The sequence below is a fragment of the Pituophis catenifer genome, unplaced genomic scaffold (assembly GCF_029215685.1).
Source record: "Pituophis catenifer annectens isolate HBS135680 unplaced genomic scaffold, rPitCat1.0.hap2 SCAF_2, whole genome shotgun sequence".
Lineage (NCBI taxonomy): Eukaryota > Metazoa > Chordata > Lepidosauria > Squamata > Colubridae > Pituophis > Pituophis catenifer.
Window position 1 is genome coordinate 7,599,782 of NW_027256882.1, and position 144,179 is coordinate 7,743,960.

Here is a 144,179-nt window from a genome sequence, read left to right on the forward strand (position 1 = left end):
TGGTAAGGCGATATCTGGTCTAGTCCAATTAGATATATAAAGAAGTGAACCTATGATTGATCTATAAAACGTGTTATCCTTGAATTCAGGTGAAGATTCATCAGTATTTCTAAGAAAATCAGTTTGCATAGGAGTATCACAGGGTTTGGCATTGTTTAAATTGCATTTATTTAAAAGTTCTATAATCTTATCTCTCTGAGTAAGTTTGAATCCCCTTCTAGTCTTATTAATTTGAACACCGAGATATTTGTTCACTTTACCTAGAGATTTCAACGAGAAATGTTCATTTAACTTATTTACAAAAGTTTCTCTTCTCTCTTTGTGTTTTCCTATATATAAAATGTCATCTACATAAATCAACACAAATTCAGTGTAATCATCACCCTTTTTGACAAAGAAACAGTTATCAGCAGTGGTAGCGTTGAAATCCATGGTCTTAAGTACTTTTACTAAACAATCATACCATCTTTTACCAGATTGTTTTAATCCGTATAAACTCTTGTTCAACAGCCAAATTTCATTTTTGTTGGTGTATTGACTGTGAGGTGCTCTTACGTATATTTCCTTATCTAGTTTTGCGTGTAGATACGCAGTTTGTATGTCATATTGAAATACATCAAGGTTGAGTGCTGATGCTGCCACTAGAGCTGTTTTGACACTCTCTGTTCTTACAGTGGGGGAATACGTGTCAGTATAGTCCTCCGGATATTTCTGTGCGTAACCTTGTGCAACTAATCTAGCTTTATATAGAGTATTGCCTCCTTCTAAGTTCTTAATTTTATATATCCACCTGGTACCAATAATCGTTTTATCTTTAGGTGCAATTGCAGGTGTAAATACATTTAATCCTTGTAAACTTTCCATCTCTTTTTTCATAGCTAATTCCCATTTTTCTTTTTCTTCACGAGGGAGTTTTAACACTTCCTCATAAGTATTAGGCGTTATTGGCTCACCATCCATATGCATTATGTAATCTCTGTATTTATTTGGCATTTGATTTCTGTTGTTTCTAATGGCTCTTTCAGGTTTGCTATTGTTATCATGCAAATATCTTGCTTCCTTTTTTGTTAGTGTGTCTGTCTTTATTTTGTGTTGGCTATTTGTCCAAGTTTTGGTTTTGCTTTTATATTTGTTGATATTCTGTTTTTCTATGGTCCCTTCCTCATGAGATTTTGTATCTTTACATTTATTTGGAAATATTTCATTAAGATGTAATTTAGACCAGTTGGCCTGTTCATGGAACACAGGTGTTCTGGAAACTATAAATTTGTTATTATTATCAATGAATCTGTACCCTTTGGTGCCAGTTTCATATCCCATAAATCTGAGTCTTCTGGATACGTTTTCTCCCTTTCTTCTCAACTGTTTAGGTATGTGTACGTCTGCAGTGACTCCAAATATGTGCATGTGTGCTAATTTTGGTTTCCTATTATACATTACTTCATATGGTGTCTTATTTACAATACTGGACCAGGTTCTATTTTGTGTGTAATTTGAATAATGTAAGGCTTCTGACCAAAATTGTTTGCTTAAGCCAGCATCCTCCAATGTGCATCTAATCATGGTTTGTAATGTGGAATTCTTTCTCTCTGCAATCCCGTTCTGAAACGCAGAAAATGGACTAGACGTGTAATGTAGCATTCCTCTATCCTTTAACCATTGGGAGAATTCTTTAGACATGAATTCACATCCCCTATCTGTCATAATTTGTTTTATTCTGATATTGTGTTGTGTTTCTATGCGTTTGTAAAATTCCTTAAATTTTTGAAAGGTTTCATCTTTGTGTTTTAATGTATAAACAAACCCATAACGGCTATAATCGTCTACTATTGTCAGGAAGTAACGTTTTCTATAGGTGATTGATGGAGTTAATGGGCCAACTAAGTCCATGTGTACTAAGTCAAAAATTTTGTTAGTTGATCTAGTAGATTTTCTTGGTCTGGGACTAGTTTTTAGTTTTGTAGATTTACATACTGAGCATTCCAAATAGTTTTCAAAATTTTTTATTTTGACACCTTCTGCGTGTTCAGTCATTTTTTGTACTACAGGAAAACTGGCATGTCCTAACTTCCTATGTAAGATGTGAGCACACTCATCATGAATTGGTTTACCTATTTTTGGTTTTTTTTCATTGTGTGCATCTGCGTGATCATGAGATATTTTACATTCATCATTGTCACTGTTACTAATATTTTCATCATCTGCTTCAATACAATCTTCCATATTTGAATCAATGTTATGCAACCATTTTTCCTTTGTTATCAGATAAGGTAGGCCTCCTTTAATCATCACAGTGCCTATATTTATTTTATTCTTCTCCAAAGTCGCTTTTCCCTTTGAGAAAACTATATTAATGTCAGAATCTCTACTTAGTTTTATGGCACTTAGTATATTATGAGGTATTTCAGGTATTAACAATACCCCCTCTATTTTTCCTAGACCAGGCAGGGTTACATTCCCTCTACCTAATACTTGAACCTTTTCTTGGTTAGCTACCTTTATTACAAATTTATCTTCTGTAAATGAAGACAATATATTTTTGTTATTAGTGGTGTGATTAGTTGCTCCAGAATCAATAAGCCAATTATTGTTCTCATTTTGCTGTATTTTAGTGTTGTCTTGTTTATTTAATCCATTCAGTGAACCAGATTTTCTATCCTTTGAATTATCTCTGCCCCCTCTATTCTCTTTGTAATTTGGTGGGCTTCTATATCTATGTCTATCTATGGAAGACTGTCTATAATTGTATTTGTTCCTATATTCTGACCTATGTCTTTCCTTTGAAATTTTGGGACAATCTCTTCTATTGTGTTCCCTGGATCCACAATTGTGACATTTAAATGTTTCATTATATTTTTCTTGGAAAGCTACTTTCCTATAAGGTTTGTGTTCTGAGTGATTGCTAGAACGATTTCTTCTTGAATTGTCTTCTGCTATCAATTTATTGGATAGACTTTCTATGGATAAATATCCTAGATTGATAGTGTCTAAATGTGACATAAAACTGTCCCATGATGAATCAAGTGAGTTGATAATAACACTTTTCATTGTTTGGTCTGAAATTACCTCCCCCCTCAAATGCAGCTCAGCTCTTATTTTGTTTAAAGATATTAAATGCTCACTTATGGAAACCCCTGGTTTCACTCTAGATGAAAAGAAATCCTTAGACATTCTTGTGGTGGTAGCCACACTATCGCTGTGAAACAAATTAAACATGCATTGAATAATTTCTGAAACAGTCAGATTAGGTTTGATGCTATGATACATTGCAGGAGACACACTAGATATTATTAAGAAAAATGCTCTATGGTGTAAACAATCTATTTTTAAAGTCCAAGGTCTTTTTGGGGGACTAGTGATAAAAAATAGTAAATTTTCCTTCATAAAGACAACCTGGAGTTGTTGATACCATTCTTGCAAATTAATGCCATCAACCCTTAGTTTTGGGAAGTCACTGGGTAAATTTCCGACATTATTTTGTCCATTACTTACGACCTGGGGCAGTCCGTGGTCTCGCAAGTGTAGAAAATTGCAAAACGGCATGGGGATGCTCGTAACGAGTCTGCGTGGTTCTCTTGCCAGTTCATGTCTTCCCGGACCGTCTGCGTAGTTTCGCGCATGCGCGTTGTCCATTTCTTCTTTGTAGTCGTCGTGGAAGGTTCTCTCCATTGCGGCTCGCTCGCTCTGCTCTGCTTCAGACGAGTCGGTCTCTGGTTCGACCTTGGGAGTTCTGACGACGGCGGCTGCTCTCCTTTTTCTTTTGGGAGCGTTGGCACTTGCTTCGGTCTGTGGTGTAGGGCGGAATCGACAAGGCTCTCTGGGTTCGGGCGTCGGCGCTTTCGAAGTCAGGATGGGAGCGGGCAGGTCTTGAGGTATCGGCTTGCTCGCTCGCTTCTTCGGTGACTCTTTGGTAATTTTTAGTTTTGGCCCAAATGCAGCAAAAAGTGTTTTCATTGCTGATTTTATTTGGGATTTTGTTGAGTCATCTTCACTTTCTGATTCTGATTCTTCTGAGGAGTTCGAATCTTCTTTTTCTTTTTCGTTGTCTGATAACGTTTTTCGCGCCAGAAATTTTGAATTGAGCATTTTGATTGGCTCTGCTTCGCTCACCTTGGAGGCCTGTTGAAACCAAGATGGCTGCCATTCAAAATTTCGCGCGGGATCACTGTTTTTCTTCTTCGTAATGACTTTTTCTGCAGTCATATCACTCACTATTTTTGGGTCTTTAGACTTCTCATTAGTGATGTTTTTCTCTCTCGCTGCTCCGCTGTTCTTCAGCATTTCTTGGAGGTTCGCGATGAGGCTTTCATCATTCTTCTGGCTTTTTAATAGTTTTAATATCTCTGACCTGAGTTCGTTATTCTCTATTTCGATTTCTTCCTGGTCATCATTTTCGTCTATTATTTCTTCGTCTTCAGTGGTGTATTCTTCGGATTCTCTCGAAATTGCGTTTGTGGATTCGTTGATTATTTCTTGTTCTGTTTCCATTTCTTTGCTGTAGGCCCTGGTGTTGGGCCTATCTTTCTTAGACATTTTTAAGTTTTTATTGAGTCAATTAACCATCCTCTGCTACCAGCTTGTTGCAATATTTTCAGGATCAGACTCAATAATATTAGTGAGAGTTAAAGTTTTAAATATACTTCCTTTTATTTACAATAGGCATTCTATATTCACTGAATATTCACAGATAGAAGCGAGGAAAAGGGTGTAGGTGGCTCCTTATATATACAATGGGTGGAGCTATAATTGGGAGTGGTGAATTATGAATACATTAAGAAGTGAAGAATAAGTTAACCCCTGATACCCCATTCATATACTATTTACACATTAGAGAATAAGGCATTTACATCTGACAAGATCTTTTGCACACCAATTATATCTGGTCTGGTGGAAAAAACAGATACCCTCAAGGAGAGGAAGCTCTGCAGATACCCTGGTTCTGTCTCATGTAGGGCTTTGAAGGTGAATTTAATTGCACTTGAAAAGAAACGGGGAGCCTGTGCAGCTTGCACAACAGGGGTGTACCATGGAAGAACATAAGGAAACACTGTTCATGCCATTGGATTCTGGACCATCTATAATTTCCAGATGTGTTTTAAAGAGCAACATGAGTGTAGAGTAGAAACACAGGAACAGAAAAATGACTGCAAAAAAAAAAAAAAGAGTGCTCCATCAAATCTGTCCTTTGAGGGTTTTTTTTTTTTAGTTTTTTTAGGTGTGTGTGTGTTTGTATTTATTCATTTATTCTTTTTTTGAGGGGGGTCATAGCTTTAGAGGAGGAAAACAAGAAAAAAAACTCTGCCTCCCAGCATCCATTTGGTATTCATCTGGCTAGCTTCCTTGCAGCAAACAGCCAACAACTTGGTCAGCTTCAGCATGTTATCGCAGCCTCAGCATGTGGCTCATCAAGGCTCTGCTCTGTTGCGCCTACCACCAGTCAACTGAGCTGAGCTGCTGCCGCTGCCAAGGAACACTGGAGCCTTCGCTGCCGAGTAGCTGATTGGCGGTTGGATCGGCTTCCCAGAATACTGCCAATCAGCTACCCTAGGCGGTGTGGATTGCCACCGCCACTTATTGCTGCCCATTCACCACTTCCCATTTTCTGTGGTGTGGCCCATTCACTGACAATCACAGCAGCCTGTTTGTCTACATCCATCAGCGAACGAGTGGCGGTGAACGGGCAGCAGTGAACGGGCAGTGGCAAACGGGCGGCAATAGGTGGTGGTGATGGTGGTGATCCCCACCACCTAGAACCTAGATAGGTGGTATTCCAGGATGCTTAGCCAACCGCCAATCAGCTGCTCGGCGGTGAAGGCTCCAGCATCAGCCACCTCCCCACCACCACAATATTCACTCAAACCTGCACAGAGACTTCCAGCCACTTTTTTTTGGGGGGGGGGAGTGTGTCTTATAGTGTGAAAAATACAGTATGTTTATCCCAATAATGTTTAAACTCAGTTACTGATGATTGACCCACCAATCATGCTCCCAATAAACTGCTCTAAAAATATGGAGCACAAGATAAAAGTTGTCTGACATGTAGAGTCTTTTTAGTAGGAAGTCCACAATTGCTTACTTCAGAGCAAGTGGTACAACCCAGGGGTGAAATGCTCCCAGTTCGGACCGGCTCGGGCGGGTAGGTAGCGATGGTGGTGGGCAGTTCGCATAACCAGTAGCAAAAATCCCTGCCCCTGCCCCCCATGCCCAGCTGAGCCATGCGATCATCAGAGCCTTTTTTTTCTTTTAAATGGCTCTGACGATCCAAGCTCTGACGATCCCAGCTGAGTTTCCTTATGATCAGGCAACTCAACGTCAGAGTCTTTTGAAAGCATTTTTTTACATGGTTTTACATGTAAAAAATGGATTTAAAAGTAAAAAAAAAAATTGGCCATGCCTACCCAGTCACATTAACCCCCACACACACCAAGCCACGCCCACAGAACCGGTAGTAACAAATTTTAGATTTCACCCCTGGTACAGTCCCTTCCATGAAAAGAAAAATCATTAACAACCCTGAAATTTAGAGTATCTCCAGACTATGAGGCCCTCTAGAAATCCCTTAAAATGTGATAGTTTCCAATAGTCCTGGGGATCCCTTAACAACAGAGTCCTGTGTGATGGTTGCATGGTAGGTAGCATCTTGATGGATTCCTCTCTTGCTTTCTTAGCATTTAATTCTCATTGTTTAAATTTTTAATTTGTGGTTTAATTGTGTGCCACCAAAAGTCCCTATGTCTGAAATACACAACCATATAAATAAATTTGAAAGGAAAGAGATCTTAAGGAAATTAATTCGTGAAGGAATTCAAGAAGAGGAACTGAATTTGTCACCTGCAAAATCTTTTTACTCTATAAAAAGGAGAAGGTGAAGCAATATATTTCTATACTCACTAGACTTGGCAACAAATTTAAAGAGAAAACGAATTCAACATTGGTATCAATGGATATTAAGTAGATTGGTCTTTTATTACTTCTCCTTTACCCCCCTCCTTTCTGTTTCTTTTAATTGCAATACTGTATATTAATGTAGTCTTTTTTTCCCTTTCAGAATCACATCTATATTTCTTTTTTGTTGGTGTTATAATTGTTTGTATCTCAATATTTAACAACAATGAAAATTGGAAAAATAAGAAAAGGTGGGAAGTAAATAGCTACTTGGTGATTTTATATTGAAACTTCTGTTTTGTTTTCATTGTTCTTTCAACTCAATTAGATATTTCAGTTTAGAAGGATTTATGATCTTCATACAGATTAACTGATTAAATGAATGATTGATTGATGTATGTTTGGACCTGTAATTTAAAGTCAGGTTAGGTGAGCAAAACCATTGATTTAAAATCATTCCTCAGGTTACAAAGGATTCAAATATTCCTAAGGAAGATAAATATGGAAAGACACGTCCAAACTGGTAAATAAAAGAGAGATTTCCTACCAATCCACAACATCCTTCTTCCTACCTCATCCATCCAAATCTTTTTCTTATCCCTCCCATTATGGAAGAAATTGGATACAATGAAAATAAGAACAAAACCATCAAATTTATATATGTCTTTAAGATGTATATTGATACAAGTGGTCTGGATGAACCCAGTAGGTTTCCTTATGGTGTCACCCACCTTCCTGAGTGGAGATGGTCCCCTCTGGACAAGGAAGGCAGTCGTAGCAGCAAAATGGCTCTCCTTCTCGAGCCTTCTTCACAAATCCAGGTTGACATTTTTCCACACATTTGGACTGAGGCAGAGACTGAGAAGAAAAAGTAGAAATGTGAAAGAAAATATGTTGAGACTCATCATCCATGTAAGATGGAGATAGATATGAACATTAGCCAAGTAGTCTCTGGGCTTCACATAGGCAAATATGAAATCTCTCAATACCTCCAAATGGTTAAAGGAGATACAATTGAAGGCAGATGCCTCATTTAGTTCCTCCTTTTTTCTTGGGGCATATCGGATTGCAAACAAAAGTATCTTTTTATTTACTAAAGTCTGGAGGGATGAAATAGTGAAAATATTTAAGCATCAAGTAACAACCAGAGGTTTCCACCTCACAGTGGAATTAACACATTCCTCTCTTCTTCATATAGGCATGATTTTAAAATAAGGTATCCACTCGTACTAAGTTGTGAAGTAAACTTTACTGTAAAAGATTTATTAAGTTTTTATTCCATTAGATTTATTAGAATAAAACTGTGATGAAGAAAGAAAATTCTGACCAGTGGGATCTGGAAAGTTTTTTTCCTGGAGTACATAAAACATTGCAAAACTGTTTATCTTTGAAAGCAGTCCAAAATTATCTTCCAGTTAAGAAAAAAAGGAAAATTACCTTACAAATAAGGACTGTCAACCTTAAAGATGTTCATATATACTAGTTTACTAGTTTCTAAATCTATAGTGAGATGAGATGGTCATAAGAACATGTCCCTCAAAAAGGGTGAGTCAGGCATATATGAGCCAGTGGTGGGTTTCACTTAACTTTGCTACCAGTTTGCATGTGCTGAGCATATTTGATGACCTCTGTGTGGGTGGGTGGAGCCTCCCACCACCACTGCTACAGATTCAGCCGAACCGGGGTGAACTGGTAGCAACCCACCATTGGTATGAGCCCTGTGTGAGAAAGGGATATCCAACACAAGTTCCTTTCTGTTGAAAGACTACAATCAAGTGACAAAAACCCACAGAGAAACACACACACTCATATTTATAATATTTATAATATTATAATATTATATTATAATAAATTATAATATTTATAGTATTTATTATTAGTTTGATTTGGTCCCTCTCAGTGTGTCCCTGTTAGGTAGCTACCACTCAAGATAAACAATTGCACTGAAGGGAATTTCAGATGAAGTACACTTTTACAAGCCAATGCCAAAATCTATGTAATATTTCCCTCAAAATTGTCCCTTATTGCTTCTCATATCAGGATGATGATGATGATGATGATGACTATTATTATTATTATTTTGCACCAAAGTCATGCTTCAGTACTTCAGTTTTCAAGCCATTATCATGAGCAGCAAATAAATGTACTGAATCAATGAATAAATAAGCTCACAGATCAGAACAGTCATTATAAGTTCATGAGAACAGAAAGCCTTGGACCTCCTTCCTCAATTCCACTATCCCAGCGGGGTTAAAGAGAGGCATGTATAACTATGGTCTCAGCTGATTAAAAGCATCACAGACTCTGGACCTGCAATTTTAGGAGACCCTGACTCCAACCAGGACATGATAAAGCTTATTTCCCAATTGAACCAATAATACTGCCATTCAATCTTGATTCCATTTCATCAGATTCAGCCCAAACCTGAATTCAACAGAATTGATTCATCTTTGATAATTGAAGACAAGGAACAAGTGTACCAGAAGGTATTTACATGAAAATCTTCAGCATATGAGGCCCTCTCTCACCTGTTTTATGGTGTTAAATTGCAGGAAGGATATTAAATGGCAATGATTTGTGTCCTAAATAATTATCACCCCAAATCTCATTTTGGATATAGCTGAATCAGTTTGAAGCAGTACTCAGCATTATAGCATCTGAAGGATATTTTGGTCAATAGAACTGAAGCCTCCCTATCTGTCTAAGAAAATTATCAATGTTTTACTCCACACATTCAATTCTCAGTGAAGGTTACCCACCTTCTTGACTAGGTTTAGTCCAATTGAAATGGGTCCTAATTATTTGGAAAAAAGAGAAAAGACATCAATATTTTCCCCACCTTGTTGAGCAACTTTAGCTGTGACAAAGCATCTTGGTTAAGTCTAAGTCTCTGCCTTTCAAAACTCCCCAATTCCTTGTCGATGGGATCGTCCTTGGGCAAAACCACCCTACTAAAGATCCGCAGATCTGCTGCTACCTCTCCATTTTGATCCAAGTACACTTTTAGCAGAGAATGATTGTACAATTCCTTCTTCTTTAGGAATGGATGAAACTACAATGGAAACATCCAGGAATTTTAAAAACAGAAATCTTGGTTTCTTATCTCTTACCTCTTTTTACATTTGAATCTTTCTTCTATGGTTTTTTTAACTTGTAAATATTGTGAGTTGGGAGAACAAGTGTTGCCACTATCTTCAAAACATAAGAACAAAGGTTCAGTAATAGTTGTCAATCATACAATATATTGTCAAAAAGTATAGTGGGAAGGTGTAATTGACAAAATATGTCAGTTATAATTTTATACGTTTTAGGAAAGGTCACATATCAGTTGAAGGAAATCCCAAAAATAACCGGAGTATTCATAAACTCCTTGAAAACAACAGGGAGATTACCAGAAATCAAAGATTTGTTAAGAAGAACCTTGCAAAGCCAAACTTCATTCAGGTAGAGCAGACAGGAAAAATGATCAGATGAATTAATTCCATTTTATTGTAAGACTACATTATCAGAATCTTGCAAGTGTGAAAGTAGAAATTTTTCATCACCTCATTTGATAGTTACAAAAAATTATCTCTGAATTTCTTTCTCTGACTGCTACACAGCTGCGGGTTGATTCCTTCCCTCCCCATCTTATCTGATCCTTCCCCCGATCTCTTTCTCTGGTCCACATTCCCACATATAATTAAAATTTCTTAATACATTGTGTTAAGGAATTCGCAGAGCAACCCTTGAGTAGCAAGGGTGTGCACATGAAAGCGATTGAGAGCAGTTGTGAATAAACAGCCAACACACAGATACACTGAGTTGTGTTTACTTTTTAGAAAATAGTAATAAGGCACAGTCCAATAAACAGTCCAGGTCATACACAGATAAAGCAGGAGATAGTAAAACAATAGCCCAGGGATATTCCGATAACAAAGTCTTCTTACCAGTTGTCATAGTCATACACAATAAACAGTTGCAAATAGTAGCAAACACAGCAAATAGCAGTAACAATCAGCAAAGAGCAATAATGATCAGGAGAGAGAAACAAACCATGTTTCAAGCTCCCTCTTAAGGACATTGGCTACAGAGCTAAACAATCAGGACACAGTATGATGCAATACAGCAATACAGTCTTAAAGCTATATTGAGGGTTTATATATTGTCAACCCAACAAGTTAGATAATTATCATTTTCTAACACATTGTGTGAATATTGGGGGTACAAAATGTTTTTTAAAAAAGAATTAACAAAATGCTTCATGATGTGATGAATGGGGATCTAGTTAATTGAGCATTGGATGGCATGATAACTAAGTGGATGCATCTTTAAAATTGTACTCAAATAAATTTTAATTTTATTGATAAAATTGGTGAGTTATGAAAAACAATTGAACCTTGGTTATTGATTCTTCTATATTTCCATTAATAAAGGAAGTAGATAAACTATGTCAGATTATTCATGAACTGGCAGAGACATGGTAACAAGGTCAACCAATGAATAGGCATAGCAACTAAGTCAGCCAATTGGGAGCTGAGACAGACTGGAGCCAGTGCATGTCTTAGTTTGCAGCTTCTGAATCTGTGCAGAGAATTGAAACTGAAAATAAGAAGTCTGTGTGTGCTTGTCTGCTCTGCTGAAATGAAACTAACTGTTCTCTCCTGCCGTGCGTTATAACTACTACTACGTTGAAGAAGAATCAACTATTGGTATTGTAAATACTTCATCTGTTATTATGTATGTAAGAAGTTAATGAATCCAGCTGAATCAGTTATCTGTGTGTGCTTCTGGATTTGATTTTTGCTAGAAACTCTGATAAACTATGCTTTTGGGATGAAAAAAATTATAATAATGCTTGAACATAATTATTTTGATCTCCTTTAAAAAAATTACCAGCTTCCACAAAAAAAAAGTATGATTTTGTGATAGAGAGAGGTGCTTAAGTAAAGTTCAGCTGGCAGCTAATTTTTAGCATCTAGGACTTGATACATGATTGTATCTTGGATAACAACAAATGAATGGCAGCTACAGTCTATATCTTTCTTTAAGATTTCATTTGTAGTTTTTCTCACATTATTCTGTATGTAGATGGGTTACTGATTATAATAAAGTAGTGGTAATATTTTAATGATATGATAATAACTATGTTATTAATTTGACGATAATGTCATTAATGATCCAGTGGAATCATACCAGGTTCTCTTGTAGGAAACATTTGTAGAAGACATTGCACAAAATATTCATCAGCTTTAGTCAAGGACAAAAAAGGCAAGGAAGGGCTCAAAGGAGCTGCTTTTAGCTTTGAGGAAAGACAACAAGGAGGAGAGCCATGTTGGTTTACAGGGAGCTTAAAATCAGAAGGAATCTGGGAACAATGTTTTGAATATACAAGTTATTCTTGCAATAAGTTAACAGATGTTGTACAGAAGTTTAAGATCTTAAACAACCAAGCTCAGAGAGCCCCAAAGACCCTGAAAAGGAATTTAGTTTGATGGATCCTTGTTGGGACCCCATACCTTCCATGGCTGCAGTCTTGGAGTTCCCAATCTCTCTTCTCCCTTCTTTCTTCTCCTCTTGAAATTGGACATTGCAGCATTTATGGCATGGGCCAAAATCTTAATGACACTATAAGTAATGACTCCATTTGCGAGCCACATTCTGTTCTCTTTCTTTTGGGTATCCAATGGTGTTTTTTGGGTGCATCTTCTCTGACCTTTGACAGAAAAGATATTTTTTGAAAGAGAACATTGAAAATACTCATCTTGAAACTCAGGCTCCGCAAAGAAATAATGTTCATAGGCATTATCTTTTTGCCAACTCTTTTTCCACTGAAGAGGACAGCTCCAAATACTATGGACGTATTTGAGACGCCTGTCCTTTGTCATTAAATACACTCCAAGCATTGTCATGATCCAGACTTTCCCTTCAATGGGTCCTGGCAAACCTTCAAGTGCTGAATGGAAAGGAAGAATTCTGTCCCAAATGGAATCAAATTCTATGAAGTGAACAAAGACATTGACTTGTTTCCACTTGGAGAGGGCACCCCTGAGAGGTGCTGTATGTCCAGTCATTGAGAATTGTTGTGATATAACAACACAAATTCTATTCTTGACAAGCATAGGAGTAAAAGTCCTCATGAAATTCTCCCCCTTCTCTGTGTCTGGAGCAAAGAGACCAATAAAGGTCCATCCAAAATGGAGGAGCAGTTGAACAATTCCTGGGTATTGGATCCCTTCTTTGGGGAGCATCGGATGGAAAAAAGGGAATTGACTTTTATCGTTCAGAGCCTCTGAAGCAATTCTATTACTGAGCTGTAAAAAGCAATGAAGTGCTGTGTTATATTTGGGGTCCTACCAACTTCCAATTTTTAGCTTTTAATGAATCCAACTTTTTTCTCATGCACATATCCTGTTTTCCCCAAAATGAGACCTAGCATGTTTTTTTTTTTTACATATGTGCCTTATATAATCTCTGCCCCCAAAATAAGCCCTACTTAAATGCCCATGCAGACAGTTGGCCGCCCATTCTGTCTGAGCCAGCAGAAGAAGGGGACCGGTGGCCTTGCAGAGTCATGATGGATGGGGCTGCCGGAACTGATGATGTGAGGTGAGGCAGGTGTTGGGCATGAGTGGCCTGGCCTTTGGTCTACATAAGCTCCTTTAATGTTGAGGGAGCCAAGATCTAGTCACAGAGAAAAATACCCCAGGTAAGAAAAGGTATGAACTTGTTCTATTGGCTCATCATCGAATAGCCCTATATGGCAATGATATCATTTTCCAAAGACCATAACCTTTGACTTTGGCTTAACAATAATCAGATAATTCTTATGAGAATAGGAGTCAAGTCTTCTTAATAGTATATGAAACCCAAATGTCATATGGGCAGTACCCTTGTCTTACCTTTTGGTAAGGATCAGTCCTACTTCTTATGGCTCCATTGATCCTAAAACAGGGTACCCCAATCTATGGGTCACACCTACTAGTGTCGCTGTGAGAAATTTGCAACCGGGATGCAGAAACAGCCAGCAAGTGCTTATGTTCATAGATGCATCCTCACTCGGCCTCTTGAATGGAACCATCCTCTCTGCTCCCCCACCCCACCCCGGTGTACAAAGCTAAAAACATTAGGCAACTCTGTCTTAAAACACACTCTCAAACAAATGAACGTAGAATATGGAATAATTGGGACAGAAGGGATCTTTAAGGTCTTCTGGTGCAGCCCTCTTCTCACATAGCAGATCATATGTCATTCCAGACAAAATGAATGTCCAGCTCTTTTTGAAAACCTCCAGTAATGGAGCATGCACACCTTCATGAGGCAAGCTGTTCCACTGATTAATTTATTTTATTTTATTGATTGATTGATTGATTGATTGATTGATTTGTTTGTTTGTTTGTTTGTTTATTTGTTTTATTTTATTTATTTATATTCCGCCTTATCTCCGCAGGACTCAGGTCAGCTCACAACAATAAAATATCTAATAAAAGTGTGTTAAAATACATGTTAACCCCCCCAGTCCAGGCTGAACAACCATGTCTTTAAGTCACAGTGGAAGGTGCGGAGGTCAGAGGCCAACTGGAGCCCCAGAGGAAGTTGGTTCCAGAGGGTGGGAGCACCCACTGAGAAAGCTCTGTCTCTAGGGGTCACCAGTTGACACTGTCTAGCCGACGGCACCCTGAGTAGGCCCTCCCTGTGAGAACACACCGGGTGATGGGGAGCTGTTGCTGGTTGCAGATGGTCCGACAAATATCCTGGACCTAAGCCATGTAGGGCTTTATAGGTCATCACCAGCACCTTGAATTTCACCCGGAGGGCAACCGGCAACCAATGCAAGTCGCGCAGGAGAGGTGTAACATGGGTGTATTGGGAACCACCCGTCACGACCCATGCGGCTGCATTTTGTACCAGCTGAAGCCTCCGGATGGTCCTCAAGGGCAGCCCTAGGTAGAGAGAGTTGCAATAGTCAATACGGGAGGTGACTATCGCATGAGTAACTGTGCGTAGGGCATCCCGGTCCAAATAAGGGCGCAACTGGCGCACAAGGCAGACCTGGGCAAACGCCCCCCGTGGTCACGGCTGTTAGATTTCATATTTTATATTATATATAATTTTTCTCACTGTCAGTGCTTGTAGAAAGGGGTTTGAAAAGGGTCAACATTCTGAGTTCCATTGTAAGGGCAGTCAGTTTCCTCCATAATATTTCTTGGTTTACTGTGTCAAATGCTATAAAGACAGCAAATCATTATTACCTCTGACTGATATGTTTTTATAGTTAATGGTTCAAGGCAATGCAATTACCAATAGTAAATCAAATCTGCTTAAAGACTGCTGGAGCTTCTAAAAGGAATGCATTTTTCATCCACCTACCCTCAACTCTACTCAAGTGGAAGTTTGCATATAATTTAGTCAGAATAACTGTTAGAGAATGGGCCATGAATAATTAGGGTCCTTTTAATTCCCTTTTTTATACAGTATATATGAACTACAATTGCCATTTTTGACCCAAATTGGAATGGCAATTATTATTTATATGTGTAAAGGAACCTGCCTATAGAGTTGGGATATTTATTGAATTGTAAATCTGGTAGAATTGTTCTTAACAAATTTAACAATGAATTTGAACATGAGCATTTTAGGGTAAAAAAAAGTTGACATTTTGGCATATTTGTAACTCTTTTATAAAATGATTATCATTACTTTGGCTAATATCATTTAGCTAATATTGGCTAATATTGAACATTGGGCGCTATCGAACAAAATGAAATTCAATGATGAAAAAAGTAAGGTTCTACATTTAGGCAAGAAAAAGAAAATGCACGGGTACAGTATATGGTACCTCGCTCAATAGTACTAACTGTGAGAAGGATCTTGGAGTCCTAGTGGACAATTATTTAAATATGAGCCAGCAGTGTGCCACAGCTGCCAAAAAATGCAACATAGTTCTAGGCTGCATAAACAGAGGAATAGAATCAAGATCACATGAAGTGTTAATACCACTTTATAATGCCTTGGTAAGGCCACACTTGGAATACTGCATTCACTTTTGGTCACCACAATGTAAAAAAGATGAAGAGTGCAGAGAAGAGCAACAAAGATGATTAGGGGACTGGAGGCTAAACCACATGAAGAACTGTTGCAGGCACTGGGTATGTCTATTTTAATGAAAAGAAGGGCTAAGGAGTGACATGATAGCAATGTCCCAAGATCTCAGAGGTTGCCACAAAGAAGATGGAGTCAAGCTATTCTCCAAAACATCTGAGGGTAGAACAAGAAGCAATGGGTAGAAACTAATCAAGGAGAGAAGCAACTTAGAACTAAGGAGAAATTTCCTGACAGTTAGAACAATTAATCAGTGGAACAACTTGCCTCCAGAAGTTGTGAATGCTCCAACACTGGAAGTTTTTAAGAAGATAAAATCATTTGATTAGATAATCATTTGTCTGAAGTGGTGTAGGGTTTCCTGCCTAGGCAGGGGGTTGGACTAGAAGACCTCCAAGGTCCCTTCCAACTCTGTTATTCTATTCTATTCTGTTCTGTTCTGTTCTGTTCTGTTCTGTTCTGTTCTGTTCTGTTCTGTTCTGTTCTGTTCTGTCCTGTTCTATTCCAAGATAACCATGAAAGAAATGTCAGCTTTCTATGAGTGCTACACCTTCCTATTGTCCAGAAGAAACTTTGATTGAACACAGAACCTCCCCTCACCTTCACAAGTGTGCGGTAAAAGCCCTCAAAGCAATGAGGAAGGTCTCATGAGTAGATGTTTCCATTTTGATCCTTGCTCCCTCCCCACTGTTACCTAAATCCCCAGCCATGAAATCTTCATAAAAGTCATAACGAAAAGCAGATTTTGAATTCTATAGAGAAGAAATGGCTGGAGCTATCACTCACACCCCAACACCCCACTCACTTTACCTGATAGAAAAACACAAACACAAACCTGGGCAACTTTGTAGGGACCGACTAATGTTGACATCTGGACAGAGATGTCTCTGTCAGCTCCATCAAGAATCACCAAAAGGTTGTCCTTCCTTCCACAGCTGTAGTTGGGAACATTTGCTTCTCCAGTAGAAAGTGTGTCCAGCAAGGCATCTGAAGTGCCAAGGGTGTTCAGATAGTTGTCATAAATGTTGTAGCCAAGTGTGCAATTGCGCAGGAGCTGGTGATTTTTATTAACCACTTCAATATTGAAAATCATGTATAGTATTCTTTCCTTTCCATTATGTGAACTAGAGTAAAACCATGCTCATGTTAATATTAGCATCATCAATAGCAAAAACTATTTTTTCTCTATTTAATCCTTTTTTTCTCCACAAACTAACTAACTCTTAAGCCAATATTGATCCAAAATCAGAGGTACGTGATAGACTCCCATCACCCTTTAATATTTGTGAGTATGGGGAAGATAGCATGGAGATATTCCTCCAAGAGGATTAAAAATAAGACATTAACCACTATTTGTAGAAGGACTAACTTTCATCAGCCCAGTAAACAGGTTGCAAAATAATTCAGTCATTAAAGTAGAACAATCATAAAAGGAAGAAAATATTTGATATGTGACCCAGAAAAGCTATTCTAAAAACAAGTCATCTTCTATTCCTTTAAAAATCAGACATTGAATACCAATCAGTGGGTATAAAAATATGGAAATGAGCTGGGCAAGGGAGACTACAACAATTAATCTTTTCAACAAAACTCAGCATTCACACCATTAATTTAGGATTGGACAGGGAGAGGAAAATAATGTGGACTGCTTTCAGGTTTTCCCCCTCATGTGTGGATCTGAGCCTCTCCCAGTAAATAAGACAAAAGAGAGAAGCCCTGGAAATCAAAACAATTCAAGAAATTAGTCAAGTCCTGCAGTATAAAAGTAAGTAAAAGAAGAAGAAGAAAAGAAGGTGTTAGAACTGCAAATGGAGGGAATGAAACTCCATCACAGTGAATCACTTACAATTGAATCTGACTAGAAGGAGCCATGTTGAAAGGTAAAGTTGCAAGTGATATTGTTGATGGAGAGATGACTATACCAAAGAGAAGATCTCCTGGCCTATAATAGCTCCATGGCTTTTCTCCATCCTGGTGGTCCAAATTCAGTGGGCACTTCATTCTCAGCTTCCCAGAGACTGGCTGGGGCACCAGCAGCATCAGAAGCCGAAGCAAAAGCAGGAAGTCCATAATTCATGGGGCTGAATCAATCCTCTTGTTTCTAAAGAAGAATTAGAAGAATTCAAAGCAATCTCAAAGGATGGAATATCCAGTGGCTTTCCTGATTCAAACAGAGACAAATCAAGATTCATCTGGAAGAGAGAGAGAGAAAGTACATTCAAGTGCACAGCTCCTGCCAGTCCCATAACTTGAGCCACAAAGAGCATAATCCGTGGTTTTTATCCTTTTCTAATGCAAGATCCTTCCATGTTGCTTCAGTCTGATGTTTACATCAACGGCAGTCACTGGGAGAAAAAGGAGAAGAAGTCTCAAGGCCTTTAAGGGGATAATTAGAGTGAGAAGTAACTGGTCCTCTTGGGACCCTGAACTTCTACCATCTAATGAGGGGTAGGTGGAAAAAAGCATGTTGGTGAAAAATCACAGATACACCCCTTGGGGCACTGTCCTATGGTGGCCATAGTCCTTCTTGTTAGGACATGTTCAGAAAGTGATGTTGGAGCAAGATACTTCAACAGTCAGAAAAGTGATTTCTGCTCAAGTGGTCTCTTGCTAGTGAAGACCACCCAGAGATATGGATTGCCACAGGAACAGGAAGCTCAAGTTCAAAGCCCAAGAGAGGATATCAATAACCCTCACTCTCCACTCCATGTGGTCAGCTACCCAGGACTTCAAACCCATGTGGTCCATTTCACCATTAAACCATCCTTCCAGGCAGCCCCCATGTTTCCAGTGCCTTTCTCCCCACTTGGAACTGAACCCAGATGGACATTTCTTCCAACACTTGCTCCCTTGCTTCTCTCTATTCTTTGAGTCTTCGCAGTCAAAGTAACTTATAGATTTTGATCTAACCTAGAACTAAGGAGAAATTTCCTGACGCTTAGAAGAATTAATCAGTGGAATGATTAACGTCTGTCTCCATAAGTTATAGATGTTCCAATACTGGAAGTTTTTAAGAGAATGGACAACAAATTTGTCTGAAATGGTAAATGGTAGGGTTTCCTGCTTGAGCAGGGGGTTAGACTAGAAGACCTCCAAGGTCCCTTCAACTCTACTATTGTTATTCTGTTTCAGCCATACAGTATATTTAGCAAATTGTTAAAAAGGTTGTTAGAGATTGGAGGGCAGAGGTGGGGAGTTTAGTTTTAGCACCTAATTAGGGGATGGGGTACAAATTTGAAGATGGACAAATTTGTCTTCCCCAGCTTTTTGTGTTCTTTATTTAAGAAATTTGGGTTTTGGGGTGTCTGCAGTCTCCCAACAGCCTGATGGTCAGGGTTGAAAGCTTCAAAAGCAGCCGCCATTTCTACAAGAACTTGTCAGGGTATTGAAAATGATGGCCACTTCCAGGAGGCAATGGGGATCAGGCCCAGGCACTGCAGGGTCCTGTTGGGGAAAGAGCAAAGGAGGAGAGAATTCCAGCCAGAGGGGAAGATGTTACCAAACCACATCTGGAAGGATGCAGGAACCCCCCCCCCAACACTTCTACACCACAAAGAGGGGCTTGGTGATGGGGCAAAAGAGTCAAGAAGAGGCTTCCACCCCTTGAAGAAAGCTCACATTTTGGGAAAGGAGATGGAAAAGGAGGGGCTCTTTTTGATGGTGGGTGACCCCAGTAGGTAAAAACATGACTTCATTTCCATTCAGCTCTTATTTTCCCCAGGGTGGCACACTTTGATGTGAAGGAAGACAGCCAGCCATGATCTTTAGTGGGAAAGAAAATTGAAAGTCCTTCTGAAGCTCTGGTTTGTCGTTGTGTGTTTCCAGGAAAGACTCCTGTCTGGGGGAAGCCATGCAGGACTTCTCTTCTCCAAAGGGGGATCCGGCATTGCTCAGGAGGAGAAGGCAATGGGGGGGTCTCCCTGGAGGGACCCTCAGGGGCTCTGAGGAAGGGAAATCCTGGGGATCCCTCATGGCCCCTGAAGACCCTCCGGCTGGGCTCTCCTGGGCAGCCGCTGCTCCTACTTGCCCAAGAGCCTCCACTGGAGGAGAATCTCTTCAGGGCAGCCAATGGTGGGTTTCCCCCAGTTTGGACCGGTTCTATAGAACCAGTAGTAAAACCGGCGGGAGGCTCTGTCCACTGACCCTGACGTTATCAGAAGCGATCTGCGCATGCGTTGCGAACCGGTAGTAAAGGTAAGTAGAATTCACCCCTGAGGGCAGCTATTTCTAGGTGGAGGAGGGGAAACCCTTTCAGGACTTCAGCCTCCCCTCCCTCTGCAGTTCTGGGAGTTTTTGCCTCTTTCTCTTCACACTGAAAGCTTTTTAATTGTATCCTTATTTGAAACTCTCCCTCTTTTATCTTTGTTTGTTCAACCTCTTCTCCATGAGGCTGATTGGTGGCTGAGTTCCCAGGCAACCATTGTCTCTTCCACTCTTGTTTGATTGGCTGCTGCTGGATTGCCATGATGACAGGGACAGGCCAGGACAAGAGGCAGCCACTGAGGAGAGAGAGGGGCGGGGCTTTTGCCTTTCCTCAGAACTGGAGGAGTTGAAGGCAGAATCTTCTCTCTTTTAGGAAACTCTGCTCAGATGTAGCCCAGAGTAGGAAAAAATAAAAGAATATTTTAAAAATGAAGGAAACATTCAAGACCTTGAGAGATGACACATAGATAAAAATGTTTTCAAATACAGATGATTTTAAAGAAATATTCAATACTTTCTTTGAGGATTGATGGATGATCAGTTAGAAAATGCCAAGGAATATTGTTTTAATATGTGATTATTGTGTTGGGAATTGCCACAATAGAACTACCCACCGGGGAGGAATGGCTTGTGAAATTGACAGAACTTTCTGAGATGAACAAACTGCCTACTTTGAACAGAGAATGGGCAACATCTACATGTACTGGTGACTGGAAACCCATTATGGATTTTTTTTTAAAAAAAATAAAGTTGTGACTTACGGTTTTCATATGGAGGAAAGTATGGATAAAAAGAGTCAAAATGTAACCTCGGGAAAAGAGACGTTAAAATATAATTGTACTTATAACTGCTGTGAAGAATATTGGGAGGTATTTGTTGATATTTTTATTTGACAATTTAGACTATTTAACATTTCCTAAAGATTATTGCTTTTTCTCCTACCTATTTTTTGTAAACATTTGTCAAGCCATGCACTCAAAATTGGTAAGTAAGAAAAAGTCCAGGGATACAATAATTAAATCACAAATTAGTTTTTTTCTTTTAAATGGCTCTGAGGATCTAAGCTGAAATCGTCAGTTGGCGGGGGGGGGGGGGGGCAAAGCGGCGGCAGTGGCAGGGAGTCCCGGAATTCCAAGGGACTTTTCCTGCGTGGCTTTTTCCGCTGCAGGCATCAGTGGCACGGGAGCAGTGGAGGGGCATCCCGGAAATCCCCTTGGCCAGGCCCGCTTGCTCCCAATAGAATCAGACCAGTTCCGAAAGTACCATGAAGGGAAAATACAAATATTTTTTTGCATTGTATTTGTATTTGCACCGGAGGCCAAGATGGAGAAGACCTGCACGGCCACCATGGACTTTCCTTTGGCACTCAGGTAGGTGGGCAGGAAGGAGATCCAGACACTGCAAAAGACCAGCATGCTGAAAGTGATCAGCTTGGCTTCATTGAAGGCCCCAGGCAGGTTTCTGACCAAGAAAGCTACTGTGAAGCATATGATAGCTAGGAAACCCATGTAGCTCAGGACAACATAAAACATGATGACAGAGCCTTCGTTGCATTGCAGGATGATCTCTCCAGGCTGGGAGTGCATGTCAGAGTCCAGGAATGGGGGAGAAACTCCCAGCCACATGGCACAGATGAAAATTTGGACAGCAGAACAAGAAAGGATAATGGAGTTGGCCAAGCTCTTCCCCAACCATCTTCTCATCCTGTTGCCTGGTTTTGAAGCCAGGAAGGCCAGCATCACTGTGATAGTTTTGGCCAACACAGAAGACACAGCTATTGAGAAGACAATGCTGAACATTGTTTGTCGGAGAAGACAGGTGCCTTTCCTTGGATGGCCAATGAAGAAAAAGGAGGACAAAAAGCAAAGCAGGAGGGAGACCAGGAGGATGAAGGAGAGGTCCCGGTTGTTGGCTTTGACAATGCGAGTTTCTAGGTATTGAAGAAATATGATTAAAACAAGGCCTGTGATTAGGAACAAGAGTAGGGCAAATGACACAAGGATGATTCCCAGATGTTCTTCATATGACAGGAAGGTTATTCTTTTGGGGATACATTGGACTCTGTTCTTGGTTGGATATTGATCATCTGGGCACTTGGTGCATTTTTCAGTATCTGAAAAAACAAAGGAACAAAGGAAAATCTCATTAATGGTATATTCTTACACTCTAGCATTTCCCACTGCCCGTTCGCTGCTGCCCGTTTGCCACCATCCATTCGCCACAGCTCAATCGCCACTGCCCGTTCACTGCCGCTCGTTCGCTGATGGCTGTCGACAAACAGGCTGCGGTGATTGGCAGCGAACGGGCCACAGAAAATGGGCAGTGGCGAATGGGTGGCGGCGATTGGCGGCAGCGAATGGGCAGCGGTCAATGGGCAGCAATAAGTGGCGGTGGCAATCCACACTGCCTAGAATAGCTGATTGGCGGTATTCCGGGAGGCCGATCCAACCACCAATCAGCTACTCGGCAGTGAAGGCTCCAGTGTTCCCTGGCAGCAGCAGCAGCTCAGCTCAGTTGACTGGTGGTAGGTGCAACAGAGGAGAGCCCCGACGAGCCTCGTGCTGAAACTGTGATAACATGCTGAAGCTGACCAAGCTGTTGGCTGTTTGCTGCAAGGAATACCAGATGGATGCTGGGAGGCAGAGGCAGAGTTTTTTTCTTGTTTTCCTCCTCTAAAGCTATGACAAAAAAAAAGAATAAATGAATGAATGAATGAATGAATGAATGAATGAATGAATGAATGAATGAATAGCATAGCATACTTTATTGTGGTCATAGACCAAAAAGACCAAAACATCCAAGACTCATAGCTGGCACATGACCAGACTAAAGAGCAAAACAGCAGCAAGAACAGTGGTGGAAACCACTCCGTCAAATTCACAGTAAAATTGTACATAGGGAGAAAATACTATATTGCAATTTGAATAAATGATTAAATGAATGAATGAATGAATGAATGAATGAATGAATAAATGAATGAATGAATAAATAAATAAATAAATAAATAAATAAATACAACCCCCCCCCCAAAAAAAAAACCCTCAAAGGGCAGATTTGATGGAGCACTCTTTCTTTTTTGCAGTCATTTTTCTCTTCCTGTGTTTCTATCCTATACTCACATTGCTCTTTAAAACCCATCTGGAATTTATAGATGTTCCAGAATCCAATGGCATGAAAGGTGTTTCCTTATGTTCTTCCATGGTACACCCCTATTGTGCAAGCTGCACAGGCTCCCCGTTTCTTTTCAAGTGCAATTAAATTCACCTTCAAAGCCCTACATGAAACAGAACCAGGGTATCTGCAGAGCTTCCTCTCCTTGAGGGTATCTGTTTGTCCCACCAGACCAGATATAATTGGCGTGCAAAAGATCTGTTCCCTAAAACATTCAATTGGCCCCCAACAAAACCTCTGGAGACTTGCTACATCTCCCAGGCATTTGGGCTGTGCTAAGCTCAGTGCAAGATAGGAATCTGATGGATTTTCTCAGAGAAGGGAGGTTGTGGCACCAGATATTTCTTCTTTTAATTTGATTCTGTTGTTCTTGTTTCTATAGTTTCATCTTATTTCATTTTTGTTGTTGTTTTTATAGGTTGTATGTATTTTTTTGTTTTTGCTAGAGTGTAAGAATATACCATTAGTGAGACTTTCCTGTCCCTCAATATCCTATCTCATCCAAAGGTTTTCTTGAAATTTGGAAGACAATAAAAGAAATATTACTTTGTTTTTTCAGATACTGAAAAATGCACCAAGTGCCCCGATGATCAATATCCAACCAAGAACAGAGTCCAATGTATCCCCAAAAGAATAACCTTCCTGTCCTATGAAGAACATCTGGGAATCATCCTTGTGTCATTTGCCCTACTCTTGTTCCTAATCACAGGCCTTGTTTTAATCATATTCCTTCAATACCTAGAAACTACCATTGTCAAAGCAAACAACCGGGACCTCTCCTTCATCCTCCTGGTCTCCCTCCTGCTTTGCTTTTTGTCCTCCTTTTTCTTCATTGGCCATCCAAGGAAAGCCACCTGTCTTCTCCGACAAACAATGTTCAGCATTGTCTTCTCAATAGCTGTGTCTTCTGTGTTGGCCAAAACTATCACAGTGATGCTGGCCTTCCTGGCTTCAAAACCAGGCAACAGGATGAGAAGATGGTTGGGGAAGAGCTTGGCCAACTCCATTATCCTTTCTTGTTCTGCTGGCCAAATTTTCATCTGTGCCATGTGGCTGGGAGTTTCTCCCCCATTCCTGGACTCTGACATGCACTCCCAGCCTGGAGAGATCATCCTGCAATGCAACGAAGGCTCTGTCATCATGTTTTATTTTGTCCTGAGCTACATGGGTTTCCTAGCTATCATTTGCTTCACAGTAGCTTTCTTGGCCAGAAACCTGCCTGGGGCCTTCAATGAAGCCAAGCTGATTACTTTCAGCATGCTGGTCTTTTGCAGTGTCTGGATCTCCTTCCTGCCCACCTACCTGAGTGCCAAAGGAAAGTTCATGGTGGCCGTGCAGGTCTTCTCCATCTTGGCCTCCGGTGCTGGGCTGTTGAGTTGCATCTTCTTCCCCAAGTGCTACATTATTATCCTTAGACCAGATCTAAATACTAAGGAACATTTAATGATAAAAGTAGGGACTTGATAATGAAATTATTTCTTACTCTCACAGCTCATCATTGGTTATTGTTTGCCATTGTTGTTGGTTTGTATGCTTCGTTTGCCTCTGTTTGACAATATAGGTTATTTAAAATCCAAGGAAATAAAAACACTTATGTTAATCAAATTGAAATCCAAGGTAATAATCAAACAATAAAATAAATTAATAATTAATATTTATTTATTTAATCATATTTCTATACCGCCCACTCTCCGAGGACTCTGGGCGGCCTACACCAAAGACAGTATACTAAATAGCATATTGCCCCCAACAATCTGGGTCCTCATTTTACCCACCTCAGAAGGATGGAAGGCTGAGTCAACCTTGAGCTGGTGAGATTTGATCTGCTGATCTGCTGAACTAGCAATTCATCTGAAGTAGCTGCAGTACAGCACTCTAACCACTGCACCACCTCAGCTCTTATTTGTACAAAATACAAATACAATGCAAAAAAATATTTGTATTTTCCCTTCATGGTACTTTCTGAACTGGTATTTCAATTTAATACAGGTCTCATTCTATTGGGAGCAAGTGGGCCTGGCCACGGGGATTACTGGGATGCCCCTCCTCTACTCCTGTGCCTCTGATGCCTGCAGCGGAAAAAACCCATGCAGGAAAAGTCCCTGGGAGTTCCGGGACTCCCTGCCACTGCCGCCACTTTGCCCCCCACCCCACCCCAGCTGACGATCTCAGCTTGGATCCTCAGAGCCATTTAAAAGAAAAAAACTAATTTGTGATTTAATTATTGTATCCCTGGACTTTTTGTTACTTATGCAGCATACCAATTTTGAGTGCTTGACAAAATAGGTACGGGAAAAAGCAATAATCTTTAGGAAATGTTAAATAGTCTAAATTGTCAAATAAAAATATCAACAAATACCTCCCAATATTCTTCACAGCAGTTATAAGTACAATTATATTTTAACGTCTCTTTTCCCGAGGTTACATTGTGACTCTTTTTATCGATACTTTCCTCCATATGAAAACCGTAAGTCACAACTTTATTTTTTTTAAAAAAAAAATCCATAATGGGTTTCCAGTCACCAATACAATGGTTGCCTGGGAACTCAGCCACCAATCAGCCTCATGGAGAAGAGGTTGAACAAACAAAGATAAAAGAGGGAGAGTTTCAAATAAGGATACAATTAAAAAGCTTTCAGTGTGAAGAGAAAGAGGCAAAAACTCCCAGAACTGCAGAGGGAGGGGAGGCTGAAGTCCTGAAAGGGTTTCCCCTCCCCCACCTAGAAATAGCTGCCCTCAGCGGTGAGTTCTACTTACCTTTACTACTGGTTCGCAACGCATGCGCAGATCGCTTCTGATGATGTCAGGGTCAGTGGACGGAGCCTCCCGCAGGTTTTACTTCTATAGAACCGGTCCAAACTGGGGGCATCCCACCATTGGCTGCCCTGAAGAGATTCTCCTCCAGTGGAGGCTCTTGGGCAAGTAGGAGCAGCGGCTGCCCAGGAGAGCCCAGCTGGAGAGTCTTAAGGGGCCATGAGGGACCCCCAGGATTCCCCTTCCTCAGAGCCCCTGAAGGTCCCTCCAGGGAGACCCCCCTTGCCTTCTCTTCCTGAGCAATGCCGGATCCCCCTTTGGAGACAAAGGCCCTGCGTGGCTTCCCCCAGACAGGAGTCTTTCCTGGAAACACAGAACGACAAACCAGAGCTTCAGAAGGACTTTCAATTTTCTTTCCCACTAAAGATCATGGCGGTTTTCCTTCATATCAAAATGTGCCACTCTGGGGAAAATAACAGCTGAATGGAAATGAAGCCGTGTTTTTACCTACTGGGGTCACCCACCATCAAGGAGAGCCCCCCTTTTCCATCTCCTTTCCCCAAATATGACCTTTGTCTTCAGGGGTACAAACCTCTCCTTATGCCCCCACAAAGCTCTCTTTCCAGTATAGAAGTGTTGGGGGGTCTTGCAGCCTTCCAGATGTGGTGACACCTTCCCCTCTGGCTGGAAGTCTCTCCTCCTTTGCTCTTGCCCCAACAGGACCCTGCAGTGCCTGGGCCTGATCCCCATTGCCTCCTGGAAGTGGCCATCATTTTCAATACCCTGACAAGTTCTTGTAGATATGGCAGCTGCTTTTGAAGCTTTCAACCCTGACCATCAGGCTGTTGGGAGACTGCAGAAACCCCCAAAACCCAAATTTCTTCAATAAAGAACACAAAAAAGCTGGAGGAGACAAATTTGTCCATCTTCAAATTTGTACCCCATCCCCAAATTAGCTGCTAAAACTAAACTCCCCACCTCTGTCCTCTAATCTCTAACAACCTTTTTAACAATTTGCTAAATATACTGTATGCCTGAAACAGAATAACAATAGCAGAGTTGAAGGGACCTTGGAGGTCTTCTAGTCTAACCTCCTGCTCAATAAGGAAACCCTACCATTTACCATTTCAGACAAATTTGTTGTCCATTCTCTTAAAAACTTCCAGTATTGGAACATCTATAACTTATGGAGACAGACGTTAATCATTCCACTGATTAATTCTTCTAAGCGTCAGGAAATTTCTCCTTAGTTCTAGGTTAGATCAAAATCTATAAGTTTTTTGACTGCGAAGACTCAAAGAATAGAGAAAAGCAAGGAAGCAAATGTTGGAAGAAATGTCCAACTGGGTTCAGTTCCAAGTGGGGAGAAAGGCACTGGAAACATGGGGGCTGCCTGGAAGGATGGTTTAATGGTGAAATGGACCACATGGGTTTGAAGTCCTGGGTAGCTGACCACATGGAGTGGAGAGTGGGTGTTATTGATATCCTCTCTTGGGCTTTGAACTTGAGCTTCCTGTTCCTGTGGCAATCCATATCTCTGGGTGGCCTTCACTAGCAGTTTCTGGAGGTAAGAGACCACTTGAGCAGAAATCACTTTTCTGACTGTTGAAGTATCTTGCTCCAGCATCACTTTCTGGACATGTCCTAACAAGAAGGACTATGGCCACTATAGGACAGTGCCCCAAGGGGTGTATCTGTGATTTTTCACCAACATGCTTTTTCCCACCTACCCCTCATTAGATGGCAGAAGTTCAGGGTCCCAAGAGGACAAGTTGCTTCTCACTCTAATTATCCCCTTACAGGCCTTGAGACCTCTTCTCCTTTTTCTCCCAGTGACTGCCTTTGATGTAAACATCAGACTGAAGCAACATGGAAGGGATCTTGCATTAGAAAAGGATAAATACCACAGATTATGCTCTTTGTGGCTCAAGTTATGGGACTGGCAGGAGCTGTGCTCTTGAATGTACTTTCTCTCTTTTACAGGTGAATCTTGATTTGTCTCTGTTTGAATCAGGAAAGCCACTGGATATTCCATCCTTTGAGATTGCTTTGAATTCTTCTAATTCTTCCTTAGAAACAAGAAGATTGATTCAGCCCCATGAATTATGGACTTCCTGCTTTTGCTTCGGCTTCTGATGCTGCTGGTGCCCCAGCCAGTCTTGGGGAAGCTGAGAATGAAGTGCCCACTGAATTTGGACCACCAGGATGGAGAAAAGCCATGGAGCTATTATAGGCCAGGAGATCTTCTCCTTGGTATAGTCGTCTCTCCATCAAAAATAACACTTGCAACTTTACCTTTCAACATGGCTCCTTCTAGTCAGATTCAATTGTAAGTCATTCACTGTGATGGAGTTTCATTCCCTCCATTTGCAGTTCTAACACCTTCTTTTTTTTTCTTCTTTTTTTTCTTACTTTTATATTGCAGGACTTGACTAATTTCTTGAATTGTTTTGATTTCCAGGGCTTCTCTCTTTTGTCTTATTTACTGGGAGAGGCTCAGATCCAAACATGAGGGGGGGAAACCTGAAAGCAGTCCACATTATTTTCCTCTCCCTGTCCAATCCTAAATTAATGGTGTGAATACTGAGTTTGGTTGAAAAGAGTGATTGTTGTAGTCTCCCTTGCCCAGCTCATTTCCATATTTTTATACCCACTGATTGATATTCAATGTCTGATTTTTAAAGGAATAGAAGATGACTTGTTTTTAGAATAGCTTTTCTGGGTCACATATCAAATATTTTCTTCCTTTTATGATTGTTCTACTTTAAGGACTGAATTATTTTGCAACCTGTTTACTGGGCTGGTGAAAGTTAGTACTTCTACAAATAGTGGTTAATGTCTGATTTTAATCCTCTTGGAGGAATATCTCCATGCTATCTTCCCCATACTCACAAATATTAAAGGGTGATGGGAGTCTATCATGTACCTCTGATTTTGGATCAATATTGGCTTAAGAGTTTGTGGAGAAAAAAAGGATTAAATAGAGAAAAAATAGTTTTTGCTATTGGTGATGCTAATATTAACCTGAGCATGGTTTTACACTAGTTTAGATTATGAAAAGAAAAGAATACTATGCATGATTTTCAATATTGAAGTGGTTAATAAAAATCACCAGCTCCTGCGCAATTGCACACTTGGCTACAACATTTATGACAACTATATGAACACCCTTGGCACTTCAGAGGCATTGCTAGGTATGCTTTCTACTGGAGAAGCCAACGTTCCCAACTACAGCTGTGGAAGGATGGACAACCTTTTGGTGATTTTTGATGGAGCTCACAAAGACATCTCTGTCCAGATGTCAACATTAGTCAGCCCCTACAAAGTCGTCCAGGTTTGTGTTTGTGTTTTTCTATCAGGTAAAGTGAGTGGGGTGTTGGGGTGTGAGTGATAGCTCCAACCATTTCTTCTCTATAGAATTCAAAATCTGCTTTTCATTATGACCTTTATGAAGATTTCATGGCTGGGGATTTAGGTAACAGTGGGGAGGGAGCAAGGATCAAAATGGAAACATCTACTCATGAGACCATCCTCATTGCTTTGAGGGCTTTTACCGCACACTTGTGATGGTGAGGAGAGGCTCTGTGTTCAATCAAAGTTTCTTCTGGACAATAGGAATGTGTAGCACTAGTAGAAAGCTGACATTTCTTTCCCGGATAGAATAGAATAGAATAGAATAGAATAGAATAGAATAGAATAGAATAGAATAGAATAGAATAGAATAGAATAGAATAGAATAGAATAGAATAGAATAGAATAACAGAGTTGGAAGGGCCCTTGGAGGTCTTCTAGTCCAACCCCCTGCCTAGGCAGGAAACCCTACACCACTTCAGACAAATGGTTATCCAACATCTTCTTAAAAACTTCCAGTGTTGGAGCTTTCACAACTTCTGGAGGCAAGTTGTTCCACTGATTAATGGTTCTAACTGTCAGGAAATTTCTCCTAAGGTCTAAGTTGCTTCTCTCCTTGATTAATTTCCATCCATTGCTTCTTTTCCTACCCTCAGGTGTTTTGGAGAATAGCTTGACTCCCTCTTCTTTGTGGCAACCCCTGAGATATTGGAACATTGCTATCATGTCTCCCCTAGTCCTTCTTTTCATTAAACTACACATACCCAGTTCCTGCAACCGTTCTTCATATGTTTTAGCCTCCAGTCCCCTAATCATCTTTGTTGCTCTTCTCTGCACTCTTTCTAGCGTCTCCACATCTTTTTTCCATTGTGGCGACCAAAACTGAATGCAGTATTACAAGTGTGACCTTACCAAGGCATTATAAAGTGATATTAACACTTCATGTGATCTTGATTCTATTCCTCTGTTTATGCATCCTAGAATTATGTTGGATTTTTTGGCAGCTGCTGCACACTGCTGGCTCATATTTAAATAATTGTCCGCTAGGACTCCAAGATCCCTCCCACAGTAACTACTATTGAGTGAGGTACCATATAGTGTACCCGTGCATTTTCTTTTTCTTGCCTAAATGTAGAACCTTACTTTTTTCACCGTTGAATTTCATTTTGTTAGATAGCGCCCAATGTTCAATATTAGCCAATATTAGCTAAATGATATTAGCCAAAGTAATGATAATCTCAAACATGAATTAACCATTTTATAAAAGAGTTACAAATATGTAAGCCAAAATGTCAACTATTTTTTACCCTAAAATGCTCATGTTCAAATTCATTGTTAAATTTGTTAAGAACAATTCTACCAGATTTACAATTCAATAAATATCCCAACTCTATAGGCAGGTTCATTTACACATATAAATTATAATTGCCATACCCATTTGGGTCAAAAATGGCAATTGTAGTTCATATATACTGTATAAAAAAGGGAATTAAAAGGACCCTAATTATTCATGGCCCATTCTCTAACAGTTATTCTGACTAAATTATATGCAAACTTCCACTTGAGTAGAGTTGAGGGTAGGTGGATGAAAAGTGCATTCCTTGTAGAAGCTCCAGCAGTCTTCAAGCAGATTTGATTTACTATTGGTAATTGCATTGCCTTGAACCATTAACTATAAAAACATATCAGTCAGAGGTAATAATGGTTTGCTGTCTTTATAGCATTTGACACAGTAAACCAAGAAATATTATGGAGGAAACTGATTGCCCTTACAATGGAACTCAGAATGTTGACCCTTTTCAAAGCCCTTTCTACAAGCACTGACAGTGAGAAAAATTATATATAATATAAAATATAAAATATAACAGCCGTGTCCGGGGGGGGGGCGTTTGCCCAGGTCTGCCTGGTGCGCCAGTTGTGCCCTTATTTGGACCAGGATGCCCTACGCACAGTTACTCATGCGCTAGTCACCTCCCGTATTGACTATTGCAACGCTCTCTACCTAGGGCTGTCCTTGAGGACCATCCGGAGGCTTCAGCTGGTAAGAATGCAGCCGCACAGGTCATGATGGGTGGTTCCCAATTCGCCCATGTTACACCTCTCCTGCGCGACTTGCATTGGTTGCCAGTTGCCCTCCGGGTGAGATTCAAGGTGCTGGTGATGTCCTATAAAGCCCTACATGGCTTAGGTCCAGGATATTTGTCGGACCATCTGCAACCAGCAACAGCTCCCCATCACCCGGTGCGCTCTCACAGGGAGGGCCTACTCTGGGTGCCGTCGGCTAGACAGAGGCAGAGCTTTCTCAGTGGGTGCTCCCACCCTCTGGAACCAACTTCCTCTGGCGCTCCATTTGACCCCTGACCTCCACACCTTCCACCGCGACTTAAAGACATTGTTGTTCAGCCTGGACTGGTGTGGTTAACATGTATTTTAACACACTTTTATTAGATATTTTATAGTTGTGAGCCGACCTGAGTCCTGCGGAGATAGGGCGGCATATAAATAAAATAATAAAATAAAATAAAATAAAATAAAATAAAATAAAATAAAATAAAATAAAATAAAATAAAATAAAATAAAATAAAATAAAATAAAATAAAATAAAATAAAATAAAATAATAAAATAAATATAAAATAAAATAAATATAAAATAAATTAATCAGTGGAACAGCTTGCCTCATGAAGGTGTGCATGCTCCATTACTGGAGGTTTTCAAAAAGAGCTGGACATTCATTTTGTCTGGAATGACATATGATCTGCTATGTGAGAAGAGGGCTGCACCAGAAGACCTTAAAGATCCTTCTGTCCCAATTATTCCATATTCTACATTCATTTGTTTGAGAGTGTGTTTTAAGTCAGAGTTCCCTAATGTTTTTAGCTTTGTACACCGGGGCGGGGTGGGGGAGCAGAGGGGGATGGTTTCATCCAAGAGGCCGAGTGAGGATGCATCTATGAACATTTGTGCTTGCTGGCTGTTTCTGCATCCCAGTTGCAAATTTCTCCCAGCGACACTAGTAGGTGTGGCCCATAGATTGGGATACCCTGTTTTAGGATCAATGGAGCCATAAGAAGTAGGACTGATCCTTACCAAAAGGTAAGACAAGGGTACTGCCCATATGACATTTGGGTTTCATATACTGTTAAGAAGACTTGACTCCTATTCTCATAAGAATTATCTGATTATTGATAAGCCAAAGTCAAAGGTTATGGTCTTTGGAAAATGATATCATTGCCATATAGGGCTATTCGATGATGAGCCAATAGAGCAAGTTCATACCTTTTCTTACCTGGGGTATTTTTCTCTGTGACTAGATCTTGGCTCCCTCAACATTAAAGGAGCTTATGTAGACCAAAGGCCAGGCCACTCATGCCCAACACCTGTCTCACCTCACATCAACAGCTCTGGCAGCCCCATCCAGCATGACTCTGCAAGGCCGCCGGCCCCCTTCTTCTCCTGGCTCAGACAGAACGGGCGGCCAACTGTCTGCATGGGCATTTAAGTAGGGCTTATTATGGGGGCAGAGCTTATATTAGGCACATATGTAAAAAAAACCATGCTAGGTCTTATTTTTGGGGAAACAGGATATGTGCATGAGAAAAAAGTTGGATTCATTAAAAGCTAAAAATTGGAAGTTGGTAGGACCCTAAATATAACCAGCACTTCATTGCTTTTTACAGCTCAGTAATAGAATTGCTTCAGAGGCTCTGAATGATAAAAGTCAATTCCCCTTTTTCCATCCGATGCTCCCCAAAGGCGGTTTCCAGTACCCAGGAATTGTTCAAGTGCTCCTCCATTTTGGATGGATCCTGATTGGTCTCTTTGCTCCAGACACAGAGAAGGGGGAGAATTTCATGAGGACTTTTACTCCTATGCTTGTCAAGAATAGAATTTGTGTTGTTATATCACAACAATTCTCAGAAACTGGACATACAGCACCTCTCAGGGGTGCCCTCTCCAAGTGGAAACAAGTCAATGTCTTTGTTCACTTCATAGAATTTGATCCCATTTTTCCTAGAATTCTTCCTTTCCATTCAGCACTTGAAGGTTTGCCAGGACCCATTGAAGGGAAAGTCTGGATCATGACAACAATTGGAGTGTATTCAATGACAAGGGACAAGTGTCTCAAATACGTCCATAGTATTTGGAGCTTTCCTCTTCAGTGGAAAGAGAATTGGGAAAAAGATAATGCCTATAAAGATGATTTCCTTGTGGAGCCTGAGTTTCAAGATGAATATTTTCAATGTTCTCTTTCAAAAAATATCTTTTCTGTCAAAGGTCAGAGAAGATGCACCCAAAAAACACCACTAGATACCCAAAAGAAAAAGAACAGAATGTGGATCGGAAATACAGGCTTTGCTTATACTGTCATTAAGATTCTGGCCCATGCCATAAACGCTGCAATGTCCAATGTCAAGAGGAGAAGTAAGGAGGGAGAAGAGAGATTGGGAACTCCAAGGCTGCAACCGTGGAAGGTATGGGGTCCCAATAAGGATCCATCAAACTAGATTCCTTTTCAGGGTCTTTGGGGCTCTCTGAGCTTGGTTGTTTAAGATCTTAAGCTTCTGTACAACATCTGTTAACTTATTGCAAGAACAACCTGTATATTCAAAACATTGTTCCCAGATTCCTTCTGATTTTAAGATCCCTGTAAACCAACATGGCTCTCCTCCTTGTTGTCTTTCCTCAAGGCTAAAAGCAGCTCCTTTGAGCCCTTCCTTGCCTATTTTGTCCTTGCCTAAAGCTGATGAATATTTTGTGCAATGTCTTCTACAAATGTTTCCTACAAGAGAACCTGGTATGATTCCACTGGATCATTAATGACATTATCGTCAAATTAATAACATGGTTATTATCATATCATTAAAATATTACTACTACTTTATTATAACCAGTAACCCATCTACATACAGAATAATTTGAGAAAAACTACAAATGAAATCTTAAAGAAAGATAAAGATTGTAGCTGCCATTCATTTGTTGTTATCCAAGATACAATCATGTATCAAGTCCTAGATGCTAAAATTTAGTTTCCAACTGAACTTTACTTAAGCACCTCTCTCTATCATACTTTTATTTTGTGAAAGCTGGGAATTTTTTTAAAGGAGATCAAAATAATTTTGTTCAAGCATTATTATAATTTTTGCAACCCAAAAGAATAGTTTATCAGAGTTTCTAGGAAAAATCAAATCCAGAAGCACACACAGATAACTGATTCAGCTGGATTCATTAACATCTTTATATACATAATAGATGAAGTATTTACAATACCAATAGTTGATTCTTCTTCAACGTAGTAGCAGTTACAACATAAGGCAGGAGAGAACATTTATTTATTTTATTTTATTTTTGAATTTGTATACCGCCCTTCTCCCTGAGGACTCAGGGCGGTGAACAGCCAGATAAAAACATCAGATACAAATATTAAAACACATTTAAAAATATATATAGATTTGGCCCCATTAATTAAAACGATAAGCAAAACAGAACAATTAAAAAACCCTTAAAAAGAAATTAAGCCAGCCCGGCTTGTTGAAAAAAGAAAGTTTTAAGGGCACGGCGGAAGGCACTGAGGTCATGGATTCTCCTTATCTCAGGGGGCAACTGATTCCAGAGGGTAGGTGCCCCGACAGAGAAGGCCCTCCCCCTGGGGGCCACCAGCCTGCATTGTTTGGCTGATGGCACCCCGAGGAGGCCCTCTCTGTGGGAGCACACGGGTCGGTGGGAGGTCGTCGGTGGCAGTAGGCGGTCTCAAAGATAGCTAGGCCCTATGCCATGGAGCGCTTTAAAGGTGATAACCAACACCTTGAAGCGCACCCAGAAGACCACCGGGAGCCAGTGCAGTTCACACAGGAGCGGTGTTACATGGGAGCGCCACGCTGCTCCCGTCACTACCCGCGCTGCTGTGTTCTGGACCAGTTGGAGCCTCCGGGTGCTCCTCAAGGGGAGCCCCATGTAGAGAGCATTGCAGTAATCAAGGCGAGAGGTTACGAGGGCATGAGTGACTGTGCACAAGGAATCCCGATCAAGAAAGGGCCGCAACTGGCGAATCAGGCGAACCTGATAAAAGGTCCCCCTGGTTACAGCCGTCAGATGTTCCTCCAAGGACAGCTGCATATCCAGGAGGACTCCCAGATTGCGAGCCCTCTCTGTGGGGGCCAAAGACTCGCCCCCAATGGTCAGTGATGGAGTCAACTGACCATATTGGGATGCCAGGAACCACAGCCACTCAGTCTTGGAAGGGTTGAGCTTGAGCCTGTTCCTCCCCATCCAGATCCGTACAGCCTCCAGGCACTGGGACATCACTTCAAGGGTATCGTTGGGGTGGCCTGGGGTGGAGATGTACAGCTGAGTATCATCAGCGTACTGATGGTATCTCACCCCAAAGCCACGGATGATCTCGCCCAGCGGCTTCACATAAATGTTGAACAGGAGGGGCGAGAGGACCGACCCCTGAGGCACTCCACATATAAGAGGCCTCGAGGTCGGCCTCTGCCCCCCTGCCAACATGAACTGCGACCGGTCGGAGAGAAAGGAGGAGAACCACAGTAACACGGTGCCCCCCATCCCCAACATAGTTTCATTTCAACAGAGCAGACAAGCACACACAGACTGCCTAGTTTCAGTTTCAATTTTCTGCACAGACTCAGAAGCTGTAAACTAAGACACGCACTGGCTCCAGTCTGTCTCAGCTCCCAATTGGCTGACTTAGTTGCTATGCCTATTCATTGACTGATCTTGTTACAATGTCTCTGCCAGCTCATGAATAATCTGACATAGTTTATCTACTTCCTTTATTAATGAAAATATAGAAGAATCAATAAGCAAGGTTCTATTGTTTTTCATAACTCACCAATTTTATCAATAAAATTAAAATTTATTTGAGTACAATTTTAAAGATGCATCCACTTAGTTATCATGCCATCCAATGCTCAATTAACTAGATCCCCATTCATCATATCATGAAGCATTTTGTTAATTCTTTGCTAAAAACATGTTTTACCCCCAATATTCACACAATGTGTTAGGAAATGATAATAACCTAACTTGTTGGGTTGGCAATATATAAACCCTCAATATAGCTTTAAGACTGTATTGCTGTATTGCATCATACTGTGTCCTGATTGGTTAGCTCTGTAGCCAATGTCCTTAAGAGGGAGCTTGAAACATGCTGATCATAATTGCTCTTTGCTGATTGTTACTGCTATTTGCTGTGTTTGCTACTATTTGCAACTGTTTATTGTGTATGACTACGATGACTGGTAAGAAGACTTTGTTATCGGAATGTCCCTGGGCTATTGTTTTACTATCTACTGCTTTATCTGTGTATGACCTGGACTGTTTATTGGACTGTGCCTTATTACTATTTTCTAAAAAGTAAACACAACTCAGTGTATCTGTGTGCTTGCTGTTTATTCGCAAGTGCTCTCAATCGCTTTCATGTGCACACCTTTGCTACTCAAGTGTTGCTCTGCGAATTCCTTAACACAATGTATTAAGAAATTTTAATTATATGTGGACCAGAGAAAAAGATGGGGGAAGGATCAGATAAGATGGGGAGGGGGGAATGAACCCGCAGCTGTGTAACAGTCACAGAAAGAAATTCAGAGATAATTTTTTGTAACTGTCAAATGAGGTGATGAAAAATTTCTACTTTCACGCTTGCAAGATTCTGATAATATAGATCTACAATAAAATGGAATTAGTTCGTCAGATCATTTCTCCTGTCTGCTCTACCTGAATGAAGTTTGGCCTTGTAACTTTCTTCTTAACAAATCTTTAATTTCTGGTAATCTCCCTGTTGTTTTCAAGGAGTGTATGAATACTCCAGTTATTTTTGGGATTTTCTTCAACTGATATGTGACCTTTCCTAAAAGGTATAAAATTATAACTGACATATTTTGTCAATTACACCTTCCCACTATACTTTTTGACAATATATTGTATGATTGACAACTATTACTGAACCTTTGTTCTTATGTTTTGAAGATAGTGGCAACACTTGTTCTCCCAACTCACAATATTTACAAGTTAAAAAACCATAGAAGAAAGATTCAAATGTAAAAAGACATAAGAATTAGAAACCAAGACTTCTGTTTTTAAAATTCCTGGATGTTTCCATTGTAGTTTCATCCATTCCTAAAGAAGAAGGAATTGTACAATCTTTCTCTGCTAAAAGTGTACTTGGATCAAAATGGAGATGTTGTAGCAGATCTGGACATCATTAGTAGGGTGGTTTTGCCCAAGGACGATCCCATCGACAAGGAATTGGGGAGTTTTGAAAGGCAGAGACTTACAATCAACCAAGATGTTTTGTCACAGCTAAAGTTGCTCAACAAGGTGGGGAAAATATTGATGTCTTTTCTCTTTCTTCCAAATAATTAGGACCCATTTCAAGTGGACTAAACCTAGTCAAGAAAGTGGGTAACCTTCACTGAGAATTGAATGTGTGGAGTAAAACATTTATAATTTTCTTAGACAGATAGGGAGGCTTCAGTTCTATTGACCAAGATATCCTTCAGATCTATAATGCTGAGTACTGCTATAAACTGATTCAGCTATATCCAAAATGAGATTTGGGGTGATAATTATTTAGGACACAAATCTTTGCCATTTAATATCCTTCCTGCAATTTAACACCATAAAACAGGTGAGAGAGGGCCTCATATGCTGAAGATTTTCATGTAAATACCTTCTGGTACACTTGTTCCTTGTCTTCAATTATCAAAGATGAATCAATTCTGTTGACTTCAGGTTTGGGCTGAATCTGATGAAATGGAATGAAGATTGAATGGCGGTCCTGTTGGTTCAATTGGGAAATAAGCTTTATCATGTCCTGGTTGGAGTCAGGGTCTCCTAAAATTGCAGGTCTAGAGTCTGTGATGCTTTTAATCAGCTGAGACCATAGTTATACATGCCTCTCTTTAACCCCGCTGGGATAGTGGAATTGAGGAAGGAGGTCCAAGGCTTTCCGTTCTCATGAACGTATAATGACTGTTCTGATCTGTGAGCTTATTTATTCATTGATTCAGTACATTTATTTGCTGCTCATGATAATGGCTTGAAAACTGAAGTACTGAAGCATGACTTTGGTGCAAAAAAAATAAATAAATAACAATAATCCTGATATGAGAAGCAATAAGGGACAATTTTGAGGGAAATATTACTTAGATTTTGGCATTGGCTTGTAAAAGTGTACTTCATCTGAAATTTCCTTCAGTGCAATTGTTTATTTTGACTGTTAGCTACCTTAGGATATACTGAGATGGACCAAATCAAACTAATAATAAATATGAGTGTGTGTTTCTCTGTGGGTTTTTGTCACTTGATTGTAGTCTTTCAACAGAAAGGAACTTGTGTTGGATATCCCTTTCTCACACAGGGCTCATACCAGTGTTGGGTTCCGACCAGTTCACCCCGGTTCGGGCAAACTTGTAGCAGTGGCAGTGGGAGGCTCCATCCACTTTTTGTCTTAACTGGAAGATAATTTTGGACTGTTTTCAAGGATAAACAGATTTGCAATGTTTTATGTACTCCAGGAAAAAAACTTTCCAGATCCCACTGGTCAGAATTTTCTTTCTTCGTCACAGTTTTATTCTAATAAATCTAATGGAATAAAAACTTAATAAATCTTTTACAGTAAAGTTTACTTCACAACTTAGTATGAGTGGATATCTTATTTTAAAATCATGCCTATATGAAGAAGAGAGGAATGTGTTAATTTCACCGTGAGGTGGAAACCCCTGGTTGTTACTTGATGCTTAAATATTTTCACTATTTCATCCCTCCAGTCTTTACTAAATAAAAAGGTACTTTTGTTTGCAATCGGATATGCCCCAAGAAAAAAGGAGGAACTAAATGAAGCATCTGCTTGCAATTGTATCTCATGTAACTATTTGGAAGTATTCAGAGATTTCATATTTGCCTATGTGAAGCCCAGAGACTACTTTTCTAATGTTCATATCTATCTCCATCTTACATGGATGATGAGTCTCAATATATTTTCTTTCTCATTTCTTCTTTTTCTTCTCAGTCTCTGCCTCAGTCCAAATGTGTGGAAAAATGTCAACCTGGATTTGTGAAGAAGGCTCGAGAAGGAGAGCCATTTTGCTGCTACGACTGCCTTCCTTGTCCAGAAGGGACCATCTCCACTCAGGAAGGTGGGTGACACCATAAGGAAACCTACTGGGTTCATCCAGACCACTTGTATCAATATACATCTTAAAGACATATATAAGTTTGATGGTTTTGTTCTTATTTTCATTGTATCCAATTTCTTCCATAATGGGAGGGGTAAGAAAAAGATTTGGATGGATGAGGTAGGAAGAAGGATGTTGTGGATTGGTAGGAAATCTCTCTTTTATTTACCAGTTTGGACGTGTCTTTCCATATTTATCTTCCTTAGGAATATTTGAATCCTTTGTAACCTGAGGAATGATTTTAAATCAATGGTTTTGCTCACCTAACCTGACTTTACATTACAGGCCCAAAGATACATCAATCAACCATTCATTTCATCAGTTAATCTGTATGAAGATCATCAATCCTTCTAAACTGAAATATCTAATTGAGTTGAAAGAACAATGAAAACCAAACAGAAATTTCACCATAAAATCACCAAGTAGCTATTTACTTCCCACCTTTTCTTATTTTTCCAATTTTCATTGTTGTTAAATATTGAGATACAAACAATTATAACACCAACAAAAAAGAAATATAGATGTGATTCTGAAAGGGAAAAAAGGACTACATTAATATACAGTATTGGGATTAAAAGAAACAGAAAGGAGGGGGGTAATGGAGAACTAATAAAAGACCAATCTACTTAATTTCCATTGACACCAATGTTGAATTCGTTTTCTCTTTAAATTTGTTGCCAAGTCTAGTGAGTATAGAAATATATTGCTTCATCTTCTCCTTTTTATAGAGTAAAAAGATTTTGAAGGTAACAAATTCAGTTCCTCTTCTTGAATTCCTTCATGAATTAATTTCCTTAAGATCTCTTTCCTTTCAAATTTATTTATATGGTTGTCTATTTCAGACATAGGGACTTTTGGTGGCACACAATTAAACCACAAATTAAAAATTTAAACAATGAGAACTAAATGCTAAGAAAGCAAGAGAGGAATCCATCAAGATGCTACCTACCATGCAACCATCACACAGGACTCTGTTGTTAAGGGATCTCCAGGACTATTGGAAACTATTACATTTTAAGGGATTTCTAGAGGGCCTTATAGTCTGCAGATACTCTAAATTTCAGGGTTGTTAATGATTTTTCTTTTCCTAGAAGGGGCTGTATGACTTACTTTGAAGTAAGCAATTGTGCACTTCCTACTAAACACATTCTCCATGTCAGACAACTTTTATCTTGTGCTCCATATTTTTAGAGAAGTTTATTGGGAGCATGGTTGGTGGGTCAATCATCAGTAACTGAGTTTTAACATTATTGGGATAAACATACTGTATTTTTCGCACTATAAGACACCCCCCCCCCCCAAAAAAAGTGGGTGGAAGTCTCTGTGCATGTTTGAGTGAATATTGTGGTGGGCGGGAGGTGGCTGATGCTGGAGCCTTCACCGCCGAGCAGCTGATTGGCGGTTGGCTCGGCATCCCGGAATACCACCTATCTAGATTCTAGGTGGTGGGGATCACCACCATCACCACTGCCTATTGCCACCCATTTGCCACTGCCCGTTCGCTGCTGCCCATTTGCCATCACTGATTGCCGCCATCCATTCACCCGAGCCCGATCGCCACTGCCCGTTCACTGCTGCTCATTTGCTGATGGATGTTGATGAACAGGCTGCGGTGATTGTCAGTGAACGGGCCACAGAAAATGGGCGGTGGCGAATGGGTGGCAGCGAATGGGTGGCAGCGAATGGGCAGCAATAAGTGGTGGTGGCAATCCACACTGCCTAGAATAGCTGATTGGCAGTATTCTGGGAGGCCGATCCAACTGCGAATCAGCTACTCGGCCGCGAAGTCTCCAGTGTTCCGTGGCAGCGGCAGCAGCTCAGCTCAGTTGACCGGTGGTAGGCGCAACAGAGCAGACCTCCGACGAGCCACGTGCTGAGCCTGCGATAACATGCTGAAGCTGACCAAGCTGTTGGCTGTTTGCTGCAAGTAAGCTAGCTAGATGAATACCAGATGGATGCTGGGAGGCAGAGGTAGAGTTTTTTTCTTGTTTTCCTCCTATAAAGCTATGACCAATAAATGAATGAATGAATGAATGAATTGAATGAATAAATAAATAAATAAATAAATAAATAAATAAATAAATAAATAAAAAACCTCAAAGGGAGGTTTTTTTTTTTTTTCCCCTTCAGTCAGTTTTCTGTTCCAGTGTTTCTATCCTATACTCATGTTGCTCTTTAAAACCCATCTGGAATTTATAGATGGTCCAGAATCCAATGGCATGAACAGTGTTTCCTTATGTTCTTCCATGGTACACCCCTATTGTGTAAGCTGCACAGGCTCCCCGTTTCTTTTCAAGTGCAATTAAATTCACCTTCAATCCCCTCCATGAGACAGAACCAGGGTATCTGCAGAGCTTCCTCTCCTTGAGGGTATCTGTTTGTCCCACCAGACCAGATATAATTGGCGTGCAAAAGATCTGTTCCCTAAAAGATTCAATTGGCCCCCAACAAAACCTCTGGAGACTTGCTACATCTCTCAGGCATTTGGGCTGTGGTAAGCTCAGTGCAAGATAGGAATCTGATGGATTTTCTCAGAGAAGGGAGGTGGTGGCACCATATGTTTCTTCTTTTAATTTTATTTTGTTGTTCTTGTTTATATAGTTTCATCTTATTTCATTTTTGTTGTTGTTTTTATAGGTTGTATGTATTAGGGTTTTTTTGTTTTTGTTTTTGTTTTTGCTAGTGTAAGAATATACTATTAGTGAGACTTTCCTGTCCCTCGGTATCATATCTCATCCAAAGGTTTTCTTGAAATTTGAAAGACAATAAAAGAAATATTACTTTGTTTTTTCAGATACTGAAAAATGTACCAAGTGCCCAGATGATCAATATCCAACCAAGAACAGAGTCCAATGTATCTCCAAAAGAATAACCTTCCTGTCATATGAAGAATATCTTGGAATCATCCTTGTGTCATTTGCCCTACTCTTGTTCCTAATCACAGGCCTTGTTTTAATCATATTCCTTCAATACCTAGAAACTCCCATTGTCAAAGCCAACAACCGGGATCTCTCCTTCATCCTCCTGGTCTCCCTCCAGCTTTGCTTTTTGTCCTCCTTTTTCTTCATTGGCCAACCAAAAAAAGCCACCTGTCTTCTCCGACAAACAATGTTCAGCATTGTCTTCTCAATAGCTGTGTCTTCTGTGTTGGCCAAAACTATCACAGTGATGCTGGCCTTCCTGGCTTCAAAACCAGGCCACAGGATGAGAAGATGGTTGGGGAAGAGCTTGGCCAACTCCATTATCCTTTCTTGTTCTGCTGTCCAAATTTTCATCTGTGCCATGTGGCTGGGAGTTTCTCCCCCATTCCTGGACTCTGACATGCACTCCCAGCCTGGAGAGATCATCCTGCAATGCAACGAAGGCTCTGTCATCATGTTTTATGTTGTCCTGAGCTACATGGGTTTCCTAGCTATCATATGCTTCACAGTAGCTTTCTTGGTTAGAAACCTGCCTGGGGCCTTCAATGAAGCCAAGCTGATCACTTTCAGCATGCTGGTCTTTTGCAGTGTCTGGATCTCCTTCCTGCCCACCTACCTGAGTGCCAAAGGAAAGTCCATGGTGGCCGTGCAGGTCTTCTCCATCTTGGCCTCCGGTGCTGGGCTGTTGGGTTGCATCTTCTTCCCCAAGTGCTACATTATCATCCTGAGACCAGATCTAAATACTAAGGAACATTTGATGATAAAAGTAGGGAACTGACAATGAAATTATTTCTTATGCTCACAGTTCATCATTGGTTATTGATAGCGATTGTTGTTGGTTTGTATGCTTCGTTTGCCCCTGTTTGACAATATAGGTTATTTAAAATCCAAGGAAATAAAAACGGTTACGTTAATCAAATTAAAATCTAAAGTAATAACCAAACAATAAAATTAATTAATAATTAATATTTGTATTTTCCCTTCATGGTTCTTTCCGAACTGGTATTTCAATTCAATCCAGGTCTGATTCTATTGGGAGCAGAAGGGTTAGTGTTAGATGATACAGTATTGCAACTTCAAGAGCTCTATTTGGGTTTGGTGCTCCTTCTCAGCAATCGTCATTCATTTGGCTCTGATCAGCTTTCACCCTCTTTGTAGCTTCCTCTCTCTTAGCCTCCCATTCCACCTTCTCTGGGCTGAGGTGCTGAACGGACTTTCTGCCTTCTAGTGAGAAATCTGTAACAGACATCTTTATAGCCTGTGCCTTACTGAGAGGGTTGGCATACTGATACTTCCAATCATTTCTCAGGTGTGTGAATGTCCTAGCACTACCTGGCCTTTCCATTGTTGCCAGTTTCTAGGGGAAAAAATAATAAAGACCTGTGGTCGGTGTGTGACCTCTGCTGATTGTCAGGGGAATTTTAAAAATACCCTCTTGATTCCCTGGTTACTCTCTAGTGTTTACTATCCTACTTCTACCACCATATAATAATGGAAAAGGTGACCTCAGGGTTGAGCCTGCCCCTCCTCTGAGCTACATCATTTCTGAAGTGACCCACTTATGGGGGAACAGCTATTGCCCAATTTGGTCTCCTTGCTCCTCCCCTCTAACCTTCTACGGAACCAGAAGAGGATTGAAGGGGAAATCCTCACCTACCTTAAATGCCTGTAGTTAGAGTGTGACCTCTTCCAGTTGACAGTGGGAAGAAATCTTTTTTCTTAAAGGAGGGGAAATTCTTCTATTCTCTGGAACCTTCCAGTGTTCAGTATCCTACTACTTGTGGAATCAGGTGTAGGACCCAAAGCAAGTAATGAACTCCCACTGCAGTGTTTATTTGCACGCTCTGTGAGACACCCTCAAATAATATTGAGAAATGGCCCTCACACAACAAAGAGACGCGACTCCCGAGTATGCATCTCAAAATGGTAGGAGAGATTAATGCATAAGTCACAAACATATTCATAGCTAAAGGATGCTAAATTATTATAAGTAAGTGAGCTCAGGTTCCTTCTTCTGCCTGTTTTCCTTCAGGGAGGGAGGTACTAAGGCAAAAAAAGCAATCAAGCAATAAAAGAGGGAAGAAAACATACATCAAAAGTCTCCTCCATTTGACCTTCTACTGGTTAATTGTCCTAATCTCTTTAACTCCTGGTTGTATCTCTTCTTGATTAGTTTCCATCCGTTGTTTCTTGTCTTGCCTTCGGGTGCTTCAGAAAATAAGTTGACTCCCCTCCTGTTTGTGGCAGCCCCACAAATACTGGAATATGGCTATCATGTCTCCCCTAGTCCTTCTTTTCTCTAGACTGGCCAAACCCAAATCCTGCAACCCAGTGGTGGTATTCAGCCAGTTCTATCCGGTTCAGACGAACAGGTAGCGGCGGATGCGGGAGGCTCCGCCCACCTGCCCGGACATCATCACGTCCCATTTTTGAAGCTCTGCGTATGCGTTCGCACATGCTCACATTTGCGAACTGGTAGCGAAGATAAGTGAATACTATCCCTGCTGCAACCAATTCTTCATATGTTTTTGTCTCCAGGCCTTTAGTCATCTTAATTGATTTTCTCTGCACTTTTTCCAAGGTTTTCAACATCTTTTTTTTTTTTTTTTTTTGTAATGTGGTGACCAAAACCTATAAAGAAAAGATAAAAATATGGTGGGTTATGCAGAATGTGTTGAAGAAAAAAATTCAATTTTCTCCACAATTGTTTTTATTGGGTATAGTAAAGGGTTTTACATTGGATGAAACTAAGTTGATATTGTACATGATAACAGCAGCAAGATTATTGATAGGTAAATATTGGAAAAATGAAGCTTTACCCACTATTGAAGAATGGACTTTGAAGATGGCTAGTTTTGCGGAGATGGCGAAGATTTCAGCATATTTAAAAGACCGCTCACAAGAGACTTATGTATGGGGATGGAAAAAATGGATAGATTATGTGCAGAATAAATATCAAGTTAGGAAGTATCAAATAGCTTTTCATTGAAAGTATTATATAAAATAGAAATGTATGAATGTATGAATTGTGAAGAGAAAAAATTATAAGGGGGTTTAAGGGGTTCAAGTTTTATAAAAAAGGGATTTTGATGGGATTATATTCAGTGGAAGTCAGGGGGGGAGGGCTAGGGGGGTTTGGGGGGGTTAGGGTGGGGAGTGAGGGGTGGGTTGGGGGGGGGAAAGTGGGGTAAAAATGTAATTGTAAAACTTTTGCAATAAAAAAAAAAAAGATCCAACCTACAATTAAGGAGAAATTTCCTGACAGCTAAGACAATTAATCAGTGAAACAGCTTGTTTTCAGAAGTTGTGGGTGCTCTAATACTGGAGGATTTTAAGATAAGATTGGACAGACATTTGTCTGAAATGGTATAGAGTCTCCTGATTGAGCAGGGGGTTGGAGTAGAAGACCTCCAAGGTCCCTTCCAACTGTTATTCTGTGATTCTGTCTACAGTGTCTGGGGAGACATTTTCATTTCCTAAAAGGAAAGCTTACACATTTCTTCAAAAAGGAAATGTAAATTATAAGTGCTTTCAGCTAATGCCAAGATTAATTTTAATACTAGAACTATTTTCTGTTTCACTCTCTATTTTCTATAAGCTCTTTATCCTTTAATGTCCCATTCCACTGTATCTTCCTGATTTAGCTGTTTTTTAGTTTCTGTTTCCTGTTTTTCGTCTGTCAGAAAAGGAAGAATTGAATTTTTCTTGAATTTTTCCTTCATTTTAAAAATATTTTTTCAAAATATTCTTTCATTATTCTTTCTGAGGAAGACCTTCCTAAAAGAGAGAAGATTTCCCCTTCAGCTCCTCCAGTTCTGAGGGGGAGACAAAAGACCCGCCTCTCTCTTTCCCTAGTGGCTGCCTCTGTTCCTGGCCTGCCCCTGTCGTCATGGCAACCCAGCAGCAGCCAATCAAACAGGAGGGAAGAGATAATGGTTGCCTGGGAACTCAGCCACCAATCATGGAGAAGAGGTTGAATAAACAAAGACAAAGGGTGGGGTGTGTGGAGAGTTTCACATAAGAATAAAATTAAGAGCTTTCAGCGTGATGAGAAAGAGGCAAAACCTGCCAGAAATGCAGCGGGAGGGGAGGCTGAAGTCCTAAAAGTGTCTCTCCACCTAGAAATGGCTGCCTTGAAGAGATTCTCCTCCAGTGGAGGCTCTTGGGCAAGTGGGAGCAGCGGCTGCCCAGGAGAGCCCGGCCGGAGGGTCTTCAGGGGCTATGAGGGACCAACCCCAGGATGCCCCTTTCTCAGAGCCCCAGAGGGTCCATCCAGGGAGACCCACATTGCCTTTTTCTCACAAACCCCCATTGACTGCTTCCCCCTAAAATGCAACACAAAAGCCCATAAACCACGTTAGTTTCTTTTCAGAATTGGGGTGTGTGTGAAGAGTTCCCCCAGATCCTCTCCTCCTTCCTGGGCCTTTTCTATGGGCAACATGATGGGTCTGGGCCTTGGTTGTGTGGAAAAGAGTGGCAGTGGAGGATGGGCCCCCTTCCCTCCATTTCTTCCTTACATGCAGGTGAAAGTCATCATTTATTTCTCTAATTTCTCTCTCACACACACTCTCTGTACAAGGGTTGATATTATTCTTAACTATGTTAATTCCTGATGACTAGTTTTTCTCATAGGTTGATTTTGTCCTTGTGGACTGGTAGTCCATGAGTTATGACCACAATTGAGCCCAAAATTTATGATGCTAAGTGAGTTAAGAGAGTTTGTCCCATTTCACGACTTTTCTTGCCACATTTGTTAAGTGAATCATTGCAGTTCTTAAAATAGTAACAATGTTGTTAAGTGAATCTGGTTTCCCCATTGACCTTGTTGGTCAGAAGGTCTCCAAAGGGGATCACATGATTGCGGGACCGTCATAAAGGTGAGTCAGTTGTCAAGCATCCAAATGTAAATCACGTGACCATGGGGATGCTACAACAGTCATAAGTGTGAAAAATTGGCCATAAATCACTTTTTTCAGTGCCATTGTAACTATGAATGGTCACTAAGCGAATGGTTGTAAGTTGAGGACTACCTATATTGCATCAACCTTTTGTGGTGGAGCCCTTCAGTATTCTGAAGTAAATTTTAAAGTAAATTTTGTAAAGTAAAAATAAAGTAAATTTTGGCTCTAACTCAGTAGGAAGCAATTTCAGTTCAGTGACATGTTCAGGCATTAAATAGTCCCCGGGGTTTTCTCTTTAACCTCTATGCCAACAAATGTCACAATTCTTTTTCTTCAACCACAGATGCCGTGTATTCCCTCTGGGCCAGTTTCAAGGATGGAGCTTTCAAACCTCTCAATTCTTGGTGAACAATTTAATTCTATCTTTACTGTATCATTTTGAACCAGATGGGGATTATTTCCCTTCTGTTTCTCTCCAGAGAAATGCCCAATGAACTCCGAGTCCAAGAACTAGTTAAATTACTCAGGGATCTCTCGTGAGAAGGAAAATTATTATCCTCAAAGTTTTATCTCTGCTCTTTGGCCGAATCCTCCAGGGGAGACTTTGGGCAGAGACAGATGGAGTCAGCTGCAGTTCACTTCTCACACTGACCTGGAAGGTCCTAAATGGAAATCTTTCCTAGTGGAGAACTTGGCTTTAGGCAAAAAATGTCACTGGAAAATTTCAGACTTTGGACTTCAAGCCCCACAAAAAATCAGGGCTGTCTGTCTTCCTTCACATCAAAATCTGCTGCCCTGAGAAAAATAAGAGCTAAATTCAAATGCAACTGTTTTTCAGCCCCCTCCCCCAAAAAAGAGTTCTCCTTTTTCACCCCCTTTCTTTCACCAAAAAAGCCACTCTTTATGGTATAGAAGGGTTGGGGTGAGTAATTTAATCAATTCTAATTTTGGGTGGCTTGTTTCTAATAATCTGAGCAATTCCTGACTGACTTGAAGGGAAACATTATTTGATTTTTTTTTTTTTTTGTATGCATGGAATTCCTTTCCTATAGAGCAGGGGTGTCAAACTCGTGGGTTGCGTTACATGCTGCCCCTCCCCCGCCCAGTTTAGCGAAGGGGGGGAAAGTCCCGATACATCATGTGACGACGCCATGATGATGTGAGTTTGACACCCCTACTGTAGAGGATTTGCTGCTAATAGACTTCTCCCTATTTGGAGGATTCTACTGATAGGCAAGAAAAACAAAATGCACAGGTACGGCCCTGTGTCTGGTGAGAGACTTATATAGATCTATTTCTTGCTGCCAGAAAGAAAAAAGCCCAGAATCGAGTGGATGTGATTCTACTGAGGCTAGGGCTGCAGAAAAACCTTGGTTACGTATGAAAAACTCGGCTAGAGGAAAAACATATATATATATATATATGTCTATGTAGGTATTCACGGGTATATATGTGTGTACAGTTAATATCTCGGGTTTCTTCCCGTGTAATTGTAAACATATCCTTAAAAGGGTAGTAGCGACGTTTCGATGAAATCGCATTCATCATCTTCTGGCTGATGTTCTTGGTTTGGTGCTTATGGGCAAACTGTGTGATCATAACTGACATTTTTCTATGAAAAGAGGCAAAGGTGTATTCTGATTGGTCGACAGTGTTGTTGTATTCTGATTGGCTGATGACGTAGCTGTATTTTGATTGGGTGGAAGCGCTGTTGCTTGGTTGTGGGTCAATGGATAAGTTATGCTGGAACTGGTGGCAACACAGGCATTATGATGAACTTTTGATCTATGGTTTATATTTAAGATTCGTCTGTCTATGAGAGCAGGTTTCCAAATAGTAGGCAGACAGGAAGTGTCATCACGTTTATTCATACAATATGGTCTTTTCTCTATTTCAATGGCCTCTCTGATTATTCTGCCATTGAGATGTTCTATTTTTGCAACTGTTTTTGTGTTATTAAAATTAATATTATGTCCTAACATAGCATCACAGTTCCCTTTTCCTTTCCAGAATCTAATGCTTACTCATGTCCTAATTACCAGGTTATATAAATCAGATTACATGAAAGTTAATACGGTGTTACTTAGGTTATTCTTTTTACAGGAATAATTCATTTTCTCTCAAGGGTGAAAGTTGATCTGAGCCAAATGAATGACGATTACTGAGAAAGAGCACCAAACTCATATAGAGCTCTTGAAGTTGCAATTCTGCATCATCTAACACTAACCCTTCTGCTCCCAATAGAATCAGACCTGGATTGAATTGAAATACCAGTTCGGAAAGAACCATGATGAGAAAATACAAATATCAATTATTAATTTATTTTATTGTTTGATTATTACCTTGGATTTTAATTTGATTAATGTAACTGTTTTTATTTCGTTGGATTTTAAATAACCTATATTGTCAAACAGAGGCAAACGAAGCATACAAACCAACAACAATGGCTATCAATAATCAACTATGAGCTGTGAGCATAAGAAATAATTTCATTATCAGGTCCCTACTTTTATCAATAAATGTTCCTTAGTATTTAGATCTGGTCTAAGGATAATAATGTAGCACTTGGGGAAGAAGATGCAACCCAACAGCCCAGCACCGGAGGCCAAGATGGAGAAGACCTGCACGGCCACCATGGACTTTCCGTTGGCACTCAGGTAGGTGGGCAGGAAGGAGATCCAGACACTGCAAAAGACCAGCATGCCGAAAGTGATCAGCTTGGCTTCATTGAAGGCCCCAGGCAGGTTTCTGACCAAGAAAGCTACTGTGAAGCATATGATAGCTAGGAAACCCATGTAGCTCAGGACAACATAAAACATGATGACAGAGCCTTCGTTGCATTGCAGGATGATCTCTCCAGGCTGGGAGTGCATGTCAGAGTCCGGGAATGGGGGAGAAACTCCCAGCCACATGGCACAGATGAAAATTTGGACAGCAGAACAAGAAAGGATAATAGAGTTGGCTAAGCTCTTCCCCAACCATCTTCTCATCCTGTGGCCTGGTTTTGAAGCCAGAAAGGCCAGCATCACTGTGATAGTTTTGGCCAACACAGAAGACACAGCTATTGAGAAGACAATGCTGAACATTGTTTGTCGGAGAAGACAGGTGGCATTTTTTGGTTGGCCAATGAAGAAAAAGGAGGACAAAAAGCAAAGCTGGAGGGAGACCAGGAGGATGAAGGAGAGATCCCGGTTGTTGGCTTTGACAATGGGAGTTTCTAGGTATTGAAGGAATATGATTAAAACAAGGCCTGTGATTAGGAACAAGAGTAGGGCAAATGACACAAGGATGATTCCCAGATGTTCTTCATATGACAGGAAGGTTATTCTTTTGGAGATACATTGGACTCTGTTCTTGGTTGGATATTGATCATCTGAGCACTTGGTGCATTTTTCAGTATCTGAAAAAACAAAGTAATATTTCTTTTATTGTCTTCCAAATTTCAAAAAAACCTTTGGATGAGATAGGATACTGAGGGACAGGAAAGTCTCACTAATGGTATATTCTTACACTCTAGCAAAAAAACAAACACTAATACATACAACCTATAAAAACAACAACAAAAATGAAATAAGATGAAACTATAGAAGCAAGAACAACAGAATAAAATTAAAAGAAGAAATATCTGGTGCCACAACCTCCCTTCTCTGAGAAAATCCATCAGATTCCTATCTTGCACTGAGCTTACCACAGCCCAAATGCCTGGGAGATGTAGCAAGTCTCCAGAGGTTTTGTTGGGGGCCAATTGAATGTTTTAGGGAACAGATCTGTTGCAATATTTTCAGGATCAGACTCAATAATATTAGTGAGAGTTAAAGTTTTAAATATACTTCCTTTTATTTACAATAGGCATTCTATATTCACTGAATATTCACAGATAGAAGCGAGGAAAAGGGTGTAGGTGGCTCCTTATATATACAATGGGTGGAGCTATAAGTGGGAGTGGTGAATTATGAATACATTAAGAAGTGAAGAATAAGTTAACCCCTGATACCCCATTCATATACTATTTACACATTAGAGAATAAGGCATTTACATCTGACAAATCCCCCTCTAAATGCCGATTCGTTATACAACACCAATTACATTCAGATTCAGGACAATACAAGACATACAATTTAGATGTTAAATATTTGTGTTGCTTAGAAGGTAAAGGCTTTGTCAATATGTCAGCTAATTGTTCTGAAGTATCACAATGCACTGCTTTAATAAATCCATCCTGAGATAATTGTCTTACATGTTTAAATTTTATATCTATATGCCTGGACCTTTGTCCAATGGCATCAGATCTAGATATTTCAATGGCTGCTTTATTGTCTTCATGCATAACAAAAGGCAAAGCAGGTTTTTTCCAAACATCTGAAATTAAATCATTAAACCATACAAGGTTATTTGCAGCTTTGGATAAACAAACATATTCCGCTTCTGTCATTGAAGTGGCTACTAGTTCTTGTTTACCAGTATACCAGTAAACTGGACAGTCATTTAAAAGAAAAATATAACCAGATGTACTTTTTCTGCATGATGTGTCTCCAGCCCAGTCCGCATCTGCATAACATGTAAGCTTTGGTTCTTTATTATTACTAGGTTCTAATACTAAGCAAAAATCCAGTGTACATTTCAGATATCTTAAAATTCTTTTAACAGCTTCCCAGTGATACATTGTTGGTTTGCTGACGTGTCTGGATAATAAATTGAGTGGTAAGGCGATATCTGGTCTAGTCCAATTAGATATATAAAGAAGTGAACCTATGATTGATCTATAAAACGTGTTATCCTTGAATTCAGGTGAAGATTCATCAGTATTTCTAAGAAAATCAGTTTGCATAGGAGTATCACAGGGTTTGGCATTGTTTAAATTGCATTTATTTAAAAGTTCTATAATCTTATCTCTCTGAGTAAGTTTGAATCCCCTTCTAGTCTTATTAATTTGAACACCGAGATATTTGTTCACTTTACCTAGAGATTTCAACGAGAAATGTTCATTTAACTTATTTACAAAAGTTTCTCTTCTCTCTTTGTGTTTTCCTATATATAAAATGTCATCTACATAAATCAACACAAATTCAGTGTAATCATCACCCTTTTTGACAAAGAAACAGTTATCAGCAGTGGTAGCGTTGAAATCCATGGTCTTAAGTACTTTTACTAAACAATCATACCATCTTTTACCAGATTGTTTTAATCCGTATAAACTCTTGTTCAACAGCCAAATTTCATTTTTGTTGGTGTATTGACTGTGAGGTGCTCTTACGTATATTTCCTTATCTAGTTTTGCGTGTAGATACGCAGTTTGTATGTCATATTGAAATACATCAAGGTTGAGTGCTGATGCTGCCACTAGAGCTGTTTTGACACTCTCTGTTCTTACAGTGGGGGAATACGTGTCAGTATAGTCCTCCGGATATTTCTGTGCGTAACCTTGTGCAACTAATCTAGCTTTATATAGAGTATTGCCTCCTTCTAAGTTCTTAATTTTATATATCCACCTGGTACCAATAATCGTTTTATCTTTAGGTGCAATTGCAGGTGTAAATACATTTAATCCTTGTAAACTTTCCATCTCTTTTTTCATAGCTAATTCCCATTTTTCTTTTTCTTCACGAGGGAGTTTTAACACTTCCTCATAAGTATTAGGCGTTATTGGCTCACCATCCATATGCATTATGTAATCTCTGTATTTATTTGGCATTTGATTTCTGTTGTTTCTAATGGCTCTTTCAGGTTTGCTATTGTTATCATGCAAATATCTTGCTTCCTTTTTTGTTAGTGTGTCTGTCTTTATTTTGTGTTGGCTATTTGTCCAAGTTTTGGTTTTGCTTTTATATTTGTTGATATTCTGTTTTTCTATGGTCCCTTCCTCATGAGATTTTGTATCTTTACATTTATTTGGAAATATTTCATTAAGATGTAATTTAGACCAGTTGGCCTGTTCATGGAACACAGGTGTTCTGGAAACTATAAATTTGTTATTATTATCAATGAATCTGTACCCTTTGGTGCCAGTTTCATATCCCATAAATCTGAGTCTTCTGGATACGTTTTCTCCCTTTCTTCTCAACTGTTTAGGTATGTGTACGTCTGCAGTGACTCCAAATATGTGCATGTGTGCTAATTTTGGTTTCCTATTATACATTACTTCATATGGTGTCTTATTTACAATACTGGACCAGGTTCTATTTTGTGTGTAATTTGAATAATGTAAGGCTTCTGACCAAAATTGTTTGCTTAAGCCAGCATCCTCCAATGTGCATCTAATCATGGTTTGTAATGTGGAATTCTTTCTCTCTGCAATCCCGTTCTGAAACGCAGAAAATGGACTAGACGTGTAATGTAGCATTCCTCTATCCTTTAACCATTGGGAGAATTCTTTAGACATGAATTCACATCCCCTATCTGTCATAATTTGTTTTATTCTGATATTGTGTTGTGTTTCTATGCGTTTGTAAAATTCCTTAAATTTTTGAAAGGTTTCATCTTTGTGTTTTAATGTATAAACAAACCCATAACGGCTATAATCGTCTACTATTGTCAGGAAGTAACGTTTTCTATAGGTGATTGATGGAGTTAATGGGCCAACTAAGTCCATGTGTACTAAGTCAAAAATTTTGTTAGTTGATCTAGTAGATTTTCTTGGTCTGGGACTAGTTTTTAGTTTTGTAGATTTACATACTGAGCATTCCAAATAGTTTTCAAAATTTTTTATTTTGACACCTTCTGCGTGTTCAGTCATTTTTTGTACTACAGGAAAACTGGCATGTCCTAACTTCCTATGTAAGATGTGAGCACACTCATCATGAATTGGTTTACCTATTTTTGGTTTTTTTTCATTGTGTGCATCTGCGTGATCATGAGATATTTTACATTCATCATTGTCACTGTTACTAATATTTTCATCATCTGCTTCAATACAATCTTCCATATTTGAATCAATGTTATGCAACCATTTTTCCTTTGTTATCAGATAAGGTAGGCCTCCTTTAATCATCACAGTGCCTATATTTATTTTATTCTTCTCCAAAGTCGCTTTTCCCTTTGAGAAAACTATATTAATGTCAGAATCTCTACTTAGTTTTATGGCACTTAGTATATTATGAGGTATTTCAGGTATTAACAATACCCCCTCTATTTTTCCTAGACCAGGCAGGGTTACATTCCCTCTACCTAATACTTGAACCTTTTCTTGGTTAGCTACCTTTATTACAAATTTATCTTCTGTAAATGAAGACAATATATTTTTGTTATTAGTGGTGTGATTAGTTGCTCCAGAATCAATAAGCCAATTATTGTTCTCATTTTGCTGTATTTTAGTGTTGTCTTGTTTATTTAATCCATTCAGTGAACCAGATTTTCTATCCTTTGAATTATCTCTGCCCCCTCTATTCTCTTTGTAATTTGGTGGGCTTCTATATCTATGTCTATCTATGGAAGACTGTCTATAATTGTATTTGTTCCTATATTCTGACCTATGTCTTTCCTTTGAAATTTTGGGACAATCTCTTCTATTGTGTTCCCTGGATCCACAATTGTGACATTTAAATGTTTCATTATATTTTTCTTGGAAAGCTACTTTCCTATAAGGTTTGTGTTCTGAGTGATTGCTAGAACGATTTCTTCTTGAATTGTCTTCTGCTATCAATTTATTGGATAGACTTTCTATGGATAAATATCCTAGATTGATAGTGTCTAAATGTGACATAAAACTGTCCCATGATGAATCAAGTGAGTTGATAATAACACTTTTCATTGTTTGGTCTGAAATTACCTCCCCCCTCAAATGCAGCTCAGCTCTTATTTTGTTTAAAGATATTAAATGCTCACTTATGGAAACCCCTGGTTTCACTCTAGATGAAAAGAAATCCTTAGACATTCTTGTGGTGGTAGCCACACTATCGCTGTGAAACAAATTAAACATGCATTGAATAATTTCTGAAACAGTCAGATTAGGTTTGATGCTATGATACATTGCAGGAGACACACTAGATATTATTAAGAAAAATGCTCTATGGTGTAAACAATCTATTTTTAAAGTCCAAGGTCTTTTTGGGGGACTAGTGATAAAAAATAGTAAATTTTCCTTCATAAAGACAACCTGGAGTTGTTGATACCATTCTTGCAAATTAATGCCATCAACCCTTAGTTTTGGGAAGTCACTGGGTAAATTTCCGACATTATTTTGTCCATTACTTACGACCTGGGGCAGTCCGTGGTCTCGCAAGTGTAGAAAATTGCAAAACGGCATGGGGATGCTCGTAACGAGTCTGCATGGTTCTCTTGCCAGTTCATGTCTTCCCGGACCGTCTGCGTAGTTTCGCGCATGCGCGTTGTCCATTTCTTCTTTGTAGTCGTCGTGGAAGGTTCTCTCCATTGCGGCTCGCTCGCTCTGCTCTGCTTCAGACGAGTCGGTCTCTGGTTCGACCTTGGGAGTTCTGACGACGGCGGCTGCTCTCCTTTTTCTTTTGGGAGCGTTGGCACTTGCTTCGGTCTGTGGTGTAGGGCGGAATCGACAAGGCTCTCTGGGTTCGGGCGTCGGCGCTTTCGAAGTCAGGATGGGAGCGGGCAGGTCTTGAGGTATCGGCTTGCTCGCTCGCTTCTTCGGTGACTCTTTGGTAATTTTTAGTTTTGGCCCAAATGCAGCAAAAAGTGTTTTCATTGCTGATTTTATTTGGGATTTTGTTGAGTCATCTTCACTTTCTGATTCTGATTCTTCTGAGGAGTTCGAATCTTCTTTTTCTTTTTCGTTGTCTGATAACGTTTTTCGCGCCAGAAATTTTGAATTGAGCATTTTGATTGGCTCTGCTTCGCTCACCTTGGAGGCCTGTTGAAACCAAGATGGCTGCCATTCAAAATTTCGCGCGGGATCACTGTTTTTCTTCTTCGTAATGACTTTTTCTGCAGTCATATCACTCACTATTTTTGGGTCTTTAGACTTCTCATTAGTGATGTTTTTCTCTCTCGCTGCTCCGCTGTTCTTCAGCATTTCTTGGAGGTTCGCGATGAGGCTTTCATCATTCTTCTGGCTTTTTAATAGTTTTAATATCTCTGACCTGAGTTCGTTATTCTCTATTTCGATTTCTTCCTGGTCATCATTTTCGTCTATTATTTCTTCGTCTTCAGTGGTGTATTCTTCGGATTCTCTCGAAATTGCGTTTGTGGATTCGTTGATTATTTCTTGTTCTGTTTCCATTTCTTTGCTGTAGGCCCTGGTGTTGGGCCTATCTTTCTTAGACATTTTTAAGTTTTTATTGAGTCAATTAACCATCCTCTGCTACCAGCTTGTTGCAATATTTTCAGGATCAGACTCAATAATATTAGTGAGAGTTAAAGTTTTAAATATACTTCCTTTTATTTACAATAGGCATTCTATATTCACTGAATATTCACAGATAGAAGCGAGGAAAAGGGTGTAGGTGGCTCCTTATATATACAATGGGTGGAGCTATAATTGGGAGTGGTGAATTATGAATACATTAAGAAGTGAAGAATAAGTTAACCCCTGATACCCCATTCATATACTATTTACACATTAGAGAATAAGGCATTTACATCTGACAAGATCTTTTGCACACCAATTATATCTGGTCTGGTGGAAAAAACAGATACCCTCAAGGAGAGGAAGCTCTGCAGATACCCTGGTTCTGTCTCATGTAGGGCTTTGAAGGTGAATTTAATTGCACTTGAAAAGAAACGGGGAGCCTGTGCAGCTTGCACAACAGGGGTGTACCATGGAAGAACATAAGGAAACACTGTTCATGCCATTGGATTCTGGACCATCTATAATTTCCAGATGTGTTTTAAAGAGCAACATGAGTGTAGAGTAGAAACACAGGAACAGAAAAATGACTGCAAAAAAAAAAAAAAGAGTGCTCCATCAAATCTGTCCTTTGAGGGTTTTTTTTTTTTAGTTTTTTTAGGTGTGTGTGTGTTTGTATTTATTCATTTATTCTTTTTTTGAGGGGGGTCATAGCTTTAGAGGAGGAAAACAAGAAAAAAAACTCTGCCTCCCAGCATCCATTTGGTATTCATCTGGCTAGCTTCCTTGCAGCAAACAGCCAACAACTTGGTCAGCTTCAGCATGTTATCGCAGCCTCAGCATGTGGCTCATCAAGGCTCTGCTCTGTTGCGCCTACCACCAGTCAACTGAGCTGAGCTGCTGCCGCTGCCAAGGAACACTGGAGCCTTCGCTGCCGAGTAGCTGATTGGCGGTTGGATCGGCTTCCCAGAATACTGCCAATCAGCTACCCTAGGCGGTGTGGATTGCCACCGCCACTTATTGCTGCCCATTCACCACTTCCCATTTTCTGTGGTGTGGCCCATTCACTGACAATCACAGCAGCCTGTTTGTCTACATCCATCAGCGAACGAGTGGCGGTGAACGGGCAGCAGTGAACGGGCAGTGGCAAACGGGCGGCAATAGGTGGTGGTGATGGTGGTGATCCCCACCACCTAGAACCTAGATAGGTGGTATTCCAGGATGCTTAGCCAACCGCCAATCAGCTGCTCGGCGGTGAAGGCTCCAGCATCAGCCACCTCCCCCCCACCACAATATTCACTCAAACCTGCACAGAGACTTCCAGCCACTTTTTTTTTGGGGGGGGGGAGTGTGTCTTATAGTGTGAAAAATACAGTATGTTTATCCCAATAATGTTTAAACTCAGTTACTGATGATTGACCCACCAATCATGCTCCCAATAAACTGCTCTAAAAATATGGAGCACAAGATAAAAGTTGTCTGACATGTAGAGTCTTTTTAGTAGGAAGTCCACAATTGCTTACTTCAGAGCAAGTGGTACAACCCAGGGGTGAAATGCTCCCAGTTCGGACCGGCTCGGGCGGGTAGGTAGCGATGGTGGTGGGCAGTTCGCATAACCAGTAGCAAAAATCCCTGCCCCTGCCCCCCATGCCCAGCTGAGCCATGCGATCATCAGAGCCTTTTTTTTCTTTTAAATGGCTCTGACGATCCAAGCTCTGACGATCCCAGCTGAGTTTCCTTATGATCAGGCAACTCAACGTCAGAGTCTTTTGAAAGCATTTTTTTACATGGTTTTACATGTAAAAAATGGATTTAAAAGTAAAAAAAAAAATTGGCCATGCCTACCCAGTCACATTAACCCCCACACACACCAAGCCACGCCCACAGAACCGGTAGTAACAAATTTTAGATTTCACCCCTGGTACAGTCCCTTCCATGAAAAGAAAAATCATTAACAACCCTGAAATTTAGAGTATCTCCAGACTATGAGGCCCTCTAGAAATCCCTTAAAATGTGATAGTTTCCAATAGTCCTGGGGATCCCTTAACAACAGAGTCCTGTGTGATGGTTGCATGGTAGGTAGCATCTTGATGGATTCCTCTCTTGCTTTCTTAGCATTTAATTCTCATTGTTTAAAATTTTAATTTGTGGTTTAATTGTGTGCCACCAAAAGTCCCTATGTCTGAAATACACAACCATATAAATAAATTTGAAAGGAAAGAGATCTTAAGGAAATTAATTCGTGAAGGAATTCAAGAAGAGGAACTGAATTTGTCACCTGCAAAATCTTTTTACTCTATAAAAAGGAGAAGGTGAAGCAATATATTTCTATACTCACTAGACTTGGCAACAAATTTAAAGAGAAAACGAATTCAACATTGGTATCAATGGATATTAAGTAGATTGGTCTTTTATTACTTCTCCTTTACCCCCCTCCTTTCTGTTTCTTTTAATCCCAATACTGTATATTAATGTAGTCTTTTTTTCCCTTTCAGAATCACATCTATATTTCTTTTTTGTTGGTGTTATAATTGTTTGTATCTCAATATTTAACAACAATGAAGATTGGAAAAATAAGAAAAGGTGGGAAGTAAATAGCTACTTGGTGATTTTATATTGAAACTTCTGTTTTGTTTTCATTGTTCTTTCAACTCAATTAGATATTTCAGTTTAGAAGGATTTATGATCTTCATACAGATTAACTGATTAAATGAATGATTGATTGATGTATGTTTGGACCTGTAATTTAAAGTCAGGTTAGGTGAGCAAAACCATTGATTTAAAATCATTCCTCAGGTTACAAAGGATTCAAATATTCCTAAGGAAGATAAATATGGAAAGACACGTCCAAACTGGTAAATAAAAGAGAGATTTCCTACCAATCCACAACATCCTTCTTCCTACCTCATCCATCCAAATCTTTTTCTTATCCCTCCCATTATGGAAGAAATTGGATACAATGAAAATAAGAACAAAACCATCAAATTTATATATGTCTTTAAGATGTATATTGATACAAGTGGTCTGGATGAACCCAGTAGGTTTCCTTATGGTGTCACCCACCTTCCTGAGTGGAGATGGTCCCCTCTGGACAAGGAAGGCAGTCGTAGCAGCAAAATGGCTCTCCTTCTCGAGCCTTCTTCACAAATCCAGGTTGACATTTTTCCACACATTTGGACTGAGGCAGAGACTGAGAAGAAAAAGTAGAAATGTGAAAGAAAATATGTTGAGACTCATCATCCATGTAAGATGGAGATAGATATGAACATTAGCCAAGTAGTCTCTGGGCTTCACATAGGCAAATATGAAATCTCTCAATACCTCCAAATGGTTAAAGGAGATACAATTGAAGGCAGATGCCTCATTTAGTTCCTCCTTTTTTCTTGGGGCATATCGGATTGCAAACAAAAGTATCTTTTTATTTACTAAAGTCTGGAGGGATGAAATAGTGAAAATATTTAAGCATCAAGTAACAACCAGAGGTTTCCACCTCACAGTGGAATTAACACATTCCTCTCTTCTTCATATAGGCATGATTTTAAAATAAGGTATCCACTCGTACTAAGTTGTGAAGTAAACTTTACTGTAAAAGATTTATTAAGTTTTTATTCCATTAGATTTATTAGAATAAAACTGTGATGAAGAAAGAAAATTCTGACCAGTGGGATCTGGAAAGTTTTTTTCCTGGAGTACATAAAACATTGCAAAACTGTTTATCTTTGAAAGCAGTCCAAAATTATCTTCCAGTTAAGAAAAAAAGGAAAATTACCTTACAAATAAGGACTGTCAACCTTAAAGATGTTCATATATACTAGTTTACTAGTTTCTAAATCTATAGTGAGATGAGATGGTCATAAGAACATGTCCCTCAAAAAGGGTGAGTCAGGCATATATGAGCCAGTGGTGGGTTTCACTTAACTTTGCTACCAGTTTGCATGTGCTGAGCATATTTGATGACCTCTGTGTGGGTGGGTGGAGCCTCCCACCACCACTGCTACAGATTCAGCCGAACCGGGGTGAACTGGTAGCAACCCACCATTGGTATGAGCCCTGTGTGAGAAAGGGATATCCAACACAAGTTCCTTTCTGTTGAAAGACTACAATCAAGTGACAAAAACCCACAGAGAAACACACACACTCATATTTATAATATTTATAATATTATAATATTATATTATAATAAATTATAATATTTATAGTATTTATTATTAGTTTGATTTGGTCCCTCTCAGTGTGTCCCTGTTAGGTAGCTACCACTCAAGATAAACAATTGCACTGAAGGGAATTTCAGATGAAGTACACTTTTACAAGCCAATGCCAAAATCTATGTAATATTTCCCTCAAAATTGTCCCTTATTGCTTCTCATATCAGGATGATGATGATGATGATGATGATGATGATGACTATTATTATTATTATTTTGCACCAAAGTCATGCTTCAGTACTTCAGTTTTCAAGCCATTATCATGAGCAGCAAATAAATGTACTGAATCAATGAATAAATAAGCTCACAGATCAGAACAGTCATTATAAGTTCATGAGAACAGAAAGCCTTGGACCTCCTTCCTCAATTCCACTATCCCAGCGGGGTTAAAGAGAGGCATGTATAACTATGGTCTCAGCTGATTAAAAGCATCACAGACTCTGGACCTGCAATTTTAGGAGACCCTGACTCCAACCAGGACATGATAAAGCTTATTTCCCAATTGAACCAATAATACTGCCATTCAATCTTGATTCCATTTCATCAGATTCAGCCCAAACCTGAATTCAACAGAATTGATTCATCTTTGATAATTGAAGACAAGGAACAAGTGTACCAGAAGGTATTTACATGAAAATCTTCAGCATATGAGGCCCTCTCTCACCTGTTTTATGGTGTTAAATTGCAGGAAGGATATTAAATGGCAATGATTTGTGTCCTAAATAATTATCACCCCAAATCTCATTTTGGATATAGCTGAATCAGTTTGAAGCAGTACTCAGCATTATAGCATCTGAAGGATATTTTGGTCAATAGAACTGAAGCCTCCCTATCTGTCTAAGAAAATTATCAATGTTTTACTCCACACATTCAATTCTCAGTGAAGGTTACCCACCTTCTTGACTAGGTTTAGTCCAATTGAAATGGGTCCTAATTATTTGGAAAAAAGAGAAAAGACATCAATATTTTCCCCACCTTGTTGAGCAACTTTAGCTGTGACAAAGCATCTTGGTTAAGTCTAAGTCTCTGCCTTTCAAAACTCCCCAATTCCTTGTCGATGGGATCGTCCTTGGGCAAAACCACCCTACTAAAGATCCGCAGATCTGCTGCTACCTCTCCATTTTGATCCAAGTACACTTTTAGCAGAGAATGATTGTACAATTCCTTCTTCTTTAGGAATGGATGAAACTACAATGGAAACATCCAGGAATTTTAAAAACAGAAATCTTGGTTTCTTATCTCTTACCTCTTTTTACATTTGAATCTTTCTTCTATGGTTTTTTTAACTTGTAAATATTGTGAGTTGGGAGAACAAGTGTTGCCACTATCTTCAAAACATAAGAACAAAGGTTCAGTAATAGTTGTCAATCATACAATATATTGTCAAAAAGTATAGTGGGAAGGTGTAATTGACAAAATATGTCAGTTATAATTTTATACGTTTTAGGAAAGGTCACATATCAGTTGAAGGAAATCCCAAAAATAACCGGAGTATTCATAAACTCCTTGAAAACAACAGGGAGATTACCAGAAATCAAAGATTTGTTAAGAAGAACCTTGCAAAGCCAAACTTCATTCAGGTAGAGCAGACAGGAAAAATGATCAGATGAATTAATTCCATTTTATTGTAAGACTACATTATCAGAATCTTGCAAGTGTGAAAGTAGAAATTTTTCATCACCTCATTTGATAGTTACAAAAAATTATCTCTGAATTTCTTTCTCTGACTGCTACACAGCTGCGGGTTGATTCCTTCCCTCCCCATCTTATCTGATCCTTCCCCCGATCTCTTTCTCTGGTCCACATTCCCACATATAATTAAAATTTCTTAATACATTGTGTTAAGGAATTCGCAGAGCAACCCTTGAGTAGCAAGGGTGTGCACATGAAAGCGATTGAGAGCACTTGTGAATAAACAGCCAACACACAGATACACTGAGTTGTGTTTACTTTTTAGAAAATAGTAATAAGGCACAGTCCAATAAACAATCCAGGTCATACACAGATAAAGCAGGAGATAGTAAAACAATAGCCCAGGGATATTCCGATAACAAAGTCTTCTTACCAGTCGTTGTAGTCATACACAATAAAGAGTTGCAAATAGTAGCAAACACAGCAAATAGCAGTAACAATCAGCAAAGAGCAATAATGATCAGCAGAGAGAAACAAACCATGTTTCAAGCTCCCTCTTAAGGACATTGGCTACAGAGCTAACCAATCAGGACACAGTATGATGCAATACAGCAATACAGTCTTAAAGCTATATTGAGGGTTTATATATTGCCAACCCAACAAGTTAGGTAATTATCATTTCCTAACACATTGTGTGAATATTGGGGGTACAAAATGTTTTTTAAAAAAGAATTAACAAAATGCTTCATGATGTGATGAATGGGGATGTAGTTAATTGACCATTGGATGGCATGATAACTAAGTGGATGCATCTTTAAAATTGTACTCAAATAAATTTTAATTTTATTGATAAAATTGGTGAGTTATGAAAAACAATTGAACCTTGGTTATTGATTCTTCTATATTTTCATTGATAAAGGAAGTAGATAAACTATGTCAGATTATTCATGAACTGGCAGAGACATGGTAACAAGGTCAGCCAATGAATAGGCATAGCAACTAAATCAGCCAATTGGGAGCTGAGACAGACTGGAGCCAGTGCATGTCTTAATCTGCAGCTTCTGAATCTGTGCAGAGAATTGAAACTGAAAGTAAGCAGTCCGTGTGTGCTTGTCTGCTCTGCTGAAATGAAACTAACTGTTCTCTCCTGCCTTGTTTTGTAACTGCTACTACGTTGAAAAAGAATCAACTATTAGTATTGTAAATATTTCATTTGTTATTACATATGTAAAGAAGTTAATGAATCCAGCTGAATCACTTATCTGTGTGTGCTTCTGGATTTGATTTTTGCTAGAAACTCTGATAAACTATGATTTTGGGCTGGAAAAATTATAATAATGCTTGAACAAAATTATTTTGATCTCCTTTAATAAAGTCCAAGCTTTCACAAAATAAAAGTATGGTAGAGAGAGGTGCTTAAGTAAAATTCAGTTGGAAACTAATTTTTAGCATTTAGGACTTGATACATGATTGTATCTTGGATAACAACAAATGAATGGCAGCCACAATCTATATCTTTCTTTAAGTTTTCATTTGTAGTTTTTCTCACATTATTCTGTATGTAGAGGGGTTACTGATTATAATAAAGTAGTAGTAATATTTTAATGATATGATAATAACCCTGTTATTAATTTGACGATAATGTCATTAATGATCCAGTGGAATCATATCAGGTCCTCTTGTAGGAAACATTTGTAGAAGACATTGCACAAAATATTCATCAGCTTTAGGCAAGGACAAAAAAGGCAAGGAAGAGCTCAAAGGAGCTGCTTTTAGCCTTGAGGAAAGACAACAAGGAGGAGAGCCATGTTGGTTTACAGGGAGCTTAAAATCAGAAGGAATCTGGGAACAATGTTTTGAATATACAAGTTCTTCTTGCAATAACTTAACAGATGTTGTACAGAAGCTTAAGATCTTAAACAACCAAGCTCAGACAGCACCAAAGACTCTGAAAAGGAATTTAGTTTGATGGACCCTTGTTGGGACCCCATACCTTCCATGGCTGCAGCTTTGAAGTTCCCAATCTTTCTTCTCCCTTCTTTCTTCTCCTCTTGACATTGGACATTGCAGCGTTTATGGCATGGGCCAGAATCTTAATGACACTATAAGTAATGACTCCATTTGTGAGCTGCATTCTGTTCTCTTTCTTTTGGGTATCCAGTGGTGTTTTTTGGGTGCATCTTCTCTGACCTTTGACAGAAAAGTTACTTTTTGAAAGAGAACATTGAAAATACTCATCTTGAAACTCAGGCTCTGCAAAGAAATAACGTTCATAGGCATTATCTTTTTCCCAATTCTCTTTCCACTGAAGAGGAAAGGTCCAAATACTATGGACGTATTTGAGACGGTTGTCCTTTGTCATTGAATACACTCCAATTACTGTCATGATCCAGACTTTCCCTTCAATGGGTCCTGGCAAACCTTCAAGTGCTGAATGGAAAGGAAGAATTCTAGGAAAAATGGGAACAAATTCTATGTAGTGAACAAAGACATTGACTTGTTTCCACTTGGAGAGGGCACCCCTGAGAGGTGCTGTATGTCCAGTTTCTGAGAATTGTTGTGATATAACAACACAAATTCTATTCTTGACAAGCATCGGAGTAAAAGTCCTCATGAAATTCTCCCCCTTCTCTGTGTCTGGAGCAAAGAGACCAATCAGGATCCATCCAAAATGGAGGAGTAGTTGAACAATTCCTGGGTACTGGAAACCACCTTTGGGGAGCATCGGATGGAAAAAAGGGAATTGACTTTTATCATTCAGAGCCTCTGAAGCAATTCTATTACTGAGCTGTGAAAAGCAATGAAGTGCTGGTTATATTTAGGGTCCTACCAACTTCCAATTTTTAGCTTTTAATGAATCCAACTTTTTTCTCATGCACATATCCTGTTTCCCCAAAAATAAGACCTAGCATGGTTTTTTTTACATATGTGCCTAATATAATCTCTGCCCCCAAAATAAGCCCTACTTAAATGCCCATGCAGACAGCTGGCCGCCCATTCTGTCTGGGCAAGCAGAAGAAGTGGGCCGGCGGCCTTGCAGAGTCATGCTGGATGGGGCTGCTGGAACTGATGATGTGAGGTGAGGCAGGTGTTGGGCATGAGTGGCCTGGCCTTTGGTCTAAATAAGCTCCTTTAATGTTGAGGGAGCCAAGATTTAGTCACAGAGAAAAATACCCCAGGTAAGAAAAGGTATGAACTTGCTCTATTGGCTCATCATCGAATAGCCCTATATGGCAATGATATCATTTTCCAAAGACCATAACCTTTGACTTTGGCTTATCAATAATCAGATAATTCTTATGAGAATAGGAGTCAAGTCTTCTTAACAGTATATGAAACCCAAATGTCATATGGGCAGTACCCTTGTCTTACCTTTTGGTAAGGATCAGTCCTACATCTTATGGCTCCATTGATCCTAAAACAGGGTACCCCAATCTATGGGTCACACCTACTAGTGTCGCTGTGAGAAGTTTGCAACCGGGATGCAGAAACAGCCAGCAAGTGCTAATGTTCATAGATGCATCCTCACTCGGCCTCTTGAATGGAACCATCCCCTCTGCTCCTCCACCCCACCCCAGTGTACAAAGCTAAAAATATTAGGGAACTCTGTCTTAAAACACACTCTCAAACAAATGAATGTAGAATATGGAATAATTGGGACAGAAGGGATCTTTAAGGTCTTCTGGTGCAGCCCTCTTCTCACATAGCAGATCATTTGTCATTCCAGACAAAATGAATGTCCAGCTCTTTTTGAAAACCTCCAGTAATGGAGCATGCACACCTTCATGAGGCAAGCTGTTCCACTGATTAATTTATTTTATTTTATTGATTGATTGATTGATTGATTTGTTTGTTTGTTTGTTTGTTTGTTTGTTTGTTTGTTTGTTTGTTTGTTTTATTTTATTTTATTTATATTCCGCCCTATCTCCGCAGGACTCAGGGTGGCTCATAACAATAAAATATCTAATAAAAGTGTGTTAAAATACATGTTAACCCCCCCAGTCCAGGCTGAACAACCATGTCTTTAAGTTGCGGCGGAAGGTGCGGAGGTCAGGGGCCAACTGGAGCCCCAGAGGAAGTTGGTTCCAGAGGGTGGGAGCACCCACTGAGAAAGCTCTGTCTCTAGGGGTCGCCAGTCGACACTGTCTAGTCGACGGCACCCTGAGTAGGCCCTCCCTGTGAGAATGCACCGGGTGATGGGGAGCTGTTGCTGGTTGCAGATGGTCCGACAAATATCCTGGACCTAAGCCATGTAGAGCTTTATATGTCATCACCAGCACCTTGAATTTCACCCGGAGGGCAACCGGCAACCAATGCAAGTCACGCAGGAGAGGTGTAACATGGGGGTATCGGGAACCACCTATCACGACCCGTGCGGCTGCATTCTGTACCAGCTGAAGCCTCCGGATGGTCCTCCAGGGCAGCCCTAGGTAGAGAGAGTTGCAATAGTCAATACGGGAGGTGACTATCGCATGAGTAACTGTGCGTAGGGCATCCCGGTCCAAATAAGGGCGCAACTGGCGCACAAGGCAGACCTGGGCAAACGCCCCCCGTGGTCACGGCTGTTAGATTTCATATTTTATATTATATATAATTTTTCTCACTGTCAGTGCTTGTAGAAAGGGCTTTGAAAAGGGTCAACATTCTGAGTTCCATTGTAAGGGCAGTCAGTTTCCTCCATAGTATTTCTTGGTTTACTGTGTCAAATGCTATAAAGACAGCAAACCATTATTATCTCTGATTGATACATTTTTATAGTTAATGGTTCAAGGCAATGCAATTACCAATAGTAAATCAAATCTGTTTAAAGACTGCTGGAGCTTCTACAAGGAATGTACTTTTCATCCACCTACCCTCAACTCTACTCAAGTGGAAGTTTGCATATAATTTAGTCAGAATAACTGTTAGAGAATGGGCCATGAATAATTAGGGTCCTTTTAATTCCCTTTTTTATACAGTATATATGAACTACAATTGCCATTTTTGACCCAAATAGGTATGGCAATTATTATTTATATGTGTAAATGAACCTGCCTATAGAGTTGGGATATTGATTGAATTGTAAATCTGGTAGAATTGTTCTTAACAAATTTAACAATGAATTTGAACATGAGCATTTTAGGGTAAAAAATAGGGTAAAAGGGTAAAAAAACGTTGACATTTTGACATATTTGTAACTCTTTTATAAAATGGTTAATTCATGTTTGAGATTATCATTACTTTGGCTAATATCATTTAGCTAATATTGGCTAATATTGAACATTGGGCGCTATCTAACAAAATGAAATTCAATGGTGAAAAAAGTAAGGTTCTACATTTAGGCAAGAAAAATAAAATGCACGGGTACAGTATATGGTACCTCGCTCAATAGTAGTAACTGTGAGAAGGATCTTGGAGTCCTAGTGGACAATTATTTAAATATGAGCCAGCAGTGTGCAGCAGCTGCCAAAAAATGCAACATAATTCTAGGCTGCATAAACAGAGGAATAGAATCAAGATCACATGAAGTGTTAATACCACTTTATAATGCCTTGGTAAGGCCACACTTGGAATACTGCATTCAGTTTTGGTGATCATGATGTAAAAAAGATGTGGAGACGCTAGAAAGAGTGCAGAGAAGAGCAACAAAGATGATTAGGGGACTGGAGGCTAAAAGATATGAAGAACGGTTGCAGAAACTGGATATGTCTAGTCTAATGTAAAGAAGGACTAGGGGAGACATGATAGCAATGTTCCAAGATCTCAGTGGTTGCCTCAAAGAAGAAGGAGTCAAGCTATTCTCCAAAACACCTGAGGGTAGGACAAGAAGCAATGGGTAGAAACTAATCAAGGAGAGAAGCAACTTAGACCTTAGGAGAAATTTCCTGACAGTTAGAACAATTAATCAGTGGAACCACTTGCCTCCAGAAGTTGTGAAAGCTCCAACACTGGAAGTTTTTAAGAAGATGTTGGGTAATCATTTGTCTGAAGTGGTGTAGGGTTTCCTGCCTAGGCATGGGGTTGGACTAGAAGACCTCCAAGGTCCCTTCCAACTCTGTTATTCTATTCTATTCTATTCTATTCTATTCTATTCTATTCTATTCTATTCTATTCTATTCCAAGATAACCGTGAAAGAAATGTCAGCTTTCTATGAGTGCTACACCTTCCTATTGTCCAGAAGAAACTTTGATTGAACACAGAACCTCACCTCACCTTCACACCCCACTCACTTTACCAGATAGAAAAACACAAACACAAACCTGGGCAACTTTGTAGGGACCGACTAATGTTGACATCTGGACAGAGATGTCTCTGTCAGCTCCATCAAGAATCACCAAAAGGTTGTCCTTCCTTCCACAGCTGTAGTTGGGAACATTGGCTTCTCCAGTAGAAAGCATACCTAGCAATGCCTCTGAAGTGCCGAGGGTGTTATCATAGTTGTCATAAATGTTGTAGCCAAGTGTGCAATTGCGCAGGAGCTGCTGATTTTTATTAACCACTTCAATATTGAAAATCATGCATAGTATTCTGTCCGTTTCATAATGTAAACTAGTGTAAAACAATGCTCATGTTAATATTAGCATCATTAATAGCAAAAATTATTTTTTCTCTGTTTAATCCTTTTTTTCTCCACAAACTAACTAACTCTTAAGCCAATATTGATCCAAAACCAGAGGTACATGATAGACTCCCATCACCCTTTAATATTTGTGAGTATGGGAAAGATAGCATGGAGATATTCCTCCAAGAGGATTAAAAATAAGACATAAACCACTATTTGTAGAAGTACTAACTTTCATCAGCCCAGTAAACAGGTTGCAAAATAATTCAGTCATTAAAGTAGAACAATCATAAAAGGAAGAAAATATTTGATATGTGACCCAGAAAAGCTATTCTAAAAACAAGTCATCTTCTATTCCTTTAAAAATCAGACATTGAATATCAATCAGTGGGTATAAAAATATGGAAATGAGCTGGGCAGGGGAGACTACAACAATCACTCTTTTCAACAAAACTCAGTATTCACACCATTAATTTAGGATTGGACAGGGAGAGGAAAATAATGTGGACTGCTTTCAGGTTTCCCCCCCTCATGTGTGGATCTGAGCCTCTCCCAGTAAATAAGACAAAAGAGAGAAGCCCTGGAAATCAAAACAATTCAAGAAATTAGTCAAGTCCTGCAATATAAAAGTAAGTAAAAGAAGAAGAAATAAAAAGAAGGTGTTAGAACTGCAAATGGAGGGAATGAAACTCCATCACAGTGAATGACTTACAATTGAATCTGACTAGAAGGAGCCATGTTGAAAGGTAAGGTTGAAAGTGTTATTTCTGATGGAGAGATGACTATACCAAGGAGAAGATCTCCTGGCGTATAATAGCTCCATGGCTTTTCTCCATCCTGGTGGTCCAAATTCAGTGGGCACTTCATTCTCAGCTTCCCAGAGACTGGCTGGGGCACCAGCAGCATCAGAAGCCGAAGCAAAAGCAGGAAGTCCATAATTCATGGGGCTGAATCAATCCTCTTGTTTCTAAAGAAGAATTAGAAGAATTCAAAACAATCTCAAAGGATGGAATATCCAGTGGCTTTCCTGATTCAAACAGAGACAAATCAAGATTCATCTGGAAGAGAGAGAAAGTACACTCAAGAGCACAGCTCCTGCCAGTCCCATAACTTGAGCCAGAAAGAGCATAATCCATGGTATTTATCCTTTTCTAATGCAAAATCCCTTCCATGTTGCTTCAGTCTGATGCTTACATCAAAGGCAGTCACTGGGAGAAAAAGGAGAAGAGGTCTCAAGGCCTGTAAGGGGATAATTAGAGTGAGAAGCAACTTGTCCTCTTGGGACCCTGAACTACTACCATCTAATGAGGGGTAGGTGGAAAAAAGCATGTTGGTGAAAAATCACAGCTACACCCCTTGGGGCACTGTCCTATGGTGGCCATAGTCCTTCTTGTTAGGACATGTCCAGAAAGTGATGCTGGAGCAAGATACTTCAACAGTCAGAAAAGTGATTTCTGCTCAAGTGGTCTCTTGCCTCCAGAGACTGCTAGTGAAGGCCACCCAGAGATATGGATTTCCACAGGAACAGGAAGCTCAAGTTCAAAGCCCAAGAGAGGGTATCAATAACCCTCACTCTCCACTCCATGTGGTCAGCTACCCAGGACTTCAAACCCATGTGGTCCATTTCACCATTAAACCATCCTTCCAGGCAGCCCCCATGTTTCCAGTGCCTTTCTCCCCACTTGGAACTGAACCCAGATGGACATTTCTTCCAACACTTGCTCCTTTGCTTTTCTCTATTCTTTGACTCTTCGCAGTCAAAGTAACTTACAGATTTTGATCCAACCTAGAACTAAGTAGAAATTTCCTGACGCTTAGAAGAATTAATCAGTGGAATGATTAACGTCTGTCTCCAGAAGTTATAGATGTTCCAATACTGGAAGTTTTTAAGAGACTGGACAACAAATTTGTCTGACATGGTAAATAGTAGGGTTTCCTGCTTGAGCCGGGGGTTAGACTAGAAGACCTCCAAGGTCCCTTCAACTCTGCTATTATTATTATTCTGTTTCAGGCATACAGTATATTTAGCAAATTGTTAAAAAGGTTGTTAGAGATTGGAGGGCAGAGGTGGGGAGTTTAGTTTTAGCAGCTAATTTGTGGACGGGGTACAAATTTGAAGATGGACAAATTTGTCTTCCCCAGCTTTTTGTGTTCTTTATTGAAGAAATTTGGGTTGGGGGGGGTTGCAGTTTCCCAACAGTCTGATGGTCAGGGTTGAAAGCTTCAAAAGCAGCCGCCATTTCTACAAGGACTTGTCAGGGTATTGAAAATGGTGACCACTTCCAGGAGGCAATGGGGATCAGGCCCAGTCACTACAGGGTCCTGTTGGGGCAAGAGCAAAGGAGGAGAGACTTCCAGCCAGAGGGGAAGATCTTACCAAACCACATCTGGAAGGATGCAGGAACCCCCCCCCCCAACACTTCTATACCACAAAGAGGGGCTTGGTGATGGGGCAAAATAGTCAAGAAGATGCTTCCACCCCTTGGAGAAAGCTCACATTTTGGGAAAGGAGATGGAAAAGGAGGGGCTCTCTTTGATGGTGGGTGACCCCAGTAGGTAAAAACACGACTTCATTTCCATTCAGCTCTTATTTTCCCCAGGGTGGCACACTTCGATGTGAAGGAAGACAGCCAGCCATGATCTTTAGTGGGAAAGAAAATTGAAAGTCCTTCTGAAGCTCTGGTTTGTCGTTGTGTGTTTCCAGGAAAGACTCCTGTCTGGGGGAAGCCATGCAGGACTTCTCTTCTCCAAAGGGGGATCCGGCATTGCTCAGGAGGAGAAGGCAAGGGGGGTCTCCCTGGAGGGACCCTCAGGGGCTCTGAGGAAGGGGAATCCCTCATAGCCCCTGAAGACCCTCCAGCTGGGCTCTCCTGGGCAGCCGCTGCTCCTACTTGCCCAAGAGCCTCCACTGGAGGAGAATCTCTTCAGGGCAGCCAATGGTGGGTTGTCCCCAGTTTGGACCGGTTCTATTGAACTGGAAGTAAAACCGGTGGGAGGCTCCACCCACTGACCCTGACGTCATCAGAAGCGATCTGTGAATGCATTGCAAACTGGTAGTAAAGGTAAGTAGAATTCACCCCTGAGGGCAGCTATTTCTAGGTGGGGGAGGGAAAACCCTTTCAGGACTTCAGCCTCCCCTCCCTCTGCAGTTCTGGGAGATATTGCCTCTTTCTCTTCACACTGAAAGCTTTTTAATTGTATCCTTATTTGAAACTCTCCCTCTTTTATCTTTGTTTCTCCAACCTCTTCTCCATGAGGCTGATTGGTGGCTGAGTTCCCAGGCAACCATTGTCTCTTCCCCTCTTGTTTGATTGGCTGCTGCTGGATTGCCATGATGAGAGGGACAGGCCAGGACAAGAGGCAGCCACTGAGGAGAGAGAGGGGCGTGGCTTTTGCCTTTCCTCAGAACTGGAGGAGTTGAAGGCAGAATCTTCTCTCTTTTAGGAAACTCTGCTCAGATGTAGCCCAGAGTAGGGAAAAATAAAAGAATATTTTTAAAAAATATATATTTTAAAAATGAAGGAAACATTCAAGACCTTGAGAGATGACACATAGATAAAAAATGTTTTCAAATACTGAGGATTTTAAAGAAATATTCAATACTTTCTTTGAGGATTGATGGATGATCAGTTAGGAAAATGCCAAGGAATATTGTTTTAATATGTGATTATTGTGGTGGGAATTGCCACAATAGAACTCCCCACCGGGGAGGAATGGCTTGTGAAATTGACAGAACTTTCTGAGATGAACAAACTGCCTACTTTGAACAGAGAATGGGCAACATCTACATGTACTGGTGACTGGAAACCCATTATGGATTTTTTTTTAAAAAAAATAAAGTTGTGACTTACGGTTTTCATATGGAGGAAAGTATGGATAAAAAGAGTCAAAATGTAACCTCGGGAAAAGAGACGTTAATATATAATTGTACTTATAACTGCTGTGAAGAATATTGGGAGGTATTTGTTGATATTTTTATTTGACAATTTAGACTATTTAACATTTCCTAAAGATTATTGCTTTTTCTCCTACCTATTTTTTGTAAACATTTGTCAAGCCATGCACTCAAAATTGGTAAGTAAGAAAAAGTCCAGGGATACAATAATTAAATCACAAATTAGTTTTTTTCTTTTAAATGGCTCTGAGGATCCAAGCTGAAATTGTCAGTTGGCGGGGGGGGGGGGCAAAGCGGCGGCAGTGGCAGGGAGTCCCGGAATTCCAAAGGACTTTTCCTGCGTGGCTTTTTCTGCTGCAGGCATCAGAGGCACAGGAGCAGTGGAGGGGCATCCCGGAAATCCCCGTGGCCAGGCCCGCTTGCTCCCAATAGAATCAGACCAGTTCAGAAAGTACCATGAAGGGAAAATACAAATATTTTTTTGCATTGTATTTGTATTTGCACCGGAGGCCAAGATGGAGAAGACCTGCACGGCCACCATGGACTTTCCTTTGGCACTCAGGTAGGTGGGCAGGAAGGAGATCCAGACACTGCAAAAGACCAGCATGCCGAAAGTGATCAGCTTGGCTTCATTGAAGGCCCCAGGCAGGTTTCTGACCAAGAAAGCTACTGTGAAGCATATGATAGCTAGGAAACCCATGTAGCTGAGGACAACATAAAACATGATGACAGAGCCTTCGTTGCATTGCAGGATGATTTCTCCAGGCTGGGAGTGCATGTCAGAGTCCAGGAATGGGGGAGAAACTCCCAGCCACATGGCACAGATGAAAATTTGGACAGCAGAACAAGAAAGGATAATGGAGTTGGCCAAGCTCTTCCCCAACCATCTTCTCATCCTGTGGCCTGGTTTTGAAGCCAGGAAGGCCAGCATCACTGTGATAGTTTTGGCCAACACAGAAGACACAGCTATTGAGAAGACAATGCTGAACATTGTTTGTCGGAGAAGACAGGTGCCTTTCCTTGGTTGGCCAATGAAGAAAAGGGAGGACAAAAAGCAAAGCTGGAGGGAGACCAAGAGGATGAAGGAGAGGTCCCGGTTGTTGGCTTTGACAATGGGAGTTTCTAGGTATTTAAGGAATATGATTAAAACAAGGCCTGTGATTAGGAACAAGAGTAGGGCAAATGACACAAGGATGATTCCCAGATGTTCTTCATATGACAGGAAGGTTATTCTTTTGGGGATACATTGGACTCTGTTCTTGGTTGGATATTGATCATCTGGGCACTTGGTGCATTTTTCAGTATCTGAAAAAACAAAGGAACAAAGGAAAATCTCATTAATGGTATATTCTTACACTCTAGCATTTCCCACTGCCCGTTCGCTGCTGCCCGTTTGCAACTATCCATTCGCCACAGCTCAATCGCCACTGCCTGTTCACTGCTGCTCGTTTGCTAATGGCTGTCGATGAACAGGCTGCAGTGATTGGCAGCGAACGGGCCACAGAAAATGGGCAGTGGCGAATGGGTGGCAGCGATTGGTGGCAGCGAATGGGCAGCGGTGAATGGGCAGCAATAAGTGGCGGTGGCAATCCACACTGCCTAGAATAGCTGATTGGCGGTATTCCGGAAGGTTGATCCAACCACCAATCAGCTACTCGGCAGCGAAGGCTCCAGTGTTCCCTGGCAGCAGCAGCAGCTCAGCTCAGTTGACCGGTGGTAGGTGCAACAGAGGAGAGCCCCGATGAGCCTCGTGCTGAAACTGCGATAACATGCTGAAGCTGACCAAGCTGTTGGCTGTTTGCTGCAAGGAAGCTAGCCAGATGAATACCAGATGGATGCTGGGAGGCAGAGGCAGAGTTTTTTTCTTGTTTTCCTCCTCTAAAGCTATGACAAAAAAAAAGAATGAATGAATGAATGAATGAATGAATGAATGAATGAATGAATGAATAGCATAGCATACTTTATTGCGGTCATAGACCAAAAAGACCAAAATGTCCAAGACACAAAGCTGGCACATGACCAGACTAAAGAGCAAAACGGCAGCAAGAACAGTGGTGGAAACCACTCCGTCAAACTCACAGTAAAATTGTACATAGGGAGAAAATACTATATTGCAATTTGAATAAATGATTAAATAAATACATGAATGAATAAATATATAAATGAATGAATGAATGAATGAATGAATAAATAAATAAATAAATAAATAAATACCCCCCCCCAAAAAAAAAATAGTCCTCAAAGGGCAGATTTGATGGAGCACTCTTTCTTTTTTGCAGTCAGTTTTCTGTTCCTGGGTTTCTATCCTATACTCACGTTGCTCTTTAAAACCCATCTGGAATTTATAGATGGTCCAGAATCCAATGGCATGAACAGTTTTTCCTTATGTTCTTCCATGGTACACCCCTATTGTGCAAGCTGCACAGGCTCCCCGTTTCTTTTCAAGTGCAATTAAATTCACCTTCAAAACCCTCCATGAGGCAGAACTAGGTTATCTGCAGAGCTTCCTCTCCTTGAGGGTATCTGTTTGTCCCACCAGACCAGATATCATTGGTGTGCAAATGATCTGTTCCCTAAAGCATTCAATTGGCCCCCAACAAAACCTCTGGAGACTTGCTACATCTCCCAGGCATTTGGGCTGTGCTAAGCTCAGTGCAAGATAGGAATCTGATGGATTTTCTCAAAGAAGGGAGGTTGTGGCACTAGATATTTCTTCTTTTAATTTTATTCTGTTGTTCTTGTTTCTATAGTTTCATTTTATTTCATTTTTGTTGTTGTTTTTATAGGTTGTATGTATTTTTTTGTTTTTGCTAGAGTGTAAGAATATACCATTAGTGAGACTTTCCTGTCCCTCAGTATCCTATCTCATCCAAAGGTTTTCTTGAAATTTGAAAGACAATAAAAGAAATATTACTTTGTTTTTTCAGATACTGAAAAATGCACCAAGTGCCCAGATGATCAATATCCAACCAAGAACAGAGTCCAATGTATCCCCAAAAGAATAACCTTCCTGTCATATGAAGAACATCTGGGAATCATCCTTGTGTCATTTGCCCTATTCTTGTTCCTAATCACAGGCCTTGTTTTAATCATATTCCTTAAATACCTAGAAACTCCCATTGTCAAAGCCAACAACCGGGACCTCTCCTTCATCCTCCTGGTCTCTCTCCAGCTTTGCTTTTTGTCCTCCCTTTTCTTCATTGGCCAACCAAGGAAAGGCACCTGTCTTCTCCGACAAACAATGTTCAGCATTGTCTTCTCAATAGCTGTGTCTTCTGTGTTGGCCAAAACTATCACAGTGATGCTGGCCTTCCTGGCTTCAAAACCAGGCCACAGGATGAGAAGATGGTTGGGGAAGAGCTTGGCCAACTCCATTATCCTTTCTTGTTCTGCTGGCCAGATTTTCATCTGTGCCATGTGGCTGGGAGTTTCTCCCCCATTCCTGGACTCTGACATGCACTCCCAGCCTGGAGAGATCATCCTGCAATGCAACGAAGGCTCTGTCATCATGTTTTATGTTGTCCTGAGCTACATGGGTTTCCTAGCTATCATATGCTTCACAGTAGCTTTCTTGGCCAGAAACCTGCCTGGGGCCTTCAATGAAGCCAAGCTGATCACTTTCAGCATGCTGGTCTTTTGCAGTGTCTGGATCTCCTTCCTGCCCACCTACCTGAGTGCCAAAGGAAAGTCCATGGTGGCCGTGCAGGTCTTCTCCATCTTGGCCTCCGGTGCTGGGCTGTTGGGTTGCATCTTCTTCCCCAAGTGCTACATTATCATCCTTAGACCAGATCTAAATACTAAGGAACATTTAATGATAAAAGTAGGGACTTGATAATGAAATTATTTCTTACTCTCACAGCTCATCATTGGTTATTGTTTGCCATTGTTGTTGGTTTGTATGCTTCGTTTGCCTCTGTTTGACAATATAGGTTATTTAAAATCCAAGGAAATAAAAACAGTTATGTTAATCAAATTGAAATCCAAGGTAATAATCAAACAATAAAATAAATTAATAATTAATATTTATTTATTTATTTATTTAATCATATTTCTATACCGCCCACTCTCCGAGGACTCTGGGCGGCCTACACCAAAGACAGTATACTAAATAGCATATTGCCCCCAACAATCTGGGTCCTCATTTTACCCACCTTGGAAGGATGGAAGGCTGAGTCAACCTTGAGCGGTGAGATTTGATCTGCTGATCTGCTGAACTAGCAAGTCATCTGAAGTAGCTGCAGTACAGCACTCTAACCACTGCACCACCTCAGCTCTTATTTGTACAAAATACAAATACAATGCAAAAAAATATTTGTATTTTCCCTTCATGGTACTTTCTGAACTGGTATTTCAATTCAATACAGGTCTGATTCTATTGGGACTAAGCGGGCCTGGCCACGGGGATTACTGGGATGCCCCTCCTCTACTCTTTTGCCCCTGATGCCTGCAGCGGCAAAAGCCGTGCAGGAAAAGTCCCTGGGAGTTTGGGGACTCCCTGCCACTGCTGCCGCTTTGCCCCCCACCCCCACCCCCCCAGCTGACGATCTCAGCTTGGATCCTCAGAGCCATTTAAAAGAAAAAAACTAATATGTGATTTAATTATTGTATCCCTGGACTTTTTCTTACTTATGCAGCATACCAATTTTGAGTGCATGGCTTGACAAATGTTTACAAAAAATAGGTACGGGAAAAAAGCAATAATCTTTAGGAAATGTTAAATAGTCTAAATTGTCAAATAAAAATATCAACAAATACCTCCCAATATTCTTCACAGCAGTTATAAGTACAATTATATGTTAACGTCTCTTTTCCCGAGGTTACATTGTGACTCTTTTTATTGATACTTTCCTCCATATGAAAACCGTAAGTCACAACTTTATTTTTTTTTTTAAAAAATCCATAATGGGTTTCCAGTCACCAATATAATGGTTGCCTGGGAACTCAGCCACCAATCAGCCTCATGGAGAAGTGGTTGAACAAACAAAGATAAAAGAGGGAGAGTTTCAAATAAGGATACAATTAAAAAGCTTTCAGTGTGGAGAGAAAGAGGCAAAAACTCCCAGAACTGCAGAGGGAGGGGAGGCTGAAGTCCTGAAAGGGTTTTCCCTCCCCCACCTAGAAATAGCTGCCCTCAGGGGTGAATTCTACTTACCTTTACTACTGGTTCGCAACGCATGCGCAGATCGCTTCTGATGACGTCAGGGTCAGTAGGCGGAGCCTCCCACCGGTTTTACTACTGGTTCTATAGAACCGGTCCAAACCCACCATTGGGTGCCCTGAAGAGATTTTCCTCCAGTGGAAGCTCTTGGGCAAGTAGGAGCAGCAGCTGCCCAGGAGAGCCCAGCCGGAGGGTATTCAGGGGCCATGAGGGACCCCCAGGATTCCCCTTCCTCAGAGCCCCCCTTGCCTTCTCCTCCTGAGCAATGCCGGATCCCCTTTTGGAGACAAAGGCCCTTTGTGGCTTCCCCCAGACAGGAGCCTTTCCTGGAAACACACAATGACAAACCAGAGCTTCAGAAGGACTTTCAATTTTCTTTCCCACTAAAGATCATGGTTGCTGTCTTCCTTCATATCAAAATGTGCCACCCAGGGGAAAATAAGAGCTGAATGGAAATGAAGCCGTATTTTTACCTACTGGGGTCACTCACTATCAAGGAGAGCCCCTCCTTTTTCCATCTCCTTTCCCAAAATGTGAGTTTTCTTCAAGGGGTGGAAGCCTCTCCTTGACTCTTTTGCCCCATCACCAAGCCCCTCTTTGTGGTATAGAAGTGTTGGGGGTCTTGCATCCTTCCAGATGTGGTTTGGTAACACCTTCCCCTCTGGCTGGAAACTTCTCCTCCTTCAATATTGACCCAAATGGACCCTGCAGTGCCTGGGCCTGATCCCCATTGCCTCCTGGAAGTGGCCACCATTTTCAATACCCTGACAAGTCCTTGTAGAAATGGAGGCTGCTTTTGAAGCTTTCAACCCTGACCATCAGGCTGTTGGGAGACTGCAGAAACCCCCAAAACCCAAATTTCTTCAATAAAGAACACAAAAAAGCTGGAGGAGACAAATTTGTCCATCTTCAAATTTGTACCCCATCCCCAAATTAGCTACTAAAACTAAACTCCCCACCTCTGTCCTCTAATCTCTAACAACCTTTTTAACAATTTGCTAAATATACTGTATGCCTGAAACAGAATAACAATAGCAGAGTTGAAGGGACCTTGGAGGTCTTCTAGTCTAACCTCCTGCTCAAGCAGGAAACCCTACCATTTACCATTTCAGACAAATTTGTTGTCCATTCTCTTAAAAACTTCCAGTATTGGAACATCTATAACTTCTGGAGACAGACGTTAATCATTCCACTGATTAATTCTTCTAAGCGTCAGGAAATTTCTCCTTAGTTCTAGGTTAGATCAAAATCTATAAGTTTTTTGACTGCGAAGACTCAAAGAATAGAGAAAAGCAAGGAAGCAAATGTTGGAAGAAATGTCCAACTGGGTTCAGTTCCAAGTGGGGAGAAAGGCACTGGAAACATGGGGGCTGCCTGGAAGGATGGTTTAATGGTGAAATGGACCACATGGGTTTGAAGTCCTGGGTAGCTGACCACATGGAGTGGAGAGTGGGTGTTATTGATATCCTCTCTTGGGCTTTGAACTTGAGCTTCCTGTTCCTGTGGCAATCCATATCTCTGGGTGGCCTTCACTAGCAGTTTCTGGAGGTAAGAGACCACTTGAGCAGAAATCACTTTTCTGACTGTTGAAGTATCTTGCTCCAGCATCACTTTCTGGACATGTCCTAACAAGAAGGACTATGGCCACCATAGGACAGTGCCCCAAGGGGTGTATCTGTGATTTTTCACCAACATGCTTTTTCCCACCTACCCCTCATTAGATGGCAGAAGTTCAGGGTCCCAAGAGGACAAGTTGCTTCTCACTCTAATTATCCCCTTACAGGCCTTGAGACCTCTTCTCCTTTTTCTCCCAGTGACTGCCTTTGATGTAAACATCAGACTGAAGCAACATGGAAGGGATCTTGCATTAGAAAAGGATAAAAACCACGGATTATGCTCTTTGTGGCTCAAGTTATGGGACTGGCAGGAGCTGTGCACTTGAATGTACTTTCTCTCTTTTCCAGGTGAATCTTGATTTGTCTCTGTTTGAATCAGGAAAGCAACTGGATATTCCATCCTTTGAGATTGCTTTGAATTCTTCTAATTCTTCTTTAGAAACAAGAGGATTGATTCAGCCCCACGAATTATGGACTTCCTGCTTTTGCTTCGGCTTCTGATGCTGCTGGTGCCCCAGCCAGTCTCTGGGAAGCTGAAGTGCCCACTCAATTTGGACCACCAGGATGGAGAAAAGCCATGGAGCTATTATACGCCAGGAGATCTTCTCCTTGGTATAGTCGTCTCTCCATCAGAAATAAAACTTGCAACTTTACCTTTCAACATGGCTCCTTCTAGTCAGATTCGGTTGTAAGTCATTCACTGAGATGGAGTTTCATTCCCTCCATTTGCAGTTCTAACACCTTCTTTTTTCTTCTTTTTTACTTACTTTTATACTGCAGGACTTGACTAATTTCTTGAATTGTTTTGATTTCCAGGCTTCTCTCTTTTGTCTTATTTACTGGGAGAGGCTCAGATCCACACATGAGGGGGGATAACCTGAAAGCAGTCCACATTATTTTCCTCTCCCTGTCCAATCCTCAATTAATGGTGTGAATACTGAGTTTTGTTGAAAAGAGTGATTGTTGTAGTCCCCCCTGCAAAGCTCATTTCCATATTTTTATACCCACTAATTGATATTCAATGTCTGATTTTTAAAGGAATAGAAGATGATTTGTTTTTAGAATAGCTTTTCTGGGTCACATATCAAATATTTTCTTCCTTTTATGATTGTTCTACTTTAATGACTGAATTATTTTGCAACCTGTTTACTGGGCTGATGAAAGTTAGTCCTTCTACAAATGGTGGTTAATGTCTGATTTTTAATCCTCTTGGAAGAATATCTCCATGCTATCTTCCCCATACTCACAAATATTAAAGGGTGATGGGAGTCTATCATGTACCTCTGGTTTTGGATCAATATTGGCTTAAGAGTTAGTTAGTTTGTGGAGAAAAAAAGGATTAAATAGAGAAAAAATAGTTTTTGCTATCGATGATGCTAATATTAACCTGAGCATGGTTTTACACTAGTTTAGATTATGAAACGAACAACATACTATACATGATTTTCAATATTGAAGTGGTTAATAAAAATGAGCAGCTCCTGCGCAATTGCACCCTTGGCTACAACATTTATGACAACTATGATAACAATCTCAGCACTTCAGAGGCATTGCTAGATGTGCTTTCTACTGGAGAAGCCAATCTTCCCAACTACAGCTGTGGAAGGAAGGACAACCTTTTGGTGATTTTTGATGGAGCTGACAGAGACATCTCTGTCCAGATGTCAACCTTAGGCGATCCCTATAAAGTTGCCCAGGTTTGTGTTTGTGTTTTTCTATCAGGTAAAGTGAGTGGGGTGTTGGTGTTTGAGCGATAGTTCCAACCATTTCTTCTCTATAGAATTCAAAATCTGCTTTTCGCTTTGACTTTTATGAAGATTTCATGGCTGGGGATTTAGGTAACAGTGGGGAGGGAGCAAGGATCAAAATGGAAACATCTACTCATGAGACCATCCTCATTGCTTTGAGGGCTTTTACCACACACTTGTGAAGGTGAGGGGAGGTTCTGTGTTCAATCAAAGTTTCTTCTGGACAATAGGAAGGTGTAGCACTCATAGAAAGCTGACATTTCTTTCACAGTTATCTTGGAATAGAATAGAATAGAATAGAATAGAATAGAATAGAATAGAATAGAATAGAATAGAATAGAATGGAATGGAATGGAATGGAACGGAACGGAACGGAACGGAACGGAACGGAACGGAACGGAACGGAACAGAACAGAACAGAACAGAACAGAACAGAACAGAACAGAACAGAACAGAATAGAATAGAATAGAATAGAATAGAATAGAATAACAGAGCTGGAAAGGACCTTGGAGGTCTTCTAGTCCAACCCCCTGCCTAGGCAGGAAACAGTTCAGACAAATGATTATCCAACATCTTCTTAAAAACTTTCAGTGTTGGAGCTTTCACAACTTCTGGAGGCAAGTTGTTCCACTGATTAATTGTTCTAACTCTCAGGAAATTTCTCCTTAGTCCTAAGTTGCTTCTCTCCTTGATTAGTTTCTACCCATTGCTTCTTGTCCTACCCTCAGGTGCTTTGGAGAATAGCTTGACTCCCTCTTCTTTGTGGCAACCTCTGAGATCTTGGATCATTGCTATCATGTCTCCTCTAGTCCTTCTTTTCATTAAACTACACATACCCAGTTCCTGCAACCGTTCTTCATATGTTTTAGCCTCCAGTCCCCTAATCATCTTTGTTGCTCTTCTCTACTCTTTCTAGCATCTCCACATCTTTTTTACATTGTGGTGACCAAAACTGAATGCAGTATTCCAAGTGTGGCCTTACCAAGGCATTATAAAGTGCTTTTAACACCTCACGTGATCTTGATTCTATCCTTCTGTTTATGCAGGCTAGAACTGTGTTGGCTTTTTTAGCAGCTGCTGCACACTGCTGGTCATATTTAAATAATTGTCCACTAGGACTCCAAGATCCCTCTCACAGTTACTACTATTGAGCGAGGTACCATATATTGTACCCGTGCATTTTCTTTTTCTTGCCTAAATGTAGAACCTTACTTTTTTCATCATTGAATTTCATTTTGTTAGATAGCGCCCAATGTTCAATATTAGCCAATATTAGCTAAATGATATTAGCCAAAGTAATGATAATCTTAAACACGAATTAACCATTTTATAAAAGAGTTACAAATATGCCAAAATGTCAACTATTTTTTACCCTAAAATGGTCATGTTCAAATTCATTGTGAAATTTGTTAAGAACAATTCTACCAGATTTACAATTCAATCAATATCCCAACTCTATAGGCAAGTTCATCTACACATATAAATAATAATTGCCATTCCAATTTGAGTCAAAAATGGCAATTGTAGTTCATATATACTGTATAAAAAAGGGAATTAAAAGGACCCTAATTATTCATGGCCCATTCTCTAACAGTTATTCTGATTAAATTATATGCAAACTTCCACTTGAGTAGAGTTGAGGGTAGGTGGATGAAAAATGCATTCCTTGTAGAAGCACCAGAAGTCCTTAAGCAGATTTGATTTACTATTGGTAATTGCATTGCCTTGAACCATTAACTATAAAAACATATCAGTCAGAGGTAATAATGGTTTGCTGTCTTTATAGCATTTGACACAGTAAATGAAGAAATATTATGGAGGAAACTGATTGCCCTTACAATGGAACTCAGAATGTTGACCCTTTTCAAAGCCCTTTCTACAAGCACTGACAGTGAGAAAAATTATATATAATATGAAATATGAAATATAACAGCCGTGACCAGGGGGGCATTTGCCCAGGTCCACCTGGTGCGCCAGTTGCGCCCTTATTTGGACCAGGATGCCCTACGCACAGTTACTCATGCGCTAGTCACCTCCCGTATTGACTATTGCAACTCTCTCTACCTAGGGCTGTCCTGGAGGACCATCTGGAGGCTTCAGCTGGTACAGAATGCAGCCGCACGGGTCGTGACGGGTGGTTCCCAATACACCCATGTTACACCTCTCCTGCGCGACTTGCATTGGTTGCCGGTTGCCCTCCAGGTGAAATTCAAGGTGCTGGTGATGACATATAAAGCCCTACATGGCTTAGGTCCAGGATATTTTTCGGACCATCTGCAACCAGCAACAGTTCCCCATCAGCATTCTCACAGAGAGGGCCTACTCAGGGTGCCGTCGGCTAGACAGTGTCGACTGACGACTTCTAGAGACAGAGCTTTCTCAGTGGGTGCTCCCACCCTCTGGAACCAACTTCCTCTGGGGCTCCAGTTGGCCTCTGACCTCCGCACCTTCCGCCGTGACTTAAAGACATGGTTGTTCAGCCTGGACTGGGGGGGTTAACATGTATTTTACCACACTTTTATTAGATATTTAATTGTTGTGAGCCGACCTGAGTCCTGCGGAGATAGGGCGGAATATAAATAAAATAAAATAAAATAAAATAAAACAAACAAACAAACAAACAAACAAAAACAAATCAATCAATCAATCAATCAATCAATAAAATAAAATAAATTAATCAGTGGAACAGCTTGCCTCATGAAGGTGTGCATGCTCCATTACTGGAGGTTTTCAAAAAGAGCTGGACATTCATTTTGTCTGGAATGACATATGATCTGCTATGTGAGAAGAGGGCTGCACCAGAAGACCTTAAAGATCCCTTCTGTCCCAATTATTCCATATTCTACATTCATTTGTTTGAGAGTGTGTTTTAAGACAGAGTTGCCTAATGCTTTTAGCTTTGTACACCGGGGTGGGGTGGGGGAGCAGAGAGGATGGTTCCATTCAAGAGGCCGAGTGAGGATGCATCTATGAACATAAGCACTTGCTGGCTGTTTCTGCATCCCGGTTGCCATCTTCTCACAGTGACACTAGTAGGTGTGACCCATAGATTGGGGTACCCTGTTTTAGGATCAATGGAGCCATAAGAAGTAGGACTGATCCTTACCAAAAGGTAAGACAAGGGTACTGCCCATATGACATTTGGGTTTCATATACTGTTAAGAAGACTTGACTCCTATTCTCATAAGAATTATCTGATTATTGATAAGCCAAAGTCAAAGGTTATGGTCTTTGGAAAATGATATCATTGCCATATAGGGCTGTTCGATGATGAGCCAATAGAGCAAGTTCATACCTTTTCTTACCTGGGGTATTTTTCTCTGTGACTAGATCTTGGCTCCCTCAACATTAAAGGAGCTTATGTAGACCAAAGGCCAGGCCACTCATGCCCAACACCTGCCTCACCTCACATCAACAGCTCTGGCAGCCCCATCCAGCATGACTCTGCAAGGCCGCCGGCCCCCTTCTTCTGCTTGCCCAGACAGAATGGGCAGCCAACTGTCTGCATGGGCATTTAAGTAGGGCTTATTTTGTGGGTAGGGCTTATATTAGGCACATACGTAAAAAAACCATGCTAGGTCTTATTTTTGGGGAAACAGGATATGTGCATGAGAAAAAAGTTGGATTCATTAAAAGCTAAAAATTGGAAGTTGGTAGGACCCTAAATATAACCAGCACTTCATTGCTTTTCACAGCTCAGTAATAGAATTGCTTCAGAGGCTCTGAATGATAAAAGTCAATTCCCCTTTTTCCATCCGATGCTCCCCAAAGGCGATTTCCAATACCCAGGAATTGTTCAAGTGCTCCTCCATTTTGGATGGATCCTGATTGGTCTCTTTGCTCCAGACACAGAGAAGGGGGAGAATTTCATGAGGACTTTTACTCCTATGCTTGTCAAGAATAGAATTTGTGTTGTTATATCACAACAATTCTCAATGACTGGACATACAGCACCCTTCCGGGATGCCTTCTCTAAGTGGAAAAAAGTCAATGTCTTTGTTCACTTCATAGAAGGTGATTCCATTTGGGACAGAATTCTTCCTTTCCATTTAACGTTTAAAGGTTTGCCAGATCCCATTGAATGGAAAGTCTGGATCACGACAACAATTGGAGTGTATCCAATAACAAAGGACAGGCGTCTCAAATACATCCATAGTATTTGGAGCTTTCCTCCTCAGTGGAAAAAGAGTTGGAAAAAAGATAATGCCTATGAACGTTATTTCTTTGCGGAGCCTGAGTTTCAAGATGAGTTTTTTCAATGTTCTGTTTCAAAAAATATATTTTCTGTCAAGGGTCAGAGAAGATGCACCCAAAAAACACCACTGGATACCCAAAAGAAAAAGAACAGAATTCGGATCACAAATGGAGGCATTACTTATAGTGTCATTAAGATTCTGGCCCATGCCATAAACGCTGCAATGTCCAATGTCAAGAGGAGAAGAAAGGAGGGAGAAGAGAGATTGGGAACTCCAAGGCTGCAACCGTGGAAGGTATGGGGTCCCAACAAGGATCCATCAAACTGAATTCGTTTTCAGAGTCTTTGGTGCTGTCTGAGCTTGGTTGTTTAAGATCTTAAACTTCTGTACAACATCTGTTAACTTATTGCAAGAACAACTTGTATATTCAAAACATTGTTCCCAGATTCCTTCTGATTTTAAGCTCCCTGTAAACCAACATGGCTCTCCTCCTTGTTGTCTTTCCTCAAGGCTAAAAGCAGCTCCTTTGAGCTCTTCCTTGCCTTTTTTGTCCTTGCCTAAAGCTGATGAATATTTTGTGCAATGTCTTCTACAAATGTTTCCTACAAGAGAACCTGGTATGATTCCACTGGATCATTAATGACATTATTGTCAAAGTAATAACAGGGTTATTATCATATCATTAAAATATTACTACTACTTTATTATAACCAGTAACCCATCTACATACAGAATAATGTGAGAGAAACTACAAATGAAATCTTAAAGAAAGATATAGATTGTGGCTGCCATTCATTTGTTGTTATCCAAGATACAATCATGTATCAAGTCCTAAATGCTAAAAATTAGTTTCCAACTGAACTTTACTTAAGCACCTCTCTCTATCATACTTTTATTTTGTGGAAGCAGGGAATTTTTTTAAAGGAGATCAAAATAATTTTGTTCAAGCATTATTATAATTTTTGTATCCCAAAAGCATAGTTTATCAGAGTTTCTAGCAAAAATCAAATCCAGAAGCACACACAGATAAGTGATTCAGCTGGATTCATTAACTTCTTTATATACGTAATAACAAATGAAATATTTACAATACCAATAGCTGATTCTTCTTCAACGTAGTAGCAGTTACAACATAAGGCAGGAGAGAACATAATTTCATTTCAGCAGAGCAGACAAGCACACACGGACTGCTTACTTTCAGTTTCAATTCTCTGCACAGATTCAGAAGCTGCAGACTAAGACATGCACTGGCTCCAGTCTGTCTCAGCTCCCAATTGTCTGACTTAGTTGCTATGCCTATTCATTGGCTGACATGTTACCATGTCTCTGCCAGCTCATGAATAATCTGACATAGTTTATCTACTTCCTTTATTAATGAAAATATAGAAGAATCAATAACAAAGAAATTTTAATTATATGTGGGAATGTGGACCAGAGAAAGAGATGGGAGGAAGGATCAGATAAGATGGGGAGGGAAGGAATCAACCCGCAGCTGTGTAACAGTCAGAGAAAGAAATTCAGAGATAATTTTTTGTAACTGTCAAATGAGGTTATGAAAAATTTCTACTTTCACACTTGCAAGATTCTGATAATGTAGTCTTACAATAAAATGGAATTAGTTCATCTGATCATGTTTTATTCCCTGTTGTAAGCCGCCCAGGGTCTCTTGGGAGTGGGGCGGCATAGAAATGTGACAAAATAAATAAACAAATAAATAAATAATAAATCATTTTTCCTGTCTGCTCTACCTGAATAAAGTTTGGCCTTGCAACTTTCTCCTTAACAAATCTTTGATTTCTGGTAATCTCCCTGTTGTTTTCAAGGAGTTTATGAATACTCTAGTTATTTTTGGGATTTTCTTCAACTGATATGTAACCTTTCCTAAAATGTTCCTTATAACTGATATATTTTGTCAATTATACCTTCCCACTATACTTTTTGACAATATATTGTATGATTGACAATTATTACTGAACTTTTGTTCTTATGTTTTGAAGATAGTGGCAACACTTGTTCTCCCAACTCACAATATTTACAAGTTAAAAAACCATAGAAGAAAGATTCAAATGTAAAAAGACATAAGAATTAGAAACCAAGATTTCTGTTTTTAAAATTCCTGGATGTTTCCATTGTAGTTTCATCCATTCCTAAAGAAGAAGGAATTGTACAATCTTTCTCTGCTAAAAGTGTACTTGGATCAAAATGGAGATGTTGTAGCAGATCTGGACATCATTAGTAGGGTGGTTTTGCCCAAGGACGATCCCATCGACAAGGAATTGGGGAGTTTTGAAAGGCAGAGACTTACAATCAACCAAGATGTTTTGTCACAGCTAAAGTTGCTCAACAAGGTGGGGGAAATATATATATATATTTTTTATTGAAAAAGTTTTAAAAGAAACACAATTTCCCCAGAACCCTCCCTCCCAACCCCCCTCCCCCTCCCCGACTTCCCAGAGCAGAACACAAGGTATTTCTATTGACCTTTAACAATAAACTAAATTGCATAACCAATCATTAAACTAACACCCCCTAAAAAAAATTCTTAACCCCCCATATATAAAATCCTATTTCTTAAACATAAAACTTCTAATATCACTTATATAGCACTTATACAAATAAAAGAGATCATTCATAAGCTATTTGATATTTTTTGGTCTGCTACTTATTTTGTATATAATCAATCCATCTTCTCCAGTCCTGTATATACCTTTCTTGTGTGTGATCCTTCAAATATGCTGAAATTTTAGCCATTTCAGCTAAATTAGTTACTTTCAATATCCAATCATCAATAGTAGGCAAAAAGTCCTTCTTCCAATGTTGTGCTACCAACAATCTTGCTGCTGTTATCAAGTTCAAAATCAATTTAGTCTCTGCAACTGTACAGTCCGTAGTTATACCCAGTAAGAACAACTGTGGAGTAAATTTCAGTCTCTTTTTAAGAATATTCTGCATCACCCACCAAATCTTTATCCACTGAGAGGGACCAAATCAAACTAATAATAAATATGAGTGTGTGTTTCTCTGTGGGTTTTTGTCACTTGATTGTAGTTTTTCAACAGAAAGGAACTTGTGTTGGATATCCCTTTCTCACACAGGGCTCATACCAGTGGTGGGTTCCTACCAGTTCACCCCGGTTCGGGCAAACCTGTAGCAGTGGCGGTGGGAGGCTCCGCCCACTTTTTGTCTTAACTGGAAGATAATTTTGGACTGTTTTCAAGGATAAACAGATTTACAATGTTTTATGTACTCCAGGAAAAAAAACTTTCCAGATCCCACTGGTCAGAATTTTCTTTCTTCATCACAGTTTTATTCTAATAAATCTAATGGAATAAAAACTTAATAAATCTTTTACAGTAAAGTTTACTTCACAACTTAGTATGAGTGGATATCTTATTTTAAAATCATGCCTATATGAAGAAGAGAGGAATGTGTTAATTTCACCGTGAGGTGGAAACCCCTGGTTGTTACTTGATGCTTAAATATTTTCACTATTTCATCCCTCCAGTCTTTACTAAATAAAAAGGTACTTTTGTTTGCAATCGGATATGCCCCAAGAAAAAAGGAGGAACTAAATGAAGCATCTGCTTGCAATTGTATCTCATGTAACTATTTGGAAGTATTCAGAGATTTCATATTTGCCTATGTGAAGCCCAGAGACTACTTGGTTCATATCTATCTCCATCTTACATGGATGATGAGTCTCAATATATTTTCTCTCACATTTCTACTTTTTCTTCTCAGTCTCTGCCTCAGTCCAAATGTGTGGAAAAATGTCAACCTGGATTTGTGAAGAAGGCTCGAGAAGGAGAGCCATTTTGCTGCTACGACTGCCTTCCTTGTCCAGAGGGGACCATCTCCACTCAGGAAGGTGGGTGACACCATAAGGAAACCTACTGGGTTCATCCAGACCACTTGTATCAATATACATCTTAAAGACATATATAAATTTGATGGTTTTGTTCTTATTTTCATTGTATCCAATTTCTTCCATAATGGGAGGGATAAGAAAAATATTTGGATGGATGAGGTAGGAAGAAGGATGTTGTGGATTGGTAGGAAATCTCTCTTTTATTTACCAGTTTGAACGTGTCTTTCCATATTTATCTTCCTTAGGAATATTTGAATCCTTTGTAACCTGAGGAATGATTTTAAATCAATGGTTTTGCTCACCTAACCTGACTTTACATTACAGGCCCAAAGATACATCAATCAACCATTCATTTCATCAGTTAATCTGTATGAAGATCATCAATCCTTCTAAATTGGTTGATGATCTCTGGAGGGCTCGGGACAGAGGTTGCTCCTCTGTTCTGGTCCTATTAGACCTCTCAGCGGCTTTTGATACCATCGACCATGGTATCATGCTGCGCCGGTTGGAGGGGTTGGGAGTGGGAGGCACTGTTTTACGGTGGTTCTCCTCCTATCTCTCTGACCGGTCGCAGTCTGTGTTGGCTGGAGGGCAGAGGTCGACCTCAAGGCACTTGGTTTGTGGGGTGCCACAAGGGTCGGTCCTCTCGCCTCTCCTGTTCAACATTTATGTGAAGCCGCTGGGTGAGATCATCCATGGTTTTGGGGTGCAGTGCCATCTGTACGCTGATGACACCCAGCTGTACATCTCCACCCCAGACCACTCCAACGATGCCCTTGAAGTGATGTCCCGGTGCCTGGAGGCGGTGCGGGTCTGGATGGGGAGGAACAGGCTCCGACTCAATCCCTCCAAGACTGAGTGGCTGTGGCTGCCGGCGTCCCGATATAGTCAGCTGGTGCCATCGCTGACTATTGGGGGCAAGACATTGGCCCCCACGGAGAGGGCGTGTAACTTGGGTGTCCTCCTGGATGCACGGCTGTCTTTAGAAGAGCATTTGACGGCCGTGGCCAGGGGGGCTTTCTATCAGGTTCGCCTGATACGCCAGTTGCACCCCTTTCTGGATCGGGACTCCCTATGCACGGTCATTCATGCCCTCATTACTTCCCGCCTCGACTACTGCAATGCTCTCTACATGGGGCTCCCCTTGAGGAGCACTCGGAGGCTCCAACTGGTGCAGAATGCGGCCGCGCGGGTACTTATGGGGGCGACATGGCGCTCCCACGTGACACCTCTCCTGCGCGAGCTGCATTGGCTTCCGGTGGTCTTCCGAGTGCGCTTCAAGGTGTTGGTTCTCATCTTCAAAGCGCTCCATGGCTTAGGACCCAGTTATTTACGAGACCACCTTCTGCCTCCAATAACCTCCCACCGGCCAACACGCTCCCACAGAGAGGGTCTCCTCAGGGTGCCGTCTGTCAGGCAATGTCGGCTGGCGACCCCCCGGGGAAGAGCCTTCTCTGTGGGGGCACCCGCCCTCTGGAATGAGCTACCCCCAGGAATACGACTAATCCCGGACCTCCGGACCTTCCGCCGGGCCCTGAAGACTTTTTTATTTCAGCAAGCCGGGCTGGGTTAATAATTTTTTAATTGGGTGAATTTTATGGGTAACGGGGTTTTAAATTGGAGAAGCCTAAGATAATTTAATTTTGTTTTAATGTATTTTAATATTTGTATTGTGTGTTTTTAATTCTGGCTGTTCACCGCCCCGAGTCCTTCGGGAGAGGGGGCGGTATAAAAATTTAATAAATAAATAAATAAATAAACTGAAATATCTAATTGAGTTGAAAGAACAATGAAAACCAAACAGAAATTTCACCATAAAATCACCAAGTAGCTATTTACTTCCCACCTTTTCTTATTTTTCCAATTTTCATTGTTGTTAAATATTGAGATACAAACAATTATAACACCAACAAAAAAGAAATATAGATGTGATTCTGAAAGGGAAAAAAAGACTACATTAATATATAGTATTGGAATTAAAAGAAACAGAAAGGAGGGGGGTAAAGAAGAACTAATAAAAGACCAATCTACTTAATATCCATTGATACCAATGTTGAATTCATTTTCTCTTTAAATTTGTTGCCAAGTCTAGTGAGTATAGAAATATATTGCTTCATCTTCTCCTTTTTATAGAGTAAAAAGATTTTGCAGGTAACAAATTCAGTTCCTCTTCTTGAATTCCTTCATGAATTAATTTCCTTAAGATCTCTTTCTTTTCAAATTTATTTATATGGTTGTGTATTTCAGACATAGGGACTTTTGGTGGCACACAATTAAACCACAAATTAAAAATTTAAACAATGAGAACTAAGAGCTAAGAAAGCAAGAGAGAAATCCATCAAGATGCTACCTACCATGCAAACATCACACAGGACTCTGTTGTTAAGGGATCCCCAGGACTATTGGAAACTATCACATTTTAAGGGATTTCTAGAGGGCCTCATAGTCTGGAGATACTCTAAATTTCAGGGTTGTTAATGATTTTTCTTTTCCTGGAAGGGACTGTACCAGAGGTGAAATCTAAACTTTGTTACTACCAGTTCTGTGGGCATGGCTTGGTGTGTGTGGGGGGGTTAATGTGACTGGTTGGGCATGGCCAAATTTTTTTTTTTACTTTTAAATCCATTTTTTACATGTAAAACCATGTAAAAAAATGCTTTCAAAAGGCTCTGACGATCCCAGTTGAGTTGCCTGATCATAAGGAAACTCAGCTGGGATCGTCAGAGCTTGGATCGTCAGAGCCATTTAAAAAAAAAAAAAAGGCTCTGATGATCGTGCGGCTCAGCTGGGCATGGGGGGCGGGGGCAGGGATTTTTGCTACCGGTTCTCCGAACTGCCCACCGCCATCACTACCTACCCGCCCGAGCCGGTCCGAACCAGGAGCATTTCACCCCTGGGCTTTACCACTTGCTCTGAAGTAAGCAATTGTGGACTTCCTACTAAAAAGACTCTCCATGTTAGACAAATTTTATCTTGTGCTCCATATTTTTAGAGCAGTTTATTGGGAGCATGGTTGGTGGGTCAATCATCAGTAACTGAGTTTAAACAGTATGCTTCCACAGAGAGGGACTCCTCAGGGTGCCGTCCATCAAACTATGCTGACTGGTGACCCCCAGGGGGAGAGCCTTCTCTGTGGGGGCTCCCACCCTTTGGAATGTATTGCCCCCGGAGATACATTTGATCCCCGACCTACGTACCTTCCGCCGTGCCCTTAAGACCTTACTATCTCAACAGGCTGGGCTGAAGAGAGACTGAATTTTAAAAGGGTATTTTAAACTTTGGGTTTTTATAAAAAAATAAGGGCCAAATTATTTAATCTGTTTTAATTGTTTTTAAATTTTATGGTATATATTGGTTTTTACTATGGCTGTGCACCGCCCTGTATAAAAATTTAATAAATAAATAAATAAATAAATAAATAAATAAATAAATAAATAAATAAATTATTGGGATAAACATACTGTATGTTTATCCAAAAAAAAGTGGGTGGAAGTCTCTGTACAGGTTTGAGTGAATATTGTGGTGGGCGGGAGGTGGCTGATGCTGGAGCCTTCACCGCCGAGCAGCTGATTGGCGGTTGGCTCGGCATCCCGGAATAACACCTATCTAGGTTCTAGGTGGTGGGGATCACCACCATCACTACCGACTATCACCGTCCATTTCCCACTGCCCGTTCGCTGCTGCCCGTTTGCCGCCATCCATTCGCCACAGCTCGATCACCACTGCCCATTCACTGCCGCTCGTTCGCTGAGGGCTGTCGACGAACAGGCTGCGGTGATTGGCAGCGAATGGGCCACAGAAAATGGGCAGTGGTGAATGGGTGGCAGTGATTGGCGGCAACGAATGTGCAGCGGTGAATGGCCAGCAATAAGTGGCGGTGGCAATCCACACTGCCTAGAATAGCTGATTGGCGGTATTCTGGGAGGCCGATCCAACCACCAATCAGCTACTCGGCAGGGAAGGCTCCAGTGTTCCCTGGCAGCAGCAGCAGCTCAGTTCAGTTGACAGATGGTAGGTACAACAGAGGAGAGCCCCAACGAGCCATGTGCTGAGGCTGTGATAACATGCTGAAGCTGACCAAGCTGTTGGCTGTTTGCTGCAAGGAAGCTAGCCAGATGAATACCAGAAGGATTCTGGGAGGCAGAGGCAGAGTTTTTTTCTTGTTTTCCTCCTCTAAAGCTATGACAAAAAAAAAAGAATAAATAAATGAATGAATGAATCAATGAATCAATCAATCAATCAATCAATCAATCAATAAATACAACCCCCCCCCAAAAAAAAAAGTCCTCAAAGGGCAGATTTGATGGAGCACTCTTTCTTTTTTGCAGTCATTTTTCTGTTCCTGTATCTCTACCCTATACATATGTTGCTCTTTAAAACCCATCTGGAATTTGTAGATGTTCCAGAATCCAATGGCATGAACAGTGTTTCCTTATGTTCTTCCATGGTACACCCCTATTGTGCAAGCTGCACAGGCTCCCCGTTTCTTTTCAAGTGCAATTAAATTCACCTTCAAAACCCTCCATGAGACAGAACCAGGGTATCTGCAGAGCTTCCTCTCCTTGAGGGTATCTGTTTGTCCCACCAGACCAGATATAATTGGCGTGCAAAAGATCTGTTCCCTAAAAGATTCAATTGGCCCCCAACAAAACCTCTGGAGACTTGCTACATCTCCCAGGCTTTTGGGCTATGCTAAGCTCAGTGCAAGATAGGAATCTGATGGATTTTCTCAGAGAAGGGAGGTTGTGGCACCAGATATTTCTTCTTTTAATTTTATTCTGTTGTTCTTGTTTCTATAGTTTCATCTTATTTCATTTCTGTTGTTGTTTTTATAGCTTGTATGTATTTTTTTGTTTTTGCTAGAGTGTAAGAATATATCATTAGTGAGACTTTCCTGTCCCTCAGTATCCTATCTCATCCAAAGGTTTTCTTGAAATTTGAAAGACAATAAAAGAAATATTACTTTGTTTTTTTCAGATACTGAAAAATGTACCAAGTGCCCAGATGATCAATATCCAACCAAGAAAAGAGTCCAATGTATCTCCAAAAGAATAACCTTCCTGTCATATGAAGAATATCTTGGAATCATCCTTGTGTCATTTGCCCTACTCTTGTTCCTAATCACAGGCCTTGTTTTAATCATATTCCTTAAATACCTAGAAACTCCCATTGTCAAAGCCAACAACCGGGACCTCTCCTTCATCCTCCTGGTCTCCCTCCAGCTTTGCTTTTTGTCCTCCTTTTTCTTCATTGGCCAACCAAGGAAAGGCACCTGTCTTCTCCGACAAACAATGTTCAGCATTGTCTTCTCAATAGCTGTGTCTTCTGTGTTGGCCAAAACTATCACAGTGATGCTGGCCTTCCTGGCTTCAAAACCAGGCAACAGGATGAGAAGATGGTTGGGGAAGAGCTTGGCCAACTCCATTATCCTTTCTTGTTCTGCTGGCCAAATTTTCATCTGTGTCATATGGCTGGGAGTTTCTCCCCCATTCCTGGACTCTGACATGCACTCCCAGCCTGGAGAGATCATCCTGCAATGCAACGAAGGCTCTGTCATCATGTTTTATGTTGTCCTGAGCTACATGGGTTTCCTAGCTATCATATGCTTCACAGTAGCTTTCTTGGCCAGAAACCTGCCTGGGGCCTTCAATGAAGCCAAGCTGATCACCTTCAGTATGCTGGTCTTTTGCAGTGTCTGGATCTCCTTCCTGCCCACCTACCTGAGTGCCAAAGGAAAGTCCATGGTGGCCGTGCAGGTCTTCTCCATCTTGGCCTCCGGTGCTGGGCTGTTAGGTTGCATCTTCTTCCCCAAGTGCTACATTATTATCCTTAGACCAGATCTAAATACTAAGGAACATTTAATGATAAAAGTAGGGACTTGATAATGAAATTATTTCTTACTCTCACAGCTCATCATTCGTTATTGATAGCCATTGTTGTTGGTTTGTATGCTTCGTTTGCCTCTGTTTGACAATATGGTTATTTAAAATCCAAGGAAATAAAAACAGTTACCTTAATCAAATTGAAATCCATGATAATAATCAAACAATAAAAAAATTAATAATTAATATTTATTTATTCATATATTTATTTATTTATTTATTTATTTTATTAATCATATTTCTGTACCACCCACTCTCCGAGGACTCTGGGTGGCCTACACCATAGACAGTATACTAAATAGCATATTGCCCCCAACAATCTGGGTCCTCATTTTACCCACCTCCGAAGGATGGAAGGCTGAGTCAACCTTGAGCTGGTGAGATTTGATCTGCTGATCTGCTGAACTAGCAAGTCATCTGAAGTAGCTGCAGTACAGCACTCTAACCACTGCGCCACCTCAGCTCTGACGTCAGGGTCAGTGGACGGAGCCTCCCACCGGTTTTACTACTGGTTCTATAGAACCGGTCCAAACTGGGGGCAACCCACCATTGGCTGCCCTGAAGAGATTTTCCTCCAGTGGAAGCTCTTGGGCAAGTAGGAGCAGCAGCTGCCCAGGAGAGCCCAGCCGGAGGGTCTTCAGGGGCCATGAGGGACCCCCAGGATTCCCCTTCCTCAGAGCCCCTGAAGGTCCCTCCAGGGAGACCCCCCTTGCCTTCTCCTCCTGAGCAATGCCGGATCCCCCTTTGGAGACAAAGGCCCTGCATGGCTTCCCCCAGACAGGAGCCTTTCCTGGAAACACACAACGACAAACCAGAGCTTCAGAAGGACTTTCAATTTTCTTTCCCACTAAAGATCATGGCTGTTTTCCTTCATATCAAAATGTGCCACCCTGGGGAAAATAACAGCTGAATGGAAATGAAGCCGTGTTTTTACCTACTGGGGTCACCCACCATCAAGGAGAGCCCCCCTTTTCCATCTCCTTTCCCCAAATATGACCTCTGTCTTCAGGGATACAAACCTCTCCTTATGCCCCCACAAAGCTCTCTTTCCAGTATAGAAGTGTTGGGGGGTCTTGCAGCCTTCCAGATGTGGTGACACCTTCCCCTCTGGCTGGAAGTCTCTCCTCCTTTGCTCTTGCCCCAACAGGACCCTGCAGTGCCTGGGCCTGATCCCCATTGCCTCCTGGAAGTGGCCATCATTTTCAATATCCTGACAAGTTCTTGTAGAAATGGCGGCTGCTTTTGAAGCTTTCAACCCTGACCATCAGGCTGTTGGGAGACTGCAGACACCCCCAAAACCCAAATTTCTTCAATAAAGAACACAAAAAAGCTGTGGGAGACAAATTTGTCCATCTTCAAATTTGTATCCCATCCCCAAATTAGGTGCTAAAACTAAACTCCCCACCTCTGTCCTCCAATCTCTAACAACCTTTTTAACAATTTGCTAAATATACTGTATGCCTGAAACAGAATAACAATAGCAGAGTTGAAGGGACCTTGGAGGTCTTCTAGTCTAACCCCCTGTTCAATCAGGAAACCCTACCATTTACCATTTCAGACAAATTTGTTGTCCAGTCTCTTAAAAACTTCCAGTATTGGAACATCTATAATTTCTGGAGACAGACGTTAATCATTCCACTGATTAATTCTTCTAAGCGTCAGGAAATTTCTCCTTAGTTCTAGGTTGGATCAAAATCTGTAAGTTACTTTGACTGCGAAGACTCAAAGAATAGAGAAAAGCAAGGGAACAAATGTTGGAAGAAATGTCCAACTGGGTTCAGTTCCAAGTGGGGAGAAAGGCACTGGAAACATGGGGGCTGCCTGGAAGGATGGTTTAATGGTGAAATGGACCACATGGGTTTGAAGTTGTCAAGTATTTGCAAGCCATTGGCACATATATCATACAGACACTAGTGGAGGCAGGAAGTGCCCCCACCCCTATGTGGAGAGGAGGGGCTTACACTGAGTATAAAACCCCCTCTAACCTTTCCACCATGCTCTCTCTTTTACGTTTGTTCTCCATGAGACATGATCTTTGATAGGGGTAGTCACACACGCTGTGTGCCCCCTACCCTAATGGATATTAAGACAGCCTTTGTATATAGTTAATATGTTTTGTTATATGAATAAATACATTTATCACATTTATTCATGCATCTGCCTTTGGACTCTTCTATGCTCCTGGGTGTTTTCTACGATCCCAATTTCCACAGAATGGTAGCAGAGGATGGTTGCAGAACTCCATTCCAGGAGCTGTTGAAAAGGTGAGATGCCCTCCAAAATAACTTGTGAGAGAAGCTCCCCTGTTGTGACCAGAGGCCTTCAACGGAGGAGAACTTCACAGCAGCCCCAGACTGAATCAATGATGGAAAACATTGAAGGGGGTTTCCATCCTGCTACACCCTGGCAGCCAGAGGCCACCCAGATGCAGCAAGAGATCCCAGGGGCCGAGCCAAGCGATGCTGGAGAAGGCTTCTTCAGCACTGACGAAGAGGGGGCAGAAGGACCAGATGAAAGCCTGGACAGGCAAGTGGCTGAGATGTCAGAAGAGGAGTGCAGAGCAGCGCTCGCCTGCCTCCTGAAGACAAGGGCAGCAGCCAGAAAGAGGCCTGAGGAGGCAGCACCAGAGATGCCTGCCATCCCGGTAAGGACTCCCCTGCCTGATCTCTCCAAGATGGCGCCTGCCGCCAGAGAGACTGCCCCCCCACCCAGTTTCCCGCCAAACAAAATGGCCGCCAGGCCACTTCCGGAGGCAACTTCCTCCAAGATGGCTGCTCCCCTGGGCACTTTGCCAGAACCACGAGCCAGGCCCTCCCCAGCTCCACAGCCCAGGCCTACAACGCCAGCTAGTCAGTTCAGCCTTCCAGCGGCCCAGAGGACCACTCCGAGCCCACAAGGCCCTTGCCAGGCCCCGCCTGCCATGGCAAACATCAAAGAGGCCATAGAGGCCCTGGTCGCTGCCCTGCAACTAATGGAGCAACCACCCACTGGCCCCCCCGAGGCCCCAGACCCAGCTGCCCACTCAAGGAGGGCCCCAAATCCAACCTCCCACCCCCGGAGGAACCCAGATGGACCTGCAGCCTCCCACCCCCCACTGCAGAGGCGCTCACCATTCACTGAATGCTCCAGGGAGGCCCAGGCTGAGGCCTCCGCACCTTTCCGGCCCTGCTGGGATGATCCGGAGCTGCAATCCTGCTCCTCTGATGGAGAAGAGGAGATCCAGAGACATTTCCAGGCCTATCCAGCCCATGGACCTCATCTGATGGGCCTCCAGTCTCCAGAAAGATCTCCAGGCCTTCTTCCCACTCCTCCAAGGCTTCCCCACCACATCGCTGATGTCCGGCCCTATTCTGAGGCTCCAGCCAGACCTGACTTCAGAGCTCAGAGAGGGAGATCGGAGCTCCAACAAGAAAAGGCTTTGGAGCATGCTCCATTTCCTGCACGTGCCCAGTTGCTTCAAACTACAGAAGGACTACAAAAAGGAGCCAGACCTAAGCAATCGATCCCAGGCTTAGGGATCCCAATGCCATTCACATCAGGATCTTTTCAGCCATTTGAACAACTCCCCATGCAGTTTAATGGCAATAATTTTGTAACTTTGCCAAATAATTTTGAAAAATTACATTTAAGTGGTCAGAATTTTAAAAAATGGTGTAAAGAGATTCAGATAATTCTCTTAAGAGAAAATACTCTGGACATGATCAAAAGACCACCCCCTTTACCTTGGAGCCCTGAAATTGAGTTCCTGCATAAAAGAGCTTACACAACCCTGTTAAGTTCTATAGACACAGCTCTGTATGCCAGTCTTTCAGATGGCCTCACAGCTCAGGAAGTTTGGACTGCCCTATATAATTTGTTCCATAGTGACAATATGGCTGCAACCAGCAGATTGTCAAGAATTTTCCACAACTATAAACTCAAACCTGGTGTCAAAATGGGGGAACATTTGGCAACGCTTAAAGCCATGAGGGATGAGCTTATACAGAGGGGGGAGCCTGTTTCTGAATCCACTTTAATTAGTGTGATGTTGAACTACCTAGACAAATCCTGGAGTCCCTTTATTATTTCTCTAGAAGGGGTTTCTAGGGAACAAAGAAATATAGAATACTTTTCTGGCCGCTTTATTGAGGAAGATTTAAGACGCAGAGATGAGGAACAACAAGAAATGAAGGAGGCATATCACAGGCCTAGGCCTCAGAGGAGGCGCCAGGACACAAGTGAAAGGATTAATACCCTTCCCACCTGCTTTGACTGTGGCATACAAGGTCACTTTAAAAGGGAGTGCCCTCGCTCTAGGGCCAACACGGCTGGACTTAAGCACAGTAAAAATAAAAGAGGCCGTGGAAGAGGGGGAGGTGGTCATAAAGGATACCAATACTGTAGTGTCACTAGTGACAATCACACCTCCCAGGTAAAGGATGCTGAGGGGCTGTGGCTTCTTGATTCAGGTGCATCAACGCATATAGCCAACACGAAGCAACGATTTAAGGTTTTACACCCACTCAAGTCCTCAGTAAAAGTTGCCACTGGGGACAAGGCAGAGGTAACTGGGGAAGGCGTGATCAATGTGCCTGGTATAGGAGATGTCACAGAGGCACTGTATGTTCCCTCAATCAAGAACAACCTTTTAAGCATCTTAAAATTGACTGAGGATAAAAATGTAAAACTGGTTTTTGAGAAGGGTGGAGGTTATGTTTCCGAAAATGGGAGTGTTGTTGGCGATATTGTAAAAATCAACAATTTGCCTTATTTTTCCCCAAAAGCACAGGTCAAAAGGCACAAGAAACCTAACAAGAGGGCTCAGGGAGCTAACGCCCAGATAGAACAGAAAGCTTCTGTGCCAGCCCCCAGGTTGTCCAAACTCAAGGACCCTGGACCTAAAACCAATGAAGCTTTTAAACCAGCTCCTAGGACATCCAAAGCCATTAAGGCTGAGCCCATTAAGGTCACAACTCCTCAGCCAATCCTGAGGAACTCTAAGGTGACCATTAATCCAGTGCCTACTCTCATTACTGAACAGACCAAAGCTTGTAATGGTAAGATACATAAGGTTGACAAAGTATGTATGGGTAAACCTTTACATTTGGATTGTGCTCATATATTACACCGCAGGCTTGGCCATGCCAGCTTCCCGGTTATTAAGAAAATGCAAGATTTTTCTGATGGGCTTAAGATAAAGAATTGTAATACCTATTTGGAATGTGCCATCTGTAAGGCAGCAAAATCTAAAACTGCTGCTATACCTAAGGTCTCTTCCCGTCGTGCAAGGTACCCTTATCAGCTGGTACACATGGATTTGGTTGGTCCTTTTAGACCCTCCCTTGGTAGGGGGCGTTATTTTTTAACGGTAGTAGATGATTACTCTCGTTATGGCCATGTATTTATTTTAAAGGACAAAACTGAAGTCTTTACCAACTCCAAATATCTTTACAACCAGATCCAAACGCAACACAAGGTGTGCATCGCTCAGGTGCAGAGTGATAGGGGGACTGAGTTTACATCCAAGATTTTCGAAAAGTGGATGAAGGAGAGAGGCATCCTCCATTTTAAATCATCCCCTCGAACTCCGTCCGAGAATGGTATTTCAGAAAGGAGAAATGGAGTGCTGCAGAATGTCATGAACTGCCTACTTGCAGATGCTGACATGAGCCAAGTTTTTTGGGCAGAAGCGGTCAAAATGGCTAATTATCTAGTCAACAGGACGTGGAGTAGTGCCATTAACCAAACCCCATACTTCCTGGTCCATGGAAGGAAACCTAGCCTCTCACACCTGAGAATTTTTGGTTCCTATGCCTGGGTCCATATTCCCAAGCACCTCAGAAGAAAGGGGGGCAAGGCATCAAGGAGGCTCAGATTTATAGGTTATGCAACCGGCAGCAAGGCCTCTAGGTTTGTAGACAAAAATAACCTTGTCATTGTCTCTAGATCAGCTTCCTTTGAGGAGGGGTCAAATTGGTCAAAAATTCATTCCAATGAACCCGGTTATTCCCCTATTAGAAGCGACACTGAACAAGCAGCACCACCTGAAGAGGATGAACCAACAAACTCCAAGCAACTGACCAGCGAAGATCCAGATGGTGATGAATCCCTACCTGACTCTGACGATTCAGACAAGGAATCCCTGGGTGACTTCACACCTCCTGCCTCACCTAAACGACCATATCTTCGCAGCGCCTGGGACAGAGGCCCGCCCCATTTTGATTGGAAAGATACTTCCGGCAGCTCCAATTCTGACACCGATGCTCCGGATGACAATGATGATGGTGAGTGGCAATTTCCCAGACGGTCAAAACGCTCCAATAAAGGGGTGCCACCCAAAAGGTTGGACATTGGCTGCGTTGCCTCGGTCAACAGCGTTACCATGGCCCCTAAAACGTATTCAGATGTCCTTCAGCTTCCCGAGGAAGAACAGCGCAGGTGGAGGGTGGCAATGGAGCGGGAAATGGACAGTCTCAAAAAATTGAAAGTCTTCATCCCCATGGAAGTCCCCAAAAAGAGGAAAGCAATTGGCACCCGTTGGGTCTACAAGGTCAAGCCAATGCCCAACAACAAACTCCTCTATAAGGCCCGGCTGGTAGCACAAGGCTACGCACAGCGCTACTTGCAGGACTTTGATGAAACATACTCCCCCACCGTGAGAGCGGAAAGTGTGAGGGCTGCTTTGGTCACCGCAGCAGCACATGGGGAACACATTTTTCAATTTGATGTGCAAACTGCTTATTTACACGCACATCTAAAACAAGAAATTTACGTCAGAGGTGCCCCCGGATTTCAACGGCAGGAAGGCCACACCTGGCTTCTGAAGAAAAGTTTGTACGGCCTCAAACAATCAGGCAGACTGTGGTACAAATGCCTGACTAAAACTCTCAAATCACTGGGTTTCCATCCATCTCCAGCTGATAAATGTACCTTCACAAGGGATACCAAAGGGGGGCTGGAGAAAGTCCTAGTGTATGTCGATGATCTTTTATATATAGGGCCTGACAAAGGGGGAAGTATTATATTTGCCAGGACCCTACAAAAAAAGTTCACTCTAAAGTCTTTAGGATATGTGGACAAGTACCTAGGCGTACAAATCATCACTACACCAAAAGGTTTTGCTCTCTCCCAAAAGGAAAAGATAGAGGAACTCTTGGTGAAATGTAAAATGGAAGATAGCAAGCCAACGGCTATCCCAATGCAGACCGACTATTATGGGTTGGCACACAAGGATAGCCCAGAGTTCCAAAATAATACTCTATTTAGGTCAGTGATTGGCTCATTACTATATATAAGTAACTGGAGCCGTCCAGATATTGCCCTGGCCGTAAACCTGCTATCTAGACAAGTGGAACATCCTACCCAGTTCCACTGGTTAGCCATTAAAAAGCTATTAAGGTATCTCAAGACCACAGCAGATTACGTGCTTCGCTTGGAACCTGAGAATAGAGACAAGGCCCAATTAAAATGCTTTGCGGATGCGGACTGGGCCGGAGATACCAAGACACGTAGGAGTACTTCGGGCTTCTTGGTACTATTAAATGAGGCACCCATCCATTGGCATGTGGGGCAACAGAAATTTGTTTCGTGCTCCACCGCTGAGGCCGAATATGCATGCTTATCAGAGGCAGGGAATGATCTGATATGGTTTGATGCCTTAATTTCTAGCATCTGGACACCACCGACTTTGCCCATCCAAATTATAGAAGACAACACCGGGGCCATAGGCATTGCCAAAGCCTATGCGGTGGGAAAAAGGTCCAGACATATTGATATCCGCTATCAAAATGTTAGGCAACTAGTAGAGATGGGGTTTATATCTTTATCACATTGTCAGACCAAATATCAAACAGCTGATATTTTCACAAAACCTCTACCAGCAGATAGGCACAAAGATCTGTGTAAAAAGTTATGTCTCACAGGGTAAAATCTGTTGTGCATTGCATTTGTATGTTTGCATGCCATTGGCTCGCAAGGAGGGGAACTGTCAAGTATTTGCAAGCCATTGGCACATATATCATACAGACACTAGTGGAGGCAGGAAGTGCCCCCACCCCTATGTGGAGAGGAGGGGCTTACACTGAGTATAAAACCCCCTCTAACCTTTCCACCATGCTCTCTCTTTTACGTTTGTTCTCCATGAGACATGATCTTTGATAGGGGTAGTCACACACGCTGTGTGCCCCCTACCCTAATGGATATTAAGACAGCCTTTGTATATAGTTAATATGTTTTGTTATATGAATAAATACATTTATCACATTTATTCATGCATCTGCCTTTGGACTCTTCTATGCTCCTGGGTGTTTTCTACGATCCCAATTTCCACAGAAGTCCTGGGTAGCTGACCACATGGAGTGAGGGTTATTGATATCCTCTCTTGGGCTTTGAACTTGAGCTTCCTGTTCCTGTGGCAATCCATATCTCTGGGTGGCCTTCACTAGCAGTCTCTGGAGGTAAGAGACCACTTGAGCAGAAATCACTTTTCTGACTGTTGAAGTATCTTGCTCCAGCATCACTTTCTGGACATGTCCTAACAAGAAGGACTATGGCCACCATAGGACAGTGCCCCAAGGGGTGTATCTGTGATTTTTCACCAACATGCTTTTTCCCATCTACCCCTCATTAGATGGCAGAAGTTCAGGGTCCCAAGAGGACAAGTTGCTTCTCACTCTAATTATCCCCTTACAGGCCTTGAGACCTCTTCTCCTTTTTCTCCCAGTGACTGCCTTTGATGTAAACATCAGACTGAAGCAACATGGAAGGGATCTTGCATTAGAAAAGGATAAATACCACGGATTATGCTCTCTGTGCCTCTAGTTATGGGACTGGCAGGAGCTGTGCACTTGAATGTACTTTCTCTCTCTTCCAGGTGAATCTTGATTTGTCTCTGTTTGAATCAGGAAAGCCACTGGATATTCCATCCTTTGAGATTGCTTTGAATTCTTCTAATTCTTCTTTAGAAACAAGAAGATTGATTCAGCCCCATGAATTATGGACTTCCTGCTTTTGCTTCGGCTTCTGATGCTGCTGGTGCCCCAGCCAGTCTCTGGGAAGCTGAGAATGAAGTGCCCACTGAATTTGGACCACCAGGATGGAGAAAAGCCATGGAGCTATTATAGGCCAGGAGATCTTCTCCTTGGTATAGTCGTCTCTCCATCAGAAATAACACTTGCAACCTTACCTTTCAACATGGCTCCTTCTAGTCAGATTCAATTGTAAGTCATTCACTGTGATGGAGTTTCATTCCCTCCATTTGCAGTTCTAACACCTTCTTTTTATTTCTTCTTTTTTTACTTACTTTTATATTGCAGGACTTGACTAATTTCTTGAATTGTTTTGATTTCCAGGGCTTCTCTCTTTTGTCTTATTTACTGGGAGAGGCTCAGATCCACACATGAGGGGGGAAAACCTGAAAGCAGTCCACATTATTTTCCTCTCCCTGTCCAATCCTCAATTAATGATGTGAATACTGAGTTTTGTTGAAAAGAGTGATTGTTGTAGTCTCCCCTGCCCAGCTCATTTGCATATTTTTATACCCACTGATTGATATTCAATGTCTGATTTTTAAAGGAATAGAAGATGACTTGTTTTTAGAATAGCTTTTCTGGGTCACATATCAAATATTTTCTTCCTTTTATGATTGTTCTACTTTAATGACTGAATTATTTTGCAACCTGTTTACTGGGCTGATGAAAGTTAGTACTTCTACAAATAGTGGTTTATGTCTTATTTTTAATCCTCTTGGAGGAATATCTCCATGCTATCTTCCCCATACTCACAAATATTAAAGGGTGATGGGAGTCTATCACGTACCTCTGATTTTGGATCAATATTGGTTTAAGAGTTAGTTAGTTTGTGGAAAAAAAAAGGATTAAACAGAGAAAAAATAGTTTTTGCTATTGATGATGCTAATATTAACATGAGGATGGTTTTACACTAGTTTACATTATAGAAAGAAAAGAATACTATGCATGATATTCAATATTGAAGTGGTTAATAAAAATCACCAGCTCCTGCGCAATTGCACACTTGGCTACAACATTTATGACAACTATGATAACACCCTCGGCACTTCAGAGGCATTGCTAGATGTGCTTTCTACTGGAGAAGCCAATGTTCCCAACTACAGCTGTGGAAGGAAGGACAACCTTTTGGTGATTGTTAATGGAGCTCTGAGAGACATCTCTGTCCAGATGTCAACATTAGTCGGCCCCTACAAAGTTGCCCAGGTTTGTGTTTGTGTTTTTCTATCAGGTAAAGTGAGTGGGGTGTTGGTGTTTGAGTGATAGCTCCAACCACTTCTTCTCTATAGAATTCAAAATCTGCTTTTCGTTATGACCTTTATGAAGATTTCATGGCTGGGGATTTAGGTAACAGTGGGGAGGGAGCAAGGATCAAAATGGAAACATCTACTCATGAGACCATCCTCATTGCTTTGAGGGCTTTTACCTCACACTTGTGAAGGTGAGGGGAGGCTCTGTGTTCAATCAAAGTTTCTTCTGGACAATAGGAAGGTGTAGCACTCATAGAAAGCTGACATTTCTTTCACGATTATCTTGGAATGGAATGGAATGGAATGGAATGGAATGGAGTGGAGTGGAGTGGAGTGGAGTGGAATAGAATAGAATAGAATAGAATAGAATAGAATAGAATAGAATAGAATAGAATAGAATAGAATAGAATAGAATAGAACTAAGGAGAAATTTCCTGACAGTTAGAACAATTAATCAGTGGAACAACTTGCCTCCAGAAGTTGTGAATGCTCCAACACTGGAAGTTTTTAATAAGATGTTGGATACCCATTTGTCTGAAGTGGTGTACGGTTTCCTGCCTAGGCAGGGGGTTGGACTAGAAGACCTCCAAGGTCCCTTCCAACTCTGTTATTCTATTCTATTCTGTTCTGTTCTGTTCTGTTCTGTTCTGTTCTGTTTTGTTCTGTTCTAAGTTGCTTCTCTTCTTGATTAGTATCTACCCATTGCTTCTTGTCCTACCCTCTGGTGTTTTGGAGAATAGCTTGACTCCCTCTTCTTTGAGGCAACCACTGAGATCTTGGAACATTGCTATCATGTCTCCCCTAGTCCTTCTTTTCATTAAACTACACATACCCAGTTCCTGCAACTGTTCTTCATATATTTTAGCCTCCAGTCCTCTAATCATCTTTGCTGCTCTTCTCTGCACTCTTTCTAGAGTCTCAACATCTTTTTTACATCATGGCGACCAAAACTGAATGCAATATTCCAAGTGTGGCCTTACCAAGGCATTATAAAGTGGTATTAACACTTCATGTGATCTTCATTCTATTCCTCTGTTTATGCAGCCTAGAACTATGTTGCATTTTTTGGCAGCTGTGGCACACTGCTGGCTCATATTTAAATAATTGTCCACTAGGACTCCAAGATCCCTCTCACAGTTACTACTATTGAGCAAGGTATCACATATATGGTACCTGTATATTTTGTTTTTCTTGCCTAAATGTAGAACCTTACTTTTTTCATCATTGAATTTCATTTTGTTAGATAGCACCCAATGTTCAATATTAGCCAATATTAGCTAAATGATATTAGCCAAAGTAATGATAATATGTTTACACATATAAATAATAATTGCCATACCCATTTGGGTCAAAAATGGCAATTGTAGTTCATATATACTGTATAAAAAAGGGAATTAAAAGGACCCTAATTATTCATGGCCCATTCTCTAACAGTTATTCTGACTAAATTATATGCAAACTTCCACTTGAGTAGAGTTGAGGGTAGGTGGATGAAAAGTGCATTCCTTGTAGAAGCTCCAGCAGTCTTTAAGCAGATTTGATTTACTATTGGTAATTGCATTGCCTTAAACCCTTAACTATAAAAACATATCAGTCAGAGGTAATAATGGTTTGCTGTCTTTATAGCATTTGACACAGTAAACCAAGAAATATTATGGAGGAAAGTGATTGCCCTTACAATGGAACTCAGAATGTTGACCCTTTTCAAAGCCCTTTCTACAAGCACTGACAGTGAGAAAAATTATATATAATGTATAATATATAATATAACAGCCGTGACCAGGGGGGCGTTTGCCCAGGTCTGCCTGGTGCGCCAGTTGCGCCCTTATTTGGACCGGGATGCCCTACGCACAGTTACTCATGTGCTAGTCAACCAGCAACAGCTCCCCATCACCCGGTGCGTTCTCACAAGGAGGGCCTACTCAGGGTGCCGTCGGCTAGACAGTGTCAACTGACGACTTCTAGAGACAGAGCTTTCTCAGTGGGTGCTCCCACCCTGTGGAACCAACTTCCTCTGGGGCTCCAGTTTGCCCCTGACCTCCGCACCTTCCGCCGCGACTTAAAGACATGGTTGTTCAGCCTGGACTGGGGGGGTTAACATGTATTTTAACACACTTTTATTGGATATTTTATTGTTGTGAGCCAACCTGATTCCTGCGGAGATAGGGCGGAATATAAATAAAATAAAACAAAACAAACAAACAAACAAACAAATCAATCAATCAATCAATCAATCAATCAATCAATCAATAATATAAAAATATAAAATAAATTAATCAGTGGGACAGCTTGCCTCATGATGGTGTGCATGCTCCATTACTGGAGGTTTTCAAAAAGAGCTGGACATTCATTTTGTCTGGAATGACATATGATCTGCTATGTGAGAAGAGGGCTGCACCAGAAGACCTTAAAGATCCCTTCTGTCCCAATTATTCCATATTCTACGTTCATTTGTTTGAGAGTGTGTTTTAAGACAGAGTTGCCTAATGTTTTTAGCTTTGTACACCGGGGGTGGGGTGGAGGAGCAGAGGGGATGGTTCCATCCAAGAGGCCAAGTGAGGATGCATCTATGAACATTAGCACTTGCTGGCTGTTTCTGCATCCCGGTTGCAAATTTCTCACAGCGACACTAGTAGGTGTGGCCCATAGATTGGGGTACCCTGTTTTAGGATCAATGGAGCCATAAGAAGTAGGACTGATCCTTACCAAAAGGTAAGACAAGGTACTGCCCATATGACATTTGGGTTTCATATACTGTTGTTGTTGTTGTTGTTGTTGTTGTTGTTGTTGTTGTTGTTGTTATTATTATTATTATTATTATTATTATTATTATTATTATTATTATTATTAATTGAATTTGTATACCGCCCTACTCCCGAAGGACTCAGGGCGGTGAACAGCCAGATAAAATACATATAATACAAATGTTAAAAAGCATTAAAATACAATTAAATAATTTGGCCCGGAAAACGAAATTTAAAACACCCCAAATTCTTAAGACAAATTTAAAATTTAATTTTTTAAAAAAGTTTAAAATAGAGGTTAGGCCAGGCCGGCCTGCTGAAAAAGAAATGTTTTGATTGCACGGCGAAAAGCACGCAGGTCCGGGATCCTCCGTATCTCCGGGGGGAGCTCGTTCCAGATGGCGGGTGCCCCCACAGAGAAGGCTCTCCCCCTGGGGGGCCGCCAGTCGACATTGTTTGGCCGACAGAACCCTGAGTAGCCCCTCTCTATGGGAGCGTACTGGTCGGTGAGAGGCTACTGGTGGCAGAAGGCGGTCTCGTAAATACGAGAAGACTGGACTCCTATTCTCATAAGAATTATCTGATTATTGATAAGCCAAAGTCAAAGGTTATAGTCTTTGGAAAATGATGTCATTGCCATATAGGGCTATTCGATGATGAGCCAATAGAGCAAGTTCATACCTTTTCTTACCTGGGGTATTTTTCTCTGTGACTAGATCTTGGCTCCCTCAACATTAAAGGAGCTTATGTAGACCAAAGGCCAGGCCACTCATGCCCAACACCTGCCTCACCTCACATCAACAGCTCCGGCAGCCCCTTCCAGCATGACTCTGCAAGGCCGCCGGCCCACTTCTTCTGCTTGCCCAGACAGAATGGGCGGCCAACTGTCTGCATGGGCATTTAAGTAGGGCTTATTTTGGGGGCAGAGCTTATATTAGGCACATACGTAAAAAAAAACATGCTAGGTCTTATTTTTGGGGAAACAGGATATGTGCATGAGAAAAAAGTTGGATTCACTAAAAGCTAAAAATTGGAAGTTGGTAGGACCCCAAATATAACCAGCATTTCATTGCTTTTTACAGCTCAGTAATAGAATTGCTTCAGAGGCTCTGAATGATAAAAGTCAATTCCCCTTTTTCAATCCGATGCTCCCCAAAGGCGATTTCCAGTACCCAGGAATTGTTCAACTGCTCCTCCATTTTGGATGGATCCTGATTGGTCTCTTTGCTCCAGACACAGAGAACGGGGAGAATTTCATGAGGACTTTTACTCCTATGCTTGTCAAGAATAGAATTTGTGTTGTTATATCACAACAATTCTCAATGACTGGACATACAGCACCTCTCAGGGGTGCCCTCTCCAAGTGGAAAAAAGTCAATGTCTTTGTTCACTTCATAGAATTTGATCCCATTTTTACTAGAATTCTTCCTTTCCATTCAGCACTTGAAGGTTTGCCAGGACCAATTGAAGGGAAAGTTTGGATCATGACAACAATTGGAGTGTTTCCAATAACAAAGGACAGGCGTCTCAAATACGTCCATAGTATTTGGAGCTTTCCGCCTCAGTGGAAAAAGAGTTGGCAAAAAGATAATGCCTATAAAGATCCTTTCTTTGCGGAGCCTGAGTTTCAAGATGAGTATTTTCAATGTTCTGTTTCAAAAAGTAACTTTTCTGTCAAAGGTCAGAGAAGATGCACCCAAAAAACACCACTGGATACCAAAAAGAAAAAGAACAGAATGCGGATCGGAAATCCAGGCATTAATTATAGTGTCATTAAGATTCTGGCCCATGCCATAAACGCTGCAATGTCCAATGTCAAGAGGAGAAGGAAGGAGGGAGAAGAGAGGTTGAGGACTCCAAGGCTGCAACCGTGGAAGGTATGGGGTCCCAACAAGGATCCATCAAACTAAATTCCTTTTCAGAGTCTTTGGGGCTCTCTGAGCTTGGTTGTTTAAGATCTTAAGCTTCTGTACAACATCTGTTAACTTATTGCAAGAACAACTTGTATATTCAAAACATTGATACTCAGCTTTATATTTCCACCCCGAACCAACCTAGTGATGCCCTCGATGTGATGGCCCAGTGCCTGGAAGCGGTACGGGTCTGGATGGGTAGAAACAAATTGCAACTCAACCCGGCCAAGACCGAGTGGCTTTGGGTACCGGCATCTCGGTTCAGGAGAGAGGTGCCATCACTGACTATAGGGGGTGAAATTTTGCCGCCTATAGACAGGGTGCGCAACTTGGGTGTCCTTCTGGATTCACGGTTGAGCTTAGAAGACCAGATAACGACCGTGACCAGGGGGGCATTCGCCCAGATACATCTGGTGAGCCAGTTGCGTCCCTACTTGGACCGAGATGCCCTACGCACAGTTACTCATGCGCTGGTCACCTCACAGATTGACTACTGCAATGCTCTCTACGTGGGGCTGCCCTTGAGGACCACTCGGAGGCTTCAGCTGGTTCAAAATGCGGCCGCGCGGGTTGTGATGGGAGAATCCCGATACTCCCATGTTACACCCCTCCTGCGCGGTTTGCATTGTCTACCGGTTGCCCTCCGGGTGAGATTCAAGGTGCTGGTGTTGACCTATAAAGCCCTACATGTCTTAGGACCAGTATATTTGGCGGACCACCTACAGCCAGCAACAACATCCCATCGCCCGGTTCGTGCCCATAGAGAGGGCCTACTCAGGGTGCCGTCGGCTAGACAGTGGCGGCTGGCGGCCCCCAGGAGTAGAGCCTTCTCGGTTGGGGCGCCCACCCTCTGGAATCAACTCCCCTTGGAGCTCCGACTAGCGCCTGACCTTTGCACCTTCCTCCGGGAATTAAAAACTTGGCTTTTCAAATCCCTTGACCTGCTCTGATGACGGGGCTTTAAGGGTTTTAATGGGTTAATTTTAAATTTTTTAGATTTTAGTCTTTATTTTTATTGTGGCTTGTGTTTTATTGTTGTGACAGCCCTGAGTCCATTGTGAGATAGGGCGGCATATAAGCCGAATAAAATAAAATAAATAAATAAATAAATTGTTCCCAGATTCCTTCTGATTTTAAGCTCCCTGTAAACCAACATGGCTCTCCTCCTTGTTGTCTTTCCTCAAGGCTAAAAGCAGCTCCTTTGAGCTCTTCCTTGCCTTTTTTGTCCTTGCCTAAAGCTGATGAATATTTTGTGCAATGTCTTCTACAAATGTTTCCTACAAGAGAACCTGGTATGATTCCACTGGATCATTAATGACATTATTGTCAAAGTAATAACATGGTTATTATCATATCATTAAAATATTACTACTACTTTATTATAACCAGTAACCCACCTACATACAGAATAATGTGAGAAAAACTACAAATGAAATCTTAAAGAAAGATAAAGATTGTGGCTGCCATTCATTTGTTGTTATCCAAGATACAATCATGTATCTAGTCCTAGATGCTAAAAATTAGCTTCCAACTGAACTTTACTTAAGCACCTCTCTCTATCATACTTTTATTTTGTGAAAGCTGGGAATTTATTAAAGGAGATCAAAATAATTTTGTTCAAGCATTATTATAATTTTTCCAGCCCAAAATCATAGTTTATCAGAGTTTCTAACAAAAATCAAATCCAGAAGCACACACAGATAAGTGATTCAGCTGGATTCATTAACTTCTTTATATACGTAATAACAAATGAAATATTTACAATACTAATAGTTGATTCTTTTTCAACATAGTAGCAGTTACAACACAAGGCAGGAGAGAACAGTTAGTTTCATTTCAGCAGAGCAGACAAGCACACACGGACTGCTTACTTTCAGTTTCAATTCTCTGCACAGATTCAGAAGCTGCAGATTAAGACATGCACTGGCTCCAGTCTGTCTCAGCTCCCAATTGGCTGATTTAGTTGCTATGCCTATTCATTGGCTGACCTTGTTACCATGTCTCTGCCACTTCATGAATAATCTGACATAGTTTATCTACTTCCTTTATTAATGAAAATATAGAAGAATCAATAACCAAGGTCCAATTGTTTTTCATAACTCACCAATTTTATCAATAAAATTAAAATATATTTGAGTACAATTTTAAAGATGCATCCACTTAGTTATAGAATAGAATAATTTTATTTATATACCGCCCTTCTCCCGAAGGACTCGGGGCAGTGTACAGCCGGTTTAAAAACATAAATATACAAATATCATAATTAAAATTAATTAAAATCATTAAATAGTTTGGCCGAATTTTAAAACCACAACATTTAAAACCCCAATTTAAAATCATTCAATTAAACAGCCCCGCCTGTCGGAACAGTAGGGTCTTAAGGGCACATCGGAAGACCCGAAGGTCAGAGATTGTACGGATGTCCGGGGGCAGTTCGTTCCAAAGGGCAGGAACTCCGACAGAGAATGCTCTCCTCCTGGGTGTTGCCAGCCGACATAACTTGGCCGACGACACCCTGAGGAGTCCCTCTCTGTGGGAGCGGACTGGTCAGTGGGACGTTATCGGTGGCAGAAGGCGGTCCCATAGATACCCTGGTCCTATGCCATGGAGCACTTTAAAGGTGGTGACCAACACCTTGAATTGCACCCGGAAGACCACTGGGAGCCAGTGCAGCTCACGCAGGAGAGGTGTTATGTGTGCGTAACGGAGTGCACCCATAACCACCCGTGTGGCTGCATTCTGGACCAGTTGGAGCCTCCGAGTGCTCTTCAAGAGGATCCCCATGTAGAGAGCATTACAATAGTCCAGCCGGGAGGTGACAAGGGCGTGAGTGACCATGCACAGGGCGTCCCGGTCCAGAAAGGGACGCAACTGGCGGATCACGCAAACCTGACAAAAAGCCCCCCTGGCTACGGCCATCAGATGCTCTTCTAAAGACAGCCGTGAGTCCAGGAGGACACCCAGATTGTGAGACCTCTCTGTGGGGGGTAAAGATTCACCCCCAATAGTCAGCGATGGCACCTGCTGACTATACCGGAACGCCAGAAGCCACAGTCACTCGGTCATGGAAGGGTTGAGTCTGAGCCTATTTCTCCCCATCCAGACCTGCACGGCCTCCAGGCAGCGAGACATCACATCAAGGGCATTGTTGGGGTGGTCTGGGGTGGAGATGTACAGCTGAGTATCATCAGCGTACAGATGGCACTTCACCCCAAAACCACGGATGATCTCACCCAGCGGCTTCACATAAATGTTGAACAGAAGGGGCGAGAGGACCGACCCTTGTGACACTCCCCATGTGAGGCACCTCGAGGTCGACCTCTGCCCCCCTGCCAACACAAACTGCGAATGGTCGGAGAGGAAGGAGGAGAACCACCACAGAATGGTGCCCCCCCTTCCTAACCCCTCATGCTGCAGCATGATGCCATGGTCGATGGTATCAAAAGCCGCTGAGAGATCTAATAGGACCAGGACTGAGGAGCAACCCCTGTCCCGAGCCCTCCAGAGATCATCCACCAGCACGACCAATGCCGTTTCTGTGCTGTACCCCTGCCTGAAGCCTGACTGGTACGGGTCCAGATAGATAGCTTCATCCAGGTGCCAGGGAAGCTGTCGTGCCACCACACTCTCAACAACCTTCCCCACAAAATGAAGGTTGGAGACCGGACGGTAGTTAGCTAATTCAGCCAGGTCCAGGGACGGCTTCTTGAGGAGGGGCCTCACCACCGCCTCTTTCAAGGCGGTGGGAAAGGCACCCTCACTCAGAGAAGCACTGATAATCCCCTGGAGCCAGCCTCGTGTAACCACCCGGGAGGCCAGTACCAACCAGGAGGGACATGGGTCCAATAAACATGTGGCAGCACTAATCTTACCCAGAACCCTGTCCACATCCTCGGGAGCCACAGGATCAAACTCCTCCCAGATAATATTCTCAAGACCTACCCTCATCTCCTCCCCTGGATTCATCCAGTCAGAGTCCAAACCTTCCCGAATCCGAGCGACTTTATCGTGAAGGAATTGCACAAAATCCTCAGCTCGACCCTGCAAGGGATCTTCCCGCACTCCCCCCCCCCCCGTTATTTATTTATTTATTTATTTATTTATTTATTTATTTATTTATTTATTTATTTAATGTTTATACAGCCCCCTCTCCCAAAGGACTTGGGGCGGTGAACAGCCAAGATTAAAAATATACAATATAAACATTAAAATACATTTAAAATAAAATTAAATCCATAATGGCTTTCCCCAATTTAAAACCCCTTACCCATAAAATTCACCAATAAAAAAATTTAAGCCAGCCCGACTTGCCGAAATAGGAACGTTTTCAGAGCCCGGCGAAAGGTTTGGAGATCCGGGATTGTCGTATCCCTGGGGGTAGCTCATTCCAGAGGGCGGGTGCCCCCACAGAGAAGGCTCTTCCCCGGAGGGTCACTAGTAGATATTGCCTAACCGACAGCACCCTGAGGAGACCCTCTCTGTGGAAGCGTATTGGCCGGTGGGAGGTTATTGGTGGCAGAAGGTGGTCTTGTAAATAACTGGGCCCTAAGCCATGGAGCACTTTGAAGATGAGAACCAATACCTTGAAGCGCATCCGGAAGACCACTGGAAGCCAATGCAGCTCGCACAGGAGAGGTGTTACATGGGAGCACCATGTCGTCCCCATAAGTACCCACGCAGCTGCATTCTGCACCAGTTGGAGCCTCCGGGTGCTCCTCAAGGGGAGCCCCTTGTAGAGAGCATTGCAGCAATCCAGGCAGGAAGTGATGAGGGCATGAGTGACCTGTGCATAAGGAGTCCCGATCCAGAAAGGGGCGCAACTGGCGTATCAGGCAAACCTGATAGAAAGCCCCCCTGGCCACGGCCGTCATATGCTCTTCTAAAGACAGCCGTGCATCCAGGAGGACACCCACGTTACGCGCCCTCTCCGTGGGGGCCAATGTCTCGCCCCCAATAACCAGCGATGGCACCAGCTGGCTATATCAGGATGCCACAGCCACTCAGTCTTGGAGGGGTTGAGTCGGAGCCTGTTCCTCCCCATCCAGACCTGCACGGCCTCCAGGCACTGGGACATCACTTCAAGGACATCGTTGGGGTGGTCTGGGGTGGAGATGTACAGCTGAGTGTCATCAGCATAAAGATGGCACTGCACCCCCAAACCACGGATGATCTCACCCAGCGGCTTCACATAAATGTTGAACAGGAGGGGCGAGAGGACTGACCCTTGTGGCACTCCCCATGCGAGACGCCTCGAGGTCGACCTCTGTCCCCCTGCCAACACAAACTGTGAGCGGTCGGAGAGGAAGGAGGAGAACCACCGCAAAATGGTGCCCCCTATTCCTAACCCCCTCAATTGCTGCAGCATGATGCCATGGTCGATGGTATCAAAAGCCGCTGAGAGATCTAATAGGACCAGGACTGAGGAGCAACCCCTGTCCCGAGCCCTCCAGAGATCATCCACCAGCACGACCAATGCCGTTTCTGTGCTGTACCCCTGCCTGAAGCCCGACTGGTACGGGTCTAGATAGATAGCTTCATCCAGGTGCCGGGGAAGTTGTCGTGCCACCACGCTCTCAACAACCTTCGCCACAAAACGAAGGTTGGAGACTGGACGATAGTTGGCTAATTCAGCCGGGTCCAGGGAAGGCTTCTTGAGGAGGGGCCTCACTACCGCCTCTTTCAAGGCAGCAGGAAAGGCACCCTCACTCAGAGAAGCACCTATAATCCCCTGGAGCCAGCCTCGTGTAACTTCCCGGGAGGCCAGTACCAACCAGGAGGGACACGGGTCCAATAAACACGTGGCGGCACTAATCTTACCCAGAACCCTGTCCACATCCTCGGGAGTCACAGGATCAAACTCCTCCCAGATAACATTCTCAAGACCTGCCCCGGTCTCCTCCCGTGGACTCATCCAATCGGAGTCCAAGCCATCCCGAATCCGAGCGACTTTATCGTGCAGGAATTGCACAAAATCCTCAGCACGACCCTGCAAGGGATCTTCCCGCACTCCCCCCCCCGAAGAAGGGAGTGGGTCACCCTAAACAGGGCGGCTGGGCGGTTCTCTGCAGATGCGATAAGAGTGGAAAAATGGTTAGATTTTGCCGCTTTTATCGCCACTAGGTAGGTCTTGATATAAGACCTCACCTGTGTCCGGTCGGAATCGGATTGACTAGTCCTCCAAATACTCTCTAGGCGTCTTTTCCAACGCTTCATCTCTCTCAGCTCCTCAGAGAACCAAGGAGCTAATTGAGATCGGCATCAGGTCAGAGGCCGCAAAGGCACGACGCGGTCCAAAGCTCCAGCGGCCGCCCTCTCCCAGGCGGCCACCAGCTCTTCAGTCGAGTCGTGTGTTAGAGTCTCAGGAAATGGCCCAAGCTCCGTCAGGAACCTTTCGGGATCCATCAGGTGCCTGGGACGGAACCATCTGGTCGGTTCCGTCTCCCTGCGGCAGGGGCAGGTGGTAGGAAAGTCTAGTTGAAGGAGTGAATGATCTGTCCATGACAAGGGTTTAATATCTAGGTCCCCTCTACCAAGATCATTCAACCACTGACCAGAGATAAAAATCAAGTCCAGAGTGTGTCCTCCTATGTGAGTGGGGCCTTGAACTAACTGGGTCAGGTCCAAGGCCGTCATGGAAGCCATGAACTCCCGAGCCACCTCTGACGCCTCACCCACGGATGGGAGGTTGAAATCCCCCATGACAATAAGTCTGGGGGTATCGACCACCCCCCTGGGAATGACGTCGAGTAGCCCGGGCAGGGTCGCTGCCACGTGGCAGGGAGCCAGGTACGTAGTCAGCAAACCCATCTGCACCTCACGGCCCCACTTCACACAAAGGGACTCACATCCGGCTATCTGAGGAACAGTGGTCTCCCTCGGACAGAGACTCTCCCTAATGATCACCGCCACTCCCCCACCCCTCCCCTTGGCCGTTGGCTGATGAAATGCACGGAAACCTGGTGGGCACATCTCGACGAGGGGGACCCCCCCCCTCTTGGCCCAACTAGGTCTCCGTAATACCTGCCAGGTCTGCACCCCCCTCCAAAATAAGATCACAGATGACGGGGGCTTTATTAACCACTGACCTGGCATTACACAACATCAGCCGCGGACCCTGGGCCTGAGGCTCTACACAGCCCAGGACACGAGTCACGCATTGGGGGCCGGAGTGCGAAATCGCTCAGAGACAGCGCGTGCGCACCCCCGACACTTGATATGACCCCCTGCACCCGTCATACCTACCCCTCCCACTCATTATTTCAATTACACAGCCCTTTCTATCGTCCCACTGCCCCCCGGTTAAATTTCCTTTCGCGACCCCTCTGCTGCAGCTAATCGACCCATCATCCCGCGCAGTCGCTATCTGGACCCCCCCAGGTCCACTTTTACAACCCCCACCTGCCCTCCTGGGTCCCCTTAAAATTTTCCTTAAAAATTTAGCTAAAAAACCCCTCAACCCCCTCTTTGCTGCATGCCATCTCTCGGGGTCCCAAAGCCCGTCATCAAGATAGGCCCTCGATAACGTGGAGGGCCAGGCCTGCGAGAGGGGGGAGTCTCGCAGCGCAAGAAGGTCGGTTTTTTGGAGCATCAACGGAACCAAAGATGGGAAAAGAAAGGCCAGTCCGGGAATCTATCATAGTCCAAGGGATAACTGAGCATAAAGATCACAAAATATCCATTTATAGGGCTGGACTCCACTGTCCTCTCATGACAGGGAGAGGGTCCAATGTTCTTTTTCTCCAACGGAGGCTAATGGCCAACCATCCTCCCACGATGGCCGGTCCCGTTACGAAGTTAACAGGAGCAATGTTCTATCCTCTCCGTTGGGATGTGGAAAATCCCTCAGCTCTCTCAAATGGTGCTCAGTCTCTCCTACCAGCGAGGGCGTGAGTGGAGCATAATAAGGGGTCCAGAGTGTCCAAAGTGTAGATGTTAATAACGACGGTAATAATAAAGATGTTAATAAAGATGATAATAGACCCATGGGCACAAGATCTTCCTTAAGGTGAGAGTAGGAGTAGCGAGACAGGAAAGCCCAATCCAGGGGTGGTTGGCCATTAAGGCCAACACCCACCCATACTTACTTGCAAGATTCTGATAATATAGTCCTACAATAAAATGAAATTAGTTCATCTGATCATTTCTCCTGTCTGCTCTACCTGAATGAAGTTTGGCCTTGCAACTTTCTTCTTAACAAATCTTTGATTTCTGGTAATCTCCCTGTTGTTTTCAAGGAGTTTATGAATACTCCAGTTATATTTGGTATTTTCTTCAACTGATATGTGAACTTTCCTAAAATGTTCCCTATAACTGACAAATTTTGTCAATTACACCTTCCCACTATACTTTTTGACAATATATTGTATGATTGACAACTATTACTGAACCTTTGTTCTTATGTTTTGAAGATAGTGGCAACACTTGTTCTCCCAACTCACAATATTTGCAAGTTAAAAAACCATAGAAGAAAGATTCAAATGTAAAAAGACATAAGAATTAGAAACCAAGATTTCTGTTTTTAAAATTCCTGGATGTTTCCATTGTAGTTTCATCCATTCCTAAAACAGAAGGAATTGTACAATCTTTCTCTGCTAAAAGTGTACTTGGATCAAAATGGAGATGTTGTAGCAGATCTGGACATCATTAGTAGGGTGGTTTTGCCCAAGGACAATACCATCAACAAGAAATTGGGGAGTTTTGAAAGGCAGAGACTTAGAATCAACCAAGATGCTTTGTCACAGCTAAAGTTGCTCAACAAGGTGGGGGAAATATTGATGTCTTTTCTCTTTTTTCCAAATAATTAGGACCCATTTCAAGTGGACTAAACCTAGTCAAGAAGGTGGGTAACCTTCACTGAGAATTGAATGTGTGGACTAAAACATTTATTATTTTCTTAGACAGATAGGGAGGCTTCAGTTCTATTGACCAAGATATCCTTCAGATGCTATAATGCTGAGTACTGTTGTAAACTGATTCAACTATATCCAAAATGAGATTTGGGGTGATAATTATTTAGGACACAAATCATTGCCATTTAATATCCTTCCTGCAATTTAACACCATAAAACAGGTGAGAGAGGGCCTCATATGCTGAAGATTTTCATGTTAATAGCTTCTGGTACACTTGTTCCTTGTCTTCAATTATCAAAGATGAATCAATTCTGTTGACCTCAGGTTTGGGCTGAATCTGATGAAATGGAATCAAGATTGAATGGCGGTCCTGTTGGCTCAATTGGGAAATAAGCTTTATCATGTCCTGGTTGGAGTCAGGGTCTCCTAAAATTGCAGGTCTAGAGTCTGTGATGCTTTTAATTAGCTGAGACCATAGTTATACATGCCTCTCTTTAACCCCGCTGGGATAGTGGAATTGAGGAAGGAGGTCCAAGGCTTTCAGTTCCCATGAAATTATAATGACTGGTCTGATGTGAGCTTATTTAGTCATTGATTCAGTACCTTTATTTGCTGCTCATGATAATGGCTTGAAAACTGAAGTACTGAAGCATGACTTTGGTGCAAAAAAAAATAACAATAATCCTGATATGAGAAGCAATAAGGGACAATTTTGAGGGAAATATTACTTAGATTTTGGCATTGGCTTGTAAAAGTGTACTTCATCTGAAATTCCCTTCAGTGCAATTGTTTATCTTGACTGTTAGCTACCTAAGGACACACGGAGGGGGACCAAATCAAACTAATAATAAATATGAGTGTGTGTGTTTCTCTGTGAGTTTTTGTCACTTGATTGTAGTCTTTCAAGAGAAAGGAACTTGTGTTGGATATCCCTTTCCCACACAGGGCTCATACCAGTGGTGGGTTGCTAACAGTTCACCCCAGTTCGGGCGAACCTGTAGCAGTGGCGGTGGGAGGCTCTGCCCACCCGCCCAGATGTCATCAAATATGCTCAGCATATGCAAACTGGTAGCAAAGGTAACTGAAACCCACCACTGGCTCATATATGCCTGACTCACCCTTTTTGAGGGACATGTTCTTATGACCTCGCCTCCATCTCATCTCACTATAGATTTAGAAACTAGTAAGTCAGTTTTAATTTTAGTTTAAATTTAATACACACACACACACACACACACACACACACACAAACACACACACACACACACACACATATATATATATATATCAAACTATTCTAAAAATACGAGTTCCAGGTATATTAGTAAAGAAAGAATCAGACATCCTGCGAACTCTGGAACTTAAAATTTTAAAATCTTAAAAGAATTTTATTTTACTAAGCTTTCGTCAGCCATCTGCTAACAACGTCAGAGTATTTAACTACCATTACAGAGATCTCTGCCTTTATATGCCATTAATCAATTTGGCCCTTGCACTTGTAATAGGCCCTTTCAGCCGTCTACTACTTGTAATCAGCTGTGTTGTTTTTGCTGTTGTCATGCTGGATGATGGAGTGTTCTGTCCCCGTCCCACACACGCACCCTCACGGATGGCCCAGAGTTAATTAAGCCACACGACAAAATCTTTGAAGATAAAGCTGGCAGCAACCAAGTGGCTAGCTGCCAATTCAGACTTTACTCACACAAAACAAAGATTAGACTGCAAGCATTCTGATAAAGCAGGCAAAGTTTCCGCAATATAAGGATTAGTCCAAATGCAGTCCGACAAGGCAGGCAGAAGTCCAGTAACGCAGAGATCATGGATTATTCCTAGTTTTTCCTCATCACAAACTGAACCGGCCACCACACCCACATTTATACCCTGTGGGGTGTGGTCCAGTGACTCAGCTAATCTCTGGCACACCTTCCCCTCTGCTGCGCACGCTTCTCCCTGAACCTCTGCCGAGGGTCCAGCCTGCACTTATCTCCCTCGTCGCTGTCCACCTGTGGCTGTGGGGACATGCTTGGCTCTGGGCCTATCTTTTGGCCTTCGGTGTCCTCTGGAGGCATTGCCAGAGAGGAGGGTCCTGGAGAGGGAGGCCTTGCCAACTCCTCTCCCTCACTCTCAGAGTCTGCATCTGTCGATAGCCCAGGCTCAGGCAACGGAGCCACAACAGGAGGCTTGATTCCTACTGTTTCCTCCCTCCTAGCTTGCTTATCAGTGGGGGATGATGTTAACCTGTCAGCCATTGGAATTTGCTGCGTTGTCCGTGACCTCGTAGTTTAAAATTCTTGTAAAATTTTAAAATTTTAAGTTCCGGAGTTCACAGAATGTCTGCTTCCAGATCAGAATTTTCTTTCTTCATCACAGTTTTATTCTAATAAATCTAATGGAATAAAAACTTAATAAATCTTTTACAGTAAAGTTTACTTTACAACTTAGTATGAGTGCATATCTTATTTTAAAATCACGCCTATATGAAGAATAAAGGAATGTGTTAATTCCACCATGAGGTAGAAACCCCTGGTTGTTACTTGATGCTTAAATATTTTCTCTATTTCAGCCCTCCAGACTTTAGTAAATAAAAAGGTACTTTTGTTTGCAATCCGATATGCCCCAAGAAAAAAGGAGGACCTAAATGAGGCACCTGCCTGCAATTGTATCTCCTGTAACCATTTGGAAGTATTCAGAGATTTCATATTTGCCTATGTGAAGCCCATAGACTACTTGGTTCATATCTATCTCCATCTTACATGGATGATGAGTCTCAACATATTTTCTTTCACATTTCTTCTTTTTCTTCTCAGTCTCTGCCTCAGTCCCAATGTGTAGAAAAATGTCAACCTGGATTTGTCAAGAAGGCTCAAGAAGGAGAGCCATTTTGCTGCTACGACTGCATTCCTTGTCCAGAGGGGACCATCTCCACTCAGGAAGGCAGGTGACACCATAAGGAAACCTACTGGGTTCATCCAGACCACTTGTATCAATGTACATCTTAAAGAGACATATAAGTTTGATGGTTGTGTTTTTAATTTTCATGGTGTCCAATTTCTTCCCTAATGGTAGGGGGAAGAAAAAGATCTTGAAGGATGAAGTAGGAACCTAATGGATGGTGGAGGGGAAGCGGCTGATACTGGAGCCTTCACTGCTGAGCAGCTGATTGGCGATTGGATAGGCCTCCCGGAATACCACTGATCTAGGTTCTAGGTTTGTGGGGATCACCACCATCACCACTGCCTATCATCGCCCTTTTGCCACTGCCCATTCACTGCCGCTTGTTCGCTGATGGATGTTGACGAACAGGCTGTGGTGATTGGCAGCAAACAGGCCACAGAAAATGGTTGGCGGAGAACGGGTGGCGGTGATCAGTGGCAGCGAATGGGTAGCAATAAGCAGCAGTGGTAATCCACAGTCTAGAATAGCTGATTGGCGGTATTCCAGGAGGCCGATCCAACCACCAATCAGTGGTAAGCACAACAGAGCAGAGCCCGACGAACCACATGCTGGGGCTGCGATAACATGCTGAAGCTGAACAAGCTGTTGGCTGTTTGCTGCAAGGAAGCTAGCCAGATGAATACCAGATGGATGCTGGGAGGCAGAGGCAGAGTTTTTTTCTTGTTTTCCTCCTCTAAAGCAAGGCCAAAAAAAAAAAGAATGAATAAATGAATGAATGACCAGATATAATTGGCATGCAAAAGATCTGTTCTCTAAAACATTCAATAGCCCACCAACAAAACCTCTGGAGACTTGCTACATCTCCCAGGCACTTGGGCTATTGTAAGCTCAGTGAAAATAAGAATCTGATGGATTTTGTCAGAGAAGGAAGGTTGTGGCACCAGATATTTCTTCTTTTAATTTTATTTTGTTGTTCTTGTTCTTATAGTTTAATTTAATTTTGTTGTTGTTGTTGTTTTTATAGGTTGTATGTATTAGGGATTTTTTTTGCTAGAGTGTGAGAATATACCATTAGTGAGACTTTCCTGTCCCTCAGTATCATATCTCATCCAAAGGTTTTCTTGACATTTGAAAGACAATAAAAGAAATATTACTTTGTTTTTTCAGATACTGAAAAATGCACCAAGTGCTCAGATGATCAATATCCAACCAAGAACAGAGTCCAATGTATCCCCAAAAAAATAATCTTCCTGTCATATGAAGAATATGTGGGAATCATCCTTGTGTCATTTGCCCTACTCTTGTTCCTAATCACAGGCCTTGTTTTAATCATATTTCTGCAATACCTAGAAACTCCCATTGTCAAAGCCAACAACCGGGACCTCTCCTACATCCTCCTGGTCTCCCTCCTGCTTTGCTTTTTGTCCTCCTTTTTCTTCATTGGCCAACCAAGGAAAGGCACCTGTCTTCTCCGACAAACAATGTTCAGCATTGTCTTCTCAATAGCTGTGTCTTCTGTGTTGGCCAAAACTATCACAGTGATGCTGGCCTTCCTGGCTTCAAAACCAGGCCACAGGATGAGAAGATGGTTGGGGAAGAGCTTGGCCAACTCCATTATCCTTTCTTGTTCTGCTGGCCAAATTTTCATCTGTGCCATGTGGCTGGGAGTTTCTCCCCCATTCCTGGACTCTGACATGCACTCCCAGCCTGGAGAGATCATCCTGCAATGCAACGAAGGCTCTGTCATCATGTTTTATGTTGTCCTGAGCTACATGGGTTTCCTAGCTATCATATGCTTCACAGTAGCTTTCTTGGCCAGAAACCTGCCTGGGGCCTTCAATGAAGCCAAGCTGATCACCTTCAGTATGCTGGTCTTTTGCAGTGTCTGGATCTCCTTCCTGCCCACCTACCTGAGTGCCAAAGGAAAGTCCATGGTGGCCGTGCAGGTCTTCTCCATCTTGGCCTCCGGTGCTGGGCTGTTGGGTTGCATCTTCTTCCCCAAGTGCTACATTATTATCCTTAGACCAGATCTAAATACTAAGGAACATTTAATGATAAAAGTAGGGACTTGATAATGAAATTATTTCTTACTCTCACAGCTCATCATTCGTTATTGATTGCCATTGTTGTTGGTTTGTATGCTTCGTTTGTCTCTGTTTGACAATATGGTTATTTAAAATCCAAGGAAATAAAAACAGTTACCTTAATCAAATTGAAATCCAAGATAATAATCAAACAATAAAATAAATTAATAATATTTATTTATTTATTTATTTATTTATTTATTTATTTATTTATTTATTTATTTATTTATTTTATTAATCATATTTCTGTACCGCCCACTCTCCGAGGACTCTGGGCGGCCTACACCAAAGACAGTATACTAAATAGCATATTGCCCCCAACAATCTGGGTCCTCATTTTACCCACCTCGGAAGGATGGAAGGCTGAGTCAACCTTGAGCTGGTGAGATTTGATCTGCTGATCTGCTGAACTAGCAAGTCATCTGAAGTAGCTGCAGTACAGCACTCTAACCACTGCACCACCTCAGCTCTTATTTGTACAAAATACAAATACAATGCAAAAAAATATTTGTATTTTCCCTTCATGGTACTTTCTGAACTGGTATTTCAATTCAATACAGGTCTGATTCTATTGGGACCAAGCGGGCCTGGCCATGGGGATTACTGGGTTGCCCCTCCTCTACTCCTGTGCCTCTGATGCCTGCAGCGGAAAAAGCCGTGCAGGAAAAGTCCCTGGGAGTTCCGGGACTCCCTGCCACTGCTGCCGCTTTTCCCCCCACCCCACCCCAGCTGACGATCTCAGCTTGGACCCTCAGAGCCATTTAAAAGAAAAAAAAACTAATTTGTGATTTAATTATTGTATTCCTGGACTTTCTCTTACTTATGCAGCATACCAATTTTGAGTGCATGGCTTGACAAATGTCTACAAAAAGTAGGTACGGGAAAAAGCAATAATCTTTAGGAAATGTTAAATAGTCTAAATTGTCAAATAAAAATATCAACAAATACCTCCCAATATTCTTCACAGCAGTTATAAGTACAATTATATTTTAACGTCTCTTTTCCCGAGGTTACATTGTGACTCTTTTTATCTATACTTTCCTCCATATGAAAACCGTAAGTCACAACTTTATTTTTTTTAAAAAAATCCATAATGGGTTTCCAGTCACCAATACAATGGTTGCCTGGGAACTCAGCCACCAATCAGCCTCATGGAGAAGAGGTTGAACAAACAAAGATAAAAGAGGAAAAGTTTCAAATAAGGATACAATTAAAAAGCTTTCAGTGTGAAGAGAAAGAGGCAAAAACTCCCAGAACTGCAGAGGGAGGGGAGGCTGAAGTCCTGAAAGGGTTTCCCCTCCCCCACCTAGAAATAGCTGCCCTCAGCGGTGAGTTCTACTTACCTTTACTACCGGTTTGCAACGCATGCGCAGATCACTTCTGATGACGTCAGGGTCAGTGGGTAGAGCCTCCCGCAGGTTTTACTTCTATAGAACCGGTCCAAACTGGGGGCATCCCACCATTGGCTGCCCTGAAGAGATTCTCCTCCAGTGGAGGCTCTTGGGTAAGTAGGAGCAGCGGCTGCCCAGAAGAGCCCAGCCGGAGAGTCTTAAGGGGCCATGAGGGACCCCCAGGATTCCCCTTCCTCAGAGCCCCTGAAGGTCCCTCCAGGGAGACCCCCCTTGCCTTCTCTTCCTGAGCAATGCCGGATCCCCCTTTGGAGACAAAGGCCCTGCGTGGCTTCCCCCAGACAGGAGTCTTTCCTGGAAACACAGAACGACAAACCAGAGCTTCAGAAGGACTTTCAATTTTCTTTCCCACTAAAGATCATGGCGGTTTTCCTTCATATCAAAATGTGCCACTCTGGGGAAAATAACAGCTGAATGGAAATGAAGCCGTGTTTTTACCTACTGGGGTCACCCACCATCAAGGAGAGCCCCCCTTTTCCATCTCCTTTCCCCAAATATGACCTTTGTCTTCAGGGGTACAAACCTCTCCTTATGCCCCCACAAAGCTCTCTTTCCAGTATAGAAGTGTTGGGGGGTCTTGCAGCCTTCCAGATGTGGTGACACCTTCCCCTCTGGCTGGAAGTCTCTCCTCCTTTGCTCTTGCCCCAACAGGACCCTGCAGTGCCTGGGCCTGATCCCCATTGCCTCCTGGAAGTGGCCATCATTTTCAATACCCTGACAAGTTCTTGTAGATATGGCAGCTGCTTTTGAAGCTTTCAACCCTGACCATCAGGCTGTTGGGAGACTGCAGAAACCCCCAAAACCCAAATTTCTTCAATAAAGAACACAAAAAAGCTGGAGGAGACAAATTTGTCCATCTTCAAATTTGTACCCCATCCCCAAATTAGCTGCTAAAACTAAACTCCCCACCTCTGTCCTCTAATCTCTAACAACCTTTTTAACAATTTGCTAAATATACTGTATGCCTGAAACAGAATAACAATAGCAGAGTTGAAGGGACCTTGGAGGTCTTCTAGTCTAACCTCCTGCTCAATAAGGAAACCCTACCATTTACCATTTCAGACAAATTTGTTGTCCATTCTCTTAAAAACTTCCAGTATTGGAACATCTATAACTTATGGAGACAGACGTTAATCATTCCACTGATTAATTCTTCTAAGCGTCAGGAAATTTCTCCTTAGTTCTAGGTTAGATCAAAATCTATAAGTTTTTTGACTGCGAAGACTCAAAGAATAGAGAAAAGCAAGGAAGCAAATGTTGGAAGAAATGTCCAACTGGGTTCAGTTCCAAGTGGGGAGAAAGGCACTGGAAACATGGGGGCTGCCTGGAAGGATGGTTTAATGGTGAAATGGACCACATGGGTTTGAAGTCCTGGGTAGCTGACCACATGGAGTGGAGAGTGGGTGTTATTGATATCCTCTCTTGGGCTTTGAACTTGAGCTTCCTGTTCCTGTGGCAATCCATATCTCTGGGTGGCCTTCACTAGCAGTTTCTGGAGGTAAGAGACCACTTGAGCAGAAATCACTTTTCTGACTGTTGAAGTATCTTGCTCCAGCATCACTTTCTGGACATGTCCTAACAAGAAGGACTATGGCCACTATAGGACAGTGCCCCAAGGGGTGTATCTGTGATTTTTCACCAACATGCTTTTTCCCACCTACCCCTCATTAGATGGCAGAAGTTCAGGGTCCCAAGAGGACAAGTTGCTTCTCACTCTAATTATCCCCTTACAGGCCTTGAGACCTCTTCTCCTTTTTCTCCCAGTGACTGCCTTTGATGTAAACATCAGACTGAAGCAACATGGAAGGGATCTTGCATTAGAAAAGGATAAATACCACAGATTATGCTCTTTGTGGCTCAAGTTATGGGACTGGCAGGAGCTGTGCTCTTGAATGTACTTTCTCTCTTTTACAGGTGAATCTTGATTTGTCTCTGTTTGAATCAGGAAAGCCACTGGATATTCCATCCTTTGAGATTGCTTTGAATTCTTCTAATTCTTCCTTAGAAACAAGAAGATTGATTCAGCCCCATGAATTATGGACTTCCTGCTTTTGCTTCGGCTTCTGATGCTGCTGGTGCCCCAGCCAGTCTCTGGGAAGCTGAGAATGAAGTGCCCACTGAATTTGGACCACCAGGATGGAGAAAAGCCATGGAGCTATTATAGGCCAGGAGATCTTCTCCTTGGTATAGTCGTCTCTCCATCAAAAATAACACTTGCAACTTTACCTTTCAACATGGCTCCTTCTAGTCAGATTCAATTGTAAGTCATTCACTGTGATGGAGTTTCATTCCCTCCATTTGCAGTTCTAACACCTTCTTTTTTTTTCTTCTTTTTTTTCTTACTTTTATATTGCAGGACTTGACTAATTTCTTGAATTGTTTTGATTTCCAGGGCTTCTCTCTTTTGTCTTATTTACTGGGAGAGGCTCAGATCCAAACATGAGGGGGGGAAACCTGAAAGCAGTCCACATTATTTTCCTCTCCCTGTCCAATCCTAAATTAATGGTGTGAATACTGAGTTTGGTTGAAAAGAGTGATTGTTGTAGTCTCCCTTGCCCAGCTCATTTCCATATTTTTATACCCACTGATTGATATTCAATGTCTGATTTTTAAAGGAATAGAAGATGACTTGTTTTTAGAATAGCTTTTCTGGGTCACATATCAAATATTTTCTTCCTTTTATGATTGTTCTACTTTAAGGACTGAATTATTTTGCAACCTGTTTACTGGGCTGGTGAAAGTTAGTACTTCTACAAATAGTGGTTAATGTCTGATTTTAATCCTCTTGGAGGAATATCTCCATGCTATCTTCCCCATACTCACAAATATTAAAGGGTGATGGGAGTCTATCATGTACCTCTGATTTTGGATCAATATTGGCTTAAGAGTTTGTGGAGAAAAAAAGGATTAAATAGAGAAAAAATAGTTTTTGCTATTGGTGATGCTAATATTAACCTGAGCATGGTTTTACACTAGTTTAGATTATGAAAAGAAAAGAATACTATGCATGATTTTCAATATTGAAGTGGTTAATAAAAATCACCAGCTCCTGCGCAATTGCACACTTGGCTACAACATTTATGACAACTATATGAACACCCTTGGCACTTCAGAGGCATTGCTAGGTATGCTTTCTACTGGAGAAGCCAACGTTCCCAACTACAGCTGTGGAAGGATGGACAACCTTTTGGTGATTTTTGATGGAGCTCACAAAGACATCTCTGTCCAGATGTCAACATTAGTCAGCCCCTACAAAGTCGTCCAGGTTTGTGTTTGTGTTTTTCTATCAGGTAAAGTGAGTGGGGTGTTGGGGTGTGAGTGATAGCTCCAACCATTTCTTCTCTATAGAATTCAAAATCTGCTTTTCATTATGACCTTTATGAAGATTTCATGGCTGGGGATTTAGGTAACAGTGGGGAGGGAGCAAGGATCAAAATGGAAACATCTACTCATGAGACCATCCTCATTGCTTTGAGGGCTTTTACCGCACACTTGTGATGGTGAGGAGAGGCTCTGTGTTCAATCAAAGTTTCTTCTGGACAATAGGAATGTGTAGCACTAGTAGAAAGCTGACATTTCTTTCCCGGATAGAATAGAATAGAATAGAATAGAATAGAATAGAATAGAATAGAATAGAATAGAATAGAATAGAATAGAATAGAATAGAATAACAGAGTTGGAAGGGCCCTTGGAGGTCTTCTAGTCCAACCCCCTGCCTAGGCAGGAAACCCTACACCACTTCAGACAAATGGTTATCCAACATCTTCTTAAAAACTTCCAGTGTTGGAGCTTTCACAACTTCTGGAGGCAAGTTGTTCCACTGATTAATGGTTCTAACTGTCAGGAAATTTCTCCTAAGGTCTAAGTTGCTTCTCTCCTTGATTAATTTCCATCCATTGCTTCTTTTCCTACCCTCAGGTGTTTTGGAGAATAGCTTGACTCCCTCTTCTTTGTGGCAACCCCTGAGATATTGGAACATTGCTATCATGTCTCCCCTAGTCCTTCTTTTCATTAAACTACACATACCCAGTTCCTGCAACCGTTCTTCATATGTTTTAGCCTCCAGTCCCCTAATCATCTTTGTTGCTCTTCTCTGCACTCTTTCTAGCGTCTCCACATCTTTTTTCCATTGTGGCGACCAAAACTGAATGCAGTATTACAAGTGTGACCTTACCAAGGCATTATAAAGTGATATTAACACTTCATGTGATCTTGATTCTATTCCTCTGTTTATGCATCCTAGAATTATGTTGGATTTTTTGGCAGCTGCTGCACACTGCTGGCTCATATTTAAATAATTGTCCGCTAGGACTCCAAGATCCCTCCCACAGTAACTACTATTGAGTGAGGTACCATATAGTGTACCCGTGCATTTTCTTTTTCTTGCCTAAATGTAGAACCTTACTTTTTTCACCGTTGAATTTCATTTTGTTAGATAGCGCCCAATGTTCAATATTAGCCAATATTAGCTAAATGATATTAGCCAAAGTAATGATAATCTCAAACATGAATTAACCATTTTATAAAAGAGTTACAAATATGTAAGCCAAAATGTCAACTATTTTTTACCCTAAAATGCTCATGTTCAAATTCATTGTTAAATTTGTTAAGAACAATTCTACCAGATTTACAATTCAATAAATATCCCAACTCTATAGGCAGGTTCATTTACACATATAAATTATAATTGCCATACCCATTTGGGTCAAAAATGGCAATTGTAGTTCATATATACTGTATAAAAAAGGGAATTAAAAGGACCCTAATTATTCATGGCCCATTCTCTAACAGTTATTCTGACTAAATTATATGCAAACTTCCACTTGAGTAGAGTTGAGGGTAGGTGGATGAAAAGTGCATTCCTTGTAGAAGCTCCAGCAGTCTTCAAGCAGATTTGATTTACTATTGGTAATTGCATTGCCTTGAACCATTAACTATAAAAACATATCAGTCAGAGGTAATAATGGTTTGCTGTCTTTATAGCATTTGACACAGTAAACCAAGAAATATTATGGAGGAAACTGATTGCCCTTACAATGGAACTCAGAATGTTGACCCTTTTCAAAGCCCTTTCTACAAGCACTGACAGTGAGAAAAATTATATATAATATAAAATATAAAATATAACAGCCGTGTCCGGGGGGGGGGCGTTTGCCCAGGTCTGCCTGGTGCGCCAGTTGTGCCCTTATTTGGACCAGGATGCCCTACGCACAGTTACTCATGCGCTAGTCACCTCCCGTATTGACTATTGCAACGCTCTCTACCTAGGGCTGTCCTTGAGGACCATCCGGAGGCTTCAGCTGGTAAGAATGCAGCCGCACAGGTCATGATGGGTGGTTCCCAATTCGCCCATGTTACACCTCTCCTGCGCGACTTGCATTGGTTGCCAGTTGCCCTCCGGGTGAGATTCAAGGTGCTGGTGATGTCCTATAAAGCCCTACATGGCTTAGGTCCAGGATATTTGTCGGACCATCTGCAACCAGCAACAGCTCCCCATCACCCGGTGCGCTCTCACAGGGAGGGCCTACTCTGGGTGCCGTCGGCTAGACAGAGGCAGAGCTTTCTCAGTGGGTGCTCCCACCCTCTGGAACCAACTTCCTCTGGCGCTCCATTTGACCCCTGACCTCCACACCTTCCACCGCGACTTAAAGACATTGTTGTTCAGCCTGGACTGGTGTGGTTAACATGTATTTTAACACACTTTTATTAGATATTTTATAGTTGTGAGCCGACCTGAGTCCTGCGGAGATAGGGCGGCATATAAATAAAATAATAAAATAAAATAAAATAAAATAAAATAAAATAAAATAAAATAAAATAAAATAAAATAAAATAAAATAAAATAAAATAAAATAAAATAAAATAAAATAAAATAATAAAATAAATATAAAATAAAATAAATATAAAATAAATTAATCAGTGGAACAGCTTGCCTCATGAAGGTGTGCATGCTCCATTACTGGAGGTTTTCAAAAAGAGCTGGACATTCATTTTGTCTGGAATGACATATGATCTGCTATGTGAGAAGAGGGCTGCACCAGAAGACCTTAAAGATCCTTCTGTCCCAATTATTCCATATTCTACATTCATTTGTTTGAGAGTGTGTTTTAAGTCAGAGTTCCCTAATGTTTTTAGCTTTGTACACCGGGGCGGGGTGGGGGAGCAGAGGGGGATGGTTTCATCCAAGAGGCCGAGTGAGGATGCATCTATGAACATTTGTGCTTGCTGGCTGTTTCTGCATCCCAGTTGCAAATTTCTCCCAGCGACACTAGTAGGTGTGGCCCATAGATTGGGATACCCTGTTTTAGGATCAATGGAGCCATAAGAAGTAGGACTGATCCTTACCAAAAGGTAAGACAAGGGTACTGCCCATATGACATTTGGGTTTCATATACTGTTAAGAAGACTTGACTCCTATTCTCATAAGAATTATCTGATTATTGATAAGCCAAAGTCAAAGGTTATGGTCTTTGGAAAATGATATCATTGCCATATAGGGCTATTCGATGATGAGCCAATAGAGCAAGTTCATACCTTTTCTTACCTGGGGTATTTTTCTCTGTGACTAGATCTTGGCTCCCTCAACATTAAAGGAGCTTATGTAGACCAAAGGCCAGGCCACTCATGCCCAACACCTGTCTCACCTCACATCAACAGCTCCGGCAGCCCCATCCAGCATGACTCTGCAAGGCCGCCGGCCCCCTTCTTCTCCTGGCTCAGACAGAACGGGCGGCCAACTGTCTGCATGGGCATTTAAGTAGGGCTTATTATGGGGGCAGAGCTTATATTAGGCACATATGTAAAAAAAACCATGCTAGGTCTTATTTTTGGGGAAACAGGATATGTGCATGAGAAAAAAGTTGGATTCATTAAAAGCTAAAAATTGGAAGTTGGTAGGACCCTAAATATAACCAGCACTTCATTGCTTTTTACAGCTCAGTAATAGAATTGCTTCAGAGGCTCTGAATGATAAAAGTCAATTCCCCTTTTTCCATCCGATGCTCCCCAAAGGCGGTTTCCAGTACCCAGGAATTGTTCAAGTGCTCCTCCATTTTGGATGGATCCTGATTGGTCTCTTTGCTCCAGACACAGAGAAGGGGGAGAATTTCATGAGGACTTTTACTCCTATGCTTGTCAAGAATAGAATTTGTGTTGTTATATCACAACAATTCTCAGAAACTGGACATACAGCACCTCTCAGGGGTGCCCTCTCCAAGTGGAAACAAGTCAATGTCTTTGTTCACTTCATAGAATTTGATCCCATTTTTCCTAGAATTCTTCCTTTCCATTCAGCACTTGAAGGTTTGCCAGGACCCATTGAAGGGAAAGTCTGGATCATGACAACAATTGGAGTGTATTCAATGACAAGGGACAAGTGTCTCAAATACGTCCATAGTATTTGGAGCTTTCCTCTTCAGTGGAAAGAGAATTGGGAAAAAGATAATGCCTATAAAGATGATTTCCTTGTGGAGCCTGAGTTTCAAGATGAATATTTTCAATGTTCTCTTTCAAAAAATATCTTTTCTGTCAAAGGTCAGAGAAGATGCACCCAAAAAACACCACTAGATACCCAAAAGAAAAAGAACAGAATGTGGATCGGAAATACAGGCTTTGCTTATACTGTCATTAAGATTCTGGCCCATGCCATAAACGCTGCAATGTCCAATGTCAAGAGGAGAAGTAAGGAGGGAGAAGAGAGATTGGGAACTCCAAGGCTGCAACCGTGGAAGGTATGGGGTCCCAATAAGGATCCATCAAACTAGATTCCTTTTCAGGGTCTTTGGGGCTCTCTGAGCTTGGTTGTTTAAGATCTTAAGCTTCTGTACAACATCTGTTAACTTATTGCAAGAACAACCTGTATATTCAAAACATTGTTCCCAGATTCCTTCTGATTTTAAGATCCCTGTAAACCAACATGGCTCTCCTCCTTGTTGTCTTTCCTCAAGGCTAAAAGCAGCTCCTTTGAGCCCTTCCTTGCCTATTTTGTCCTTGCCTAAAGCTGATGAATATTTTGTGCAATGTCTTCTACAAATGTTTCCTACAAGAGAACCTGGTATGATTCCACTGGATCATTAATGACATTATCGTCAAATTAATAACATGGTTATTATCATATCATTAAAATATTACTACTACTTTATTATAACCAGTAACCCATCTACATACAGAATAATTTGAGAAAAACTACAAATGAAATCTTAAAGAAAGATAAAGATTGTAGCTGCCATTCATTTGTTGTTATCCAAGATACAATCATGTATCAAGTCCTAGATGCTAAAATTTAGTTTCCAACTGAACTTTACTTAAGCACCTCTCTCTATCATACTTTTATTTTGTGAAAGCTGGGAATTTTTTTAAAGGAGATCAAAATAATTTTGTTCAAGCATTATTATAATTTTTGCAACCCAAAAGAATAGTTTATCAGAGTTTCTAGGAAAAATCAAATCCAGAAGCACACACAGATAACTGATTCAGCTGGATTCATTAACATCTTTATATACATAATAGATGAAGTATTTACAATACCAATAGTTGATTCTTCTTCAACGTAGTAGCAGTTACAACATAAGGCAGGAGAGAACATTTATTTATTTTATTTTATTTTTGAATTTGTATACCGCCCTTCTCCCTGAGGACTCAGGGCGGTGAACAGCCAGATAAAAACATCAGATACAAATATTAAAACACATTTAAAAATATATATAGATTTGGCCCCATTAATTAAAACGATAAGCAAAACAGAACAATTAAAAAACCCTTAAAAAGAAATTAAGCCAGCCCGGCTTGTTGAAAAAAGAAAGTTTTAAGGGCACGGCGGAAGGCACTGAGGTCATGGATTCTCCTTATCTCAGGGGGCAACTGATTCCAGAGGGTAGGTGCCCCGACAGAGAAGGCCCTCCCCCTGGGGGCCACCAGCCTGCATTGTTTGGCTGATGGCACCCCGAGGAGGCCCTCTCTGTGGGAGCACACGGGTCGGTGGGAGGTCGTCGGTGGCAGTAGGCGGTCTCAAAGATAGCTAGGCCCTATGCCATGGAGCGCTTTAAAGGTGATAACCAACACCTTGAAGCGCACCCAGAAGACCACCGGGAGCCAGTGCAGTTCACACAGGAGCGGTGTTACATGGGAGCGCCACGCTGCTCCCGTCACTACCCGCGCTGCTGTGTTCTGGACCAGTTGGAGCCTCCGGGTGCTCCTCAAGGGGAGCCCCATGTAGAGAGCATTGCAGTAATCAAGGCGAGAGGTTACGAGGGCATGAGTGACTGTGCACAAGGAATCCCGATCAAGAAAGGGCCGCAACTGGCGAATCAGGCGAACCTGATAAAAGGTCCCCCTGGTTACAGCCGTCAGATGTTCCTCCAAGGACAGCTGCATATCCAGGAGGACTCCCAGATTGCGAGCCCTCTCTGTGGGGGCCAAAGACTCGCCCCCAATGGTCAGTGATGGAGTCAACTGACCATATTGGGATGCCAGGAACCACAGCCACTCAGTCTTGGAAGGGTTGAGCTTGAGCCTGTTCCTCCCCATCCAGATCCGTACAGCCTCCAGGCACTGGGACATCACTTCAAGGGTATCGTTGGGGTGGCCTGGGGTGGAGATGTACAGCTGAGTATCATCAGCGTACTGATGGTATCTCACCCCAAAGCCACGGATGATCTCGCCCAGCGGCTTCACATAAATGTTGAACAGGAGGGGCGAGAGGACCGACCCCTGAGGCACTCCACATATAAGAGGCCTCGAGGTCGGCCTCTGCCCCCCTGCCAACATGAACTGCGACCGGTCGGAGAGAAAGGAGGAGAACCACAGTAACACGGTGCCCCCCATCCCCAACATAGTTTCATTTCAACAGAGCAGACAAGCACACACAGACTGCCTAGTTTCAGTTTCAATTTTCTGCACAGACTCAGAAGCTGTAAACTAAGACACGCACTGGCTCCAGTCTGTCTCAGCTCCCAATTGGCTGACTTAGTTGCTATGCCTATTCATTGACTGATCTTGTTACAATGTCTCTGCCAGCTCATGAATAATCTGACATAGTTTATCTACTTCCTTTATTAATGAAAATATAGAAGAATCAATAAGCAAGGTTCTATTGTTTTTCATAACTCACCAATTTTATCAATAAAATTAAAATTTATTTGAGTACAATTTTAAAGATGCATCCACTTAGTTATCATGCCATCCAATGCTCAATTAACTAGATCCCCATTCATCATATCATGAAGCATTTTGTTAATTCTTTGCTAAAAACATGTTTTACCCCCAATATTCACACAATGTGTTAGGAAATGATAATAACCTAACTTGTTGGGTTGGCAATATATAAACCCTCAATATAGCTTTAAGACTGTATTGCTGTATTGCATCATACTGTGTCCTGATTGGTTAGCTCTGTAGCCAATGTCCTTAAGAGGGAGCTTGAAACATGCTGATCATAATTGCTCTTTGCTGATTGTTACTGCTATTTGCTGTGTTTGCTACTATTTGCAACTGTTTATTGTGTATGACTACGATGACTGGTAAGAAGACTTTGTTATCGGAATGTCCCTGGGCTATTGTTTTACTATCTACTGCTTTATCTGTGTATGACCTGGACTGTTTATTGGACTGTGCCTTATTACTATTTTCTAAAAAGTAAACACAACTCAGTGTATCTGTGTGCTTGCTGTTTATTCGCAAGTGCTCTCAATCGCTTTCATGTGCACACCTTTGCTACTCAAGTGTTGCTCTGCGAATTCCTTAACACAATGTATTAAGAAATTTTAATTATATGTGGACCAGAGAAAAAGATGGGGGAAGGATCAGATAAGATGGGGAGGGGGGAATGAACCCGCAGCTGTGTAACAGTCACAGAAAGAAATTCAGAGATAATTTTTTGTAACTGTCAAATGAGGTGATGAAAAATTTCTACTTTCACGCTTGCAAGATTCTGATAATATAGATCTACAATAAAATGGAATTAGTTCGTCAGATCATTTCTCCTGTCTGCTCTACCTGAATGAAGTTTGGCCTTGTAACTTTCTTCTTAACAAATCTTTAATTTCTGGTAATCTCCCTGTTGTTTTCAAGGAGTGTATGAATACTCCAGTTATTTTTGGGATTTTCTTCAACTGATATGTGACCTTTCCTAAAAGGTATAAAATTATAACTGACATATTTTGTCAATTACACCTTCCCACTATACTTTTTGACAATATATTGTATGATTGACAACTATTACTGAACCTTTGTTCTTATGTTTTGAAGATAGTGGCAACACTTGTTCTCCCAACTCACAATATTTACAAGTTAAAAAACCATAGAAGAAAGATTCAAATGTAAAAAGACATAAGAATTAGAAACCAAGACTTCTGTTTTTAAAATTCCTGGATGTTTCCATTGTAGTTTCATCCATTCCTAAAGAAGAAGGAATTGTACAATCTTTCTCTGCTAAAAGTGTACTTGGATCAAAATGGAGATGTTGTAGCAGATCTGGACATCATTAGTAGGGTGGTTTTGCCCAAGGACGATCCCATCGACAAGGAATTGGGGAGTTTTGAAAGGCAGAGACTTACAATCAACCAAGATGTTTTGTCACAGCTAAAGTTGCTCAACAAGGTGGGGAAAATATTGATGTCTTTTCTCTTTCTTCCAAATAATTAGGACCCATTTCAAGTGGACTAAACCTAGTCAAGAAAGTGGGTAACCTTCACTGAGAATTGAATGTGTGGAGTAAAACATTTATAATTTTCTTAGACAGATAGGGAGGCTTCAGTTCTATTGACCAAGATATCCTTCAGATCTATAATGCTGAGTACTGCTATAAACTGATTCAGCTATATCCAAAATGAGATTTGGGGTGATAATTATTTAGGACACAAATCTTTGCCATTTAATATCCTTCCTGCAATTTAACACCATAAAACAGGTGAGAGAGGGCCTCATATGCTGAAGATTTTCATGTAAATACCTTCTGGTACACTTGTTCCTTGTCTTCAATTATCAAAGATGAATCAATTCTGTTGACTTCAGGTTTGGGCTGAATCTGATGAAATGGAATCAAGATTGAATGGCGGTCCTGTTGGTTCAATTGGGAAATAAGCTTTATCATGTCCTGGTTGGAGTCAGGGTCTCCTAAAATTGCAGGTCTAGAGTCTGTGATGCTTTTAATCAGCTGAGACCATAGTTATACATGCCTCTCTTTAACCCCGCTGGGATAGTGGAATTGAGGAAGGAGGTCCAAGGCTTTCCGTTCTCATGAACGTATAATGACTGTTCTGATCTGTGAGCTTATTTATTCATTGATTCAGTACATTTATTTGCTGCTCATGATAATGGCTTGAAAACTGAAGTACTGAAGCATGACTTTGGTGCAAAAAAAATAAATAAATAACAATAATCCTGATATGAGAAGCAATAAGGGACAATTTTGAGGGAAATATTACTTAGATTTTGGCATTGGCTTGTAAAAGTGTACTTCATCTGAAATTTCCTTCAGTGCAATTGTTTATTTTGACTGTTAGCTACCTTAGGATATACTGAGATGGACCAAATCAAACTAATAATAAATATGAGTGTGTGTTTCTCTGTGGGTTTTTGTCACTTGATTGTAGTCTTTCAACAGAAAGGAACTTGTGTTGGATATCCCTTTCTCACACAGGGCTCATACCAGTGTTGGGTTCCGACCAGTTCACCCCGGTTCGGGCAAACTTGTAGCAGTGGCAGTGGGAGGCTCCATCCACTTTTTGTCTTAACTGGAAGATAATTTTGGACTGTTTTCAAGGATAAACAGATTTGCAATGTTTTATGTACTCCAGGAAAAAAACTTTCCAGATCCCACTGGTCAGAATTTTCTTTCTTCGTCACAGTTTTATTCTAATAAATCTAATGGAATAAAAACTTAATAAATCTTTTACAGTAAAGTTTACTTCACAACTTAGTATGAGTGGATATCTTATTTTAAAATCATGCCTATATGAAGAAGAGAGGAATGTGTTAATTTCACCGTGAGGTGGAAACCCCTGGTTGTTACTTGATGCTTAAATATTTTCACTATTTCATCCCTCCAGTCTTTACTAAATAAAAAGGTACTTTTGTTTGCAATCGGATATGCCCCAAGAAAAAAGGAGGAACTAAATGAAGCATCTGCTTGCAATTGTATCTCATGTAACTATTTGGAAGTATTCAGAGATTTCATATTTGCCTATGTGAAGCCCATAGACTACTTGGTTCATAACTATCTCCATCTTACATGGATGATGAGTCTCAATATATTTTCTTTCTCATTTCTTCTTTTTCTTCTCAGTCTCTGCCTCAGTCCAAATGTGTGGAAAAATGTCAACCTGGATTTGTGAAGAAGGCTCGAGAAGGAGAGCCATTTTGCTGCTACGACTGCCTTCCTTGTCCAGAAGGGACCATCTCCACTCAGGAAGGTGGGTGACACCATAAGGAAACCTACTGGGTTCATCCAGACCACTTGTATCAATATACATCTTAAAGACATATATAAGTTTGATTGTTTTGTTCTTATTTTCATTGTATCCAATTTCTTCCATAATGGGAGGGGTAAGAAAAAGATTTGGATGGATGAGGTAGGAAGAAGGATGTTGTGGATTGGTAGGAAATCTCTCTTTTATTTACCAGTTTGGACGTGTCTTTCCATATTTATCTTCCTTAGGAATATTTGAATCCTTTGTAACCTGAGGAATGATTTTAAATCAATGGTTTTGGTCACCTAACCTGACTTTACATTACAGGCCCAAAGATACATCAATCAACCATTCATTTCATCAGTTAATCTGTATGAAGATCATCAATCCTTCTAAACTGAAATATCTAATTGAGTTGAAAGAACAATGAAAACCAAACAGAAATTTCACCATAAAATCACCAAGTAGCTATTTACTTCCCACCTTTTCTTATTTTTCCAATTTTCATTGTTGTTAAATATTGAGATACAAACAATTATAACACCAACAAAAAAGAAATATAGATGTGATTCTGAAAGGGAAAAAAGGACTACATTAATATACAGTATTGGGATTAAAAGAAACAGAAAGGAGGGGGGTAATGGAGAACTAATAAAAGACCAATCTACTTAATTTCCATTGACACCAATGTTGAATTCGTTTTCTCTTTAAATTTGTTGCCAAGTCTAGTGAGTATAGAAATATATTGCTTCATCTTCTCCTTTTTATAGAGTAAAAAGATTTTGAAGGTAACAAATTCAGTTCCTCTTCTTGAATTCCTTCATGAATTAATTTCCTTAAGATCTCTTTCCTTTCAAATTTATTTATATGGTTGTCTATTTCAGACATAGGGACTTTTGGTGGCACACAATTAAACCACAAATTAAAAATTTAAACAATGAGAACTAAATGCTAAGAAAGCAAGAGAGGAATCCATCAAGATGCTACCTACCATGCAACCATCACACAGGACTCTGTTGTTAAGGGATCTCCAGGACTATTGGAAACTATTACATTTTAAGGGATTTCTAGAGGGCCTTATAGTCTGCAGATACTCTAAATTTCAGGGTTGTTAATGATTTTTCTTTTCCTAGAAGGGGCTGTATGACTTACTTTGAAGTAAGCAATTGTGCACTTCCTACTAAACACATTCTCCATGTCAGACAACTTTTATCTTGTGCTCCATATTTTTAGAGAAGTTTATTGGGAGCATGATTGGTGGGTCAATCATCAGTAACTGAGTTTTAACATTATTGGGATAAACATACTGTATTTTTCGCACTATAAGACACCCCCCCCCCAAAAAAAGTGGGTGGAAGTCTCTGTGCATGTTTGAGTGAATATTGTGGTGGGCGGGAGATGGCTGATGCTGGAGCCTTCACCGCCGAGCAGCTGATTGGCGGTTGGCTCGGCATCCCGGAATACCACCTATCTAGATTCTAGGTGGTGGGGATCACCACCATCACCACTGCCTATTGCCACCCATTTGCCACTGCCCGTTCGCTGCTGCCCATTTGCCATCACTGATTGCCGCCATCCATTCACCCGAGCCCGATCGCCACTGCCCGTTCACTGCTGCTCATTTGCTGATGGATGTTGATGAACAGGCTGCGGTGATTGTCAGTGAACGGGCCACAGAAAATGGGCGGTGGCGAATGGGTGGCAGCGAATGGGTGGCAGCGAATGGGCAGCAATAAGTGGTGGTGGCAATCCACACTGCCTAGAATAGCTGATTGGCAGTATTCTGGGAGGCCGATCCAACTGCGAATCAGCTACTCGGCCGCGAAGTCTCCAGTGTTCCGTGGCAGCGGCAGCAGCTCAGCTCAGTTGACCGGTGGTAGGCGCAACAGAGCAGACCTCCGACGAGCCACGTGCTGAGCCTGCGATAACATGCTGAAGCTGACCAAGCTGTTGGCTGTTTGCTGCAAGTAAGCTAGCTAGATGAATACCAGATGGATGCTGGGAGGCAGAGGTAGAGTTTTTTTCTTGTTTTCCTCCTATAAAGCTATGACCAATAAATGAATGAATGAATGAATGAATTGAATGAATAAATAAATAAATAAATAAATAAATAAATAAATAAATAAAAAACCTCAAAGGGAGGTTTTTTTTTTTTTTCCCCTTCAGTCAGTTTTCTGTTCCAGTGTTTCTATCCTATACACATGTTGCTCTTTAAAACCCATCTGGAATTTATAGATGGTCCAGAATCCAATGGCATGAACAGTGTTTCCTTATGTTCTTCCATGGTACACCCCTATTGTGTAAGCTGCACAGGCTCCCCGTTTCTTTTCAAGTGCAATTAAATTCACCTTCAATCCCCTCCATGAGACAGAACCAGGGTATCTGCAGAGCTTCCTCTCCTTGAGGGTATCTGTTTGTCCCACCAGACCAGATATAATTGGCGTGCAAAAGATCTGTTCCCTAAAAGATTCAATTGGCCCCCAACAAAACCTCTGGAGACTTGCTACATCTCTCAGGCATTTGGGCTGTGGTAAGCTCAGTGCAAGATAGGAATCTGATGGATTTTCTCAGAGAAGGGAGGTGGTGGCACCATATGTTTCTTCTTTTAATTTTATTTTGTTGTTCTTGTTTATATAGTTTCATCTTATTTCATTTTTGTTGTTGTTTTTATAGGTTGTATGTATTAGGGTTTTTTTGTTTTTGTTTTTGTTTTTGCTAGTGTAAGAATATACTATTAGTGAGACTTTCCTGTCCCTCGGTATCATATCTCATCCAAAGGTTTTCTTGAAATTTGAAAGACAATAAAAGAAATATTACTTTGTTTTTTCAGATACTGAAAAATGTACCAAGTGCCCAGATGATCAATATCCAACCAAGAACAGAGTCCAATGTATCTCCAAAAGAATAACCTTCCTGTCATATGAAGAATATCTTGGAATCATCCTTGTGTCATTTGCCCTACTCTTGTTCCTAATCACAGGCCTTGTTTTAATCATATTCCTTCAATACCTAGAAACTCCCATTGTCAAAGCCAACAACCGGGATCTCTCCTTCATCCTCCTGGTCTCCCTCCAGCTTTGCTTTTTGTCCTCCTTTTTCTTCATTGGCCAACCAAAAAAAGCCACCTGTCTTCTCCGACAAACAATGTTCAGCATTGTCTTCTCAATAGCTGTGTCTTCTGTGTTGGCCAAAACTATCACAGTGATGCTGGCCTTCCTGGCTTCAAAACCAGGCCACAGGATGAGAAGATGGTTGGGGAAGAGCTTGGCCAACTCCATTATCCTTTCTTGTTCTGCTGTCCAAATTTTCATCTGTGCCATGTGGCTGGGAGTTTCTCCCCCATTCCTGGACTCTGACATGCACTCCCAGCCTGGAGAGATCATCCTGCAATGCAACGAAGGCTCTGTCATCATGTTTTATGTTGTCCTGAGCTACATGGGTTTCCTAGCTATCATATGCTTCACAGTAGCTTTCTTGGTTAGAAACCTGCCTGGGGCCTTCAATGAAGCCAAGCTGATCACTTTCAGCATGCTGGTCTTTTGCAGTGTCTGGATCTCCTTCCTGCCCACCTACCTGAGTGCCAAAGGAAAGTCCATGGTGGCCGTGCAGGTCTTCTCCATCTTGGCCTCCGGTGCTGGGCTGTTGGGTTGCATCTTCTTCCCCAAGTGCTACATTATCATCCTGAGACCAGATCTAAATACTAAGGAACATTTGATGATAAAAGTAGGGAACTGACAATGAAATTATTTCTTATGCTCACAGTTCATCATTGGTTATTGATAGCGATTGTTGTTGGTTTGTATGCTTCGTTTGCCCCTGTTTGACAATATAGGTTATTTAAAATCCAAGGAAATAAAAACGGTTACGTTAATCAAATTAAAATCTAAAGTAATAACCAAACAATAAAATTAATTAATAATTAATATTTGTATTTTCCCTTCATGGTTCTTTCCGAACTGGTATTTCAATTCAATCCAGGTCTGATTCTATTGGGAGCAGAAGGGTTAGTGTTAGATGATACAGTATTGCAACTTCAAGAGCTCTATTTGGGTTTGGTGCTCCTTCTCAGCAATCGTCATTCATTTGGCTCTGATCAGCTTTCACCCTCTTTGTAGCTTCCTCTCTCTTAGCCTCCCATTCCACCTTCTCTGGGCTGAGGTGCTGAACGGACTTTCTGCCTTCTAGTGAGAAATCTGTAACAGACATCTTTATAGCCTGTGCCTTACTGAGAGGGTTGGCATACTGATACTTCCAATCATTTCTCAGGTGTGTGAATGTCCTAGCACTACCTGGCCTTTCCATTGTTGCCAGTTTCTAGGGGAAAAAATAATAAAGACCTGTGGTCGGTGTGTGACCTCTGCTGATTGTCAGGGGAATTTTAAAAATACCCTCTTGATTCCCTGGTTACTCTCTAGTGTTTACTATCCTACTTCTACCACCATATAATAATGGAAAAGGTGACCTCAGGGTTGAGCCTGCCCCTCCTCTGAGCTACATCATTTCTGAAGTGACCCACTTATGGGGGAACAGCTATTGCCCAATTTGGTCTCCTTGCTCCTCCCCTCTAACCTTCTACGGAACCAGAAGAGGATTGAAGGGGAAATCCTCACCTACCTTAAATGCCTGTAGTTAGAGTGTGACCTCTTCCAGTTGACAGTGGGAAGAAATCTTTTTTCTTAAAGGAGGGGAAATTCTTCTATTCTCTGGAACCTTCCAGTGTTCAGTATCCTACTACTTGTGGAATCAGGTGTAGGACCCAAAGCAAGTAATGAACTCCCACTGCAGTGTTTATTTGCACGCTCTGTGAGACACCCTCAAATAATATTGAGAAATGGCCCTCACACAACAAAGAGACGCGACTCCCGAGTATGCATCTCAAAATGGTAGGAGAGATTAATGCATAAGTCACAAACATATTCATAGCTAAAGGATGCTAAATTATTATAAGTAAGTGAGCTCAGGTTCCTTCTTCTGCCTGTTTTCCTTCAGGGAGGGAGGTACTAAGGCAAAAAAAGCAATCAAGCAATAAAAGAGGGAAGAAAACATACATCAAAAGTCTCCTCCATTTGACCTTCTACTGGTTAATTGTCCTAATCTCTTTAACTCCTGGTTGTATCTCTTCTTGATTAGTTTCCATCCGTTGTTTCTTGTCTTGCCTTCGG

At 41.5% G+C, this 144,179-nt stretch overlaps 4 protein-coding genes and 2 pseudogenes across 4 annotated transcripts in view; 4 read left to right on the forward strand and 2 right to left on the reverse strand.

Annotated features, from left to right (window-relative positions):
* LOC139309792 (vomeronasal type-2 receptor 26-like) overlaps window positions 1–18,036 on the reverse strand; it is a 20,241-nt gene extending 2,205 nt beyond the window's left edge. The window contains exons 1-5 of the mRNA XM_070933998.1: window positions 17,813–18,036; window positions 16,802–17,090; window positions 12,384–13,178; window positions 9,725–9,937; window positions 7,617–7,743 (exon numbers count right to left, since the gene is read on the reverse strand). Of these exons, the coding sequence (XP_070790099.1) occupies window positions 7,617–7,743; window positions 9,725–9,937; window positions 12,384–13,178; window positions 16,802–17,090; window positions 17,813–18,036 (1,648 nt within the window). The remainder of the gene's footprint in view (window positions 1–7,616; window positions 7,744–9,724; window positions 9,938–12,383; window positions 13,179–16,801; window positions 17,091–17,812) is intronic.
* Window positions 18,037–29,170: 11,134 nt separating this feature from the next.
* On the forward strand, window positions 29,171–44,235 carry LOC139309793 (vomeronasal type-2 receptor 26-like). Its single transcript, XM_070933999.1, has 4 exons — window positions 29,171–29,428; window positions 39,477–39,603; window positions 42,620–43,140; window positions 44,191–44,235. The coding sequence occupies exons 1-4, from the start codon at window positions 29,171–29,173 to the stop codon at window positions 44,233–44,235; spliced, it is 951 nt and encodes a 316-aa protein (XP_070790100.1).
* Window positions 44,236–49,959: 5,724 nt separating this feature from the next.
* LOC139309794 (vomeronasal type-2 receptor 26-like) lies at window positions 49,960–76,709 on the reverse strand (annotated as a pseudogene).
* A 3,527-nt stretch (window positions 76,710–80,236) lies between these two features.
* On the forward strand, window positions 80,237–95,461 carry LOC139309795 (vomeronasal type-2 receptor 26-like). The gene is made up of 5 exons (XM_070934001.1): window positions 80,237–80,454; window positions 81,175–81,463; window positions 86,275–86,328; window positions 89,453–89,579; window positions 94,557–95,461. The coding sequence occupies exons 1-5, from the start codon at window positions 80,237–80,239 to the stop codon at window positions 95,459–95,461; spliced, it is 1,593 nt and encodes a 530-aa protein (XP_070790102.1).
* A 9,953-nt stretch (window positions 95,462–105,414) lies between these two features.
* Window positions 105,415–124,190, forward strand: LOC139309796 (vomeronasal type-2 receptor 26-like; annotated as a pseudogene).
* A 4,428-nt stretch (window positions 124,191–128,618) lies between these two features.
* Window positions 128,619–143,646, forward strand: LOC139309797 (vomeronasal type-2 receptor 26-like). The gene is made up of 4 exons (XM_070934002.1): window positions 128,619–128,876; window positions 138,894–139,020; window positions 142,031–142,551; window positions 143,602–143,646. The coding sequence occupies exons 1-4, from the start codon at window positions 128,619–128,621 to the stop codon at window positions 143,644–143,646; spliced, it is 951 nt and encodes a 316-aa protein (XP_070790103.1).
* The last annotated feature ends 533 nt before the right edge of the window (window positions 143,647–144,179 follow it).

Excerpts from the sequence above, each read along its gene's own strand:
- LOC139309793 (XM_070933999.1), top strand. The coding sequence starts at position 29,171 with ATGATTTTCAATATTGAAGTGGTTAATAAAAATCACCAGCTCCTGCGC. Across the intron at positions 29,429-39,476 it reads GCCCCTACAAAGTCGTCCAG|TCTCTGCCTCAGTCCAAATG; the intron begins GTTTGTGTTTGT and ends TTTTCTTCTCAG. Across the intron at positions 43,141-44,190 it reads TGATCACTTTCAGCATGCTG|AAGAGGATTGAAGGGGAAAT; the intron begins GTCTTTTGCAGT and ends CTACGGAACCAG.
- LOC139309797 (XM_070934002.1), top strand. The coding sequence starts at position 128,619 with ATGATTTTCAATATTGAAGTGGTTAATAAAAATCACCAGCTCCTGCGC. Across the intron at positions 128,877-138,893 it reads GCCCCTACAAAGTCGTCCAG|TCTCTGCCTCAGTCCAAATG; the intron begins GTTTGTGTTTGT and ends TTTTCTTCTCAG. Across the intron at positions 139,021-142,030 it reads GACCATCTCCACTCAGGAAG|AAACTCCCATTGTCAAAGCC; the intron begins GTGGGTGACACC and ends TTCAATACCTAG.
- LOC139309795 (XM_070934001.1), top strand. The coding sequence starts at position 80,237 with ATGGACTTCCTGCTTTTGCTTCGGCTTCTGATGCTGCTGGTGCCCCAG. Across the intron at positions 81,464-86,274 it reads ATCCCTATAAAGTTGCCCAG|CTGATGAATATTTTGTGCAA; the intron begins GTTTGTGTTTGT and ends CCTTGCCTAAAG. Across the intron at positions 89,580-94,556 it reads GACCATCTCCACTCAGGAAG|ATACTGAAAAATGTACCAAG; the intron begins GTGGGTGACACC and ends TGTTTTTTTCAG.